At 41.3% G+C, this 144,179-nt stretch overlaps 1 protein-coding gene across 2 annotated transcripts; it reads left to right on the top strand.

Annotated features, from left to right (window-relative positions):
• The first annotated feature begins 31,404 nt into the window (after positions 1-31,404).
• MTCL2 (microtubule crosslinking factor 2) lies at positions 31,405-141,866 on the top strand. Of its 2 annotated transcripts, none has more exons than XM_063455777.1 (15): positions 31,405-32,093; positions 53,666-53,890; positions 74,805-74,963; positions 83,831-83,890; positions 91,111-92,358; positions 108,480-108,608; positions 112,636-112,761; positions 112,926-113,156; positions 118,866-118,970; positions 121,921-122,073; positions 126,803-127,048; positions 130,027-130,083; positions 132,607-132,677; positions 133,433-134,876; positions 140,550-141,866. In XM_063455777.1, the coding sequence occupies exons 1-15, from the start codon at positions 31,617-31,619 to the stop codon at positions 140,694-140,696; spliced, it is 4,878 nt and encodes a 1,625-aa protein (XP_063311847.1). In that variant the 5' UTR covers positions 31,405-31,616; the 3' UTR covers positions 140,697-141,866. The 2 variants fall into 2 exon arrangements, with proteins under 2 accessions (XP_063311847.1, XP_063311846.1); XM_063455776.1 differs by having other exon boundaries at positions 108,477-108,608.
• Positions 141,867-144,179: the final 2,313 nt, after the last annotated feature.

Below are 144,179 nucleotides of genomic sequence, written 5' to 3'. Positions count from 1 at the left end.
TTTGGAATATTGATTTACTTGCATAGATAAATGTGGGGTAAAATTGTATGTGGTGTTATACGGGCTACTGAAAGGTCGCAATGTGATGTTTTCCCTGGATGTTGAATGCCAGGGATGTGTTACAAATTTTGTTGTAAATAAAGTACTTGAAGTAAAAAAAACAAACCTTTTTTATTTCTTTCAATAACGACCACAGCCTTTCTTTAAACGTTTGTTTATGTGTGTTTTTTTTATAAGTAGTGTTTTAAGTTTCATAACATCATTATTTTATGTTTTAATTTTTTTGCTAAATTAAGTCACACAGACTTGAAATATGACATTGTATTTTCTATTTTCTGCCTGTCACAGAAATTGGTAGTGATGTGGTTAAATCTGGCGGCTGTGACAAAGTAGGGGTTAGTAGGGGTCTATCCAAGGAATATATAAACACATGCATTTACATTATTTACGCAGTGTAAGCAAAACTCCAGTTTCTCTTAGCCTGCGCACATGTTCAGATCATGTAAAGACAAGCACAATCAGCCTCACAATTTGCCACAGATAGTCCTGTCTCATTTATTGCAGCTGAAAGAGCTTGTATCATTGAGTTGCAAAACTCTCAGGAATGAGGAATCTGTTGAGTACAAAAGAGCGTTTGAAACATTCACGAGGTAATAACATACAGACGCCTTAATTAGAGAGGACTGTGCCTTGGTCACATTTTCCAGTATTGAGAGACCGGAAGAAGAACAGAAATTGAAAAAAGGATATTTTTAAACCACAGTTGCTTCTAAAATAAAGAGAATTGCTAAACTTTATCATTCCTTTTGCAATAATCAAAAATTTTAATTTTGCAGAACGCCAGTTTAGACAAGACTAACTCTCCTTGTGCTTCACTGAAGTCATATATGATCAGAGAGGTGGCCCAAAAGTGATTCTCCAACTGTTGTACAGCTGTAACTCCTCATGGTATTCGTTCAGATTTATGGTAGTAAAACTGCTGTTAAATTGCCTATTGATAATCCCTGGATTAACTGCTAATGGGAAATTTAACGTCTTTGATTTCTGCAAAATATAATATCTAGCTAGGTTCACTATAGGTATATATATATTTTATTTACAAAATCTGTAAATTTTTAATTATTTAAAGGACTGTTTGAGCACCATAACAACTTTATTGAAATTACGTTGTTATAGTGCCAGGAGTTTCCTGGTGCTGGCTCACCTTTTGGGGTTAAGTCGTTCTCAAAAGGTCTGTGTTCCTGCGCTGGATCTCTCTGCCCCCCTGTCATTCCACTTGCTCAAATTCTGGAAACCGGAAGGCTCGGGCAGCAGCACTGCTGATTGGCTGAGAGCAAGTAGAAGGACAGGGGAGCAGAGAGATCTGGCAGTGGAACACAGACTTTGGGGCTAAACGGTTTAAGAACAGCTTAACCCCTAAAGAGAGCCAGTGCCAAGTTCATTACAATTACTTTTCATTGAAGTTGTTATGGTGCATGGAGTGTTCATTTAATTTACATTGTATATCTAGCTATCCTGGCCCCAGAGCATAGTAACCTGCACAGTGCCATGTACACAGGTGAGTGCTCTTGTATGGCTCTATTAAAGCAATGTGCTAGTACGCTATTTCTTTTTTTTTTAAATTCTTTATTTATAACAAGGTTAAACACCAATGACATAAAATACCGTGGCATACGTATAACAACATGGACAGAATCATGAACAAATACATGTGTCTCGAACCGTGCAGATGAGGAGTTCAATCGCCGTGGCCCCTTTGCTGATATCTAAAGCGTGCTGTCCATGAAATGTCCATAATAATGCATGGTGTCCAACCGATTTTTTAAGATAATAAAATCGAAGCCAAACAATAAAGAACGGCCATAGCACTTGAAATACATTGTGTCCGTAACTAGGGCTACATATTCACATAGCTTACTTGTGTAATAAGAACCTAGTCATAATCCCATGGTGGGGGCACCCAGTATTGTGAGAGCATACGTTCAATCGAGGCCTCCAGGCGTTAGCGCCCCTCACCCATCAGGGCGCGGGCATGGCCAACGTAAAAACGGACAGGAATATGGAGCCATTCAAAATATTAGTAGCCAAGAGAGAAAAAGGGTTAGATAAGAAATATAGGCAAGAAAGAGGGGTTCAGAGGAAAGAAAAAGAACTGGAATAAGGGTAGAGAAAAAGGAGTCATGGGGGGGGGGGGGGGTGAGGGAGGGGGGGAATTTCACTTGTGTCGCCCCTCAGTGCCCTATAAGACAACCTACTGACAGGAGGCTTCTCGAGATAGTATCTAGTGAAGATTAGCGCAGTCCCCAACCGGCCAGCCTCATTCTTGATGCCTCTCATTAAAAACCCCGGCTAACCTTTGCAAGGGGACAAGTCAAGGAGGGGCTCATCTTCAGAGAGTACCAGGTAGGGAGCGCGCGAACCCTGCGTCTTTAGTCTCCAACGCCACTATCTATCCACGGCGCCCATACCTTATCGAATTTTGAGGTCGTGCCTCTGACCTTTGCTGTGAGTTTGTCCATAAGGAAAGTGTCTTTAATTTTTTGTATCACTATGCAAAGCGGGGGTGTGGAAGGTTGAAGCCATACCTGTGCTAGGGCCCTCCTTGCTGCGAGATTCACCTTGTGCACCAGCTTCTGTTCGGTTCTGGTCCAGTCCTCTAGAGCTCTGGCCAGAAGGAACACCCACGGGTCCAGCCCAATCTCCCTACCAAAGATATCCTTCAGTAAGTCCGACACTAGTCTCCAGTATTTTTGGGCCTCAGGACATTCCCACCACATATGCAAATAAGTCCCTTTATGTCCGCACCCTCTCCAGCACAAGTCAGTAGTCGTTCTATGCATCCTAAAAAGTTTCACCGGGGTGGTGTACCACCTGAACATGGTCTTATACGCTTGTTCCTGCATGGATACACATATGGAAGAGGTCGCGGCAGCCTCCCATATCTCCTGCCATTCGACCCCTTCCAGCTCCTCACCTAGATCGGCTTCCCATTGAGCTGTGTAGGTGAGCTCTCCCCATTCGGAGGTGGAGTTAGAGATGTGTGCATATAAAGCCGTTATGAGGCCCCTTGGAAATTGTTCATTAAGGCACATATTTTCAAAAAAAGTGAGCAGCTGTGTCGCGCTGGTTCTAATCCCCGGGGCTTGTGCGTAATCTCTGAGCTGGAGATATCTAAAGAAATCCGAAGGTCGTAGAGCAGCCCTAGTTTTTAATTCTTCAAATTGAAGGATTGAGCCGCCTTCATACAAGTGGCATAAGCGTTGGACACCCGTGCTTTCTATGCCCTTGAAATCCTTTACGTCTAATCCCGGTGTGAACGTTTTGTTCCTCAAATAAGGAGTTAACGGAGACAGTTTGGAGGATAGCCCATATTTGATTGACGCTACGTCCCATATTTTGATCGAGTTTGCTATGGCTGGACATTCGACACGTGCAGCCGGCCTGTGGTCCCGGGGGACCCACATGGCGAACTGGGGGATGTCAGGTCCCATAAGGGACGACTCTAAATCCACCCATCTCCTTTCGTCCGGGGGAGAGTGCCAATGCGCTATTTGTGATAGCTGGGCTGCCAAATAATAGAAGTAAAAATTGGGTAAACCCAGGCCCCCCCCTCGATTTCGCCCTGTACAAGATATTGCGGGAGACCCTTTGTCTCTTATTCTGCCATATGAATTTCCCTACCGCCTGCTGGAGTGTTCCCAGATCCGACCTAGTCAGTCGAACCGGGAGAGCTTGAAATAAGAATAAAATTCTGGGAAGCACATTCATTTTGACTGAGTGGATCCTTCCGATCCACGAGATCGGTTTATCCTGCCATTTTTCCATATCCGTAATCAGAGTGCGAATCAAGGGGGAGTAGTTTTGTTGGAAGAGCTGGGTGGGGTCCGCCGTCAGTAGGACCCCCAAATACTTTATTTGGTGTCTCGCAATGCGAATATTGTGCGCGGACCCAACGCAAATGATGTCAGAGTCTCGCATACAAACAGGGAGCGCGCTCGATTTAGGAAGGTTCACCTTATAGCCAGCTAAGTCGCCATAAGATTCCAGTACCGTTGCCAGGGCCTCCATGGACCTGAACGGGTCCGTCAGAGTCAGCAGTATATCATCCGCGAATGCTGACACAACATATCTCCGGTCTCCCACTGTTATCCCCTGAATCTCCTGGGTACAGCGTATTTTCTGTAACAGGGGTTCAAGCGACAAGGCGAAAAGCAGAGGTGACAAAGGGCAGCCCTGTCTAGTCCCGTTGCCCAGGGTAAAGGGTAAAGCCCGTGATCCCGCTATTCGAACCCGCGCCCGTACATCCGTATACATTGCCCTGATAGTGGTGGTGTAAGCAATAGGTAGGCCAAAGTGTCGGAGAACTTCGAACAGATAGGGCCACTTAACCCTATCGAAAGCCTTTTCTGCGTCAAGCGACAGGATCATTGTTGGTATCCCCCTAGTCGCCTGCCTCCAAATCAGGTCAATATTGCGCCGGGTATTCTCGTAGAGTTGTCTGCCGGGTATAAAACCCACCTGGTCAGGGTGTATCAATCTCGATAAGAAGGGGTTCAGGCGGGCCGCCAAAATTTTAGCAAAAATCTTGGAGTCGTGATTTATTAGCGATATCGGGCGAAAATTTTCAGGGACCGTATCGTCCCTGCCCGGTTTTGGCAAGAGAATCACGTCGGCCAGCGACATGTCCCTGTCAGGTGTACCCCCCTCCATAAGATCGTTAAATAACGCTTCCAGATGTGGAGCGAGTTCTTCGCGGAAGATCTTGTAATACCCACCCTCGAAACCGTCCGGGCCCGGGGCCTTATTACCTTTCAATGTCGAGATCGCAGCGTCTATTTCGTCAGCCGTGATATGTGCTCCCAAGATGGCTGCGTCCCCTCCGCTCAATTTCGGCAGAGACAATGGAGCCAAAAAATCCCTCGTTTTGTCTATCTCACACTGTAGGTGATCGCTGTCCCCCCTCCCGGAATGATTGTATAATTTAGTGTAGTAATCAGTAAAAACTTTCGCTATTTCGGTGGGATCCGTGCAATAGTTGCCCTCGGCATTCTTAATTCTCGTGATGTGAGAGTGGCCTTGTCTCAGGCGGAGAGATCTAGCCAACAGCGTATCCATTCTGTTATCACATTCCCAATCCGAAAAGGGCATCTATGGTGTACGAGTATAGCGACGCCGTTCCTTTTGTTTAAAGCTCTAGCCTCACGTACGACTCTGAATGTGTGGTCCTTCAAAGTGAACTTCGCATGCGTGGAGATATGCTTCTCCTGTAGGAACGCTATGTCTGGACTCAAGCGTTTAAGTTCCCTAAACTTAAGGCGTCTTTTGCTTGGGGCGTTTAGGCCCTTAACATTCAGGGATAATATTTTTTTTTTTTTTTTTTTTTTTTATTCTTTATTTTTGAAAGTGCATTGATTACATACATTAGTAATGTCCAAAATAGTACAGTAGTAAATAAATGGTGACATATTGATAACAGGTTCAAGATATGTTGCACTTTTTTTTTTTTTTTTGTATGGAAATTCAAGAGTAAACAGACAGGTTTAACAGATTAAAGGAAACTGATAGGCTATGCATGCTGCCTACAACATTTTAGTTTAAGATTATGCTACTAAGTCTGGTCATATAATGCAAATGGTCAATATAGAAGATTAATTGCGCTGTTAGGAAATACTTGCTGGAACACATGAGCTTGTAGGCCTGCCGCTTCATCTGCTGGTACAGCTGATAGACCACTGGGCACCTTGTGATTCCATGCCAAAGAGTGCTTAGTTAGTACAAAAGTCCAGTGCAATGTGGGTGTGAATGCTTTCTTAAGAAGGACGGTGTAACGGTCCGCTGGTACCTATGCTGCACTGTCAAGGCCGAGGTGGGTATAGCTAGCCCTTGCTTGGTGGTTTGATGTGTTCTCACTCAAAACTCGTCCAGGATGGTGCGTGTAGTGGGCAGAGGGTCACGGGTGGTGGCTCCTGGCTCTGTGCCATCGCAGCTGAAGGAGTGCAGCCCTCCACCCTATTCATGCGGGTAGGTCGTGCACATGGCTGGTATTCGGCGGCCATCTTGAGGAGCGCTGCTCGATGGTCCACGGCAGGGTGATGATTTTTAAGGCCTTAGTTGGCTCTCCAGTAGTTGCCTGTGTAGACCGGGATGACCCCCCCGGTCCAGGGGGGGGGGGGGAGCCAGACACCAGCCGGAGACCCGGGAGAGCGGCCGTCTTGTCCCGGCTCAAGCTCCTCCACACTCCGGGTACTTGTTAGGTCGTTGCTGGTGCCAAGGAGGGTCTTGGCGGGTATCCCCGTGTACCCCATCAGCTTAAGGTCAATTTAGTCGCTTGTGGGTATTGCTGAGTGGGTTTAGGCTCTGGTCAGCGCTGATTTTGTGGCCCCGAAGCGGGAGCTCAGACATGGCACGTCTGATCCCGCCGGCGGTCAGGCCCCGCCCCCCGGGATAATATTTTTAACGGCATGGCAGTGGGTGAAAGGTGAAGCTTGTCCTGATAACTTGAGCACCCGGGGAGCGGCGCAAATACGGCATCGTCACTTGCGCAGGCCTAAAGCCCCTGCCCAACCTCAGCGAACCAGGGTTATGATTCTTACTCAAGGTGGACACAAGGCCCTCCCCTCCCAAGGGGGATAAGGCGGGAGAAGATGGGAAGGAGAGGGGGAACGGAGAGACAGGGGAGCAGAGTAGAGAAATTGAAAGAAAAGATTGTGAAAAAAAAGAGAAGGAAAATAAACGCCTGGTCTTACCTATTGCCAGGACTAACTGGGGTATATGTCGAAGCTTCCCCAGAGCACTGAAAGGGCTCCAGAGAGGCATGAACATAGACCAACCACTGGAAGCACCCCAAGGGTGCCAAACTGAACCTTATTGGAGATAAAAGAGATAAAAAATAAGCATCTAGAGTGTACAAAGGTAGGGGAAGCAATTGGGCTGCATATAGCTCGGGCCCTGGCCTGCGGACCCCCTTAGGAAGGCGTCGGAGCGGGCGTCAGTGTACACAACGAGCAATTCGCAACCTGTCCCCCCCATAACACGCTGGCGGGCAACTGCGTGAGGCCAATGGCGGGAGACTGAATGCAAACTGCATATAAGGGTCGTAACTCAGAATTAACCAGGGTTGAGGGGGTCACATATGATCAATGAGTGCAAGAGGAGGGCTGGTGGGAAGCAGGGCGCCCAGTAATATCAGTATACCACACCCTGAAGTAAACATCCCCCTCGCTCGCCTCAATACAGGGAACGAGGACCTCTATACACACTGTGTATTTATGGGCAATGGTATATGCGTCTCAAGGCGTTTAGTACGGGGACTGTAAGCATGAAGCTAATTCGGAGCCCCACGGAGTCTGATAGCTACCTATCGTGTCCATCTATGTGGGAACCTGACCATTCGGAATGCGGCCCGCCAGGGGTTGGTGGAGCGTACATAACTCACGCCCACGGCCAACTATACAGGAGCCTAACGGTGGGGGGAACACATCCCCCATGTAGTACAAGCGCCTACAGTGTGTCCCACATCGTACACTATACCCCCTGCCGCTCCCGGTCCCAATCCCCATAGGCCAACTACCCCCCGCCTGACAAGAAGCAGGAAATATCAAACCCCACAGTCTCGCACATATAAACCCACTGTATACATGTGAAGGGTATGTTACAGAGACCGCCGCCCGCCGCCCGCCGCCCCACACCGGACCCGAGCCCCCACCTGAGCATACATGTACATAAAAATGCATAATAACTCCCTCTCCCAAAGGGCCTGATGGTTCGTGGAAAAAATGGGGGTTGGGGGGCAAGGGGCCGGTACACGGCGCCCGTCATAAGACCCCAAAATGCGAGGTAGGGCTGCGGGTAGGGGGCACAGAAAATTGAAATAATAAAATACAAAATACAAAAAAAAGGACAAAAGGAAAAAATACAACACCCCGGTACATAACTATACATACACGCCGCAGAAAGATGCCGGGCGTAATGGAATAATCGAGCCCGCCGCCCGCCGCCCCTCACAGACCCGAACCCCTGAAATAACAAAAGCATATCACACATTACCCCAGTCCCGGTCTCAAGGGACCCGCTAAACCTAAGAGAACCGGTAACAATGATAGACAAATGATGTTGGAGGATAATGGGTCCCGTCGGGCCTATATGCAGCGCCTGTCGCCAGACCCCATAACCAGGTGCTTCTGCGGGGAAGGGGGGCCGCCGAGAAGCCGCACAGGGGTGACTCCGTGGCAAAGGACAGTGAGCAGCCCTAGCCCACCCCAAACAAGAGGGAGCCCACCCACGAGGGGGAAACCCGCTATCTCATGGAGGCCTCACAGCGGATCCCCATGGCCAGGGCCTCAAAAATGGCAGAAAAAAAACAGAAAAAACCCCGGGAGCGAGGCACCGGCATCCCCCTCCCAAACAACGTTAACCCCCCCCCGTGAGGCCTTACCCACCGGGACAGCAGCCTCCCGACCTGGGGCTGCAACTGGGGATCGCCATCCTCATTCGTCCGCAGCATACCATTCGCGGGGGAGAGCAGGGAGGACCTCCACCTGGGCCACCGATACAGCAAAATCAGCGGGCGGTTGAATCCCCAGCGCGTTCAAGAATTGCACCGGATCGCCGTCCGGGAAAAGAAGCCTTGTGCGGCCCTCTTTGAAGGCCATCAGCCGAAAAGGATGCCCCCATGCATATTTGATGGAATGATGTTGCAGGAGCTCCGTGATGGGGCGCCATTCTCGCCTTCTCTGCAAAGTTAGTGGGGTCAAGTCTTGATATAGAGCGAGTTCGACCCCGTTGTGGGTGATCGGGCGCTCTCTGCCCCGTCTCATCAGGGCCTCCTTTGTTTGGAAGGAAAGGAATTTTATTATAACATCCCTGGGCCGTCGGTCGTCCGCCCTTCTCGCCCGGAGTGCCCTGTGTGCCCTTTCTATATGCCACAAGTGGTCGGGGATGTCGGGGAGCAAAGGTTTAAAAATCCCGAGGACCGCTTCGCTCAGGGACCCCTCCCCCTCCTGTTCAGGTAAGCCCCGGAGGCGAACATTATTTCGCCTCGACCTGTTTCCCAGATCGTCAATCGCCAACTCCGCTGTTGTTAGTTGAGTGGTAAGGTGGTTGATTTGGGCGGCTGCTTCATTGTGGGCCACGACCGTGGACTCCACCCGCTGCTCCAACGCCGCCGTCCTTACCCCCAGGGCCTGGATTTCCGCCTTCACTTCTGCGGTGTTGCGGGCGATCTCTGTGGCCAGGTAGGTGCGGACCTCTGCCAATTTAGCCAGGATCTGGCTGGCATCTGAGACCGGAGAGCCCGTGGCTCCGCTGTTCGCTGGGCTTGAGGGAGAGTGGGGAGTACCTCGGCCATCCCGTCCGCCATCTTGAGCGCTCGATCGCGCCGTGCGAGAGGCCGCGAACATGTCGGACAAGGTAACTCCTGGTTCAGCCGCTTTTTTAGTTTGTTTTCTCGGGGCCCTTCTATCCATAGTGCCTCCCCGACCTAGATGAGCAATTTAATCGATTTATCTCCGCTTTCATAGGCTGTTGGCACCGCGGTCGCAGCAGAGCTCTACATGGACACGTCCAGCTCGCTCGGCTGCAAACCACGCCCCCTAGTACGCTATTTCTATGCAGACATCCAAGTATGCATTTACAAGACCAGGTGCAGTAGTTGTGGTCCAAATGCTGCTTACTTATAATGTTCCCATATTCCAGGATGATAATACCTAATACACTCACTTTTATTTGGTGCTGTTTTATCCTGGCTGATTTTTTATCATTTTAAAGATCCAGTACTACAAAAGAAATCCCTGGTGGGGATTATTCCACCTGCGCCTCATAGAGCAGTTCATAGAGCAGTGTGGCTGCTTTGAACACTGTAAGTACGTTTCATTTTACCTTTTACTGCTATTTTTTATACGGTAAACACTATGGGCCCTCTCTTGTGATTTTATTTTCATAAGACCGGCACTGCAAGCATCGCTAGAAGGATATCCTACATGTGGGGAGTTTAAATACCACTGTATGCTGTTTTACTCAGAGCTGGTTATAGCTCTCCCAATTGTAAATTTTGCACTCTTAGGACGCTTTTTTTTTTAATGTATTTTATATGCTGACGCTTATCTGGAATGCTGTAAGAAGTCTTGAGGATACACCTCCAAGTGTCCAGTTATATCCTACATGTGGGGAGTATTAAATACCACTGCATGCTGTTTTACCTAGAGCTGGGCATAGCTCTTTAAATTGTGAGTTGGCACTTCTATACTTCTATGTTGTTCGTGATCCAGCTTTCCTAAACCGGTTTTGCACTATTGGTCTCTATTTTTGCTTTTGTATTTCATATTTACCACTGAGGATTCAAAGCAAGAACTGAAGAATATACACTCCAGGTCTTCGCTGTACTTTAAGAGACTCTTTATATTATTTTTGTTTATTATCTCTCATTGTCCTACTTAGCGCACCCTGTATTTGTTGTATCTTGTTCTCTCCATTCTTTGAAGGGTTTGAGGGTTACCCTTCCCCTCAGGTGTGCAGCTCTATTCTCCCCTGTGATCAGTACTGTAGCGCTTTTCCTCTCCTATTTTTTTTTTCTAATACACTCTACCTACAGCTAAGCAAATTCAACTAAGTGTTTTTATGAATACCAGGATTAAAGGGGAATGCTCACTCAGAGATTACTGCACTGCCTGATAACTAACTAAATGGCAGGAGTTCGTTATGGAGTGCATTAGTGTCACCTTGGATGCTGAAATGCTGTGGAGGTGTTTTTTATCTTTCATACGCAAATCTGCTCACTGCAGGAAGTGCTTCAGTAGTATTTGGTGAGATGAAAGAATGATGAAATGTCATGTGTAGAGGAGTGTCAGTTCTTCTTCAAATATTTCCAAACCTCCGTTTCAAATGGAAATTACTTTGCATACCTCTCAAAATGTCAAAGGGGGGAAGTTGTGTTTTACAGGAGTGAGGCCAATTATTTGATTGGAGAGGTCATTCTAAGCACTATAAGAACTTTGTATCATTGCATAGGTTATGAAGTATACAGTAGAATCCCCCATAGTACTACGCACATTAGCTTAGAACTGCAGGCATTTCTAAAAATCCTTTTTTTTTTTAATGATCCCTTTTCCAAGATCCAAAGCATGCTGAATGCCATTCACCATCTTCCAATTGCTGCACAAAACCCAATTTAAAAAAAGCAGAATCTGGGTTGCATATAAAATAATATCTGTCGCAATATGGCTGAAGGCTGCTTATTTCGTTGTTCTTCTCCTCCTATTGGTGAGTGCAACTGCGGCCTAGATTAATGGGATAAGGAACAATGCGTAGAGCTGAACAAGGGGCTCAAGATTAGCGGAACCTCTTTCTGGTCTGGGAAGAGGCTGCATGTGGCAGCGTTAGAAACGTTAAAGTTGATATTGTTTCACCTTTTTCATTTATGAGTTTTCCTTTAAAAGGTCCAGTGCGGTCTGTCATTAAAAATCTCACTATGTGCGGACATTTAAATTACGGACTCTACGTAGCTAACTGATGGAAGTTCACTGTTGCCAAAATCTGTAGAACCAGAAAAACAGGTTTGTTAAAAACTGACTTACAAACAGTGCGAATGTTAGGTTAATATTATTACAGAGATGTTACGTCCACTATCCCTGTAGAACAAGCAGTTGCATGCATTATTTGCTCAACGCAACTGTAGCCCTCCAACAGCTGTAGCTATGCAAATCTTATATCAATATGATGATATGAAATGTCTGGTAAAACGCACAGTAATGGTGCCAGGGGTGTCCTGCTAATGAGAAATACAGAAGAAGAAAAAAAACAGATTGTGCCAAATAAGAAATACTAGAACCTTCGGCACTCCAGATGTTTTGGACTACAACTCCCATGATGCTTTACTAGCATTACGAGTGTAAGAGCATTATGGGGGACGTAGTACACAACATCTGGAGTGCCGAAGGTTGCCTCTCCCCGTACTAGATAATCATATATACATATATATGTACAATATATAAAAATAAAATATATTAAGATATAACAATATTAAAGAGTCCCAGCAAAACAAAGTATTTTTTGGAGATAAGAACCCTTTGAAGATAGTGTTTTTTTGATGTCAGTGTGTTATCATCCTTAGTTTATTTTGTGTTTTATTACATATGAGACACCAACAACAGAATTCCTCATCTGAATTTACAGCAAATAGAATGGTGGCAGAGACAAATGGGGAGAAAATACAAAATGTGTCCCTACTTAAATAATGTATTAGTGTGTTAGATATTTGTAAAACATTTTATACATCAGTAAATATTTTGCGTAGCGTAATAAATTGTTTATTTTGACTAGAGTAATATTCTACTGCGTCATCTTCTATCTCAGAAGGAAGACTTCTTACATTGTTATTGTAGTCCATTACTTGGCACATTGCCTAGAAGGATCTTTAAGTGATTTGGGTGAAAGAAAATGACATTTGTAGAACGCTTTGGCGTTCTGAGAGCATAACCACAAAGTCTGGAATCCAAAAATAGCTCCTGATTGACGTATAGTTTTGTACATACGACAATGTTAGTGTCACTTGGCATGTACAAATGATGCTATTTCTACATTGATGGGATATATTTAACAAGTCTCCAGGTTTGATTGGTTAATGTTTGGACACCATTTATATGATTGCCCTTCTGTTCTTACTGTGTAAAATCTTATTAAAAATATACACATGATGTTATGTGATCTTACAGCTCAGCCCTCCGAGCATCCCTGCACCATAACCACTTCAATCCACTTTAAATTGCCAGTTACTATCATTCATTTACAACACAAAAAAGATGGAGTAGGGCTGCACCAATACAAATAAAATAGTCTTAGAGAGGGTAGGAGGTCTCACTAGAGTAGTAGTAGATAATCAGGGAAACTTGATAAGACGTATTCTCTTCAATGGGAGTGGATACGTCTCAGGGTGTTAGTTTGTATATAGAAAACAGAGAAGAGGCAGAAAGCAAGCAATAGTGCAGTACGTCTAGAGTCCTAAAGTGCAGTAAGTAACAAGAGGTAGAGAACTCACATTTAAAAGAGCTATGGCCAGCTCTGGTGTGAAGAGCATACAGCGGTATAATCAACGCTTATGGGATGTGGAAAGATGTATCCGTCAGCACCGTCTGGTAATCCAAAACTCCAAAGGGAAGATAAAAGGCAACAATAGTGCTCTCAATTGTGATAAAGTAGAGTATAAAAGAGTGATAAGAGTAATACTCACATGTGTGCAGCAGAAACATTGCTCTATTGATATAGCGTTGGTGGTATGATCCCCACCTTGGATTTACTTGGCGAAACAGCGTAGGGCAGGCATACTGCTCAAAGGTATCAGCTCTGGTGGTATAATCCCTACATCGGATTTCTAAAAAGCCAAGTAGCAAAGGAAATATATTATCAAGTATATTTTAAAATGGTAAATAAAATTTAAAGGAAATTGGCACAAACCAAGTCTATTTTTCCAAAAAATTCCTTTATTCAGTAGTAAAAATAAATATAAAGCATCCAATAACGCGTTTCGCCGATGTGGCTTTCTCAAAATGGGATAAAAACATACAAACTGGCTACATAGAGTTTAAATATAGATATAAGGTAATTTAAAATTGGCACCACAACCTCAGCTTTAAATTGTCAACCAATAGGACAGTCAATAAAATAGAAATGTACAGATCATATACACATTATTGTAGATCATATAATGGGGAGTATAAATATATATTTACATTGAAAAAACTAAGTGTATTGACTGTAATATTAGCTTTTTTAGTATTAGCCGTTTACGGCGTGGGCACCGTGGACCGAGGTATATCTAACCATATCTAACCCTGTGTCATAACACTTTGTAGAAATTCATGGTATTAATACTATTATATTGGATTGAAAATAATTGACTTGACATGATCTAGATTGTACCCATCTTTGGACAAAACTATATTGCCTAAACGGAATACCACTGAATGTAATGCACACAATGTTACGTTTGTGTACCTTACCGTAAAATGTAATAAATTAAACATGGGAAAATAAAGACAGACATGAAATACTCCCGGGGCTTCGGTAGTTTCTGCACGCTTAGCTCTTCCTGTCTTAAAAAATCTGAGATAGGCGAAACTGCAAGACACGCCTATCAAGACCTCTGACAAACACCATATTGCTTGTCAGGTGTCATGCAAAATCCTGTTATGTTCGAGTAGAGGGGACATTGTCATGAAATGAAAGTTAATTTCAATATTTCCTAACGAGTTAATCATGCAGAACATATTTCTTTAATCTCTGACAAAAAAAAGCATGTTCTCAATTTATGTAAGCTCCCTTTTTAATATATCTCTTAATTAACGTTTTGTGAAAAATTAAGAAACATTATTACCGCTTTAATAACAAATTGCTGATAAAATCTTCTATATTTCCCAGTTTTTACATCACATGACTTCCAACATTTCAATTGGACAAAAAGGGATACTTTAATTATAGGGGTGTGAGTGGGGATGTGGCCAGGGCGGGGGTGTTCTTAGGAATTTTAGGTGGCTTAATAATAACGGTTTACGCAATTAAAATGCAATTGTGAAAATAACAGCATATCTAATTTACACAGACTGATTTCTAAACACATTTATTGCAGTTTAAAGACACATTACTGTGAGTATTATTGCTGTGGAGCTCTGTTCACTCAGACACCCCAGCAATATGGAGCTTCTAGAAAAAATGGAATGAAGAAACAGAGGGATTTGGATCAAAATTAGGGACTGTCCCTCGTAAACAAGGACAATTGGGAGCTATGAAAGTGCCCATTTGTACGATGATGGAGAAAACAAATTGTAGGTCCATCATGTGGGGATCCAGCTCCCAGACCACAGGGATATTAATCAAGGTAAAACGGGGGCCATTTTGGGTGTAAAGTGTTGAGAAATATTCCATATGCTTTCATGGTGATTGCCCCTTATTTAGCACTCTGTTCTCATTAAGACAAGTATCTGTTCTTGTTTTGATTAATCTGCTCATATAATGTTGATAAGTGGTCTAACACCATGCTCATTTATTCTGGTAGAAGGAAGGTAGAGGGAGCTATTGCACAGACGAAGCTGCATTGCAGTAGCTGTAACGGTTAGAAACTCGTTCCTTTTGTGTCTCAGACAGCGTGTCAGCAAAATATCCTTCTCGTGCCATTTCAAATAAGGCAGCTGTGCTCATCGATCTAATGCTGCATCTGATCTAGAGGTCATGGATTGATGCTATAATAAATACATATGGCTAGTACAGAAATCCTGCTTTACAGTCACCGTTAACCCTTTCGTGACAGATGTCTTGCCAGGATTGTCATGATAAAAATGGATTTTATTAACCCTGGGTCAATAAAGGGGTTAGAGCCATTTTCCAGAAGGTTTTATTTTGGAGACGCACATGTTTTAACAATCACTCATTTGGACAAAGAACGCCTTCTGTTATGAGAACCAATTACATGCTACAAAGTCCAGTTTTATATACCCGCAGCGACTCTTTTACAATTCTGATCCTGTGCCTGAGACACAGCACGTGTGACTTTATGTATTATGGTGACATCACAAATCGATGGGGTTATACAGTCAGCATTCTAGAATACGCTCATCCGTGAGATGTACAAACAAACCAAGCTTGCTGAATTCCTGTAAAGAGAAAAACATAGTTCATAGTTTTATCCAGGTACTTACAGGGTTTTTCACAAAACACTGAATTTTAGCAAATTTTTTTTTTTTTTTTTAATTCTTTATTTTTATTGTGCAGGTAGGTACATAGCGGTTCCATACGCCACAACAGCGCGCATATAGTTATACATACAGTCACTTATTTGTGGCATGAGTGTGTGCACATTTTTTCTTTTGGATCTAAACAAATTCAATATAACAGGCTTAACATTGGTTAACAGTTACTGCACTGTAGTTGAGCATGCAAGTGAGTTAAGGTTAAAAAATAAAGCGTAACAGTAGACAGGTCTGATCAACGTTAGGCTAGAGAGCTAGAATAATCAAGTGCTGTCCTGCGGCTAGCGTACTTTAAAAGAAATAATAAAGATTGCCATGTTTAATGCAAACTCGCTGCCGTAAATGCTTCTTCGAGCAAGGTGTGTTTGAACTTATATAACTTATGTATATTGATGCATTATGAAGGGAGAAAGCTTTGTCTGAGTGAGGCACTGGTTGCACGTTTCCCAGATTACATGTAGACCATTTTTGTTTTTGTTTTCACTGCTAGTGTACAACTCGCTTACAGTGTCATTTTAGATAGGGTTAGCTAATCATACTATGTGTAAGCTTTTAAGGTAACCACATGTAAACGTAAGCAGTTAAAAATGGGGTGAGATAACGACAGCACACAAACTGTAACTTTACGGTTAGGTAGTTTACATAGGCAGTTCCTGCATTAAGGGGTATGTTAGTAACGTCCAGATAGATCAATCTGTGTCTGGCTGACTCTGGTCTGCTACTTGCACTCATCCGATTCCAGCTGGGTGCCAGACGTCGTCCTCGTGGGCTCTCGGGTTTGAGTTCCAGGCATCCGGCTTATGTTGGCGTATCTCGCGGCTGTGCAGGTCGATGTGGAGTTTCGTGCCCCTGGTGTTTGGTCTCGTTCTGCGGGGCCGGTCAGTCCCATGGATAGTGGTTGTGGTAGGTATTGCGAGTCTTCGGCGGCGGGCAAAAGTAGGGCTCTGGTGTGTCCGGCTTGGCTTTTGCTTGTGCTGAGTCGAAGTTTGCCTGCGCAGCCTTCTCCGCGTGATCCTCTTCCCTGCCGGAGCCGCGGGTATGTTCCGTGTGCGTGGGAGGTGCTGGTTAGGTAAGAGATTACTCGCCTGCTGTGGGGCATGTCTCAGTGCCCTGTTCTCCAGCTTCAACCAGAATGCTGCCATGATAGCCTCTAGTTTGGTCTGTAGCGTGGTCTCAGTGCTGAGATCTTGATTGCGAGGGAGGCACGAGGTGTCCGCCATTAGGGGTGAGTCGGCAGTTAGGTGCGTCACTTGTCTGCTGGCTTTCACCTCCCCCTCGCCACTGTGGGGTGCAGTTCTCCCGTGTTGGACCGTGTTCACCCCCCCAACAGTCCCAGGGGGGGGTAACGGGGCTTCTCCGTAACGGTCACTGTGTATCCTCAAAGCGGGAGAGCGGCCGCCTCTCCTGCCCGTTGCATACAAGGCCGCATGTCGTCTCGTGCGTGGCTATCCGTTTTTTCCGGGTCACCGACCCCTACAACCGAGCCCAGTAGTGTCGGGCGTCAGTTTGGGCTCCAGGTGGTCCTGGAATCAAGCTTTGTGAGGCTGCTTGTTGCTTTAGTTAGCAAGATTGTGGAGGAGCTCCAGTGGATCACGTCTGTCCTCCATGACAGTTAGGCCCCGCCTCCCGAATTTTAGCAAATTTTAATGTGAATAGCCCTAATCTATATTTGATTGATTTGGAAAAGTTCTGCAACTTAACTAGCTGGTTTTTGATCAGCTATTTTAGCCTCAATTTTGCCCTTGGGATTTAATTTTCTATAATTCAATGTTTAGCTAATAACTCTGTTAAAGGAACAGGGTTAAAAAGGTTGATGGTCTCAGACAATGCAATGCTTTTCCTCGCTGTGCCATTCAGATGGTGTATTCTCACTACATAGCAGAAGCGCCTCCAGTGGCTGTGAGTATAAAAGCCACTAGATGCAGGTTCTAGAGACACTATAGGCACCAAGACCACTTTAGCTCATTGAAGTGGTCTTGGTGAGGTGCCCCTGTCAGTTTAACCCTGCAATGGTAAATATTGCAGTTGTTAAAGGAACACTATAGCGTTAGGAATACAAATATGTGTTCGTAACACTATAGAGCCCTAGTCACCTAAATGGTGACTAGGGCCCCTTCCGCGGCAAATTAAATGGTTAATTAACCACTTATTTGCTTATCTTAATCCAGCGCTGGTGACCTCTTCTCCTCCATCGACATCAGCTCCCGAGTGGAGCCGAATTCACGTGCCGCCAGAGGCGCGCAAGCATTTAAACCCGCCCATAGGAAAGCATTACTCAATGCTTTCCTATGGGGATCTTTTTTGACGCTGGAGGTCTGTGAGGAAATCGCGGATTCAGGGAGACAGCCACTAGAGGCTGGATTAACCCTCAATGTAAACATAGCAGTTTCTCTGAAACTGCTATGTTTTCAGCTGCAGGGTTAAAACTAGAGGGACCTGGCACCCAGACCACTTCATTGAGCTGAAGTGGTCTGGGTGCCTATAGTGGTCCTTTAATAAACTGCAATAATTACCTTGCAGGGTTAACTTCACCTCTAGTGGCTGTCTACCAGAAAGCCACTATAGGCACCTCTAGGTGGTTGGGTAATCTTTTGGTCATCTGACAATGGACGTTCTCAAGCTCTGCTTCCTGATACAATGCTTTCCTAATGCGATTGCGGCGCCTCACCCAGTGACGAGGGACATTGTTGCTGAACTCAGGTAAGTGACAAAATTGTTTATAACACCTTTTTTTAACTATGGGCGAGCGAGTGGGGGCACTACAGGGTACTATAATGCTAGGAATACATCTTTTGATTCCTAGCACTACAATTCTCCTTTAACGCTGCAATGAAAACATTGCCATGCATGTAGAACAGCAATTTGTTTCACTGGAAGGTTCAAACAGGAGACATGGCACCCAGATCACTTAATTTTAAGGTGCCAAGAATGCAAAATAAAAAAAACTTTCACCCTTCCTCCATATTGTTTATCAATCTTGAGTAAGTGGAGGAAGGAATGAAGAAAACGTCCACTGTATGCTGCATATACGCAGACATTTCTGCTCATTCTTGTTCATAGTGTCCCTTTGACCACTTAAAGGGAAACTCCAGTGCCAGGAAAACAATCCGTTTTCCTGGCACTGGAAGGTCCCTCTCCCTCCCACCCCCCAATCCCCGGTTACTGAAGGGGTGAAAACCCCTTCAGTCACTTACCTCAGGCAGCGGCATGTCCCACGTCGCTGCCTGCTCCTCCCCCGCCGCTCCTCCTTCTTCCTCCGTCGGCCGGTGGGCGAGACTGATCCCGGCCGAGGAGTCCCAATGCGCATGCACGGCAATGCCGCGCATGCGCATTGGCGCACCCCATAGGAAAGCATTGAAAATGAATTTCAATGCTTCCCTGTGGGGAATAGAGCGACGCTGCAGGTCCTCACACAGCGTGAGGACGTCCAGCGACACTCTAGCACAGATAATCTGTGCTAGGGACCAGGAAGTTCCCTCTAGTGGCTGTCTAGTAGACAGCCACTAGGGGAGGACTTAACCCTGCAAGGTAATTATTGCAGTTTATAAAAAACTGCAATAATTACACTTGCAGGGTTAAGGGTAGTGGGAGTTGGCACCCAGACCACTCCAATGAGCAGAAGTGGTCTGGGTGCCTGGAGTGTCCCTTTAAGGACCAAACTTCTGGAATAAAAGGGAATCATGACATTGATGTGGAATTATTAAAAATCTTTATTGTACTTGTATTGAATTATTGTACTAACTCCATTTTAACTTTATACTGTGACTTCGTCCTCCATTTTGTCCTCCTAACCTGACTTCTTCAATCCTCCATTTTGTCCTCATGACTTAACTTGTTCATTTTAAAACTACATTACGTGACTGAACTTCTCAACCCAATTAATACAGTAGACAAAGACCGTGTTTCCTTCAAGGACAAGTACCAGGAGGTGCCGGCTACTCCTTAAGACTTGCTGGCTACTCCTTAAGAGCTTGTAAGATAGTACAGTTTGAAGGCCACAGAACACAGTAGTAATGAAATGTTCTATTCATAAGAGACCTTGCACCTGGACATAAAGCCTGATATCACTGACCGTGTAAAATGACGCTTAGGACCCCCTTGTCCCCCACCCGTGTCCAGAATAATCCCACCTCTGATGGGTGGGCACGGGACTAACCTCTTAATTTTACTAACCAATAGGTAAGACACTAACTCCGTCACTTAACAATTAATCCAATTGATGATGTTTATTTGCTGATATTCTAATAATCAATGATGACGCAAAATGCCTCTTAAAAGGGCCTGCGCGCCCGCTTTTTCTGCACTTGCCAATAAACTTTCTCGAAGTTATTTTAACCTGAACCTCGTGTGTCAGACTTAATTACTTCAGCGTATATACGCAATTTAATTTTATTGATTTGGACAGGAACAGATAGACTTTGAACATTTTGGTTTACTTTCAAAAAGTACCATAACAACTTGGCGCCCAACGTGGGGCATCGGGCTATGTCTGGCCGGTGAGCCGTCCTAAGGAAGACAAGGGTGGACGGAGGAATCCAGGGGGAAGGAAGGGAGACTGATCACCTCCAGATACACGGTAGAGACTTCTGCAGAGCCACCGGTACGTTCCGGCCCCTTTGATTGACCCGTCCACGTGTCTGTGACTGCTTCCCGGGAGGACATCAAAGACAGGTAATATCTTGCCCGGTGCCTCGTTACTCACTTGTTTACCTGCATTTTAGTCTATCTGTTGCCTGGGTGTGTTTGAATTGTTTGCCTGTTTCCCCATTTTGAGATAAAGGGGGGGTGGACCTGCAGGGGATTTGCCTGGGGTTCTGTCTTGCTTGTTTTCTCCTTTTTGGGATAAAGGGGGGTGGACCTGAGGGAATTTGCCTGGGTCTTCGGTTTGTCTGCTTATCTGTTTGTATTTTGCCCCTTTTGGGATAAAAGGGGGGGTGGACCTGTGGATGTGTTCCTGGGGGTCTTCTGTTGCCTGTTTTACAGTCTAGCTAGCGTTTTGGTAACCCACAGCTCCGGCTGAGGGGAGTCCGGTTTTGGTAACCCACAGCTCCGGCTGAGGGGAGTCCGGTTTTGGTAACCCACAGCTCCGGCTGAGGGGAGTCCGGTTTTGGTAACCCACAGCTCCGGCTGAGGGGAGTCCGGTTTTGGTAACCCACAGCTCCGGCTGAGGGGAGTCCGGTTTTGGTAACCCACAGCTCCGGCTGAGGGGAGTCCGGTTTTTCTTTGGTAACCACAACCCTGAGCGCTGGGGCTTGTGAAATTCCAGTTTTCTGTTTTATTTGTGAGGGGGGCTCTGTTTCCTGGGGGGATTCAAGTAGGCATTGCTTGTTTTCCGTGGCCGCTGGTAGTGAGACTTACGAAAGTCGTTCTCCGAGCGGAGACACTACGGGGTTGAGGGAGGTGACTTTGGAATAAGCACACGAGTAAAGGAAAGGGATTATTGTTAATTTCAATTGAATTGTGATGCATGCACTGTATTTCAATTGTATTGTTGTCTTGTTTGTCTAATTAGGAGTCTCATGAACTCCTGTGTCTGTCTCTAAGGATTTTCCTTGTCTTTCATCTTTCCTATACTTCCTATATTATTATACTATCCACTCCCATTCCTCTTAAAAGAGAAGTGATTGGTCACACACTTCTCACCTCGCTCCAATCCGTGTCTACCACCCCGGGTAGGCGGATTCAGTGACTAGTCTACGTTTTGGGAAGACGCACCTGAGAAAATCCCACGATTCTCGGGTGGCAGTCGAGCATTGTAGACGTTCTTGTCCAGTTTTCCTTCTCTCTCCCTATATCTAGGACGCTGGTATAGGGGTAAAGGGATTATGGGACAGGATTTAGGCAAGCCCAGTAAGGGCTGGTTAGCATGTGATTTAGTCGAAGACAGAGAGGGTGAGGAAATGGTTAAAGGTGTTGAAAAGATTGCGAAAGTATGTAGAATTGCTGTACCGACATGTGGAAGATTGCAACCAGAAAGTTGGCGTAGGTTACTGACAGAAAAGAAAGGCAAACTTACAGATAATGGTTTATTAAAGACTGCTGAAGCATGGTATAGAGTAGCGAAGGCTATTCAACTAGAAGGTTGGGTTGAGGAAGAGATAAATCACAAAGGTGTGAAATTGTTTGTGTATCATAATAATTGTGTTGCTGGAGTTTACCCTCAGCCAGCGCCCCAAAGTGGCGCCCAGGGGACGTCTATCCCCAAGGTTCAGTCAGCAGTAGGTGATAGCCAGCTGACTATGTTCCCCACTCCCAATCCTCCTAACACCCATCCCGTCACCTCCCCTGTCTGCCCAGTCCTGAATTCTGATGGATCTTTCTTTTCCCCCTCCCCGTCTCTAACATTCCCATCATCCTCATCCATCCCTACGTTACCTGCTGTACCTTCCCCTAACATTTCATCTGCCATTCCTTCCCTACACTCTCTCTCCGTTGATGATCCCCTCCCCTCTTCCTCCGCCCAACTAACCACCTCCTCCACCCTTGCCCCGGCTCCTCCCTCTACACCCACCCCTACCAATCCCTCTCCGTTCCCTCCCATCTCCACCCCAGCTCAATACCCCACCTCCTTCCCCTCCCCAGCCTGGCCCTACCCCTTCCCATATCCCATGGCCCTGCCCTATCCCGGATATCCACTACCCACTCCCCAAGCCACTCCCCAGGTTCCGGTCATGCCCAGTCCGGCACAGTCTGCCCCAGACGTGCCCTCTTCCAACATGGCCGCCGCTTCTTCCCTTAACCCTAATGTAGTACCTTCTCCGGCCACCAATATGGCGGCCCCCAGTTCGGCCCTGATGCCGGTAATCCCCGGTGACTACTTATCCCCAGGTTATGACTCGCTAGCCACCCCTGCATCTGGGGCTCGTTCCCAACCACCGATCCTTTCACCTCATTCGGGCCCTGCACCACGCAAAAGAGCCAATATCATAGAATTCGATGATGACGAGATGGACAGGGTGTCCCATGTCTCATCAGAGCTTGCCGCGGGAGCCCCAACTCATCGTTCTATCGATGACCCCTTTGGCCACAAGGGTCGGGGAGAACAGGCCCCTCCTAAATATGTTGCTTTCAATCCCACTCAAGCTAGTGCTCTAATGAAATCACTCCCTGACCCAGAAAAACAGCCTATGCCCTTCTACCGAGGGGTAGTTCAAATTCAAAAGACTTATTCCGCCGCATGGCGTGATCTACTGAGTATTTGTGCTATTAAAGCAGGGGATGCATATTGGCCGAGCATGGCCCGACACCTCAGTACTAATCTACTCAACAGTGATGTTGATTACCCCTCTGGAGTAACTTTTTGCACCCAACTAAGAGAATGGGCTAAGGACAAACTTGCGGATCAGGCTGCTGGCCTTACTGATGTTATTCAAGAAAAAGGAGAATCAGTGGAAAGGTTTCATGCAAGACTGTACCAAATGTTTACAGATTTGGGGTTTGATCTCACTGACAAGATTCATTCACAAATGTTGTCCGGTGCGTTCGTCCAAGGTGTTAAAGACCCAATACGCAAGGGAATCATTGCTGCACGCCCCGAATATAAGGTTGTTCCCCTAGATACTTTACTCCTAGTTGCTAGGGGCCTAGAGTCTGCCCAGACCCTTAGAAGGCCAAATTCTGCTCCCCTCATGGTGGCACGCACTACCCCTATTCCCAAGGGTACCAGACCAGAGGAAGGTGTTTGTTTTAATTGTAAGGTCAAAGGGCATTTTAAAAGTGACTGCCCGGAACCCAAGAGAGAGCCAAGAAAGCCACACAGGCCTGCCCCGGCCCCTAAGACTGAGAAGGAGGTTCCAATAATTGAGGAACCAGATGACTAGGAAATTGGCAAGCCTGTGTCATTAACCCCTGTTATGGCAGTGTCTACAGGGGATAAGGGGGGGCCACTTGCTACAGTAACTTTGCCCATTGAAGGCCACCCTACCACATTTCTTGTTGACACAGGTGCAGCCCGTAGTGTTCTACGAGAACGAGACTTGCCAGACCCATCTTTCCTGTCCAATATTGATGTCTCTTGTGTTGGAGTGGATGGCCAGCCGAGACATAGCCCTCTAACAACCCCGCTACGAGTTGGCTCTAGCCTGCTCGCTCGCTTTGTAGTATCCTCCACATGCCCCATTAACCTGTTAGGTGCTGATGTCCTCTCACGCCTGCAAGCATCCATTACTTTTACCCCGGATGGGCAGGTAGAAATGTTTACACCCCTGTCTGTATCAGACACTTCAGCCCTATGCTCTTTGCCTCTGATGCTGCATTTAGAAAAGCCCCGTGAGGAGACAGCAGAATTAAGGTCCAATTTCCCAGAGGAATTAAAAACACAGGTGCCCGCAAAGTTATGGTCCTCAGGCCCAGAGGACATAGGTCACCTAAATGTTCCCCCTGTGGTGGTAAAGCTTATTCCAGGAGCTAAGTTACCAAGAAAACCACAATATCCATTAAAACCAGCACAGTCAGCTGCAATTTCTGTCCACATTAAGGCACTCTTGGAGAAGGGTGCCCTTGTCAAATGTAAATCTGAATGCAACACCCCGTTATTTCCTGTGAAGAAGAAAACTCCGAAGGGTGAGCCAGAGAAGTACAGGATGGTTCAGGATCTCCGTGCTGTTAATGAAGCTACAGTCCTGGACACCCCTCTTGTACCAAATCCTCATACTCTGCTTTCTGGAGTCCCACCATCTGCAAAATTCTTCACAGTTATTGACCTAGCAAATGCTTTTTTCAGTGTCCCACTGGACCCATCCTGCCAATACCTGTTTGCTTTCACCCATGAGATGCAGCAGTATACCTGGACTGTCATGCCCCAAGGGGCACAAAATTCACCAAGTCAATTTGCAAAGGCCATGGCCACCATCCTTGACCCATGGCAAGCCGAGCACCCAGAAGTTGTTCTGCTTCAGTATGTGGATGATTTGCTGCTCTGTGGAGATGACATACCCACTACCGAAGAGTGCTCAATTAGTCTGCTTTGTTATTTGGCAGAACAAGGATGCAAAGCTTCGCTCATCAAGCTACAGTTCTGCCAACCTTCAGTAGTTTTCCTTGGACACTGCCTATCTCAAGGTACCAGACATCTTACTCGGGATCGGGTAAGAGCTGTGCTGGATATTCCGCCCCCAAGGACTTCTAAGTCTCTTCATGCCTTCCTAGGCCTCATTTCCTACTGCAGAGCATGGATCCCAGAAGCCTCTCTGCTCATGCAACCTCTCTATGACGCACTTAAGTCTGACCCTTTCTGTTTAACTAATGAGGCTATGGACAATTTTAATGCTCTCAAACGAGCCATTGCTTCTGCTCCTGCCTTGGGCCTACCTGACTACTCCAAAACTTTCAAATTGTTTGTCTCTGAAAGACAAGGCCACGCAACGGGAGTGCTCACCCAAACTAATGACTTAAGAGGCCGCCAGAGGCCTATTGGATATTTCTCATGTCAACTGGACATTGTGGCCAGAGGGACTCCTTCCTGTCTCAGGGCTGTTTTTGCTGCGAGAGAACTCATAGAGAGGACCTCAGACCTGGTCCTTGGCCACCCTCTAGTTGTTTTGGCCCCCCATGACATCTCTGCCATCATCAACCAAGTCCAGCTCAAGCACGTGTCTCCAGCCAGACACCTGCGCTTACAGTGTCATCTTCTTTTGCCTGACAACATTTCCATCCAAAGATGTCAGGTGCTTAATCCGTCCACTCTTCTTCCACTCCCTGAGGGGGGTATCTACTATGGATTTATCACAGATGAAACCTACATTCACCTGCTCTGTGGATGTATCAAGAAAGTCATGCATCCACATTTGACATTTTATGAAGGTGAAAAACCTCTCTGTGAAGGCCCAGATCACGCCTTCTGCACCACGTGGTACAAACCAAACATTACCCCTGAACCTTGCTATGAAGATGAGCTTTACCACCGGACCGATGTAAAGCTTACTGCACAAGACTTCTATTGTGACTCTGACGGCAATAGTATGGTCTTGATCCAGCTACCTCAACAACTTAACTACCTTTACCGTCATTGGGATACTGCTATCCCACATATTCCTGTTACCAAGTTGAAGACAAGGTCATGGAATGATCTTGGGCCCATGGCAAAACTATGGGCCACCATGAATGAAGAACAGCTACAGGAAAATGGTATTGTCAAATACCCAACAACTGACCTTCTAGAAGCATGGCCACGCCATTTCCTGGAAAAGGAATTTCAAGATCTGGTCATAAAGAATGATTATGACCCAGAAACACCTCATGACTGTTTTGAACAGATGAAAATGGAAACAGTGCACTTACCAACTGTGCATGAGAACCCATTACCAGATCCGGATTTTACCCTGTTTGTGGACGGATCGAGATATGCCGATGAAGGAGGAACATATCATACAGGATATGCCGTAACCACAACAGATGAAGTTATTAAATCATCATCCTTACCGCCAGCAATGTCTGCACAAGAAGCTGAATTACAGGCTCTGACTTCAGCATGCAAAATTTCCGAAGGAAAACGTGCCAACATCTATACAGATTCAAGATATGCTCTAGGCGTGGCACATGACTTCGGCCTAATTTGGAAGACTAGAGGATTTCTTACCACCGCCGGTACACCAGTCAAACACAGCACTGCAATCAAGGAGCTAATGGATGCCCTCCTACTCCCCAAAGAAGTGGCCGTTTTGAAAGTAAAGGCCCATGGGAAATTGGATACAGATGAAGCAAAGGGCAACCATTTGGCTGATCAGGCTGCTAAGTTAGCGGCCAGGGATTTGCAGGAAGTGGATGAAGAAGTGTCCGGACAAGAAGAAGAAGTCCCTATTTTTGCTCTGCAAACTCTTCCTACTGATTTGCGAATTTTACAAGAACAGCAAGCTGCAGTCACTCCTGAAGAAATCCAGAAATGGAAAAAGAAAGGAGCTGTCCAAAAGGACGGAATATATTACAACAACTTCAAATTTTGTCTTCCCAGAAATTTATACCCAGCAGTGGTCCAATGGGCACATGGGCCTGCACACCTGTCAAAAGAATTGATGGCCGCCCTCATACAGAAGTATTATGAAGCACCTGGAATCACAACATTGATCAATAGTTTTTGCAAGGCCTGTGTCATTTGTGCAAAATGCAATCCAGGAAGACCAATTAAGGTGCCTGCGAAACACCTGGCAAAGCCCATGTACCCCTTCCAACGAATTCAAATCGACCACATCCAAATGCCCAAGAGTGGGCCCCATGAATATGCACTAGTAATAGTGGACATGTTCTCAGGCTGGCCAGAAGCCTACCCAGTGGCCAATATCACTGCAAAAACAACCGCAAAGCGCCTACTTACAGATATTGTATGTAGATTCGGACTCCCAGAAGTTATTGAGAGTGATCAAGGCCCAGCCTTTACAGCAACTGTGACTAAAGAAATTTGGACTGCTCTAGGGGTGACCCTAGCCTTCCATACCCCTTACCACCCACAAAGTAGTGGTAAAGTGGAGCGCATGAATGGCACTCTAAAAACCAGAATGTTAAAAATGTCACAAGAAACAAAGATGCCCTGGCCAGAAAGCCTACCAATAGCTCTATTCAGTGTCAGGCACACACCTAGAGGGAAGCATTCACTGTCCCCATATGAGGTTCTATTTGGGACAGCACCCAGACTAGGTTGTTATTATCCGCAGCAGTTGCAACTCCAATCAGATGTTTTAGTAGACTATGTAACTGAACTTGCAAATGTCCTAAACAAAATACATGCCCAAGTTTTCTCTTCAATTCCAGATCCCGAATTGGATACAGGTTCCCATAACCTACTTCCCGGAGATTGGGTCCTGGTTAAGAAGTTTGTGCGGAAAAATACCCTGGAACCAAGATTTGACGGTCCATTCCAAGTTCTCCTGATTACTGCAACCTCCGTCAAATTGGCCGGTAGGCCAAATTGGACCCACGCTTCCCACTGCAAGAAATCTCCTGCCCCAGAGGAAGCGAATATCGCACAAACATGTATCTCTGGTACATCTTCTCCTTAATTAGCCTTATAAAGGCCCAACAAGTAGCCATTACCAAAGACATTAGTGGGTACACCTTCTGGTATAATTCATCATGCACCCAGGTGGCTACTTATACCTTTGACTACTGTGATATTGTAGAATGCCCATTTCCCACACCACAAATCCAGAGCATCTATAGAGATATCCCTCATTCGAAAGACCCATATGTCTGTGTAGTTGACAAGCAATGGGGGCACAATTGTGACCATTGGGGGGCGGCGGGATGGAATGCCGGGCCTGCCTGGGGTTACAAACCAAAAAGTGCCGTATCTAAAGTAGATGATCGTGGTAGATCCCTCCTCCAGAGGATGACTTTGAGAAAGCCTGGGGGGAGTACACCAATGAAATTAATTCTTAATATTGAGCATCCAAGCCCAACAGATGCAGACCAGTATGTGATGGGGATGTATTGGAAAAAGGGTTCCTATAAAAAGTTAGGGCATTTCTACCTTAAAGATATGTGCAACTCTTCTGAGTGGCAAGGGGCCACCCATATGGTCCCTAACCCATTAAAACCCCATATCCAGACCTTTCAGGACATGATGGCCATTGCTAACCCCACTTTTGAAGATACCATGGCCGCTGAAACAGGTTTTAATGATGTAAATTTATGGTTAGAATGGATGAAATATAATGCTAATAAGCATAATAGAACCGCATGTTATGTGTGTGGCGGTGCCCGGCCTCACCTGGGTACTGTACCTTTAATCCTACCCGTAGATATAGAAGAATGTGTTTTAAGCCTTTTTGCCTATCATTATAATTTTAACAGGTCCATATGTATTACATGGACAAAGGAATACCCTCTCCTAACCCAGGATGTCAAACCCCCTGATGGTATTACCGTATATAAAGGTAATTACACTTGCTATGCCATGTACGATGGTATTGGTAGATTTGTAGGTAACTTTTCCAAAGGTTATTGTGCTACATACAGAACTGTCCCCGTACGTTTACTGCAGCATCACACTAGGTCATTAGGAGATATTTACTGGTTGTGTGGGGATTTACAGTTAAGATCCAGAATGGACACAGCGTGGTGGGGGGAGTGTACGTTGACTAAGGCCATTATGCCTATCCACATTATTTCTGACACACACCTCAACACCCATGGGCCCAGTCACACTAAGGTTAAACGTGAAGCCCCAGTAAAAGGAAGTTTTGACCCTCACATTTACATTGATGCCATCGGGGTGCCTAGGGGGGTACCCAATGAGTTTAAAGCAAGAGATGAGGTTGCTGCAGGATTTGAATCAATTTTTACCATAGTTACCGCAAACAAGAATCTAAATTGGATAAATTACATTTATTATAATCAACAGCGTTTTGTCAATTACACCAGAGACGCCCTCCAGGGGTTGGCCGAACAGTTGCAGGCCACATCCCAAATGACTTTCCAGAATAGAATGGCCCTAGATATGATCTTAGCCGAAAAAGGAGGGGTTTGTAAGATTTTGCCCGACACTATGACATGTTGTACCTACATCCCAGAAAACACAGGCCCTAATGGTAAAGTCACACTAGCTATAGAAAAATTAAATGACCTGTCTGAAGAGTTAAAAAGGAATTCTGGGATAAAAGATCCCTGGGAAAGATGGTTTGGTTGGATGACAGGATGGCAAAAGGCTTTAATGCAGATTGGTATGGCTATACTAATTTTTCTTTTTATTTTTGCTCTTCTCTTTTGTTGTGTCCTCCCATGTCTGAGAAAATCCCTCATGAAGACTGTTGACCAAGCGGCACCCACTTTGACCCATCTCGAAGTTGATGACCAAGAATTCCAAGACATCAACTCACCCTGTCTGCCGCTGCAAACATTCCCTTTTGTTGATAAAGTGCAGGAATTCTAGGAAGGGACTAGATCAGGGACAGCATCTGTCAGTGAATGGTAAAGGCCCCATGTGGAGAAGTGGTGGGTTAGCTGCCATGGGATACCCTTGGGTGTGAAGCGTTCGAGAGCCATACTGACGGATGGTTAGCCTATTAGGGTCAGATCTAGGGACAGCCTTGCACTTTGCATTAACATCTAGCTAGCAGCCACGGGGTTTCTGTGCCTTTGGGTTAACACGTCTTCTGATACTAACATAATACAGTTTTATCTCTTAGAATCTAACATTTCATAGGGGGGACTGATGTGGAATTATTAAAAATCTTTATTGTACTTGTATTGAATTATTGTACTAACTCCATTTTAACTTTATACTGTGACTTCGTCCTCCATTTTGTCCTCCTAACCTGACTTCTTCAATCCTCCATTTTGTCCTCATGACTTAACTTGTTCATTTTAAAACTACATTACGTGACTGAACTTCTCAACCCAATTAATACAGTAGACAAAGACCGTGTTTCCTTCAAGGACAAGTACCAGGAGGTGCCGGCTACTCCTTAAGACTTGCTGGCTACTCCTTAAGAGCTTGTAAGATAGTACAGTTTGAAGGCCACAGAACACAGTAGTAATGAAATGTTCTATTCATAAGAGACCTTGCACCTGGACATAAAGCCTGATATCACTGACCGTGTAAAATGACGCTTAGGACCCCCTTGTCCCCCACCCGTGTCCAGAATAATCCCACCTCTGATGGGTGGGCACGGGACTAACCTCTTAATTTTACTAACCAATAGGTAAGACACTAACTCCGTCACTTAACAATTAATCCAATTGATGATGTTTATTTGCTGATATTCTAATAATCAATGATGACGCAAAATGCCTCTTAAAAGGGCCTGCGCGCCCGCTTTTTCTGCACTTGCCAATAAACTTTCTCGAAGTTATTTTAACCTGAACCTCGTGTGTCAGACTTAATTACTTCAGCGTATATACGCAATTTAATTTTATTGATTTGGACAGGAACAGATAGACTTTGAACATTTTGGTTTACTTTCAAAAAGTACCATAACAACATGTCACACATGTCATGTGTCCTTAAGGGGTTAATGAGAATCAACTTTGCCAGCAGGGTCTTACATTTACTTGTGGAAGTGCTTTTCATTCAATTCGAGAAGTGGCTACTCAATGGGTGGCACATTTGTTGCTTTCTGTATGCATCACATACTGTGCATAAAAAAACTATAACACCAGGATTGCCAAAGACATCTCAGCCACTTCCTCGCTTGTAAAGATGCCACTGAACAAGCAGCAGTTCATTGGAAACACAGAACTATTAACTTTAGTCATGCTTGTTTGTATGCATTTTTGTGCATGATAAAATTCAAACACAAAGTAGTTTATTCACTCTGGATTGTATTGCAAACAGAAATTGGTTTTGGCCTGATTTTTCCATTTCCCTTGTCAGCTCTGCACAGTTTAGTTAATAAGCCCCATTAGTGTCATAGAGAATACAATTCTGCATTTTTCACAAGGATAGAAATACATTCTATCAGGAATATTCACTGAACTCAGAATTCTAATAATGCCATTTGGGTGCAAAAAAAAAAAAAAGTAAATTGTGTATAACAATATCCCAGCTTTAAGTTTTAGATGTTTCTAAATAAAGATGTTCTCTTGTGAGTTGAACTCGTTATTTAGTAAATAACCCCCATTGTGACAGCACAATCCTTTGGATAGACTCACAGCCCCATGCAGGATGTGACACTCACACAGGCTGAGCGCATCCTCACCCCAAGACCCCCCCTGCCCAGGCGCCTCCCCCTGTCCCTCCTACTCCTAGCAGCAGATGAAGCTGAAGCTGGAGAAGACACATCAACGCCCGTTATACCGAGGCAGTGCCCGGGGATCAGACCGTGACAGCCCGGGGACACCCAGCAGGAGGAGCAGACCCCCCACCCCGCTTCTGAGGGCTCCCAGGGGCCCCGACTCTCGCGCCCGCAGCTGTAGCTCTCCTATACCGGAGCGGAGCCGTTTGTCCCGGGGATGATGGAGCCGGGTGGGCCCGGCGGGGGTCCCCCACCTCCCCCTCCGGTACCGGAGAAGAAGAAGCTGAACCGGGCTCCGTCTCCGGCCCGGCCCAAGGATCTGACCGGCTGGTCTCTGTCCAAGGCCCGCAGGGGGTCCCCGGTGTCCCTGTCCGTGATGCCCCAGCCCCCCCGCCGGTCGCTGCCCTCTCCCGGGAGCAAGAAGCAGCCCCGAGCGGCGGTGGCTGCAGCCAAGTCCAAGGAGAAGGCGGGCGCGGGGCCCCGGACGGACAGCAGCTCGGAGGGGTCCTGCGCCTCGGAGGACAGTAGCAGCCGGGGCAGCAGTGAGGAGGGAGGGGTGTCCGGGGCCTCCAGCCGCCTCCAGCTCAGCACCTCCATGGCCTTCTCCGACCTGACCGAGGAGATACTGGACGGGGGAACCGAGGGCTTGTTACGGGAGATGGAGGAGCTGCGCTCTGAGAATGATTATCTGAAGGTGAGGATCCTCGGGGGCGGGGCTATCCAGTGTAGGCTGTCTGTAGGGGGTGACGTAATGCTGTGCCCTGGTATTTGACTTTCAGAATACAGTTTCATAGAGAGATATAGAGGGATGTGAATAAAGTGCCTTTTCTTAGTGATTGACGAGTTCACTAAACAATAATTTAACTTAATTTTGTTGCTTTGATTTGTTACATTCCACCCCCCCCCCCCCCTTAACCCCTTAAGGACCAAACTTCTGGAATAAAAGGGAATTATGACATGTCACACATGTCATGTGTCCTTAAGGTGTTAAAAAAAACAGAAAACAAATACTGAAAATACTCTGAGCTGTTCTGCTGCCCACTCAGTAGTCCACCATATATATTTTAAGCTTTACTGGGACCTGGTCACCTGTTTTTTTTTTATTCTTAGCCATGCTATGCATAGTGTTACTTATTGATATGAATAGGTCTTCTGGCGCATGCGTTGGTGCCACCCATTAACTCAGGTGGGTGATGAAAACGTGCGGCTGCCGTGGATGGTTTGGATGACAGAGCGCAACTTTTGTCCCTGGAGGGTGATAATGTATTATTTATTGTATGAACAAGGAAGCAGGGGTATAATCCACCAGGAGGGTCCCTTTTGGAGTTTAATGAGTCCCATTGACTTGCACTGCAATATTAATTAACTCCTATACATTTAAAAAAAAAAAGTGCAAATTACTTAACGTGATGTGAACAAGAACTCTGCGTGATGTTAAGTAATACAATGTTTTGACTTTTGTTCATGGATTCAGACCAATGTTGACAAAACTCCTGATTTCAGTTTTTGATTGTACAGCTTGCAAGAACAAGCATGCATACAGCATAGTGTGCCTGGCTTTTTGGTTTTCGCAATTCTTGTATAAAGGGCTAGGCATGATGAGCTAAATCTTGTGACGTTCGTGGTAAAATCCAGTGTATAGACTGCATGGCTGTAATGCTATGTCGTGGACTGGGGATATAGAAATACGACTGTGTTAAACTTAGAATAGTAGTGATTTAAAATCCAAATGTCAAAATGTAGGCAAATGTAGCTGTGTTGGAGAATTTTTACATATCAGTTATTTTAGCCAAAATTTTGCCATTTAGAATTCAGTTTGCTCCAGTTGGAAATTAAGTGGATACCTGTCAGTAAATTAAATAGGCGGAATATCATATTGTACAAGCATCAGTGGACATGGGTAAATTGCAAACATATCTCAACATGCTCTTATGTAAAATTATATACTGCAATTATATACTTATCGAGGTGCATTGAAATAATCGTCACTAATTAAAGCATCACTATAGTCATTTTACACATGGATCAGGGAATACAGACATCTATGTATAGATAAAACATTACAGATATTGGCGCTAGCACATCGTGCTTCGTTTAAATATGTTTTGTAGTAACTGTAGTAAAAGCTGGCTGAAATTAATGTATGGCACTTTTAAAGCATTAGATTGTTTTGCACAAGAGCAATCTGTCATTACATAGTTTCTCTGTTGCTGATTTGGAGTAAGTAAGCAGTCAGCACCTTGTGCCTGTGGTTAAAATCCAGACAATTCTAAAATAGGAATCCTGCAGTGGGTGTGAGGTCATTGTGACTTGCCATGTGCTGGAACGAGCCCCAATCAACGCATGGTTTTTGTTTTATTTTGACAGGTAGAATCGAATTAACACCACACAAGCCAGGAATTCATATTGTGAAATTATTTTGAATGTAGAATTTATCTTTCCTTATTGCAGATAGTATCTTGTAAGGACCTGCCATGTTCTGACTTTGGTTCAGTAACATTGATGTTTTATTTAAACTGCCAAACAAGAGACTGCGTTGATAAATAGCAAGATGATTTTTTGATGGCATGGGTAGAAGGCGGTGCCATGCAACAGGGATTATTTTATATCCAGGACAGGCTAGACAGAAAAGGGATTCAAGATCCTTATTTGATGGCCATGATTTACAAACATTAGAAATTCTGCTAAAAATCTGCCTCGGGGGGAAGCAATGCACAAAATTCCATCCACTCCAGATCTACTGTAATTCCAGCCATGCAACCTCCAGGAGCCACGGGGCTATATTATAAAGCTTAAAGGGATACTACAGTGTTAGGAATACAAAGTTTGTCGCTGCTTCCCCCCCCCCCCCCCCTCCAGGGAGATAATGGTTTAAAAACCCTCTAGTCATTTGCCCGATTCCTGCCCAATGTCTCTCAACGCTGGGTCAGCCCTCCGCCTTCTCCGACGGACAGCGTGGCCTAATGCACATGCACGTCGAGCGCATTAGGCCCTCCACATAGGAAAGAATTGAATTCATGCTTTCTTATGGGGATTTTACTGAACCTGGACATCCTCATACAGAGCTAAAGGCATCCAGCGTTGGGCAATGTAAAGTCCGGTAAACTCCTGGAAGCGCCTCTAGTGACTGTCAGGTAGAGGGGCAGGGACACTGCACCTAGACCACTTTAATGAGCTGAAGTGGTCTGGGTTCCTATAGTTTGCCTTTAAAAATAAAAGGTACGCATAAGAGTAACATTCTCGTGATGAGTAAAATTTATAAAGATCTCTACAATATAGATATGCTGTTTCTTGAGTTTTCGATTGAGTATTTTAGTTTCCTTAGCTTCAGAAATGTTTGTCTACTCCTGGCTTCGCATCAAGAACAAATCATACCACCATTACTGTATCATACCAGCAGTACTGTTTCTTTATTTGGGTCAGACTGCTAAGTGACTTGTCCTTACTTTAACTTTTTAAATAGACTCTTATCTCCTGTGTGTCCAATCACATTGCACATTGTAATTTTCACACCATGCGCACAATAACACATTGTGGTTGCATAGGCATGCAAACTAGTTTTTACAAGTTTTGGGATAGATTTATAAATTTATATTTTTCCAAATGCTGCCATTTAAGCGGATGAGAACTGCAGTTTCGTACATGTAAGACCATTTCAACTTAAATGTTTACAGCACTTAAAATATTTTGAGTTGTACTAATAATGGTTCTTTATAATAATATCCTGTTCTGAAAATATGTACAGCCAGTTGCAAAGCGTCATGGGAATTCCACAGCAGCTGGAAAGACTATCTTTTGACCACAACCGGTGTACAAGTAACGACTGTATAACATCTCACACTACATAGACGACAGGGCTATCCACAACAAAATGTTTTTATTTTGACTAAACTCTGAAATCAATCTAATTAAAATCGGAACGGCAAACCTGAGCTGAAAAATAAACTGATGTAGAGAAATTTTCCAGCTCCACTATGGTAACAGCATGGCTATTATAGATTTTAATTTGCTACAATTCAGAGATTTTAGCCACTCAACCTATAATGTGTGAATTGTCAGGATTTCAAATTGAATTTCAAAGATAATTTTTCCAATTTGGCTATGGTGGTCTAATATTTGAAATTCATGACAATCCACACTTAACTTCTTATTTGTGGTAATTTGAGTGAGAAACTTGTTTTACTAGTCAGTGTTATGTCTGTTTTTTTTTTTTTTTATTAATTCCACGTTGCTTATTTTTAAAATGAACTGTTCCACAAACCGGTTGCTCTGATTGGCTGAGCCAAGGTTTATAAATATATACACATAGATACAAGCACACAGGATGCCTCCCCCCCTCTTTTTCGAAATGCCATAATTATTTCCAGATGATTTCTGGAGCTGGGACAATATGTGTCCCTAAATTTCCATACAGGCGAGTTCTGTTTAACAAATCTCTAGAGTAGATTGTCACCAGGAAGCTATTGCAGCCATGTTTACACAGATTTCTATATGAAATACATTGTGCAGCGCTGCGGAATATGTTGGTGCTTTATAATTTCCAGTAATAACGTATTTTGTTAGTAAAATCAATGTGCTACATACAGGAGAGGTGTCTAAAAGGCTGTTTTAAAACTTCAACTCTCCAGCCGCTATGCTGGATTAGTCAAAGCTTTATAGGAGTTGTGTCCAACAACAGCTGAAAAAATACCACTTTGCCACCCACCCAGTGTTATACAGCTATGCAGTTTTAGAGTTGATGTATATATGTAGGCTCATATTTCACAGTGCTTTTGTTTGTTTGCAAATAGAGAATACCTGCCTAACGTACATAGCTGCCTCCGGCAATCTGCCTCTAGACGCCAGTAAGAAATGAGATCTGGACATGGGATAGGGTATTGCTTTGGTTTCAAGTTTACTAGAAAAGCAAGATGGGCATTGTAATTGCAGTATCGCAGTTTTGTTCCAGAAATATCTTCAAATGTGTTTATGTATAATTAATATGATGAATGGTGTATGATATCCTAGAAATACCTATGCATAGATTAAACAGAGAATACAGTGAACCGGGATCGGCTGGAGCGGCCCAGCCATTTCCTAGTCAATGCAGACTTTGTTGTGTAGAGACTTGGAATCCACAGCCATTAGGTCATTGTCCGTCTGTCTGTCCGTCCGTCCGCATGTCTATCACTATCTCTCTCTCTATCACTATTTCTCTCTCTCTCTATCTATCCATCTATCTATCTATCTATCTATCTATCCATCCATCCATCCCTCCATCTTCTGCTAGTTTCCTTTATTGCTGCGCAAAAGAAAACCACGAGAAGGGAAAAAACCTAAAATAGAATGTTATAAATACAAGGAGAGACATTCACAGCCGAAGAGATGAGTGAAAGAGGAAATGCAGGGATTTATAAAGTAAACGCTGGTTGACATAATTGCAGATTGCAAGTCGAAATTACTGAGTTGGGGAGTTTTTCCAAATTGGGTTCTTTCAGCCAGACGTCTACAATTAGTTTGTAAACTAACAATTCACTGTATGGTGAATAAACCATATTACTAGTTAATATGTACTGCACTCCGTTCTGCAGAAATAATTTTTGAAAGAAACACTCCAGACACCATAAACCACTGCAACATGCTGCAGTGGTTATGGTATCACGAGTGCCTTGGCAGTTTGAGTTTTTACTTGTGGTCTGCCACAGCTACCAGGGGGGCACCATGGTACTCCGGGAACTATAACCACTACAGCAAGAATGGTTATTCTGAGTGTTGTGTTTATTCTTTTACATAGGGATCAGTGGTGAAAGAGAAGATGTTTGAGCAATATATGTCACTGCTTTGCACTGTTTTGTAAATACACATTAGCTAGAACTAGGGTGTGTGTATACTTGCATGATTATAGCTTTCGCCGCACATGTTAACCCAAGCTTACATGAAACAAAGGGTACAATTTCAGTGTGGTCAAGAGTATTTTATAGACGACCCTAAAATGATCCCTGACTAGACATGGAGAAACACTCAGCGTGTTACAATATTGATCTGTTATCTGCCGATCAATTGGTAGCAGGTCTCTTGGCCCTGCTAAACTACATCATTTAACAATTGTCACAAAGAAACAATGAATTAGCAAAAAGGAACTGTCTTTGTATTGTACAAGTTTTATGGAAAGTGAAGTACATACACATCGGTGCCAGAATCTGCTATCTGATGTCTGGCACTGAAGAAATGCCTAGCCTAGTTTAAGAGTGGCCAGAGGGTAGACCGCCATTTGTTTAGGGTAGATAAGCATCATGCGAGTTTTAGTTGTCTACATTTGGCTATCAGGCATACGCAGTGCGATTTTCTACAAGACCTGGGGATAGGACACTGATTTGCTAGATCATTGTCCCTCTAATCTAGGAGTTGAAAACACAGGGGAAAAAATTCAGGCAAATATGAAATATAAAAAAAAAAAATCTATTTACATACTTTTTCTGCTTGCATTCAAAGGCAAAGCTTTTGACAAAGATACATGTCCCTTTAATTAACCCCTTAAGGACACATGACATGTGTGACATGTCATGATTCCCTTTTATTCCAGAAATGTGGTCCTTAAGGGATACCTATAGTACTACTGTATAGTGTGTATAAAACTGAATCTGCACATTTGGTAGCAATTCATTCCTAAAGTATAAAAAAAATGTATACAGAGTACATATTTGTTTAATATATTTTTACATGGCAGGTGCACTTACATTTCTGACAGCTGCTTTGAGTAGTCTAATGAAGACCGTAGAAACACAGTGTGCCTCTGCTGACTTAAAAGTGAAAAAAAATGCAGCTACAGGCAGTTTCAAAAGTAAACGTCTTTTATTATTTTTTGAAACTTTCTAACCGTTTGAAACATCTGCTTTCAAATAATTCCTTGGTTTACAACTGGCGAATATGTTCGCTCTAATGCTCTGTTTAATGTTACGTTGGATAAAAGAAAGGGGATTCCCCCCCCCTCCCCACCCCTCTTTTCGGCACTGGAAAAATACTGTAATTGTGTCTAGGTTCTCTTCGTGCAGTCATGGGAGGTAAAGGGGACAGTTAGGTGAGGGTTCCTGAAAAGCAGTTTAGTTATCTGTTCCCTTTTTGCCAAAATTACCCACCAACGAGAGAACAATGTACAAGTTGCCTTCTTCCACTCCATTTTGTCTTCATATGCCATGATGAAAAGCCCTGGGCATTATAGCTAGCACTACATACATTAACAACTGTAATAAAAGACAATATTACAAGGATGTGTTTTAATTTAGTGCAGTGACCGGTGGCGTTAGATGACCACTTACCCAGCATGCGATACCAGATGGCCGGTATGCCTTGTACCCATCCAATTCTGCCAACAAATGGCTAAGCTCCAGTTAGCAACATATGGGCATGTGCCTATCATGTCATGCGTCACCCATGCGAGAGTTTGAATGTCCCTCCACTTCTGTGTGATCACTGCCTGATTTGTCTCCCTAAAGTTAGTGCAATGAGAAACATTTTGTGTATGGGGTAAGGGATGATTTAAGCAAGAGAAAGAAAATGAGATTGGTGGCTTCAAAGGATGAGATGGATAGTAAATAGGAAAATAAATGCACAGGTGGTAGAAGGCATAAAAAAGGTGGCAGGGACCGAACGGGAGTTGAGTGGCAGAAGGCATAAGTAGGAAATTGACATACGATACACTGGCGTAATCCTGATTCCTGGGTGGAGGTTGTGCACGGGAGGACATAAAATGGATGTCAGGAGCATTGAATTCAAAATGGGGAATGAGACTGGGTACGTGGTGTTAAAGTTTGCAACAAGGGTCATGCGGGGACATGAGATGGGAGGCTGAGGCTGTAATGGATGGCTGGGGTAGAAGGCCATGAGATGTATGCAGGGGACGGCTGGCAAAAAAGGGCATGAGACGGGTGGCTTGTAGCATGGAAAATTGCTGGAGAGTAAGGATATGAAAAGGATGGCTTGGGAGTAAGAGCATTGGGTTACACACTTAATGACACAAGAGGAGGGATGGGCACAGGGCATAAAATAGTTGGTTAGAGAGTAGGGATATGATCTGGATGGCATGGAAAAGTGGGTGCGGTACAACAAGAAACAGGGACTGGAAAATAATCATTAAATATTTTGCATATTTAATTAAATACAAAACAAATAAATTATCCAGGGTGAACACCTTAATGAAATGTGCTGCACATGCCAATGAACATTTCAATTTATAAACGTTGTAGAAAATGCATACTGCAGGGCTATATTAAAGGGACTCTGTAGGTACCATAACCACCATAATCTCATTAATGTCTCTGTGCACTCTCTCTCATTTCCTTGTTAAACTGTTTCTGAAATGTTCAACAGTGACTAAGGATCCCCTGCAGCCCACAGGCTTGTTCCCTATGATAGAATGGCTAAAGCGTTGTTATGCTCTGCCGTATGCCTTGCAAACTCATACCAGTAATAGCAGGCAGAGATCACAGCTCCTGGGGACTCCAAGGACTAACCACTTCAATAAGAGGAAGTAGTTATGGTGCCTACAATGTCCTTTTAAAACTTGTGTTTTCATGTAGAATTCATGTTACATAAATGACTCTAATTAAAGGGCTTTTGCTCATCAGCTATAGGTGTTTCAAGCAAGACAAGTGCCTCAGGGCACAAAAACCTCAGGTTTTATTGCCATTTCTGAGTGTACTGTAGGTGGTTTAATCAGCCTTTCTAAACCTTCTATGCTGATTCAGTGTCAGCCATAAAAACTGTACTTTTGTGTGTCATAGGACATGAGATTGGAAAACAGTATTCTAGAACCTATTAAACAATGATGTCATACCATAAAGCCTATTAAGTTCTCAGCAGGCAGCAGCCTTCCAAAGATCATTGCGCTGCGTTCTGCCTTAAGGCTCCAAGTTGAATATGCGGCTAGCATTATTTATTTTCAACTGTGTTTTTAAAATGTGATTTTTTTTTTATTTTGTTGATTAAAATGCCATTAACCCCTTAAGGACACATGACATGTGTGACATGTCATGATTCCCTTTTATTCCAGAAGTTTGGTCCTTAAGGGGTTAAATAAACCGTGGTCTCAGTTGTGAGCAAACTGTAAACACAGTCCTTTGCCGGGTGCTATCAAAAACTGGACTGGGCGCACATCTGACCCACAAAGGGTAAAATAAAAAGAAATACATTTAAAAAAAATTTTTTTTTACATTTGTGTGCTTTTTCAAAAATGTATTTAATTTTTTTTTTTTATATAGTTATATAGTATATAATTTAACAGTAATGTACCATATTTCTGTATCTGTCCTTTTATCTGTTCTTAAAAAAATTTAAAAAAATTGGCAAAGCATTGTAAGGTTTTCCTGTGGCATGCTGCCCTACTTCTGAACTCTATTTCTTAACCTTGAAGCCATGACTGAGCCATTTAATTACCTCACGGTCCAGTTGTGAACAATGCAGCTTGCTAATGACATGCACACAGAGAAAGGTTTGGATAGCTGCCCAAATATTACCAAAGCTGTAAAATGTTCATTCTATGAATTATAGGTGCAGCTAATCTAGTTGGAAGTTCAAAGTAAAGAGTGTTTGCATTCTATTCAGCCATCATCTCCTACAGTCCTAGTATCCAGTTAAACAAGACATTTATATGCCCCGTGGATGTAAAAATCATATCAGTTGAATCATACAGGAACCACTATGTAATATCAGATCTTAATGCTCTCTCTACCCTTGGTGGACCCTCGTACGGTGCTCTTGCTCTGCATAACTTCATTTGCAGACAGCATTATAGGGACACTATTGGCACCCAGACCACTTCATCTCATTAAAGTTGTCTGGGTGCAGTGTCCCTGCAGTGATTACTTTGCAGCACTAAGAAGGCCTCCAGTGGTTATCAATCAGACAGCCACTAGAGGTGCTTCCAGCATTCTAAGGTACTCTGAGTCCCCGTAAATGACGCTGGACGTCCTCCGCATCCAAGGACTTCCAGCGTCCGTGAAAACCCTGTAGGTAAGCCGGGCATTCGCATTAAGTCCCCCCGTCAGATGATTGTTGATGGAGGTGGAGCACTGAGGGACATCGGCACTGGAAGTGAGCCGGTAAATAATAATAATATTTACTTACAGAGTATAAAGAGCAGTTGTGTCACATGAGCCTGAAATTAGGCAAAAAGTTGTATTGATGGATCGGCTGGAGTCTGACTGTAACCGGAGCATTGAGCCTTGAATCAGGCAAGCTTCCAGTGGCTATAGCAATGAGATGGAGACGGACTGTCTGACAGTCTGAGGTGACATGTCAGAGGCAGAGGGTGTAAATCTCCACTGCTACCACAGCTGAACAATTATTCAGATGTCAGTGACATATCTGGACTGTGTGTCTCCTTTACACTCGGGGAAAATTATCTGGCAATGGTTTGCAGTTAACACCTCCTTAATGCCCCTTCTTGCCTTATGTTGTATGGCCCGTGTAAGGGCATCTTGAATCACTAGGGCTTCACTAGGGGGCTTCTTAGTGAGAACATCAAAACAGCCACTGGCTGGGTTACTGGGGAAACTGTGCAATTGGCAAGACATTGAATGAGTTAGGAGTGGTGCCACATGGTATCTCTAAATATTAAAGTATCTTGGACACTAATACATGATAATTCTACTACATACCCAATCTGATATATAAAACATTTACCTGAAGGTTTTCTTAGCAGTAGGAGAAAATTAAACCAGATTTGTAGAGATTGTACATGTATGCCCGTCAGCCATAATACCTAATCCAACTCGGGTACCATGCAGGGAGTTCTTAAATGCTTCACGTTCAGTATCATCATGCACAGTGTGGTCCAGCTTTTCTCGTAGGCAGCATTGGAATATTTTGTCTATGGGAAGCATTAGGTTGACGGAACATAGCAGTTGCTGAGCATGCACCCTTCACTATGATCCACTTTGGGATGAACAAAAGTCACCATGCACCCAAAATCCAAAGGACACATGATGTTCAAAATGTATGCTCCCAGCTTGATCCACAGTGGTGTCAAATGAGACTGTAACTAGAAGACCCGCTGAAACAGACTTGTTTTTCATGTTTTTTTTTTTCCTTCCATTTTCTAATGATCTATTTACATGATTCATTAGAGTGATAAATGCTTTAGAAGCACCTAAAGGCAGGATTTTTTTTATTACCCGTTAATTCATCATAGCTGATAGGTCTATTTTAACACTATTTATATTTGGGTTTAACAATGGCGTCCTCAAATAACCCAAGCAAGCCTGCTTTTAGCAGAGCATGGCATATCAACCGGACACATAATAGATGGTATTCTGTTATATGTTTTGAGTACATTATAAGGATTATTCGCTAAAGTATAAATTTCAGCAAACTGAAATCTAATTGTAAAATTGAGGCCAAAATTGCTGATGTGGAGATATTCTCCATCTCCGATAAAGACCGAGCTTGGCTATTTTAGCGTTTGTTTTGGCTTTCCGATTTCAGTCGGTACAATTAAGAGTTTAGTGAATAAAGCCCACTAAATCTATATTTATGGCACTTATGACAAAATTGCTGCATAGTACAAAGTAAACTGAGAATACATGATATGGGGGGGGGGGAGGGGGGGGGGAATTAAATATTTTTATTATAAATGATAAAAAAAAAAGACACAACAAGCCGGTCCCTGTAGGGCATGCCAAGGGAAAAGGTTCTTACCAGAATCTGCATCAACAAGCTTTATTGCACCATGCAAAATGGACAACAAACTGGGGATTGTCAGGAACAAGCCATTTGTCACTTATCTATGCAATGTACTTAATATTTTCACTTAAAGGGTTACTTCAAGCACTGTGAACAATGGTACAGAATTGATGTGGTTATGGTGCCTAGAGTCTGTTTGTACAGCATTTCACTGTGAAACGCTGCACATACTAAGTTTAACCTCTTTTCAGATGGAGCTGTAACTCCACCTCTGGCAGCATCATGGGATGTCGCTGGCCATCCTGGACAGGCTAATGTTAGTACTGTGCAAATTTCGATGCACAAGCACTCCATCATTGGTTAAGATCCGTCAGCTGACTCTCTCCCCCAATAAATGAGCGGCAGGATTGACATATGGCTTCTGAATTACTGAGGAGACCCAATGCCCAGCAGGACCTGATAAAAGGGCAAATCGTTGTAAAATGGTTTGCCCCGTTGCAGTCAAATGCTGCCAGGAACTCCTACCATCATAACCGCAATATTTAATTGAGCTGTTTTAATGTTTTTCATTGCAGGGTTAAAACCAAAGCTCCACTGCACTCAAACCACTTAATTGAGATGAAGTGGTCTTAGTGCCTTTAGTGGTCCTTTAATGGTTTCAAAGTTTTTGTTCTTTTCATTGGTACATATCAATAAAGGGACCTTTTAAGCTACATAACCACTTTAGCTTGCTCTAGTCTAGTGTTTATGTTGCCTAGAGCAGTGTTTTTTTTTTTTTTTGACCAAGTCGCTATTTTATTTACAAAAGGGGATAAGAAAAACCTAGCAGCACAGTTTGATTGTAGTTTGGCTAGCAGACTATGGAGCTGGGATTGTCATAGCACATACCATGCCATTTTGGGATAATAGATTCATTTAAAAAAAATAAAATACACTGTTAGCTGGCAGATGCTGGAATAATAATGTTGTCTTTTACAATGACCTTATTTGTGTGCATGTAATTATTGTTTTATTTAAGTGTACCGAATCTTTAACAACCCGCCCTCCCTCCCCCTTTCTTCCATGCTCCCAGTTACCATGAACTCACCAGATCACATAACCATTTTTGCAGCTGCATTGAGAATAGAGAAGGAGGGGAGACGGCAGGCTTGAGGGAGTTGCTTTTAAATTCTGCTTAGTAACTACATGCGTTTCAGTGACTATTTTGGTGTATTCGTACAGCACAGTATCTGGCTGCACTAAGCAACCAGAGAACCTCACCTCATTCTCAGTGACATCATAATTAGGTCTCATGTTGGGCTGGGGAGCTGCACAAATGTCTAGGAGTCTTCGCGGTCTGCAAATATATACAGAAGTAATATTATCTTTTATCTTCAACTTTATTTCCAACATCATCGATCTGCTACAGCCAAGTCCTGATTAAATCAATCTGGTCCCTATATACAAAACCACAGGTGGCCAAAAAAGTAGATCCTACAAATCCCATAGTGCTTTGGCAGCCTTAGTTCTACAATTGTCCTACTATTTGTCCACCTCTGATAAAAACAATATGGATTGCCAATAAAAGTGCAGCTTTAATGTGGATTCATAAGTCAGAAATTAATTGTGACACTCCGCTGACAAATCCTTATATCCTGCTCCTACTTACATGTTTAAAGGGAAACTATAAGCTAGGAATACAAAATTGTATTCCTAGCCTATAGTGCCCCCTCGCTCGCGCACCTCCCCACCCCCCCACTACCGCAGCACAGAAAGGGTTAAAAACCCCTTTGTCACTTACTTGAGTTCAGCGCCGTTATCCCTTGGTGCTGGGTCAGTCTCGCCTTTGCTCGTCCTCCGCTCGTCCTTTGAATCAATGCTTTCCTATGGGGTTATAGCTGACGCTGGATGTTCTCATGAATAGCAACCAAAAGTCTCCTATCACAGAAAGCACCTCTTTACATTTAGACTTGGATTCTGCGTATTAGTCACACGTGTCAGTCTACGCTATGCACATCAAAGGATTGGCTACTTTTAAATCATCTGTCCACATTCAAGACACATGTATGGCGTGTATACTATCCCACAATGCATAGCATTGCATAGAATGCATAGAACTGGTGGCTGCACTCATACTTATATACACTAGCTGTCATTTTTCTGGTGCTGATGACCAATAGGTTTACAAGCTGACTAATATCTTATCTGTTTTTATCTGTACATGTGATATACATTTGGCAATATATTGATAGAATTTGCCTCTCTGCAAACCTATGTCATGTTTGATGGTCAGCACATTTGGCATTGAGCACAATTTGATGCTTGTAAGCTTCAGAAGATAAAAGGTCACCGGTTTTTATTTTGGGAATTAAATGTAAGATTGGCTACAACTAAAATGAGTAGAAATGACAAATTTTATGATATCACTTCACGTTTTCAGCAGTTCATGTACTGCAGATGTGCTGTCCCCCTCCACCCCCAAACTTTTTTTTATTACAAGTACTCCATATACAAGGTCAACAATTAACATAAAAACAAAGTAAATACACATGTGCAGTATGTAAGTGATTAAAATGTCTGTAGTAAAACTACATTTAACTGAATGGAGAAAAAGGGAGGGTGCAAGGGAACGGTAGGGTGATTAAATATCAGGGAGGACAGAATAAAATAAATCACATAAGGTAAGTGAGGAAATGCAACACCTCCCCCCCCAAATAAACAAAAAAAAAATTATCGAAAGGTTTTATTTATTATACTAGAGGCAGAAAGATTTTACATACACCGCTCAAAACACCCCATTTACATTTTATTTTTGTTGTGTGTGTATATAAGAGAAATGCAAATCTCTACTCTAGCAAACAGACTTGTTCTGTAGAGTGTGATGTGTGATGGCAAACGATGCTGATCAAGTCTGGTGTATTAAAACGACACTCGTAGCAACATCACTGTAATCACTACAGCGAGCGGTGTCCTGGTGCTGTCCCCCTGTGTTAGTGTCAAACTGTTTAGAAAGGGTTTAACATAAATCAGAGCACTGCCTGGGGACCAGACCCTCGTCTGCCACTTTGATAATGCAGAATTTACACGGGTGCATAATCAATGTCTATTTCGTTCATGCTGGAAGACATTGATTGGCTTATCACCGTGTATTCATAGCCAAACTGTGGCGCATCACATACCTACAGGGTGCACGTTGACATTGATGGGCTGCTTTAACCTACCCCAACACTTCCAGCCAATGACCACCGCCCAGGTAAACAAAATAGAAGACAGCTGGCTCCCCTGCCTGTTTCTCCTTTTAAATTCTAGCTGGTCTAAGAGAACACTCCTAATTACCATGAGCACAGAAATAGAGGTGCTGCTTCCCTACATCACCTTTTCACAGCAATAGAGGTGCTTAGCACCTACATAAATTGATGTATGTGAAATCAAAGGCCAGTCGGACAGTATACTCTTGAAATAGGTAATAAACCTGTTGAATGCCTTATTCTGTTTGAAGTGAACAATAAAGAAGCTCTGGTAAATAAATTAAGTTGATTGGACTCTATTGTCAAAGCCTGCCCAGTACAGGTGACTCGTACATGGACGGCAGGTCACAGTGGCAATATGCAGAGCGAAGGATCAGGCCACAAATCGTTCGACTTAGAACTGGCGGACAGTGTCAGTGTCAAGCTGGCACCATAACCACTGTAGCGGGCTGCAGTGGTTCAGCTGCTTAGAAGTGCCCCCTTAAGCAGGAAAGCGCATGCTGTACTAACAATCTTTGTATGAGAAATAAAAAATAACCCAAAGGTGAATCAAATCATTTTTTTTTTCACTACAGACAAAACAAGAATGGAATCTAATAGTTCTTTAAGAATTCCTATAAAGGAAACTATATATATTGAAGGTCACAGAGAGGTGTATGAATTAGAATAACTGATTGTTGATGGTTTGTGTAGATTAAATAATAATCACATATCTTCCACATTCCTCATGAATGCTCGAGCTGTTTACAAGTATATCGTTTCTCGAGATCCCAATAGTTGCACCAGAACGACCAGTAGAGTAAAATAATATAAGGAGTAAATAAATAAGGAGATATGCCAAAAAATAAGCTGTGTAGCAGATACAAAAAAGAAAAATCAGATCCACAATTTAAAAAACTCACTGCTGGCAATATCAAACCTTAAAAGTAATCAGTCTCTTAGCAGACACGTTTCAACCTCCCATGGTCTTCTTCTAAGTGCTTAAGCACTATTGGGACCTCGATTGGCTTGTGTAGGTACCTTTGAGCTTAAAGGGATCCTATAGTGCCAGGAAAACAAAGCCGTTTTCCTGGCACTATAGGGTTAATAGGTCCCCCTCGCGCCTGCCCTCCCGCGGGGCTGAAGGGGTTAAAACCCCTTCAGCCACTTACCTGAATCCAGCGCTGGTGTCCCTTGCTCCTTCCCGCCAACGTCAGCCAATGGCCGGGCTCGCATTAGATTGAAAACATTATTCAATGCTTTCCTATGGAAAAAAAAATGTGCCACTGGAGGTCCGTAAGGATTCCGTCTATCTGTTAGGCAACCACAGAGGGCAGACGTAGAGCTGCAATGTAAACGTTCTCTGGAACTGCAATGTTTTACATTGCAGCACTAATTGCAAAAGGGTCCCAGCACCCAGGCCACTTCAATGAACTGAAGTGGTCTGGGTGCCTACAGGGTCCCTTTAAAATACAGATCCTGATACGGCTCTGCATCATATGAGTTTGGCTCCATCTGTATATTATTGTACATATATAACAGTTATACGCTATGTTGGTTTTATATTTTTTCTTGTAGGTCTACTATTGGTTTTAATACCTCTACTGTTTATCAACATAAGTATATTTATTCTATGTGTGGCACAGTTGTGTTTTACTGTTACCTATTTCTTTATTAAGTGTTCTTGCATAGCAAGACCACTTAATGTTATCTCACATATATATTATTATAGCCAAATTTGCCACCCTAACTCCTCCCACAGTTTTTACACTACATAGACAAAAATATACCAAAACGTGCAGATTGTTCCCGATCGGATTGCTATTACTTTGTGGAACTTTTCGCCGAATGGTTCACGGAATATCGTCGTTCTTGTGGCGAAATTTATCCTATAGGAATGAATGGCAAAGCTAGAGTGGGAGCTGGCAAAAGCTGAAAAATCAGGACATGATTTCTAAACTGCCACCACTCCCTCATTTTCAGGCCCACCTACACAAATCTATCCCTGCTGCCACTAAAAATGTCCACAGCTAAGCCATAGTCCTGATAGTTTTCACAATATGACCATTTGTTTGCAACTCACGCCGTCCATTGACATTCATTGAAACTCCACTCTGCAAAGCTCACATTTGAAGGGCAATTTCTAAACTGCGACTGTGCCTTCATTGTTAATATCTCAGAGACATACTATACATCAAACTGTAGGCCTGGGTCTTGTGATTCTCACAATATAAAGCTCTTCATTGTAGGATTTATAGTTTTTAAAATACGACCGTTTGAAGATGGCAAGCGCCAAAATACTCTGACCTGTGCAAGGCTGCAGCAACAAGTGATGTCATAGACAGGGCCTTTTGCACCTGCTAATGTTTTTATAATTGTATGTTTTAATGTAACTGTGAAGCAAAGTTGCAATTAAATGTGCTGTATAAATGATAACAGTTATTCCGCCCACTCCAGTTGTAGACTACTGGTGGAGGCAAGAACACTTCACACAATTTCCCCAGAAATTGTAGCTTTTCTAGTTGTTTTTTGTTTGGCTAAATGTAACACTTCCTGTGTTCATGGATATCCTGATGAGGTTTATATGAAAACCACTAGTGTTAATTTTGGCAGCAAATTTTAATTAAATTTTAGTCATAGTCTTTTGACTAAAAAGCCATCTTAGAATAAGTCGTATTTTATCTGAATTGTTTTAATCTAATATTAGTCGACTCAGTAGATTTTAGTCGACACAATTAAAATCGAATGGGTTTAGTTAAAGCCTCTGTCTCTTTTGCCCCTTCCCCAACCCCTATTTGTCTCTTTGATTCCCCCCAGTCCGCCATGTGTTTCAATCCCCTCAGCCCCCCATGTGTCTCATTCCGTCAGCCCCCCATGTGTCTCATTTTCTCTCCTCCCGCCCCCATGTGTCTTACCCGCCTGTGTTAATTTTGGCAGCAAATCTCAATTTGGTTTTAGTCACAGTCTTTTGACCAAAAAGCCATTTTAGTTTTAATCGTATTTTAGTAATCCGAATTGTTTTAGTCTAGTTTTAGTCAACTTAAATATTAAAAAGTTTAGTCGACTAAAATCTGACTAAAATTGTTAGTCGACAAAATGAACACTGGAAACCGCTTGATGATTTAGATTGATGTTTCCAATGGTTTGAAATTTGGAAAGTTCAAAGGAGTAAAGTAAGAATTCCATAAATATGGAATATACTAAATACCTTTCGAAGCTTTCATTTTAAACCATTGTAGGGTGTAGATTGTCCGTGACTGTTACGATGACGGCCATACGCAACCTACATCGATCTAACTGGATTCCACTTTCCGTCGTTCTTGTGAAGGGTGTGTGCAGGTAAACTATTGAAATCCTAAAACTACAAGACAAAGCTCGCTCAGATCTGTGACAAATGCACGCAGGGCTATAACATCATATAGCAGGAGTGTACAGCTTTAAACGCACACTGTGATTTCACCTTTTAAAGTAAGAAATTCACACTAACAACAACTGACACTAGACACGTCTCTGTCGCTAATTCTTGCTTTTTTATTTCAGCACATTTTAATTTTGGCTGGTATATTTATCCCTGTTGTTGGCAAGAGTACACTGGCAGAAAAAAAGTCCCTTTTTTATTTTTAATTCTCTCTCAACTTTTGTATCCTATGAACTGTTTAAAATCTCTGTGTCTCTACATGTTTTTAGATTCTAGCTAAATCATAATTTGTTACTCATTTTTTTGGGGTCTGGCCTGTTAAAACAGATTCTATCTAATTTCTCAGACAAAATCTTATAGATATAAAAGTCTCCTTGATTGCGTATTAATTTCATTGAAATTCCTATGCAAGCTAAAGGTGGTCTGAAACAAAAATTTGTACCAAAGGACCTTGTCTTGTGGGTAAGCCACGTTTCACAAAAGTTAGAGGTTTCAGAAAATACAACTTCCCGTATTGTTCAAGTGGTACTATAGAAGGTCTTTTGGGCTGTGTGCGAGAGTACAGTAGTAAAAAGGGCAGATTAAACTACATAACCTGACGAAGATTTCCTTTAAGGAAGATGGCGATGTTTGCAGGACGGCCACAACACCTGTATTCCTTATTTCATGCCTATCTAACCCGTTGTGCTCCTAATCCTAAGAACGTGTACTTTTTTTTAAAGATCTGCTTTGGTTTGGGTGACATTTCAGATGCTGTAGGCTGAACTCCACTGATGCTTTGCCAGAATTATAGCATTATGGGAAATGGAATCCACAACATATGGAGTGTTGAAGGTTGTCAACCCCTGTTCTAAAGTGACCTCTTTTAATTTCAACTGTGTCTGGTAACAGTGAGTACATACAGACTGGTGGTTTCTGGTTAAAAATGTTTTGTTTTGTTTTTTTTAGTGGTAGTTTTTTGTTTAGAGGTGCACAAATACTTGTGATACTGTGCTGTAATGCACAGAGTAATATGCTAATGGGGTTTCACATCTTGAATATAATTTAATTAAAGGGTTACTCCAACCACTATGACCACCTCAGTTATTTGAAGTGATCATGGGGGCAGGAGGCTGCATGTGCAGTGCTCGTACTTGAAACAGTGCACATTTAGAGTTATTATTAATTGCGTGCTGGGGGCTAGTTGCACCCGTAGCACACGTGACTGAGGCAGCCCAGAACTCTGTTCCGGGCTGCCTAATATCAATTCTGTGCATAAAAAATATCTGTCGCCAGCATGCACTGCACACTGCCGACAGTCTTAAAAAGCTAACGTGACAGAGGGCCAACAGTGGGAAGATTGCTTCCCCCTCCCTTCCACTGCGCACTCCCACCACCTCCCTCTGTAAATTGTAAAGGGGCTTTAAAAATAAATAAATGAGAAGCCTGTAATTGGATCGAGCAGGTAACATCATGACGGGCGTGGAAGATCAGCACCCTCCGCTTTGCCTGGTGCTGAATTAAGGTAAGTTTAATAACCTTTCTTACAGGTTTGGCATGGTGGACCCAATAGTTATGCCCAGTTTACCGCATTTATTGTGTAAAAAAATTATTTTTATTGCAAGAGTTGGAGTATCCCTTTAATTCCATACTCTATATAAAGCATCATCAAAGTATTATTCTCTGAAACACTGGCACAACAAAATGACAAAACTAAAAATAAAGTATAGAAGCTACATCTTTTTACCTCCTCTCATTTCCCTTGAAATCTCTATGGTCGTGAATAGCGAACCCTTGTTCGAGGCCCATACCGGCCACGCAGATCATTCTGGCCACAAGGGCTTTGTCTGCCCTTTTAGTTCCATTCTTGTACTTGGTGTACAAAATGTACTAATCACATAACCGTGCTGCAAGCTAAACCTCTGCTAGCTTTCTGCAGTTGCCCAGCCATATACAGCCTTACCATTTCCCTAGACGGGCTCCTGAATCTCTTTGCCACACTGGTCAGAGACAAAGAGATAAGGCTTCGGTTTTTCTTCATGCATGGTGGATCAGGACAGCCCCTAAGACAGCGACAGCTTGAGAAAGGGACCAAGGCAGCTGTCCTCCGGAGGGTGACAGCTTCTAACCTTCCGGACAGCAAAGCTCAGTTTACCGTGAACTTGGCACCACAAAGGCGACCATAACGAACGCCCCATAAATAATTCAACGTAAAGTAGCGAACGCAATCTGCTTCGCACTTTATTTTCTCACCCTGACCTCGGAGTTAACCCTGGAATAAAAAAAAAAAAAATTTTAATAGGAGAATTAAACAACATAGCCATTCTTATCATTGCCATATCTTAAAATGACATTAAAGAAAGCATTGGCAGGAATTACAGTTACACCCTGGTGATTAAAAGGCTGAAAAAAAAAATATTCTGTGTATTGTTTAAAAGACAGCTTGTATAATTGCATCATACAAGAAAACACCATCGTAATCACAGCATAAAAATATTTTTCTAATAAAGTGTGGTGATATTATGATGGGGGAAAAAAAAAGAAAATCATGTATAATGCAAAAGGTTGATTTAACCAGTCACCAGATTGCAAGCTCAGCAAGCCTTGGAAAAAGACGTAGCTTTGATCAAAACAGATTGAATCCTACAGCCAGCACTTACACAATGGTGTATAAATTATCTCTCCGAAACCAAGTCTATAATGGGAACAATCATAATTGAATTCGGTATTCAATTTAGTCCTGTGTTCAACAATGAGGGAGGTATAAAATTAAATACGCAGGGGATTATTCACTAAACAGTGTTTCTGACACGCAGTTTTTAAGCATTGGGCTCATGTACAGCGCTACGGAATTTGCTGGCGCTATATGCATAATAAAATAATAATAATAATGTAGCCAAACTCTAAATTTCCAAGTTGGCTTTGTGCCCAGGTCGGGCTATTTTAGTCTCGATTTAGCAAATTCTCTTTTTATTTCACAATAATTTTAGGTTTAGTGAATGGAACCTCTTTATTCATCTGATTTTGGTAGTCTGTATGAAGAGGCATTAATTGGTGGTAGATATATACATTAAAAAACCTTGTTTGGTTTATTACCAGTAGGGACTGCATTATGGTTAATAAAACTCTTCGCTAAATGATACCCAGGGCTTTTTTTTGATCAGCGGTCACAACTTCCTTGTTGTCCACAATCATTGTTGATATTGCAAAACAATTTTACTATGATCTGCCTTATCCAAATGTGTGCAATGTTTGCCTGCTTTTGACATTACAGTCTTGGAGCTGCTCAATGAATAGAACGTTGGCCAAGGGCTCAGTCCGATGTGCTAGGTGTGATCACTGCTTAGTGTTAGTTGACTAACAATGAAAAAGTACTGTATTTTAAACCAAGTAGTGACCATTATTGGCCCTCCATTTATTGTGAGACTAAACTTCCCATAAATCTCTGCTATTTTAAGACACTGGCAAAATAAATGGTGCAGAAGGAGCGAATGCTAAGGCCACTCTGTGTTACGTTAGAGTTTGGGTACACAGCCAGGAGGGAGTAAAAGTGCAAATCTTTCGAGCTAGAAGGGGCACAGAAATGCCAGGCAGTGTAGTAAGTGATGGAGTGGAGATTGGGGAGGTGACTGGATCTGCGGGTGTAGAACATATGACAAAATCGACAATAATGGAATATAAAACGGAATCTGGTACAATGGATGTAGTCCGCTTTTAATATCATGGGAAAATGCAGCAAAAAATTAATTTCATTGTTTTGTTTTGTTCTTTTTTGGTAATCCCCATTATATCAGATTAATACTGTTTGTTTTCAGAAAGATTAATTGAATGGGCCATTTAACTTTAAATGCAAATATAGGGTTATATGTATAGAGGCTCATTCTATTTCTTTTATAGAGATTACTCCGCATGCAGCCCTTTACCCCAATATTGCTGTATGTATGTAATTACTCAACATGTACCCTGTATGATCTTGTCCTCACTCTTTTCTCTTCTGCCCCTCAGGACGAGATCGAGGAGCTGAGGTCAGAGATGCTGGAGATGAGAGACGTTTATATGGAAGAGGATGTATATCAGCTGCAGGAGCTCCGGCAGCAGCTAGAACAAGTCCACAAGACTTGTCGCATTTTACAGTACAGATTGAAGAAGTCCGAGCGCAGAGGGCTACGGGTGGCCCAGACAGGACAAGTGGATGGAGAACTTATCAGTGCCCTAGAGCAGGACGTCAAGGTAACCATTATCATAAAATATATGTTACATGTGTGTCTAGGTATAATTAAAGGGACACTCCAGACCTCTAAAGCACTTTTGTTTGCTGAAAAGCTTTATGTGTGAAGAGTTTGTCCTATTTTTTTTTTTTTTATTATGCAAATGTGCATCTTTCAATAGAAATTGGCACTTTCTTAAATAAACCTGCTTACACTCCCCCTGGCTTTCAAACAGACAACAGGACCTGTTACTTCCTGGTTTGGTTAGCTCAGTGGAACTGAAGTCAAGAGGCAGCAATTGCTCAGAGCACCAGCCTTGCAAAGACTTCTCATTGAAGTGCTTTGGGAAATCTGTGATTGGACAGCCACAGAAAGGTCTAGGCGGGGTAAGAAGGTGAGGGTTGCAAAGGCAGCAGAACAAGAGATCTGCAGGTATGTTTTTGGGGTATACACCCAATGAAAAAAATGTATAATTAAATGAATGCATGTTTTCATTTGGAGTATATCTACCAAATAGTGATTTAACCCCTTAAGACCGCAGGACGTTCTATGCCGTCCTTATTTAGATGGCTCTAAAATCCGCAGGGCGGCATAGAACGTCCTGCGGTCTTATGTACTTACCCGGTCGCCGGCGATCGCGGTATGGGGGACTTACCTGGGAGCCCAGGGAGTCCCCCTCCGTCCTCTTCGGCCCCCCCAGGGCCATGTGATCGCGAGGTCCTTGCGAGGACCCCGCGATCACATGGACGGCATAGCCGTCCATGTCAATGCCAGCAGGGGGAGTGCCTGTAATGACAGGTACTCCCCCTGCTGTCTGAAATTCAAATAAAATCAGTTAAAACAGTGTAAAAATAAGATTATATATACTTAGATCATATATATATTTATTATATATATGATCTAAGTATATATATACACATATACACATAAATATACATACACTGTCTACATGTATTTTAATATTAATATATACATAATTATCTATATATATTAATATCAAAATACACGTACAATGATATTGATTAAATATATATATAATTTTTATTATAAATATATTTATATATAATAATAAATAAATAAATATATAAATACGTTAAAAAATAAAATAAAAAAAATAATACAAAATAAATGGATAAAAAATATATAAACATGCGAAATTTCGTTCTAACTGTATTTTAAAATTAATATATATATATTGATATCAAAATACATGTAGAACGAAATAATATATATATCTATATACATAAGTATATACGTATATATCACTAAATATATACCTATATATAAATAAAAATAATAAAAAAAATTATATACATATATATGCACACATATATATATGCACACCTATATATATATAATAATTCTACGCATATATTTATGTAATAATTTTACATAATTAGGTCATTTTATTAATTACAATTAGCGGGACCTGCCTGACAACCCATGCTGAAACTATAGGGAATTTAATTTGCTAGCACTATATTTAACCCTGTAACTTTGCAAGACACCATAAAACCTGTACATGGGGGGTACTGTTTTACTCGGAAGACTTCGCTGAACACAAATATTAGTGTTTCAAAACAGTAAAATATATTACAACGACGATATCGTCAGTGACAGTGACAGTTTTTTGCATTTTTCACACACAAATGGCACTTACACTGACGATATAATTGTTGTGATACGTTTTACTGTTTTGAAACACTAATATTTGTGTTCAGCGAAGTCTCCTGAGTATAACAGTACCCCTCATGTACAGGTTTTATGGTGTTTTCAAAAGTTAGAGTCAAATATAAGGTTTGCGTTTCAGTTTTTTCACATTAAAATTCGCCAGGTTGCCTTTGAGACCGTATGGTAGCCCAGGAATGAAAATTATCTCCATGATGGCATACCATTTGCAATAGTAGACAACCCAGGGTATTGCAAATAGGGTATGTTTTTTTTTTTTAGTAGCCACTTAGTCACAAACACTGGCCAAAATTTGCGTTCAAATTAGTTTTTTGCATTTTCAAATATTAACACTAACTTTGGCCAGTGTTTGTGACCAAGTGGCTACTAAAAAAGACTGGACATACTCCATTTGCAATACCTTGGGTTGTCTACTTTTGCAAATGGTATGCCATCATGGGGGTAATTCTTATTTCTGGGCTACCATATGGTCTCAAAGGCAACGTAACCAATCTGGCGAATTTCAATGTGAAAAAACTGAAATATGTAACATGCTATATTTGACCCTGTAACTTCCCAAAACACCATAAAACCTGTACATAGGGGGTACTGTTTTACACGTAAGACATCGCTGAATACAAATATGTGTATTGTATTGCAGTAAAAGCAAACAGTATTATGACATTCACAGTTAGAATGTCACGTAGAACTAAAAAATTTTTTAAAAATCTTATTTTCTCCCATTTTTTATATTTTTTTCATATTAAATTATGTTCCATACCTAAATATTTGATGTTAAACGAAAGCCCTGTTTCCCCTGAATAAAATGATATATAATAAGTGTGGGTGCATTTAATATGAAAGAGGTGAATTACGGTTGGACAGACATGTAGCGCAAATGCCAGGTTTTGTTTACGTTTTTTTGGGATCACAACTTGTACATTTGGCTGCGGTCTTAAGGGGTTAAAAAATATATTTTGCATTTGGACAGTGGAGTGTCCCTTTAATGCACAAGCTAGGGCCTCAAAATATCTATCTGAAAATGTACTGGAGGAAAATAAGAGTAATGAACACAAGCATCTCCTGGATTCATTAACTCGTAATTCACTACGGAACCTTTCCAGCTATTCTATTGGTTTTTCTCTCCAGCGGTATATGTTACGATACAGAAATAAGTATGTACTGTTATGCAAATTACTGATAACCTATATAAACATTATTCTCTTTCCTAAGTCAATATATGGACTACCCCAGGTTCCCAACACACTCACAAGCCTATAAACTTTTTTTTTTTTGTCATACTAACCATCTAAACACAGTGATGGGATACATTTAGGGAACAGGGCGTGTGTTTTAGGGCAGTTTTGAGAAACAAAGGCAGACACTGATATCTGTCTTATTCCAGAATTCCTTTTAGAACTTGCGGACAGAGGTTTAATCAGGGTCGGTTAGTATTTAAAGGTGCCACATTTTAGCAATGCTTTTTCAGGCTTCATGGTGTGCCAAGAGATTTAGTACATGTAGCATGTTGCTTTTGAAGGATATACACACAGACCAGCATTAACGTGATTGCGAGGGCTGCAACCAGAAATGTTTGGGCCCGTTACACAGCTCAGTTTCTTAAGAAAGGCTCTGACTGTGGCCAAAACGTTGCCTCTGTTTCATTAAAACAAAGCGGACTTTGGATTTAACCCTTTGAATGTCCGGACAGCTTTAAATTCTATACACCTTACGTGTGTTTGTAATGGACACCTATTCACTCTACAGCTCACTCCTAACAGCTACTCTATTGCTACTTAGTTAGAATGGGATGTTACCTCAATACATTTGTCGAAACAGTTTCTTTGTTTCTAAATAGCAATCTCCACAGGGTTTCTTAATGCGGTACATTCTGATTCATTTTATAATCTTCTAATGAGGTGGTGTATATAACCTTTTTTAGATATTTAGTAGACATGCGATCTGATATTTATCCTAGCACCTAATAAAGGAATTTTCCAAGCATATTGGCATTGGTTATGTGATGGTATTGTCTTTTAGAAAATGTCTTCCTCAATTCTAATATTTTACAAATTTATTCAGATTTATTTAAAGGGACACTATAGTCACCTGAACAACTACAGCTTAATGTAGTTGTTCCGGTGAGATCTATAGCTCCCTGCAGGCAATCTAATGTAAACCCTGTATTTTCAGAGAAAATACAGGGTTTACATTGATTGATAGGAATCACTCAGATGACCACCAGAGGGACTTCCTATCATGTATGGCTCTAAAAAGGCCATGTACACGTCAGACGTATTAAAATACGTCTGACGTGTGCAGGAGAGAGAAGGCACTGTGTGCGTGCCTTCTCTCTCCTGCCTGTCAGCAGAGGAGAGGGGGCGGGCAAAGACCGTGAGCTGAGCTGTCAGTCAGCTCCGCTCGCGGCCGTGCACACCGCGCACATGCGCGGTAGTGCACTCAGGACTTCATAGGGCGGCATGAATGCCGCCCTATGAAGTATGTGCGGCGAAGCCGCGCATGCGCACAAGGGCGCAATGACGCTTTTAAATGGAAGCGTCTGATTGCTCCTTGCTCGCACCCGCCTATTTCGTAATTTTTACGAAATAGGGGGCGCAGCTACACAAGGCTCCAGGCGCTGGAACGAGGTGAGTAAAAAGGGCTGCCTGGAGTGTCCCTTTAAGTTGTGATTCTGGGATTTTCACTTTGAACTTGTATGCTCTACTTTTAAAGGATCATACAACAACTTTGGTTCCTTCTCTCTGTAACAAACTATATTCTAAAAACATGCTTGATTTTTCTTGGTTCAGTATATCATTAATGTCGATAATTATGTTTTATTGCGGAGTAAGTTAGGCACCAGCTGTAATATATTGCCAGCCGTATGTTTTGTGTCATCAACATTTACCTCATGACCCTTTATTAGGAGAGTTGAATCTCTACTTTGCCCTCTTGGTATTTGAAGTGAATGTTTGTTTTTATTAGTGTAAGCTTACCAGGTGTGGATATTCTATTTCCTGTGGCCTAGGCCTCCAATGTCAAAGGTAGTTGACATATTTAGAGATCAGACAATTGGGTTTGGGATGGAGTTAGTATCATCTGTTTGTTGTGCTCCTTTTTTAAACAATTCTTTTACATTTGAAGAGCACACTCTAATTAAACCATTGAACTCCATCATTGCTGTCCATGCCAGCTGTGCCCTCTTTTTGTAGATGGTGACCTTGCTGGATGTGTCTCTCAGCATGTCTCTGTGTAATCGATTTAGCTGTGAAACTAACAGTGCGGTATGGCCTGGTACATTGTATCCCAGGATACGAAATCCTTCTAGCCATGTGTCTCATTTTATGTATAATTGGATTTAGTGTTCACTGTATTACAGTGAAGTTAATTGCACGCTTTGTTTCCCTTTATAATTAGAAAAATGTCATTCATTGGCTGTGTCAGACAGGATGGAAATATTTCTGTGGATTAATGTGAAACAATTAAAATAATTCACACCCACTTAGAAAAATATACAGAGTAAAAAGGATATACCACCTATTGCAGATATAGATATGGTGGTTACATCTGTAAAACAAATGAGACATACATAGTGTTTTCCATATAGGTAAAAACAAACAATTGTATCATATGAGGATTGAACTCACAAGGATGGAGCCTCTTAGGCTCTATGTACTTCGCTCTCGGGTGCCTATTCAGGCTTTCGATAATTTTCAGTTGAAGACCCAGACTCCACGAATTCAAGAGTAAATAAGGGTTTATTAATTGATAAAATATTATATTAAAATATTAATAATATAGGACAAAAATAGGCAGATATATGTATAAAATACAGCGTGGTATGGTACTGCAATAATGGCCAAAATTAAAAGCAGCAAAGCACCACAGCATATACACAAAATAACAATACCGCCAAATGAAAGTCCCAGTAAAAAGTCCAGTAACTTGACTTTTTACTGGGACTTTCATTTGGCGGTATTGTTATTTTGTGTATATGCTGTGGTGCTTTGCTGCTTTTAATTTTGGCCATTATTGCAGTACCATACCACGCTGTATTTTATACATATATCTGCCTATTTTTGTCCTATATTATTAATATTTTAATATAATATTTTATCAATTAATAAACCCTTATTTACTCTTGAATTCGTGGAGTCTGGGTCTTCAACTGAAAATTATCGAAAGCCTGAATAGGCACCCGAGAGCGAAGTACATAGAGCCTAAGAGGCTCCATCCTTGTGAGTTCAATCCTCATATGATACAATTGTTTGTTTTTACCTATATGGAAAACACTATGTATGTCTCATTTGTTTTACAGATGTAACCACCATATCTATATCTGCAATAGGTGGTATATCCTTTTTACTCTGTATATTTTTCTAAGTGGGTGTGAATTATTTTAATTGTTTCACTTTACCTTTAGGTGTTAAGGGATTACACCTTTCTGTCACACTTACTTTTATTGTCTATTTTAAGTTGGAAGCGCCTACACAACTATACACCTTGTGTATATTTTGTTTGCTATTTCTGTGGATTAACCTAGCAAATTTCACACTTTAAACCAAATCAAATATTTCTGATTGGGGTAAAAATATTTATATACAGACATGTATACATGTAAAGTCGTCCAGCTAACTCTGTTCTTCAAATTGGTGGCTGTCCATAAGTGCTGGAGAAGGCTTTACGAATAGAATACTCTCATCAAATATGTTTCCTCACTGTCCAATCATAGACTCTGTTTAAATTTTGCGAGTTCCCAGTTAACACATTTTTTGTAGTAATCAGAAATATTTTATAGTTAGCGAACAGTTGGGATCACCACCACAGTGGGATAGTGCTAGTTTAGTGGGTGGGAGAGGCAGGATATTGGGGTTCTTTGTGTCGGTTTGCAATTCATGAATAGACAAATGTAACTTTAAATCAGAATCATTTATTTTTCTTTTCAATTTTATAAACACTGAAAGGACCCTCTGTTAAGCATAGATGTATATTCTCTCTTCTAACTATCCTACTTTGTCTCCACATAATATCCAATCATAACTGTGACTTTTTCCAGACTTTCTCGACCTGGCTAGAGATTTAACATTTTAATATCACAGAATAATGTTTGTTCTGATTTACATATTATTTTCTTTTTTCTAAAAAAAATATATAATCTAGACCTATTTATGAACTCAGAATGCAGTTGAACCTTTTCGTCACTGTCAAATATTTATTTTTTTAATTATTATCTTTATTGTGCAGTAAAAACCATAGGAAAGAAAAACAGAACCTCTCCCTAAATTTATTTCCCATGGTTTCTCTGTTCATATCTCGTTTGATATAAAAGTTCACTCTTTTCTAAATCCTTCAACTAATCTACTAACATAGCCGCCCACTATGCCATAAGGGAGACAAGCACACCATTTTTCAAACAACCTGTATTTTAAATGGAGGCTTAGTAAATGTTTTTATGTTTATTGATTTAAATTCTTTATTTTTATTGTGCATAGGGAGGTACAAACATGGCTGCAATGCCAGAATAGCGATTACATGCCTTTGCAAAGCTGACAATACTGTGACATGGGATTAAACTGCACACATTTTTTAAATTGTTAGAGTAATGCTGAGTAAATCAGGTTAAATCAGGTTAGTAAATGCGAGTAACAATAGCAAGAGGTGTGTTTACGAGAAATAAATTGACATGGCTGACGTAGATTAGTAGCCTGCTGAATTGCTAAACATAATAATAAGCAAAATGGACAATCTGTCAAAAGACATGAGTAGAAGAGGAGCAATGGAACGTTATGACAGCTGTATGCCTAGCTAGGAACATAGATATCGTGGTCATGCTTAATAAACAGTTGTAGGTTAGAAAGGTACGTAAGCTGAACTAACTTATATAACAGAATAGCAAGGCTATACATAGATGGGCTTAGCTTATAAATCGCTTGGACCCTAGCGATACCCCCCCCTGCGGTCCCCGGAATATACAAAAGGGCCATTGAATTGCATATATACAGGTGTGAGAGTTCATCTCGGGTACTAAGAGGTAATGAATATTGGGCACTGTGCCTGACATTGAGTCCCAGTCTTGTGTGGATGCCTTGTTGGGGCTGGGTGTGCTCCCAGCCCCAACAACCGTTAGTTGCAGTGATGGTGCGTGTTGCATTCCCCTTGGTCCAGCAGTGTGGGAGAAGAGTGTCTCAGTGTGGGCAGAGGACCTATTCGGTATGTTTAATGTGGCTCCAGTTGTGGTTCCCACCTGTCGTTGTAATCGTTGGCTGTAGCTGTGGCTGTGGGTTTGTGCTGCTGCTGCCGTTTTAGGCCTCTTGGTCTGCCACTTGCATGTGTGGATGAGTTGGCCATTGCTCCTCTTAGGCTGGATCACTGTCAGGGAGCGAGGCGGTGTTCTGCGCTTTGCTGTGGGGGTCCCCTTAAGATGCTTTGCCTGTGTCTGGTCGCGTTCACCCTTGGTGTGGCTCCGGTCACCCGATATCGGGTTGGTCTTTTTCAGGCGCCTGTGGAGCCCGGGAAGGGAACGTGTGCTGGGACGTTCTCTTGATCCTCTCGTAACGGGCCGCGTGGCGTACCTTCAGGCTGGGTCCCTGGTTCCGGGGGCCACGCAAGCTGTTCCAACCTCTCCCAGAAGGCTTCAAAAATGCAGGTGAGTCTGAGCTCGTTTCTTCTCTCCTTGCAGAGGGTTGAGGCGTGTGTGTCGTTCGCCATTTTGTCGGCCACACCAGCGACCTCCAGTCCGCCCGATCTGTTCAACCGCTTGTCACCTGCTGAGGGGATGTTTTTATGTTTAAAGTCACATAGTGCAGCTCTCTGAGATCCATTTCTTTAAAATCAAACATAAAGGATCTTAGAAAAAATATATATTTATTGGAACGGAACTAAAATACCATCTCACATTTTTTATGCTTTAATTTTGGTTTCCTTTCGAAACGGAATGTAGTTGGGGAGAAAAGGAGGCTTTGACTCATTTGCCTTGTATATGGAATAGGAATCTACTTTGCCAGGAACAGATACATAGAGCAGAGATACTCTCCCACTACATATTTATGTTTTGAATAGTGCGTGCGTTTATCTTTCAGCCGTTGTGTGTGTTACGTTGGGTTCTGGCAGGAAAGATTACTTTCTTTTCTCTGGTCTATATGCTGTGCCTTCATAACTGATAGGGCTCCAGCGGAAAATAATTTCTCTTATTAGCAAACGGGAAGGATGTACGGTCACTGACCAGAGGAACATGTTATTTAACTTGAACGTCCATTTTCTCCTGAAGAATGACTAATGGACCTATGTTTATATTTAAAGGGTTACTCCAGATCCCTAAACAACTTTAGCTTGCTGAAAAGCTTTATTTGTGAAGAGTATGTCCTCTTTTTTTGTCATTTTGGAAATAGTGCAAATTTCAATATATATTGACACTTGTAAATTGACCTGGTTACACCCCCTTGGCTTTCAAGCAGACAACAGGTAATGTTACTTCCTGGTTTCGTTAGCTCAATGCATCTGACCTCAAGAGACAGCAATTGCCCAGAGCACCTGACTTACAAAGACTTCTCATTGAGCTGTATTAGGAAGTCTGTGATTGGACAGTCACAGAAAGTCTTGGTGGGGTGAGAAGGGGAGGACAATAGAACTGCAGGTTTTGCAATATGATTTTAGATATATCCCCAATGCAATAATACATAATGAAATGCATGTACGTTTTAATTTGGTATATATCTACTAAACAGTGATTTTAATTTATTTTGTATTTGGGCAGTGGAGTGTCCCTTTAAGGCCTAAATACTCTTGAAGTGACTTTTGCATCTACCTTCATCCCTCTTGGTGGATTTGAGCTGTCATCCAGCCCGGGCACAGGAGTTTAATCCCCATCTATGCATGTGCTTCACACTTTTTATTTGACAAATACTTCTAAATTTTTCTTTGTTAGATCTGGTTTAGAGTGCTAAATGTTACGCTTTGCACCCTTACTTGTGATTTTTTTTTTCTGAATAGCAGAAACAAATTGTCACCTTGATGATGCCCCTCCAACACTTATAACCAAGTAGACGCTTTTGTCGTTTTTATTTCTGAAGAGGCCGTAAAGCATGGGGGCACTGTTCTTTGAGTAAGCTGTATTCCAAAGATTCAGCCAGAGAGCTGTGCCCTTCATAGGACTGTGCTCCCCATCCAGCCAGAGAGCTGTGCCCCCCATAGGACTGTGCCCTCATCCACCCATAGACATGTGCCATCCCCCCCATCCACCAATAGACATGTGCCCCCCATAGGACTGTGCTCCCCATCCAGCCAGAGAGCTGTGCCCCCAATAGGACTGTGCCCCCATCCACCCATAGACATGTGCCATCCCCCCCATCCACCAATAGACATGTACCCCCCATAGGACTGTGCCCCATCCACCAATAGACATGTGCCCCCCCCATAGGACTGTGCTCCCCATCCAGCCAGAGAGCTGTGCCCCCAATAGGACTGTGCCCTCATCAACCCATAGACATGTGCCATCCCCCCCATCCACCAATAGACATGTGCCCCCCATAGGACTGTGCTCCCCATCCAGCCAGAGAGCTGTGCCCCCCATAGGACTGTGCCTCCATCCACCCATAGATATGTGCCATCCCCCCCATCCACCAATAGACATGTGCCCCCCATAGGACTGTGATCCCCATCCAGCCAGAGAGCTGTGCCCCCCATGTTACTTTGTTACTGTTACTGACACTGAATATATTTAGTTTCAGTAATTGATAAGATTTTATTTATGTGCCCTAAAATATGTTTGCCTGTTGTTTGTTGGTGGTGTGCTACTGAAAACCAGTCTCTAGTGTATTGCAGGAAGTCAAAGCTCTTCCCTAGTTGCCTGGCAACTAGAGAGCAGGCCCCGGCCTATGTTTACATTGCTGACTTCAGCCTTCCTATTTTACATGGTCTTATTTTCCATTATTACACTGTTGCTGCCCTGCCAGCCTCTTCCTCTTCCAAACAAAGACGCTCAGTATGTAAGCGACCCACGGCTGCTAATATTTTGGTTGTATAAAATGCAGACGTCACGGGAAGGGGTCTGTGAGGTGAAAAATGCTATTAAATTAACATTTTAAAAAGGCTTATGGTGACTCTTGACTGCCACGGAGGTCCAGGCAGCGACTTTCTGAATTTAGAATATTCTCTTTTATGATTAAATCAATCCATACCCCTTCCCACTACAAAAACGTGTTTATGTCCATTATAATTTTTCAACCGTTCATACCTTCTGTGCCATTATACTGTTATAAATGCTGATATTTTGTATAAACACTCCTATGTGCGAAAGTCCCACTAGGTTGTTTTTTTTTTAATGCAAGTACATTTTGACTACACTTGAAATAAAATAATAACAGAATAATAACAATGTAAATAATTACAGCACTATTTATGACTGGTTTGCTCTCCTAATATTAAGCATATCTGCTGTTGTCTTTTGGAGCATGGAATTACAACATTCTTTAGTCTGGGCCTATTCTACCACTAGGTTCTATGATTTAAACCCTTATTATGACAATTCGATTATGCTGTATGATCTGCTACTACTAAATGATTTTTTACTTGGAGGTGGGTCTTTTATAATCAAGGTTTGTATTGATTTCTTCGGTACCAATCGTTAGCTTATAAAGTGATGGGCTTCTAAGTATTCACTTTTTATAAATATAAATAAAAAATAAAATGAGCCTAAGGGAACAACTAGTGAATTGACCATATTTCAAATATTTTAATAAGTTGCATTCAAATACAAAATCAACAGAATAAGCAATAAAACAAAGCAGACTTCAAACAAAAAGCTTCCAAACAATCTCCAATTAAATACAAAGGGCTTTTAAAGTGTTAGGTGCACCATGATAAGAATACAGATGATTAGAGAATGTAAAGTTGTGCCCACAGACTGTAAATTAGGACAACCATTCAATATTCATTCATTCATTCGTTAAAAGCAGGACCATGATAGAGGAGAAAAAAGGAGGGGTCCTGCCAAATAAATAAAATCAATTCTATATATTTAACTTATTTTAATGTTTGAACTTTGACATACGGTATGTATATATATATATATATATATATATATATATATATATATATTATTTTTTATGTCTTGGCTTTTATGGGTAATGGTTGGAAGACAGCTTGTGCTATATTAATTAGCCTGTTATGTCCATTTGTTTGCATGCTGTGTTACTTTGTCCATTTAGATTAACCCATTCTCATTTAACTACTAGATTGTAAACTTGTTCTGGCCTCGATCCTCATCTGCTATATAACAAGTCCAATAATGATATGCCAGATTTTATGCTACGATGCTTATGTTAGGTTTGCAGAGTATCACAGAAGTTATAGTCCTATCAACCGCTGGGGATCTACCTTTGGGTAGTCTTGATTTAGGATGCTAGTAGTGTAATGCCATCTAAACTTTGTTTTTCTATGTAAATAGGGAGTTAAATGAAACATTTGTGGAGAAAATTGAGCCTTTGTGAAGACGTTAAAACAAGCATGCCCATGTATCCATATTCCAGCTGTTTGTGCTGAGAACTGTTTATGCTGATCACTCTAGCAGCAGCGATATTGCGATTGCAGAGTATTTCATCATTCACATGCTGTGTGCAAATCTGGAGAGACCCACGTCCTCACTGCAGTGGGATGGAATTCCTAACATAACCCAGGCCTCCTTTTTAGCATACAACATTACTCAAAGTTTTGTGCTATATTATCACTGGAGGTTTCTGGCTATTTATCCAATGTTTTTAATACATGTTTCTCTACCATCTAGAAGTTCCATCTAGAAGTTTTTTCTTTGATTTTTATCACCCTCAATGAGAGTTGATGGGGGAAGTTATATTCATGTGGGTGTGTTCTTCTGTAGGTAACTGTGTATATGTATCTGTGTTTCTTTTATATGTCTAAATGTCTTTGCACGTGAGAGCAGGGATAGATTTACCCTCTTTGCTGCCCCATGGTCAGTTTCCACAATGCACCCCACTTTTGGTGAGTATAATCAGTCCCTTCAGGCTTTTTGCAGTAAACACTGTCTTTTCAGAGAAAATGCAGTGTTTAAATTACAGCTTAGGGATGCCTCCACTGGCCACTCCTCAAATGGCTACTAGAGGTGCTTTCTGGGGCAGTGCTATACAGTGTGCAGCACTGCCATTCAGTGTCTTCACCCTCTGCATGGAGACACTGTACTTTCTATGCATCTCTGAGGAGATGCTGATTGGCCAGGGTTGTGCTTGGCTTGTGTTGGCTCTGCCCCTGATCTGCCTCATTGACAGTGTCAGCCAATCCACTGCTTTCCTATGTGAAAGCATTGTGATTGGCTCAGGACACCATTTCTGATGATGTCAGCCAAGGAGGCACTGAGAGAGCGTGTTTATGTACATAGAGGCTGCTTGTGGTGTTGTGTTTGTTGGGGGAGGCTGCTTATGATGTTGCATGTTTGTAAGGGTAAGCTACTTGTGGTGGTGTTTATTTCTGGAGATGCTACTTGTGGGGTTGTGTGCATGTGTAGGGATACTGCTTGTGTGATTGAGTGTGTGGTGGGAGGCTGCTTGTAAGGTTGCCTATTTGGGGGAAATGCTGCTTGTGTGGTTGCGGGTGTGGAGGGACTGTTGCTTGTAGGGTTGCATGTGTGTGAGGGAGGCTGATATGGGGTTGTGTGTGCGGATGGGTGTGTTTGCGGTATAGTATGTGTGTGTCCATGGAAATAGGAGCTGTATGTAAGTAGGGACTGTAGTGCGTGTATTGTTTTGCATAGAGTCTGTAGGGTGTGTTTGGGGGAATAGGGGCAGTAGGGTGTATATGTGGGGATAAGGGCAGTACGGTGCATTTTGGGGCATTTAGGCTATAATGTGTGTTTGAAAAGAAATTTGGGGCTGCAGAATGTATGTGGGGAAATTAGGGCTGTATTGTGTGTTTGGGGGTGATCGGGGCTGTTCTGTGTGCTGTAGGGGAGGAAGTAGGCTGTAGAGTGGTGAATATAGCAAATCTGGTCCTGTGTGGTAGTTTGTGTGAATGTATGTATTGCTTGTTCAAGTGACTAGATAGTTTTGAATGCGTGTTTGTTTCTTGTTATTTAGGAGTGTGTTGGAGGTGGATAGGCACCTTTTTATCCTTGTAGCTAGGCAGCAGAACTTGGCCAAGCCCAAAATATGAATCTTATTATTAACTTGTTGACTGAATTAAGAGTATTTATATAAACCTATATTTATAAACCATGTCTAAATCGGCACACAGCGTTATCGCCAAACTTTCAACATGAAAAAAACCCTGGATCCAAGCAATACTACCACACTGTGCTTTATAATAAACTCTAATATTGCGCAGTTATGTGGCACTGTTAGAAATGATGTCATTGGAATTGTTATTTCTCTCTCAATTTTACAGTACAATGAAAGGGTACCAAAGGCACACTCGAGGGGTCCAGCCCAAGTCGGCTCTCCCCTAGAAATAAAACTATTAGAAGCTTTTAATGTTCAGTGGTGCTGTAATGTAAAGGAACACTATAGTCACCTAAACAACTTTAGCTTAATTCAGCCGTTTTAGTGTATAGATCATGCACTCTCAGGTTTCACTGCTCAATAAACTGCCATTTAGGAGTTAAAGCGGCACTGTCATACTGAATCCCGTTTTTTTTTTAAACCCGCCTCCACTACATCCAATCGACCCCCTAGTCACCCCCAAATGCCCCTAAGCCCCCCACATTACCTATTTTTTATTCTTTATTTTCTGCCCTAATCTATATTCAGGGCGCGCCATCTTTGTGTGGGTAGATGAAGTCCCTGAGGGACACGTCATCTGCCCACACTAGACAGACTGTGAGATTCCCGCACATGCCCAGTGAAACACCTGGACATGCGGACGGGAATTTCATCTATTCATTCATTCATCAGACAGATGAATGAATGAATAGAAAAAATCAAACGAACAAACAAACACTGTTCGTTTGTTTGTTCGGTTTATTACAAGGAGGGAGCTACCGGCGTGCAGCTCCCTCCTTGTAATATGTAAAGACAGAAGCGGCAGGGAGTTGTGCTCCCCACCACTTCATTAGCCCCCCAGGTCCTCCCCTCACTCTATGGGGGTCAATATGACCCCCATAATAGCATAAGGGAGATTCAAATCTTCCCAATGCCCGTACTCGCTATACCGCGAGTAGGGGCATGTCCACTAAACAGTGAGCAGCCTGTGGCTGCTCACTGTAAAAAAAGGGTAATAAGGGGGGTGGGGGGACCTACTGTCCTCCCCCGCCGGCCCCCACCCCTGGGCGGCGGGTGGGGGCCATAATGGGAATGGGGGGGGACCTACTGTCCTCCCCCCAGGCCTCCACCCCTGGGCGACGGGTGGTGGCCATAATGGGAATGAGGGGGGGGGGGAAAGGACCTACTGTCCTCTCCCCGGCCCCCACCCCTGGGCGGCGGGTGGGGGCCATAATGGTAATATGGGGGGGGACCTACTGTCCTCCCCCCTGGCCCCCACCCCTGGGCGGCGGGTGGGGGCCATAATGGTAATGGGGGGTGGGGGACCTACTGTCCTCCCCCCCGGCGGGTGGGGGCCATAATAGTAATAAGGGGGGCGGGGACCTACTGCCCGGCCCCCACCCCTGGGCAGCGGGCGGGGGCCATAATGGTAATAGGGGGGACCTACTGTCCTCCCCCCCGGCCCCCACCCCTTGGCCGGCGGGTGGGGGCCATAATGGTAATAAGGGGGGGGGCCTACTGTCCTCCCCCCCGGCCCCCACCCCTGGGCGGCGGGTGGGGGCCATAATAATGATAATGGGGGGGGGCCTACTGCCCTCCCCCCGCCCCCACCCCTGGGCGGCGGGTGGGGGCACTAAGTAAATTCCCCCCCCCCCATTAAGGTGACTAGGGGTCCCCAAGCCCCTAGTCACCCACCCCCCACCCAAATAAAAATGCCCCTACCTACCCCCCTCACCCTAAAAAATAGTGAGGGGGGAATAAAATTGCTAACCTGTAAAGGTTATTATTACCATGACGGTATAGCGAGTAGGGGCATATTATTTACTAATACCAAGTCATTTTTACTTAGTATTAGTAAATTTGGCTGAAAGACCAGTTTAGGTCTTTCAGCCTTTTAGTAGATAGCTCCCTAATACCGTGGGAATTAGGGAGTTATTTACTAAGCGGCTGCAAGATGCAGCCACAGCAATGAATAGGATCGGAGTTTCATTCATTAGAATGAAATTCCGATACGAACAAAGTACCGAATTCCATCCTAACACCAATGGAGAAACTCTTCTCATTCTGTTAGGATGCAATTCGGCAGTTTTGCCGGCGTTCTGTCTAAGTGACAGGACGTTCGGCAATACTGACAGGAAGCATTGTGGGAACTGGGAGGAAAGCTAGGGATCATGGGAAAATTGCTCTGACCAGCGGAAATGAAGCACACTTTGCTCCTCCGCTGGTCAAGCGGAGGAATCCTCCATAAGACAAAGATACTTTGTCTTATGATTTTAAAGAAAACTAAAGAAGACAGGAAGAAAATAATAACAGATCCCGAGAGAGGGGGAGAAGAGGAAGAGATTGAGGAAAGGTAAGTTCGGCATGACAGTGCCGCTTTAAATCACTTTGTTTCTGTTTATAGAGCCCTTGCCACACCTTCCCTGGCTATGATTGACACAGCCTGCATGAAAAAAAAAAACTGGCTTCACTTTCAAGATGTAATTGACCTTAAACGTCTCTTTCTCTGTAAATTGAATTTTAATCACATACAGGTGGCTCTTGCAGGGTCTAGCAAACTATTAACATAGCAGGGGAAAGAAAATCTAAATTAAACAGAACTTGCAATAAAGGAAGGATAAACATTAGATGGCTCTTTACAGGAAGTGTTAATGGAAGGATGTGCAAGTAACATGCAGGGAGGTGGGACTAGGGTTCATAAACAGTGATTTAACTCCTAAATTGCAGATAATTGAGCACTGAGACTGCAGGGGCATGATCTATACACCAAAACTGTTTCATTAAGCTAAAGTTGTTTGGGTGACTATAGTGTCCCTTTAAAACAGTGTGCAAGCAATAAAACACCCAAGTGCAATGTCACTTTCACATTTAATACATATGTAAAAGAAACTGGGAACAAGGTGATTGCCCACACAGTGGTTAAAATTCCTCACAGCTGGTTATGATAAATAAACGTACATGGTATAAAAAAAAAAGGAAAACATCATAGTGTAATATATACACAAAAAAATCATAATGGTGAGATAACTTGGTTACCCAGAAACCCTTTTTCCAGAAGATACTCTTTCATTTTGTAGTGTTGGACAGCTCTTTTTCAGCTCCTAAAATGACAATGCCCGAACGTACAATATATCTATTCACAAAATGCTAACCCTACTGTTTGTACCAATTTAATCTTTGTCAGATGGTTAAGGGAAAAACACATAGCTCTTGCAGTGAAGGATATATACATTTATACAACCATAACGTATACAAGTCAAGCACTGTCTTCTATTTTGAAGTCTTCCTTTCGAGATTAAAAGAAGAAATTTAAGCAGTGCCGCATGCCAATTCTGTAAAATGATCCAAAATCATAATGCTGATTTTTATGCACACCCTTCTAAGTTCTGTTCTCTGATGATAACGTAATGTGAGGAAACTAATATTTTAGAAGTACAGTAATGCTTATTTGTTGTTGGGTTCCTGAACTGAGCAAGATGATGTTTCTACATAATCATTCAAGTGTCCCATTGGAATGAATAATTCGTCCCATATGAGAGCGCATGAAAGGGAACATAATCTACTCTGATATCATGTGGTTTTCGTAGGTACACATGTAAATGTATTCTGATATTCGGAACGGACTGCACACATTATAGGAAGGCATATTTACTAATGTCGTTCATGTCATAAGAAATTAATAACCATCCATTCAAAGAACCTCCTTGCTAAAGCACAGGTTAAGAAACGTTGTCAATCCTGGCCTGATTATTTCCTAAATTTCACTCCAGGCTGCCAAAATGAATTGGTTTTCTAATGCATATCTATAAATGTGTTTACTGCCTAATTTGACAAAATCCAATCCCCCAGCAACTTGCTCTTACATTTACTTTTTGTAAATATCTAGGTAGTCCCCATATCTATCCTGCGTTCATTGAAATTATTATTTATTTATTTTTAAAACTGATGTTCTCCTGTAGATTAAATTATGAGTCCTCCCTTGGTTATTTAAAAAAAAAATAATAAAAATTCACCGGAAAACGTACCGGTAAGTCACTGCTGGGACAGATTCCTCACCGCAACCGCTTTGCCTTCCTGATTTGGCCATAGAGAAACACTGGATCTACACGCATTTACGGTTGTGTGTCCTCTGATAAGCTGATGCATCTCGAAGAGGAACTTTGAATCCCGTGTTTCCCTATGAGAAGCCACATTGAGGTTCTTGCAAAATGGCAGTGTTTTTCATTGCATGTTTAAAATGAGGGAGACTTGGCATGCAGACCACTTTATTGAGATGAAGAGGTCTGGGTGTCTATAGTGTTCTTTTAGAATGCAGTGTGAAAATGTAGCAGCATTTTAACAGAAACTGACTTTTTCGAGCTTGGTGTTAACAAGCCATTACAGTTGCTCGTAGGTACACATGTGCAGCTGTTCCCCCTCTTACACTACATTATGGCTTAATTTGCTATTTTAAGACTAGGGCAGTGTTTTCAGTTGGGCAGTGTAACTAGACTAAGGCAACTAAGGAGCCTTTGATTTGGAAGGCACATAGATGCCAGCTGCCACAGCTAATAAACTAATACTTAAGTGACCACTCCACACCCATATGGTGTGCCCCGTTTTAATGGCAATTTATAAATAAACCATTCCACAACTGTTTGATTTGTACTGCAAGGGCAGAGTTTATTTATAAAAGAATCTATTTCTCTTCCATTTGCTCCACTGAGCTAACGGAAGTAAGTCTGTGAGTGCATTTGCCCACATGTCTCATAGTACCTACCTGCCTTCTTTGCGATGTCCTCCATTGCTCCCCTGCTCCTGTGTCTTCCTCGATATCCTTCCCTCGCCGTGAGTGCTTGCAGGTGAGAATTAGAGGCTTAAGGAGAAGCCTCTGATTGGTCAAAAAAGGGGAGGGTTTACAAAGGTTGCAGACATAAGATCTGCAGCTTTTGCTAGCTCTCTTTAGATATATACTCATTGACTACATGCAGAAATAAATGCATGCATGTTTTCGATGGGGGTATATGTATTTATATAAACCAAACAGGGATTTCTTACCTTTTTTTTGTGTTGAGTGTTTATCAAAGCAGTTTTGTTAATTATTTAATCTTATCTTGTGAATTTCTGTTGATTAATGGTTCTCAAACTGGTCTTGAAAAAGGTCTCCAGATGATATGACCAGGAGAAAGGAAGAATGTGTCTTTGGAGAAACTAAGCGCGTGTGCATTGCTCGATAGAAAGTGTGAGCAAAGGTTAACAGTTTTTTTCTTCTTTTTCTGCAAGCTTAAAGAGACCGTTGCAGAAAAGAGGTCTCTCAACACTGGATCGGGCTCATCCTCCCACAATGTCATGCCAATGGGGGAACCTCATGCGCCATGAGCATGTGCATTAGGCCTTCCCCATAGGAAAGCATTGAATCAATGCTTGTTTATAGAGATATTCAAGACATGCGAAGTGTAAGGACATCCGTAAGATTCCAGGAAGCACCTCTACATGCAGTCTTAACCCTGCAATGTAAACATTGCAGTTTCTCTAATATTCCCAGCATGCCTTCTGACTTATTAGAGAGTGCTGAACTGCGAGGGAGGGATTACGGTGGTCTGCACCCTCTGGAGGTGCAGACCATACGCACACTATCCCTGGCATGGCAAAAGGCAGAGCAAAATCTGCCTGCACAGGAGTCGGGTGATAGGAATTCCACATCTCCGAAGGCATTCAAAATGTAAGATCTTTGTTTGGTTTCATCACCCAACATGATGACGCTGGACGTAGACAATGCAAGTTTCCATTTTTATTGCTGCTGTATGTCACTATTTTATCTTATTTGACATCATTGATGATCACAGAACATGAGTATGAAAAGTCGGATGTCCAAGTGATAAAAAGGGTAGTGGTCTGAGTTTGAGAGTAAAAGAGCTCATGTTTTGTGATAAATATGAAGAGATTTTGTTTGCGTTGGGCAGGGGAGATATAATTCTAGGAACAAACTGTTGCAATTTCCAGTATAATTTTGAATAAGCCATCATTAAAAACACATTTTATGCATAACAGAATGTCTTGATTACTTGAAGAAGTAGGTAGTCTTGCCCCAGGCTATTCTTTTGATGTGTGAGATTTCAATCCCCCAATGAAATATAATATAAAATGATTTATGTCTAGGTAATTTATTGAGCATGAGGTAGGCTTAATTTACTTAATTTACCAGAATTTTTATGCTTGAAAGCAAAAATTCTAATTTGAAAGAAAATCTAAAAATATAATATAAATAATAAATAATATGATAAATAAATATTAAAATAAACATTTTTAAAAATCCAGAAATAGTTTTATTAAATTAAGGGAACAAATTAAAAATGTATTTCCCATCAATTAAAATGATCTGCAAGATAAATTCAGTATACTGTATTCTGTGTCGCTTAAACCAGTGTCTCCATACTTGCCTCTTGCCGTCTATGCTGTCGTGAATAGAATGTCGTGTTTGTACCAATAATTAAAACACTCTACAAACTGTATTATAATTTCTAATACTTCATTAGCCCTGTGCCAAAGAAACAATCATTTATTTTGTTAAAAACCATTGGAATATTTAATATGCAATTTCTTTAATGATAAATAATTTAATGTCCAATGATCATATGTCACAACTGATATTCACCCACCTCTACCCACCCATAACATTATTCCCAAGTGATCTCTTTTCGTGTCATGTCTTTCTTCCACCTCTCGTCTTTATTAAAAGTAATCTCCTGGCCTTAAATTATATCTCCATGCGTTACGCCCCGTTTTACTGCTCATTAATAATAACTCATCCTTTCCAGTACTTCTCTCTTTGTACCTTCCTCACGTACCTCTTATCGCTTGTCTATTAGTTATTGTTGTGTTAACATGTTTCCTATCGTGTGCTGATGTTGTGTGTATCATTTTTAGAATTAACATAGTTAGGATCTACATATGTTGTAATAAAATGGTAGGTTTTTGAGGAACATAATACTCACAGACTATGAACTGAAAGAATATTTGCATTGTACAGCATACTTGGAGCTCTACATTTTTTTTTTTTTTTAATTCTGTTTATGTATTTATTAGGTGGCTAAGGATGTCTCAATACGTCTCCACAATGAGTTGGACGTGGTAGAGAAGAAAAGAAGTAAGTTAGAGGAAGAGAATGAAGAACTACGTCAAAGGCTGATTGAGACAGACTTGGCTAAGCAAGTCCTACAAAATGAAATGGAAAAGCTGAAAGAGGTAAGATACTTTGATCTGTACTTATCTATCACACTTCATCCACTAAAATGTCAATATGAGCCATACGTGTAGTTGTAGAATGGAATTTGCTTAGTATTCCAGATGCAATGAGTTACAATCTTTGGTGATAATTTCTTATAGAGAAAGTAATATCTTGAATTGTGTTCAGAACATAGATATGCTGCATATATTGAACAAATATAACAGCCGATTGAATGTGTCAAATCTTCACATGAGGACATATGTAGACATATTAACAGTCGCTTATATGGAACAAAACCAACATTGCAATAATGACAGATTCATGTGTAAAAAGAGGTTCAGGTAAAAAACAACAACATAGTATTATCTTATTATTGGATTTACAAAGTAAATTCTAAGCAGCCTTTCTTAGGTATTGCGATGTTAGAACGGTACTGTCTGTTTATAAAGGATTTCTGGACTATGTCCAGACTTATTTTTCTTTAATTATTTGCCGTACTTTGTACCATTTTAACGCTTTATTTCCATATTGTATTAAATAAAGAGGGGCCAGCCATGCCTGGGGGGGGGGGGGGGGGGGTCTTCCTTTAAGATTTTAGAAGATGAAATGAAATTGGCAGCCAATATGAAAGAGAGGGCAAAGAGAATATAATTCTCAAAGTATATTAAAAAAAATAATAATTGAAGAACCTGTGGTATGCCCACATTGAGGAGTTACAGGAGATAGAGGATCTGATTTTCAGTGCAAGAGGTAGACCACAAGCTTACATGGATGGACACAGTGGTTGACCTCCAATATAGCAAAATAGGTTTAATGTGCTGGACACCTTTCCTTTCACTCAGCGGTTTGGGAGTTCTTAATTTGTACGTGAGATGGATAGCCAGTCGGAGATTTATCCTGGTAATGGTCACCCCCTTCTCTTTTTTTGGGCAGGTTCAGGTTTATATATAAATTTAACGATGCCTATGGAACATTATTTAAGTTTCAGTTTAACATACTGGCCACACATATATTACGTTTTAAAAATAAAATAACGAGTTAAGTGGTTTGTGCCATTGTTATTGTATAACTGCCTACAACACCACTGAAATAAAGGATAGTAGCATGGGGATTCAAGAGGCAAGACATTGTACCTGATTGAACATTTACATTGTGTATGACATCATTCTATGACTGTTGACTGTAAGCAAGTTTTATGGCTGTATTTTTTTTTTTTAACCAATGATGCTCAATAAAATACTGATTTACAAAAAAAAATTTAAAAATCTGATTAAAAAAAAAAGAAGGGGGGGCGGGGCCTGACCGCGATGGAGAGCAGACGTGCTTTGGAGGAGCTCCTCTATGGCCCAGCAACTAAAAGCATGATTCAGCCTAAAATACCCCAAGACTGGGCAAACCAAGCGAAGCCCTTTGCATCCAAATCACCGACTACACGGAGAAGCGGACAAAGACCCGTTGGGACACATGTAGCTACTCCTTGGCTGTTGCGACCTGATGCACGCCGGGCAGGGGTCGCGGCCGAACCCGTGGACCGGAGAGGCCAGAAGGAAGCCAGTCACATGTCGGGGCCCCGTTACTCCCCCCCTATGGACCGGGGGGGTGACCCCGGTCTACCCAAGGACGGTTATCCAGCTGACACAGAAGCGCGCGGGACGACAGGGGAAAGCGGCACCTCACCAAACATGGTGGTTGCCGCGTGGCCCCCACGAACCAGCACTGACCACAACGACATTCTCGCCAGGCTAGACCGGCACTTCACAAATTTTTGGCGGCAACTGGAACGGCGGATGAGATGTCCTGCCCCTCCACCAACTAATACTCACCGCATACCGCGACATTCCCCTCCCAAGCCCTCAGCTCCACCAGCGGGTAAAGCCCCAACATGGCGGCGGATCAAGTACCGCACTTCACCCAGACGCAAAGCGGCACCACGGAAGCCACACACGGGAATACAGATAAGGTCACAGCCGCAGCCAGAGAAGTGGAAATGGACCCCAAAAGCGTCTAAAGAATCAACTTACCTGCCCGCAATCAGGGGCCTTGCCATGCAGTGTGACTACTCGAAGTGGGACTGTGCTGTACCCCTGGCTGGCATAGGCTGACCGGGGCTCCGGGACTGAGCTGTGAGTAAGGCCTCTGGCCACTCACTATCACAATATGGCAGCGAAGGGGCTTATCATATGTGGGAGTAATGAACCTTCACGCTCTATGTGTCTCTACTGCTTAGACCCGACGCTGGTATGCATGCCCCTCACTTGGGCATAATTAAGCAAAATCGCATTGTCTAATTCAGCTTAGTCTAACATGTTTATGTCCACCGAGTTGCGTAATAACCACTGTAATAACCACCATAAGCATTGCTAACCTGTAAAGATTGTTATGATAGCTGTTTTGTTCTTAGCTCAGAGATTTATCACTACTTTATACAAGACTGATTTTAGCTATAAACCCTATACTCTACCGCCAATCACGTATTCACCTTAGCTGAGACCAAACTAATCCCACGATTGTCTAGCTAAACATGTCTAAGCCAATTTACTAATGTTACTACAGCAGAATGTTCTTAAGTGTCTCAATATATATATTTTTCTTTTTCTTTCTTTTTCCTCCTATGCATCGCGAGAGACCTGCAATTTTCTCTATAAGTAACAGAGTGCTCAATCTCTGTTTATCGAAGTTACATGTATACTTATTTTAACATGTCATATTGCAAGTAGGTGCGAGTTATTCCTAAGCCATGTTCATATCCAACCTGATGTCAAACCATATGTATCTATATATATATAAAAAATAGTGCATTGTTTATCTAATCTCCACTGTAACTAATGTCCTGAAACCTGCATGTGGATTGCCGTTGGGGTACCATATGTAAGCCTGTGATTGATATATGCACTGCAAAAATAAAGAATTAAAAAAAAAGAAGAAGAAAACTAGACCATACTATAAACTATAGAGCGTGTATGTCTTGATAAGAGAGATTTGTGATTTTTTTTTTTGTTTGTTTCTTTTTTTACCAGTCTGTTTGCAACTGGCCTTTTTAAAATAAAAATAAAAAAAACCTTTTTCTTGGCTGCTGTAGTTCATGTTTTTAAAAAAAAAAAAATTCCAATTTTTTTTTTTAAAACGCGCATGAGATCATATCCAGCTGTAAGATGTCTCAAACGGTTCTAGTTTAAAAAAGAATTCTACAGGGCTCAGATATAAACAAAGAAGACATTCAAAAAATGCCCAACGCTTGTAATCTGGCAGAAAGCCAGATCTTACAAGAGAGTTTCGCTATTTTGCTTATTAACATGCCCGTTGCTGCCCTTTGCAGGATTTGGTGTGGGCAGTCAGTTCCAGGCTTTGATGCTTTCAGAGAGGACCGTTGTGATGTCCATTTTCTCTGACCAAGTAACAATCATATTTATCCCAAACAGAAACAGATGTTATTGTCCAAATCATATTTTCCAAGAGTCATCCAGTCACAGTTCAATTTTCCTCCTTTTTCAAAAGGCGTTCTGCAATTTGTTGCCTTTCCCCTGTAACTAGAGCTGAGCCACAAAGCTGAAATGATTTTGATGCTGGTATCAGGGTTGCTACTTAAACTAAACATTAAAGCAAACACATAATTATCTATTCTAGAGTGTGAGTCTTTCTGTGGTTTATTTTGTGGTATCGGTTGTTAGATACAAGGCATGAATTGCATGCAAACATTAAATCGATAGTGAAACGTGTTTTTAACTTAATTTAAAAGCTATGGCTTAACATTTCAAGCCACTTTTTTATTTTATTTTTTTAAGATAATTTAGTAAATCAGGAATACAGCAGAATTTTGCAAAAAGTTTAATTGTAGGACAAATTAGCCAAATTGGAAAAAAAAAACTCCAATTTAGCTATTTCTGCGAATCGGCTAAAGTTTGCAATTCCATCTTCAATACTATACTGTTCTTAGTTTAACCCCTTAAGGACCAAACTTCTGGAATAAAAGGGAATCAGGACATGTCACACATGTCATGTGTCCTTAAAGGACCACTCTAGGCACCCAGACCACTTCAGCTTAATGAGGTGGTCTGGGTGCCAGGTCCTTCTAGGGTTAACCCATTTTTTCATAAACATAGCAGTTTCTGAGAAACTGCTATGTTTATGAATGGGTTAAGCCTTCCCCCTATGTCCTCTAGTGGCTGTCTCATTGACAGCCGCTAGAGGCGCTTGCATGCTTCTCACTGTGATTTTCACAGTGAGAGCACGCCAGCGTCCATAGGAAAGCATTATGAATGCTTTCCTATGTGACCGGCTGAATGCGCGCGCAGCTCTTGCCGCGCGTGCGCATTCAGCCGACGGGGAGTAGAAGAGGAGGATCGGAGGAGGAGAGCAGGAGGAGATCTCTCCGCCCAGCGCTGGGAAAAGGTAAGATTTAACCCCTTTCCCTTTTCCAGAGCCGGGCGGGAGGGGGTCCCTGAGGGTGGGGGCACCCTCAGGGCACTCTAGTGCCAGGAAAACAAGTATGCTTTCCTGGCACTAGAGTGGTCCTTTAAGGGGTTTAAGGGACACTGTAGGCACCCAGACCACTGCAGCTTATTGAAGTAGTCTGAGTACTGTGACCCCTTTGCACTTAGTGCTGCAATGTAAAACAATGCAGTTCCAGCTTTAAGTCTGCCCTCTGTGGCTGTCTAACAGACAGCAACTAGAGGGCTTCCGTAATCCAAGCTGACTTTTGGTCCGTTATCTGACGCTGGATGTCCTCATGGACCTCCAGCGTCAGATTTTCCCCGTAGGAAAGCACTGAATAATGCTTTTCTATGGGGTGGTCTAATGCGCATTGTCTCCCCGCCTGCTGACGTCGGCGGGGGAGGAGCGTGGGCGGAGCCTGACCCAGCGCCGAGGTAGGTATCTGAAGGGGTTTAACCCCTTCAGCCGTGAGGGAGGAAAGCACTCCAGGAGCTTATCGTGCCAGGGAAATGGATTTGTGTGCACAGATTCCAAAGATTGCAGGGCTGCATTAGGAAGCTCTAGTGCTTCATTCAACAGAAAAGTCACTTTAAATCAGCCCATCATTTTTTTTGGTTTTCTTTAAATAAAAGTGTTACTTTTTTTTCTAAATATAAAGTGGAACTACAATATATGGGTTTACAATAGGTCTAGAGTATCTTTAGACTGTTTAAAGGAACACTATCGTCACCCAAACCATTTCATCTGGCTGCAGTAACCTTGTCCTGTAAAACATTAAAGTTTTTGAGAAACTGCATTGTTTACATTGAAGTGTTTAAAACCACCTCTAGTGGCTCAGCGTGACAGGCACAAGAGGCACTTCCACTGCACTGACCGAGTAAAACCATGTCACGTGATGAGGCCACGTAGTAAAGCACATGTGTACTAGGTCCCCCAATGCTCCTCTATGATGTATGCTCCTCATTGGATCAGAAATTGGAGGAGAAGGCCAAGCACCAAGGGAGTCTCTGCGCTGGAAAAAGAAAGTACATTTTTATTTCTTTATTTTTTTATTAGCAAGCGGAAGGGGGTGACCTGCAAAAGAGTAGGGGCGACCTGCAAAAGAGTAGGGGCAGGGACATTATAGTGTTAGGAATATAGAACTGTATTCCTAATGCTATGGATGATGGGAACTAGTACAACTAACTAACTGTTACAATCCCGTTTCTGATAAGATGCACCCTAACACATGGTATCAGCCTTTTTATTAGTTACTTTTGAAAAACATTTTAATTAAAAGATGGCCACATCCACTAAAAAAACTGACGTAAATTGAAGTGGTAATAATGCCTAAACTCCATAGTTTGTTTAGACAATAATACAATCTGTTTCTGGAATACTGTTTTTAAATGGATTTATGTGAAGAAAATGTCAGATGACAGAGCCACTTTAATTTAGGGCTTACTTGCCATAAATCCTTATTATCAGATAAACCCCAATGCTGCTGTATTTCTGCATTTTCGGTTAATGGGGAAATCCAACAGTACAATCCTTTAATCCTTTGGCAGCCACCTTAATTTTCAGACATGGCTATAATATACTATAGTAACCTCTTCACTGCTATGAACACCAGATAGATTTATTTAGTAAAACTGTCATTTTCGTTTGTTTGTTAGTTCAAGTATAAAACATGCAGAAATAAGCAATCACTTCCCAGGGTTTTTACTCTTCTGTTTACTTACCCTTATATTGAGAAAAAATATGCATTTTTTGAGGTGTGAAAATACAATTAAACGAATAAATCAGCATCCATTAACTTGCAACTGCTACGCTCCCTGTCAGTCTTTGTTCAAAGCTCTTCCTTCGTATCTGTCAGTCAGCGCAGAGAAAGTGTACACCATACCTCCCAAACTGTCCCTTTTTAGGACAGACAGTCCTTTTTTGGGGTGCCAAAATCCCTCTGTCCTACTTTTCTATTCTAATGACCCTCTTTTCTAGAAGCTCCATATTGTTGGTGTGTCTGAATGTATAACAGAGTTCCACAGCAATAATACTCAAAGTATGTGTTAGTGTGTGTAAATATGATGCATTGTTCTTGGTCTAAATTACATTTTAGTTGCAAACATTGTTATTATAAAGTCATCTAAAATTTCTCAGGATACCCCTCCCTTAATGAATGTGTCTTTCTTTGTCTATTTGAACTGGCGGTAGGTTTGATATAGAAACAATATTTCTATTTCTTCATTTGCAATGTTTGCCCTGACTTTGCCTTGTCTGAACTGGATTGTGATGTAATTTGATAACTATTCAATATAAAGTTCAAAGAAAATGAAGCAGCACATGAAAAAAGATTACATGGACACTACTGTGCCAAAAATAAATAAATATATCACTGTTTAGTAGATATACACCAAACAAAACCATGCCTTTATTCATTGGCGGTATATCTAAAAACAGCTTGCAAAAGCTGCAGTTCTCTCATCTGAAGCCTTTGCAAGCCCACCCCTTCTAATCGCGCCTACACTTTCTGTGACTGTCCAATCACAGACTTCCCCAAAACAGCTCAATGAAAAGTCTTTGCAAGGCAGGTGCTCTGAGCAATTGCAGCCTCTTGAGTTTAGCACCACTGAGCTAATCAAACCAGGAAGTAACAGTAGCTCGTGTGTGCATGAACGCCAAGGTGGTGTAACAAGGTTAATTTATAAAAGTTCCAATTTCTATTGAAATCTGAATTTTTAGTAAAATGAAAAAAAACAAGACACACTTGCCACACATAAGGTATTTCAGCAAACTAGAGTGCTTTAGGGTCTGGAGTGTCTCTTTAACACAAGCTATAGTTGAATTTCACTTTCATGCAATGGGGTATATTCTAGAGAAGTGACCATTATCCTTTGAGGCAGGGCTGTCAAACCAGAGGGGTGGGGGGAGAGGGGCTTCAGTTAGGAAACCCCTATTAGTATTAAAACTGCATCTATTGTCTTGTGGCTGATCACTATTATACTATGTGTATTGCTGATGACCAACGTCAGCCAGCAGAATGCCAGAAGGTAGAGCAAGGTTTATTATTCCATTTTACCCCCTTCTTGAACTAAGGGCTATTTGCTTTTGTGAATAGCATACACTCTATGAATAGCTCTAGTTAAGCAATCTTTTCTATAGATCTAGCAGTAACATTTCCTTTCCCTTGTATTGGCCTGCTCCAAGAACATAATTGGTTTGCAGTCATTTTCTCAGTCTTGCAAGGCTGTAATTTATTTTACTCGCTGTGAGAACGAGAACAATGAACACAGTATTGCAATATATTGCAGTTAATGGGCATGGAGCAGATTATTTTATTTTATTCCTAGAGAAACATGTCTGGGCTAAGGTGTGAAAGCCCACGGGGGGTTGTAAGGCCCGGAATAAGAGGTTTGTTGGCCAGTTCTATGAACGGCAGATGGTGGCATTGGCTGATTATCTGCATAAAATATAAAATTACAGGCTTGTCTTCTGTAATAGGGAGGTGAACGAATGTTAACGCTAAGTGGTTCTTAACCTTTTATTGACAGGGATCCAAATTATGTAGATGGTTTCAATTGGAAAATTACCTCTGGTTCGCATTCTTCAAGTATGATATAATAGATTTTAAAATACATTTTGCAGATCCCCTTAAAAAGGCATGCTAGGCACCATAAGCACTACATTTAGCTGTTATACTGCTGTTAAAAGGGACACTATAGGCACCCAAGGCACTTCAGCTCATTTAAGGGGTCTTGGTGCATATGATAAAGGCTATCGTATTAGAACCTTCAGTTGTTCTAGAATGCTTAATGTAGGTTGTTTTTTGTTGTTGTTTTTTTTACAAACTAAAAAATGAACTGTATCACGAAGTGAACAAAACAAATCAAAAAGGGGAAAAAGAAACTGCAATATAAAAAAAGAAAAATACGTTTGATAATAACAGGGTAATCTCTGTGCAGCTGGTTCGTCAAACCATCATGGATCCTTTAGTGGTATGCGTATAAATCTTAACAATAAAACATGGAAATAGCGCAATCAGAATTTTCCAGTGTACGTAAGTGCTAGATTTTAAAGAAGGACATAAACACAGACGTTTTGGGTATACAAACCTTTTTTCAATATGCAATGCCCTGTCACAAAGTAAACAGATAAACTAAATTATCCTTTTTTTTATTACATGCAGGAAGAACTATAACATAACTCAAGGAAACAACCATTTTTGTTTTCCATTTCCAATAATTTTTATGTAGGAATGATCAATTTTACCATGACAAACGTTTATATTTTATCTTGACCACTCTATTTGACGTATACAATAATTTGTTGTACAATAATACAATCATTTGTTGTCTGGTATGTAAAGAGAACGTCGGCTGTATAGGAATACGATAGTGAGCCAAGGCGTCAAAATGGCTTACAGCTTAAAAAGTACCACACGATGGTTGAAATGTCTGTCTTCTCTATTATATTGCAGAATTCTTTGAGAAAGAGGGGCCGACCTTCAGGAAAAATGGAGAAGAAAACGTCTCCTCAGGTAGGAAAGTGTGTGAGGTTAAATGTTTTTTTTTTATTTTAGTAAATAAAAGCTTCTCATTTTGTCAGGACATTGACATTTTGTGAGTGGTGCAATGTGGAAAATTCATGTTTCTTACATACATTCCAGTTCATCAATCAGACCGGTTAAGGTCTATTATTGTGCTTTCTCTGAAGATACCTGACCCTATTTTAAAGTTTAGTGGCATCCGCATGACAGACCTTTTGTAAATCTCTTTTTTATTGAGGCATAAAAGTTTGGGGGTACAGAAAATAAGAATGGAGACAATAAAGTTTCATACATATCGGGATCAATGCGATGCCATGTATATCATCTCTAAACAGTTTGCTAGCCTCATTTTATAATTTTTACATTTTTGTGCGCAAGGTTTAAGCATATAATTTTTGCCATGCCGCAACAGTTACAACCAGTTAATTCGGGAAGCGTGAGAATTGTGGCATATGATGGTGCTGCACATTTTAAAAATGATAAACCAATAAAGAGGGGTCATATTTTTGTGTTCATTTGTTATGCTAAGAAGGTTAATTCACATGCTAGGCTTGTCTTGTGTGAGTCCTGGCAGCTGGTGATTCGTCTATGGGACGTTGGGTGTTCAGAAGGGATGTATCCTTGCTGCTAAATGCGTGAGTGTACCATACGCTGGGGTTGTGGTCATGGGGCCCTATGGCTGTAATGGTCGGCTTGTAGGCCAGTGTCGACGTGTGGTGCGATTGCAAGTTATACATGTCGTGTTAGCCTAAAAGCTGGGTATCCCTTTGGGGGTGAGCTAAGGCCCCATTATCGTGAGGTGTCTAGTCACCCGGTGTATTGGGTTTGATTACTCCTTACCTAGGGAGTAGCGGGGGGGGGGAGGTGTGTGGAGAGGTTCAGGGATCCCTCAGTGACTGTGCGTGGCAGTAGATTAACGCTCTCTATTTATGAGGGATTTCGTCACTGCTGAGACCCCAGCCTTAGCTGTTGTGCCTGGGGGTTGTCGTTTCTCCAGAGTTGTGTGAATGGGGTACAAAAACGCAAAGGTGAGTTTGGGACGGGGGAAAAGAAGGATAATAATAATAACTTAGAATGAAACATCATCGGTTGAGAGCCGTATATAAAGTCTCAATCAGACAGTCCTATAAGTTGAGGGCCGGCAGGCCATGCAAGCGGGTTACCCGTCTGTCAAGTAGTCCTTCAGGTCGGGTAGTCACTCGAGCTGGTTCCTGGTGCTACAGCTCCCGCAGCCGACGATCTCGGAATGAAGGCTGGTGCGTGTATCGGGTCCCAAATGGAAGTGGGGTGGGGTGCTCTCGCTTGTGTGTTTTCCGGTGAGTGGTTTAGGCCCAGGGCCGTCAGGAACGGAGTTGCGTCTTCTATCGAGGTGAGTGTATGTAGGCTGCCATTCAGGTTTACTGTCAGGGATCCATTCATTCCCCACCTGTAGGCCATGTTGGCTGAGCGGAGAGTGCTGGTCACAGGCGTGAGCGTTTTACGCCATAAGAGAGTTGCCTTTGTGAGGTCCTGATAGAAAGTCAGGGATGCCTCTTCAAATCTTAGAGGTGTTTTCCCCTTAATCGCCGTCATTATCAGGATTTTGTCATGGGCTGTGGCACATCGAAGAATGACATCTCTTGTCGCCGAGGTGGATGCTCCCGCAGGACCTGGTATGCGGTAAATTCCTGCAATGTTTAATTTTTTGGCCACCGTCTGGGACAGGATGGAAGTCAGCAATCGTCTGACATAGTGGGGTAGTTTGTCTACCGTAACTGTCATCGGGATGCCTCTTACTTTAATGTTGGTGCGGCGTTGGCGGTCTTCCATGGCCGTGATTTGAGCAGTGATGGCCCTGTGCTGGGACCGGACCTGGTGCACCATAGTTTGGAGCTCGGTCACCTGTAATTGGAGATCTGCAATATCTCTCTCCGAGGTCTGTACCCGGTCCGTGATGGCTTTCATGTCCGTTTTAATGGGAGCGAGTTCATTCGCCAGTATCTTATGAAAGTCCGTTAATAGGACCTTCAGGTCGTGTCTGGTTGTCGGTGTGCAGTCGGCGGGTGCTGCAGGCGCCATCGGGTGAGTGGCTACCGATCTATCGGCCCCTGTGTGCTCGTCTTGGTGTGTGGAGGCGTTAGGCCTCGGGGTAGTGACGGACCGCTGAGCCTCTGAAGGAGCGGGTTGAGGTGGTGCTGGCCGCTGAAACATAGTCCCAATATCCCTGTTATCCATCGCTGTGTTCTTCTGTGAGCGGCGGCCCATAGCTGGCATGTGGGCCAGGGTGTCGGGCAAGATGTGAGGGTAGTCGTCGCTCACCTGCCGCGTGAGCAGCGTCTCCAGGCCTGAGAGGGATAACGCGGGGTAGGCCCCAGTTCTCCTCTTCCGTCTTGGCTGGGTCTTTTGTTGAAAAAAGGGCATCTATCGCCTCAGGAGTCGATGCTCGTTGTAGCTGGCTACTTTTGAGGTCAGGATGGGCTCCCACTTTCGGGTTATTTGCGTTTTTGGGTGTTTGTGCTGAGGAGCTCACAAGCATGGCGTCCGTGCAGGCTGGTGGTCAAGCTCCGCCCCCCATGACAGACCTTTTAACCCCTTAAGGACACATGACATGTGTGGCATGTCATGATTCCCTTTTATTCCAGAAGTTTGGTCCTTAAGGGGTCAAGCATAATTTCCTTTCTTTATCCAGAATAATAACCCACTATAGATTTTTTTAAATAGACGGACCTGACAGCAGACAGAAAATACATTTTTACAACTAGGGTTTCCCACAGAGGTACCTTCTTTAACCATTCTAAAATCCAAACTGTATCACGCATTAAGGATGGACTGGAGTGAATCGTCCACAGACAAAGCGACAATCACTATGAGATATTCCAGAATTGATCTCCATACATAGAATCGCTTAATGGGGGTGAAGAAGGGACAAATTCAAAAAAATCTTTACATTCACTAACTTACATATGGTTGAAAGATAACAATCCTTTTCCTTACTTTAATGCCTTTGATTTTACTGTGTGGCGTTTTATATTTTAAAGATAATTGGGTAACTCTATCTAAGAACAAAAGGTGTGGCTGGGGAGAGACCTTTAAGTTTTATTTTTAGATATTTGCAACAAAAAACTAAGACTGTGAAAAGTCTGACAACGGCCAATAGCTTACAGAAACGCAGTAGCTTGCTCTTCGAATAGTCCCTGCTCAGGTGTCAAAAATGTTTATGCACGTCTGTGCCACTACAAATAGAGCCTATACCATTTGAACATTAGACTGTTCCCAACCATATTGTCAGTCCAAAACCGAAATGCCAGCAAGTCCTTTCTGCAGTAGAGAAACAGCAAACCCGGACCATCGTTTCTGCCTTCTTTGGGCCTCGTCAGCGAGGTGTAGTCGATACTTCTAAGCATAGTGAGCACAAGGTCCATGTCTTGATTACTCTTTGAACTTTGGGAGAGCCTAAACAATTGCATTGCAACAAACAAAGATAATATGAGAACTGTGAGAACAATCAAAATATGAGAGAATCTCTGGTAGCTCGCCCTTTGGTTAGTCCCCGCTCAAAATTGACCGTTTATTTATTTTGTTTACCTGTTAAAAAAAATAAATTGATTACCGGACACACGCATAATTAAAGACTGTTAAGAAAATAAATAAGCCAACAAGATTTGCATCTTAAAATAACAGATATTTTGCGAAGACTGCTTAAAGCGTGTGCAATGTGTTTCTATTTGATTAGTAAAAGCCCAACTAGACAAAGCTGTGGGCTGTTTTGATCTTTGGCAGCATGCCACGCACAACCCAGTGTCATGTCACTAACTTGCAACATTCATTAGCTAGGGAGTGCCACCACGGAATATCCTTAACATTGCACACTACACCAGTAAACAGAATACCCTTTGATTTAACTTAAATATTATGCCAAAAGATGGCCTCTGCTCTCTTGCAAGACTTTGGCTGGAAACACGTTGCCGATTTCCCTCAATTACATCTTATAACCACTTCCTGATGTTGGTTAAAATAACTGGTCCACACGCGTTTTAGATATATGCATGAATGGAAACACTGCCCAGCTTATATAAATAAAATAGCACAATCTACATTTGTGGGCCGTGATGTACGGTGACAAATGAGTCCATTCACGATACACTGTAATAGCAGCTTGTGTTGTATTTCCCTAAAATTCAGAGAGAGCTACTACTTATTTTCAGTACTATAGCCCCCATATTTATATTGAATTTATGATTATGTTGTATAGGGGGAGTTTAGACCATCAGTGGTAGTAGGGACATTTTTGTGACTCCTTAATTAACTTTATGCAGTATTATATTGTTACTTACCAGATTACTCTCATCTTCCATTTTAGGTGTTTATTGTTTTACTTTATTATGCTGTGTTTGTGCAAAACATTGACATACCTGTTTGTTGATGATATGAAAAAAACACATCACTATATTTTGCAAAAAAGACGTGAGCTTCCATATTGCTCTGGCATTGTGGATTATACGTGGCTATTTATTTGGAGCACCCATGTATCAATTTCGGAGTGTGAGTGCCATCACATCCATGGCGTGTGTTTGTCTGTATGTATGTGTTATATAAAATGTATTTATTTAATTTGTGTGTACACAACAAGATAAAAAAAAAAAAAGTTTAGTAGTAGTGTTTTAGTAAGTGGGTTTAATGCCGTCCATTTATTATTTTTCTGGGAGTAGAGACACAAGTACTTTTTATATCCCGCGATAATATATAAAGCGCAAAATTGGGCACTTTTCTAAAAGTGGATCGGTTGCCGTGGAAACCAATCATTTCTTTCCCTGCTTATTGTTCCTCTTTTAAAAGTCTGCCCCAGAAATACTCTCTATTTTTGTTAAAAAAAATCTTTTGATCATAAATCTGATTCATATCTTTTATTTCCAAATGCCTTTACTTGCTTCACTGTCAAAACATTTATGTAATTACCATGAGTTCATAAACATAGGGGTATCTTCTGGGACTTGTTTTGTATGCGGTAAAATACCAAAAGTATCTAAATTGTGTTTTTATTTTAAAATATCTTGGGAGGTGACACAGAAATCTGACTTGTGCTGCAGTAAATGAAGTGGCATTCTGTATTAATAGCTTCGAATAGAAAAATGCAGGTTTGTGTATGTGTGAATATGTTCATTTATACATGATCGTTTGCATTCTGCTCTTAATTCAGAATCTCCATTTCAATAGTGCTTTGATTAAAGCTACTGCCTTCGTTAAGAAGCATAAAGGAGGTTTCAGAACGCTCCCTTGATTACAGTGCACAGGCATCTGGGAGATAATTAGTTTTCATGGATCAGGGGAATGTAACAAATGCTTTTCTGTCTTGGGTAATGTTACTGGAGGGATATAAATATTGGTCCCCCAAAAAGATGTGAATTGAGAGAAAGAGGAAGCCTATTAAAGGGTACAAAGTATTGCTGTTTTGTGTCGTCGTCCCCCAGCCAGTAAATGTTGGGTTTTCACTGCAAATTATTTAATAAAGTACTTGATTTTTATTTATTTTTTTGGACGTGTCTGCAGTCTGACATTTTGAAAGGGTTACTCCAACAACAACAAAAAAACGTGCCTTCATAAAACACTGTTTTTGGTTATCTTAAACCCTGCTGTGTTGGTCTCCCCTTCCACAAACGCCAGTAAAAAGGGTTAAACTTGCCTCTTTATTCTACCTCGAATGAAAACACAACAGTGACTATCCTGCAATCACCAAGACTGCTTATGAATGTTTCACATATGTTCAAAATGTAGCTCATACCTCATCCACTGCGGTTATGCCCCCATCTCTTGGTTGCTAACATGTGTTGTTCCAACCACTCAAACTTGTAAACATAAATCACAAACAGAAAAACTGAGATGCAATGTAAAAGTCCAATCTTCTTTTATTCTCCCATTATGGGTTTAAAAACTGTGTAGCAACATACAAAATGCAAGGTAGCAATATACCAAATTAGCAGCAATATACGCATTTCGTACCTTAGTACTTTAACTAGACTCCCTAGGAGTAGGGAGTACAGACTAAGGGAAAGAGAATGGCGCCATGTAGGACAGGGGGGGGGGGGAAGGGGGGCGGGGTAGTGTGCCTCCACTGTCAGTCTGGCACCAGCATGCTGTGGGTGCTGGTGTCAGTTGCCAGTTTCGGTCAGAACTTGCAGCGAAGGGATTAATCTGTGCAGTTCACATTGAAACACTGCACATACAGACTCCAGGCACTACGATCACTTCAAATTATTGAAGTGGTGATGGTGCTTGGAGCAACCCTTTAGAGGGGTACTCCTAAGCAACATGTTCACTACAGCTTCTATTATCACACACACATTTATTATGAAGCCCCTAATGCTTAACAGCAAAGGACATGTACATATGTATTTATGGATATCGGCTTATTTGTTCCACATTTATAATGTTTTATGAAATCGAATAGAATGATTCACAGTTACTATTTGCTTACTGTGCTAGACTGCAATATACATAATCAATATTCCACTTTGCATACGATAATACAAGGATAGTTGTACAAGGTCCTTATCAGCCAGTAATTATATGGCATGGTAGCCAAGAAAAACAGCTGTTTCTGTTTTGGAAACACCTACTTTGGCATATCTTCTCCAAGAAATCCCTATTAAATAGTTTGGTGATATAATCCAAAAACGCCAAGCAATTTTTCATAGGTGACGCCCCGCCGCTTCATTTAAGACATTTGTTCTGTATTATTGCCCGTAAGAAATGCGTTGTTCTCCAAACCTTATGATGTTTTAGAAATTTCAGGTTTTGATAAGAATTATTTTACTTCTGCAGAGATCAAATTTTTGGGGGCAAATTGCAAGGCATGTAAATGATATCAACCCCTGATACAAGGGGGCGCGTGCGCACATTGAGAGTACTAAAGTGTTTTCCGAGAGTGTGCATGTACTTGTATGGAAGGTCTTTGTACATGACAGAGTGCACCCAAGGCATCATCGGATATGCTATGTTATTCACCTTAGTAAATGTTTTGATACCATCTACTTGGGGTCATGAGGCTTGGAACTGTCACTTCAGGAAAGTGCCATTTTCAGATGGTTACTTTGTATGGTTTACATATTAGAACAGATTATTTTTAACGCTGTCATCTTGTTAATGTTCAAATTTACTTTTATGTATCGTTATGTCTGCATAAAAGTTATACAAAACCAATCACTTTCCTAAATGAATGTTCTTTTTATTTGCAGGAGGACAGCGCTGATATTAAATGCCAGTTATACTTTGCTAAAGAGGAGTCCGCCTTAATGTGTAAAAAGCTTACAAAGCTGGCAAAAGATAACGATAGCATGAAAGAAGAGCTGGTTAAGTATAGGTCAATGTTTGGTGATCTGGATAGCTCATTGTCTATAGAAGAATTGGCCAATTCACCACATTCCAGAGAGGCAGAGCTGAAAGCCCACCTCAAGTTAGTGGAAGAGGAGGCGAACATCTTGAGCCGAAGGACGGTAGAGCTAGAGATTGAAAACAGAGGTCTAAGAGCAGAGATGGATGAGATAAAATTACATGGTGACCGCGAACTCCTTGGACCTGATGGAAGATTTGCTTTTCTACCTGGAGATTCTGGGGATAACTTTGTTGAGCTTAGGAGGCATTTGCAGTTTGTGGAGGAAGAGGCAGAACTTCTCAGGAGATCACTCATGGAGTTGGAGGACCAAAATAAACTACTCATGAATGAACTGAATAAGTATAAATCAGATCATGATCTAGACATAACGTTGTCTGAGGACAGCTGCTCTGTCATTAGTGAGCCTTCTCAGGAAGAGCTAACCACTGCCAAAATGCAGATCAGTGAACTCAATGGAAAGGTTAAGAAACTCCAGTATGAGAATCGGGTACTTCTTTCAAACCTCCAACGCTATGATCTGGCATCTTGTCAGACCACCAAACCTTTAATGGAGACTGATGCTGAAGCTGGGGATTCAGCACAGTGTATCCCAACACCTCTTTGGCGGGAAGGACCCATAGGAGTAGAAACAGATGCTACTGACTCCAAGGAAAGAACAGGGAAAGGAAACTTTAAATCTCCAGATATGTGTCGTAATTCTCCTCCCAGATTATTAAAAATGAAAGAATTGGATATTCTGCTTGGCATCAGGACACAAGTTGAATTGATCAGCAAGGCCATTGAAGTTCTAACATCTGAATCAAATGGCTTTCCTTCGGGTATCAAACTTTGTACAGATAATGATTGTGGTGACCTCCTGTTAACAGAAGCCATAGATAACAGCGAGGTGACCAGTGATTCCAAGCTGATCGGTGTAATTTTTACTAGACTTGCGGGTTTACAGCAGGAGCTGAACTGCTTTACGAAGAAGGTTGATGCACTTGGGGATTGTTCTAAAGAACAGATAGATACCTCATCGTTGGCATCGGACACCACATCTCTAGATACATCTAAAGACTTTTCGAGAAAAGAGCACAGTTCTAATTTGCAGGTGAGTGTCATAAACATTGCCGCAAATAATTCCTTCCTTTTCCCCATAACAATAACTCCTTTACTTGCTTTGTCTTACCCGCGTAACTAAAAATAACAAGTCAAAGCCTATTTCTACCCCTTCTTTAAAGAATTACTAATAAGTCACCTTCTGCATGGAAACCACAGCAAAGATAGGACTCTGTGCTCAGAGTGTGCAAGATTTTTCAAGTGTTTAAATCGTCCGCGAACTTTGGGATTTAAAAGAGCTGACGCGGCGTATACGTTTTATACCAATGCCACAAGTGTGTGCCCTAATTCTGATAGGTCACTGCCCACCCTTTAAACCTATTGTCCATAATGGCCTTACATGATATAGGAAAAGTAACCTTAAAAGCAGGTGTATAATAATTAACACTACTGTTTATTGAATTATAAACCTAACTTCTGACTAGTGGTGTAGTTTATAGAACCTCAAGAACATTCAAGAGAGTTGAGATTAATTTCAATCATAAATGTTAATAATTCCCTTTTTTATATTAACACATAATAAACATTTGAGGTTAAACAAGATTATTGTAACCCAAATCGAAGCTCTTTATCGGGTACCAAGTTAAAATGTTTGTAGAAAATAAAGAAGATGCATATTATAACACCGATTTTGTACCAGTGCATGAAGCGGTAGATGCAAAATGTATATTCTATTCAAGAAATTAGCAAATAATACATTTTGGTAAATAATGATATGGCACAGCAAATTTCCTTCCTTTTGGTTAGTCTTGTATATTAGCCGCTAATCAGGATAAGTGGTTACATTTCACAAATACAGTAAAATGGACCAGATGGTGCTTTACAGTGAGCGAACCCTCCACAAATTGTTCAGATGGCATGTTTATTAAGTGGTCATTGTAGCAATACTCCCTATGAAATGCTGGTGAAATTGCCAGGAAAAGTGTAGATTAAAAGATAGACATACTTGTTCACTTCCTCCTGTTTGGATGGATTATTTGGCTGTGAATGCAAGTTCCCAATGATGGGAGGCACCCCACAATTCTAAGCATGTTGTCAATGAATTGGCAGCCTATTGGTAACATAACTGTAAGTAGCGTTTACATATTGGTTTTTAGCTATGCATGTGATAGGTAGTTGGCTAACACAATTTATCGATCCTATTGTTTCCTCTTCACTCTTTGTCAAGATTATCAAGAGCATGAAAACTACTGTATATAGGACAAATTAGTCCCTACTTTTTCTTATTTTTAAAGAGAAATTAGATAAAGAACAAAAATAGGGGAACGGTGACAAAGCTACTTTGTTGCGGTAATAATTTGATCTATACATTATACAACCAAACTTGACCTGCAAATTGATTTTAGAAATTCCTTAAAAGTTCATATTTGCACGCATGTCTCATACAGTTTGGTCCAGATCGATGTGTTATGTTTACCCCCTGTATTTTCTGCCGTGAAATCTGTTTTCACATCCATTTACTATAGTACTTGCAAGGTAAATATTGACTTTGGCAGTAAAAATGAATAAGGGACATAAGGTAATTTCTTTGTTTAATAAGTTGATAGACCACATGCTTACTAATCACATTCTAATTTAAGTGAACCTGTAGTGACATGCTCACCTTAACATGTTCCAGCTCCCAAGGCAATAAGTATATTGTTTTTCCTAGTGATAAATTATATATTTCTATGCTTTGAGAACGGTTATATTAGTCCTTACCTGCTGCTACTCGATCTAGCGACTCCATTCATGCATGTCCATTGCTGTTACACGGTTGTAATTCCCACTGCCACTGATGCCGCACCCTGCAGAAAATTGAGGGCCCTTCTGTAAGCAGGTTAGTGTCCCTATGATGCTGACATCCTGTACTCCCCCCTACAGCATGACACATGCCTGCTGAGGGAGTAACATAGTGACAGGAAGCAGGCAACCACCTGAGAAAGTGTTCTCCTGCTCCTCACTGTCACTCAATTGTTGTGGACCCTTGATTAACATTGGGGAGGGGTCAAAACGTTAAAGTGCATGAAATTAAAATCTATACATCTGTTAGCACAATGATGGAATGTTTTTTATTCTTTATTTTTTGTAGTGCACTTGATAACATTCAAGCTTGCGATACCAGAACAATACTAGCAAGTAATTAAAAAAACAGATATAAGAAATCATTGGCATGGTATCTGAAACATCGGCACATTTTGTAAGGATACAGTAACACGATGGAAATATTGATTAATGGTAGAAAATAAATAATATGGTAAGACCACGGAGGGCCGCTGCTCCACGGGTGTGAGTGAGCGTGTCCCTCCAGCCCCAGGCTGGCGTATAGGCCTGCATCTCTTGGCCACAAACACGTTGACTTCCAGAGCCTCCAGCGCGTGTTGGAGTTCCTGGAGGGCCTGGTGCTCAGCTGCCGCTTGCGCTACACAGGTGTGGCCGAGGCTTCTGGGCGAGGGCCCGTTTGGCCTTCAGCACGGATGGGCTAGTGAGCGTGAGAGTAGGTGGGTAAATGGGTGCTGCGCCCGAGGGTGGCCCCTTTGCTCCTCGCTGCCTGCGTCCCTGCTTATTCGTTCCTGGTAAGTCTTGCCGCTCAGTCCAGGCTGCCTGCGTACGCTTCCCGAGTCTCTCCCAGAAGCGATGGAATATGTCTTCTAGGCACTGCAGGGTTTTGTCAGTGGGAACGTGATGAGGGCTTTGGTTTGAGGGCAGGCTCAGCACGTGATAAGAGAACAGCCGCCATCTTGAGTGCTCTGTGTGCGGGAAGCACCGCTGGTTCACTGAGGCTTGAGGCTTAGGGCTCGATCTGGACGGTCAGCTCCAGATGCCCAGTGAGGACCGGGATATCCCCCACCGGTCCACAGGGGGGCAGAGGGGCGTATGAGAGCAGGAGGACCCGTGTATGAGTGTGAAAGCGAGGAGCGCATCGCCTCTCCCCGGCTCAATCCCCGGTAGGCCTCAGCAGATTAGGCCGGGTTGCCGGTTGGTTGTCAGCCTGAGTCGGGTGTCAGAGAGTTCACCCAGGTGTCCCTAACTCAACCGTAGCCCTCCAGAGAGTGGACGTGCTGATTTTCTGGACTTATTTCCCCGAATTCGTGCTTATTATTAGGATCTTGGTCTCAGCACGTCCGTTCAGCCTGGAAGCTAGGCTTCGACCCCACAATGATTGAATTTAATGCTCTATAACTTAAATCCAAGTTGTCTTTTCCATGACCGCTTTAACCCCTTAAGGACCAAACTTCTGGAATAAAATGGAATCATGACGTGTCAGACATGTCATGTGTCCTGAAGGGGTTAAATGCATTATGTACTAGGTTAGGAAACGAAAGAAACAGTCAGAGGTTTCCTAGGTGGCATTGTATAAATCCTACATCTTGTGGAACCTGTTCAGGCATAAGGTCCCACTGGACGCACAGTGCCAGTCTGGCAAGCTTATGCAGGCTGACTGGGCATGTGTGACCCTGTTAAACGTAACTCTTTGAGTGCTGGTGGAGAGCAGCAACAGTAGTGCTAAAAGGGCAACAACTTGATGTTAAGTTTTAAAATTAAGGAAATTGGAAAAAAAAAACACTTATTAGACCCTAATATACTACAGGTGCAGAATATTATATATGAAGAAGATTTGAGCAGGTCTCTAGCCCTCACCTACTTCAAGCTAGGGCTTGGGATAAAAAAAATAAAAATAAAAAACAGGGACAGGGAATGGCCTCATTTCTTTTTGCACTCCATGTGCAGAGACACCACATTCTGAAAACGGTGAGTTACACTCAGGGGCCAATTACTAAACTGTGGGATTAACTATCACATATATATCTTTTTCTCACTTCCAAGCGGAGCACTCTTTATGAAATATGGCTCTCTCCCTCCCCCCCCTCTGCATCTAGTAAATCAACCTGCTAGTGTGTTGTAGTGGCCCATCTGACATCCTCTTTCATACTGATAGTAGGAGAGGAAGGAATCAAACAGCTTGGGGTCTGGCTGCAGATAAGGTGCAATGACCAGCTGTAATCAGATCAAACAACACTAGACAATACAAAGTCATGAGACGACATAGAGATTGGAGAACAGCAGAAATGACCTCATCTGACAAACCCAATTCCAAATTGTAGTACCCAGAAAGACACACACTTTAAGCTTTATCCACTAAGCATTCCCTCTGAAATATTTATTATATTTATATATATATTTGTTTTTTTTAATAGATGACCCATTTATTTAATTTTTAACTCAAAAAGATTTCTAAAAATACATTTAGAACAGGCTTACTTTCTAAAAATGTTATCCCCCCCTCCCCCCTTTCTTAAAAAGGACACACGCACGCATGCGCGCCTTGTTCTCTACTTGTCTACGACAGTCCCCTATATATACATTTGCATCCTTGACTATACTTAACATTTTGTGCACCCCAACCACTATCCTTTTTTTGTGAATCTGTTCCTGTAGGATAAAGTTGATCCAATAGCTGGAGAGCATTGTCTGATAATTTCAAAAGTAGTCCAGGCACAGGTATGGAGTTTTGCATATTTAAGGTATCTCCTTGAGAAGTGTATTGTAATACCCATTTCATCCTTGCCTTGCCGGGATGTATCAATTCACTATGAGGTGCTTTAAAGCGGCACTGTCATGCCGAACTTACCTTTCCTCAATCTCTTCCTCTTCTCCCCCTCTCTCGGGATCTGTTATTCTTTTCTTCCTGTCTTCTTTAGTTTTCTTTAAAATCATAAGACAAAGTAGGGACTCTTTGCCTTATGGAGGATTTCTCCGCTTGACCAGCTCTGACCAGCGGAGGAGCAAAGTGTGCTTCATTTCCGCTGGTCAGAGCAATTTTCCCATGATCCCTAGTTTTCCTCCCTGTTCCCACAATGCTTCCTCTCAGTATTGCCGAACGTCCAGTCACTTAGACAGAACGCCGGCAAAACTGCCGAATTGCACCCTAACAGAATGAGAAGAGTTTCTCCATTCGTGTTAGGATGCAATTCGGTACTTTGTTCGTATCGGAATTTAATTCTAATGAATGAAACTCCGATCCTATTCATTGCCGCGGCTGCATCTTGCAGCCGCTTAGTAGATAACTCCCTAATTCCCATGGTATTAGGGAGCTATCTACTAAAAGGCTGAAAGACCTAAATTGGTCTTTCAGCCAAATTTACTAATACTAAGTAAAGATTACTTAGTATTAGTAAATAATATGCCCCTACTCGCTATACCGCGAGTAGGGGCATGTGTAGTAAGCAGTGAGCAGCCTATAGCGGCTCACTGTAAAAAGCAAAAAACCTAATAACTCCCCCCCCCCCTGCGCGGCTGGTGTCCTAATAAAACAATAAGAGGGGGGAACCTACTGTCCTCCCCCCCTGGCCCCCACCCCTGCGCGGTGGGTGGGGGCCCTAATAAAACAATAAGGGGGTGGACCTACTGTCCTCTCCCCCTGGCCCCCACCCCTGAGCGGTGGGTGGGGGCCCTAAATAAAGATATGGGGGGGGGACCTACTGTCCTCCCCCCCTGGCCCCCACCCCTGAGCGGTGGGTGGGGGCCCTAATAAAACAATAAGGGTGGGGGGAACTACTGTCCTCCCCCCCCGGCCCCCACCCCTGAGCGGTGGGTGGGGGCCCTAAATGAAACACCTCTCTCCCCCCCCCAATCAAGCTGACCAAGGGTCCCAAGCCCCTAGTCACCCCCTCCCACCCAAAACAAACTATCCCCTACCTACCCCCCTCACCCTAAAAATAGTGAGGGGGAATAAAATAACTAACCTGTAAAAAAAAAAAAAATTAAACTTACCATTTGACGTCTTCTTTTTTCTAAAATCTTCTTTCTTCAGCCCCCAAAAAGGCCAAATAAAAATCCATCATACCCGTCGCACTTTAAAAAAAAAAAAAAAAACGAGCGCAAAAATAAATTAATCCTTGTTCGCCCTCCATGGGTGAAGATGGATTATGTTTTTTGTGCTCAGGTTTTTTCTTTTTCGTCAGTTTTTTTTTTTGCGCTCGGGTTTTTTATTTTATTTTTAGTTCGACGGGTATGATGGTTTTTTGTTTGGCCTTTTTTGGGGCTGAAAAATGAAGATTTCAGAAAAAAGAAGACGTCGAATGGTAAGTTTAATTTTACTTTACAGGTTAGCAATTTTTGAATTCTTTATTTTTGTTGTGCATATGAGAATACAACATTGCTTGAACAGCCACAACAGCTCTAACAAGCGCATTATTCGTATAGTGGTGTACATATCTGTGGCATAAAAGTAACTTGCACATTTTTGGTTAAGTAGTCGTTTCATTTAACACATAGTAGTTGCTAGACATTGCACATTTTCTAGTAGTTAGTAGCAAGATAAGGTTACATGCAGGCAGTATATTTAGTTTAGCCAGGTATATGCTTAGGTATGAGAGATATAACATCACCCCTTAGGCCCCCATAGACACACATGGATGCAGTTGATAAAGCATGAGAGACACAGCTGCACCCCTTAGTCCCCTATAGCTACACATTAATGCAATTAAATCTGCTTGAAGCCACTATAGGTATACTTGCTGAAGTAGGGTCATGCATAGGATAAGGGAGAGTGTTGTTTATTAAGAGTAGCTTCTCTGTGCTGCAGCTCACGAGCATTAGTCCCTTAGACAGTTCGTCATGGATTCTTGCTGAAGGTGGATTTTGTCTCCGCGGGGAGCCGCCATCTTGTTGGTCTCGAGGCCGTTCTTGGCCTGCCGACCGACGCCAGTGCAGCTCGTTCTAGGTAGTGGGGAAGCAGGCATCTGACCTCTGTCCCTCTCTGCTGCTCTGTGGGTTGTGCGCTGGCTTCAACTTCCGAACTCTCGAGGTCAAGGGAGCTTGCGTGCGGTGAGGGTTCTCGTGGGCTGCGGCTGCTTTGCGGTTTGCTTGGTCCTCCGAGAGCCTGGTTCAGCCGTGGTGGGAGGCTTTGTGTTTTCTGCTTGTGGTTGCTTGGGAGCAGGCTGGAATTTTGATAAGTGGGATGTTCAGCTTCATGCTGGGGCACCCTGCTCGGCACCCTGCTTAGTTCTTGTGGCCTGCTGTTGTCGGGGCCCAGGTCTCTTGCGCACATGGTGGTCGCCATTTTGTGTGCAGCGGTGTCGTCCATTGTATCCCGTTCAGGCCCTTAGGGTGAGGACTGGGATCACCCCCCCGGTCCAGGGGGGGGGGGAATCAGGACCGGGTCCGCAGATGGAATCCCTGTTCGACGGGCTCCAGTGGGCAGGTTAGTGGTGTGGCGGCCGTCCACTCCTCTCGCTGCCGTGTAAGGTTTCGCCTGTTGCCGCAGGGACCTCTCCCCTGAGGGACTAAAACCCCGAGGGCAAGCCTCTCCTCAGCTCTGGTAGCCCTAGACGTCTGGAGTCGCAGTTGTGGGCTATTCATTCTCTCCAAAAGCCCGATTTACAGGCGTAAAAGGTGATCTTTCGATTATATTGAGCAGGAGCTGGTCTGTCTTGCGACCGCTCGGCTCAGCGGCCCGGCCCCGCCCCTCAGGCTAGCAATTTTATTCCCCCCTCACTATTTTTTAGGGTGAGTGGGATAGGTAGGGGCATTTTTATTTGGGTGGGGGTGGGTGACTAGGGGCTTGGGGACCCCTAGTCACCTTGATGGGGGTGGGGGGGAATTGACTTAGTGCCCCCACCCGCCGCCCAGGGGTGGGGGCGGGGGGAGGACAGTAGGTCCCCCCCATTATCATTATGGCCCCCACCCGCCGCCCAGGGGTGGGGGCCGGGGGGGAGGACAGTAGGTCCCCCCCTTTATTACCATTATGGCCCCCACCCGCCGCCCAGGGGTGGGGGCCGGGGGGGAGGACAGTAGGTCCCCCCCCTTATTACCATTATGGCCCCCACTCGCCGCCCAGGGGTGGGGGCCGGGGGGGGAGGACAGTAGGTCCCCCCCCCCTTATTACCATTATGGCCCCCACCCGCCGCCCAGGGGTGGGTGCCGGGGGGAGGACAGTAGGTCCCCCCCCCTCATTACCATTATGGCCCCCACCCGCCGCCCAGGGGTGGGGGCCAGGGGGGGAGGACAGTAGGTCCCCTCATTACTATTATGGCCCCCACCCGCCGCCATGGGGTGGGGGCCTGGGGGGGAGGACAGTAGGTCCCCCCCCTCATTACTATTATGGCCCCCACCCGCCGCCCAGGGGGGGAGGACAGTAGGTCCCGCTCCCCCCCCCCCCCTTATTACCATTTTTTTTTTACAGTGAGCAGCCACAGGCTGCTCACTGTTTAGTGGACATGCCCCTACTCGCGGTATAGCGAGTAGGGGCATTGGGGAGATTTTAATCTCCCTTATGCTATTATGGGGGTCATATTGACCCCCATAGAGTGAGGGGGGGACCTGGGGGGCTTATGAAGTGGTGGGGAGCACGCTTCTGTCTTTACATATTACAAGGAGGGAGCTGCACGCCGGTAGCTCCCTCCTTGTAATAAACCGAACAAGCAAACGAACACTGATATTCGGTGTTTGTTTGTTTGTTTGATTTTTTCTATTCATTCATTCGTCTGTCTGATGAATGAATGAATAGATGAAATTCCCGTTCGCATGTCCAGGTGTTTCACTGGGCATGTGCGGGAATCTCACAGTCTGTGTAGTGTGGGCAGATGACGTGTCCCACAGGGACATCATCTACCCACACAAAGATGGCGGCGCCCTGAATAAAGATCGGGGCAGAAAATAAAGAATAAAAAATAGGTAATGTGGGGGACTTAGGGGCATTTGGGGGTGACTAGGGGGTCAATTGGATGTAGTGGAGGCGGGAGGGGGGTTAAAAAAAAAGGGATTCGGCATGACAGTGCCGCTTTAACAGTTGCCACGGAAATAAAATTCCATTAAGTTTCTCCATTGGCAGCAATGCTGATACATCCATTGGCCACTTTTGTTTGTGTTCTAATCTGTGAGCCATCCCTAGTGTTTTTGTTATATTTTGTATTGTAGATAATCCTTTTTTCGGTATTGGTTGTATTCTCTATTGAAGACTTGGAGGAGTCTTTATGTACATACATAAAGTGGATAGGAGTAATTTATCTGTTTATTATATCACCCCCTCTGAGTGCTTTTATCCACTATTTCTAAGGTGTTATTCTGTTACCATTTTGTATACTCTTGATTTATTTAGTAACTGCTCTGCAGGAACTAAAATATATGGACAGAGTTATTCATTAAAATGTGTACTTACAGGAAATTTAAGTTACTGACGATATTGTCCAAAATATCCTAGTTGGGAAAATTAGGATATTTAAAAAGTTGCCCGTCTTTTTAGCTTAAAATATTAAATTCACTTGTAATACCTGATAAATCGCACACCAGTGAGTTTTTTTTTTTGAAGAATTCTAATACATACAAGAAGAAATAAAAAAAAATTGTACTCGAAAGGTAGCTTAAAAGGATTTATGTATTAATGAAAATCTTTAAACAGATGAATCTAGTAAACATAACAAAACATCACATTAATTGGTACGTAGGCTTCTAATATATTTCTTGTATCTCTAACCTTGTAAACACACCTTGGGCCAGCCCATCCCTGACACTGTTCTGGTCCCTGGGTGCAGTCCTGATGAGACCTAATGGCATTGGATTCTTTATAGCTGGAGAGATTAAGATGTAATTGGTTTACAGCAATAAAATCCTTGTTCTGTAATGTTAACGTCTCGGCCCATTCACCCTGCTCTGCCCCCAGGCTGCTTGCTGCAGTACTTGCTAATCATTACGTACAATACACACATTAAAGCTGCAGCTTTTTGTTCTTTAAGACATAAAAGATTAGGAGCAAGAACAAAATTCTCGTTGGTTAGCTAATAGACGCATCCCCAAGACACAGGTTAATAGATTGTCTACATATACAGGGAGTGCAGAATTATTAGGCAAATGAGTATTTTGACCACATCATCCTCTTTAGGCATGTTGTCTTACTCCAAGCTGTATAGGCTCGAAAGCCTACTACCAATTAAGCATATTAGGTGATGTGCATCTCTGTAATGAGAAGGGGTGTGGTCTAATGACATCAACACCCTATATCAGGTGTGCATAATTATTAGGCATCTTCCTTTCCTTTGGCAAAATGGGTCAAAAGAAGGACTTGACAGGCTCAGAAAAGTCAAAAATAGTGAGATATCTTGCAGAGGGATGCAGCACTCTTAAAATTGCAAAGCTTCTGAAGCGTGATCATCGAACAATCAAGCGTTTCATTCAAAATAGTCAACAGGGTCGCAAGAAGCGTGTGGAGAAACCAAGGCGCAAAATAACTGCCCATGAACTGAGAAAAGTCAAGCGTGCAGCTGCCAAGATGCCACTTGCCACCAGTTTGGCCATATTTCAGAGTTGCAACATCACTGGAGTGCCCAAAAGCACAAGGTGTGCAATACTCAGAGACATGGCCAAGGTAAGAAAGGCTGAAAGACGACCACCACTGAACAAGACACACAAGCTGAAACGTCAAGACTGGGCCAAGAAATATCTCAAGACTGATTTTTCTAAGGTTTTATGGACTGATGAAATGAGAGTGAGTCTTGATGGGCCAGATGGATGGGCCCGTGGCTGGATTGGTAAAGGGCAGAGAGCTCCAGTCCGACTCAGACGCCAGCAAGGTGGAGGTGGAGTACTGGTTTGGGCTGGTATCATCAAAGATGAGCTTGTGGGGCCTTTTCGGGTTGAGGATGGAGTCAAGCTCAACTCCCAGTCCTACTGCCAGTTTCTGGAAGACACCTTCTTCAAGCAGTGGTACAGGAAGAAGTCTGCATCCTTCAAGAAAAACAGGATTTTCATGCAGGACAATGCTCCATCACACGCGTCCAAGTACTCCACAGCGTGGCTGTCAAGAAAGGGTATAAAAGAAGAAAATCTAATGACATGGCCTCCTTGTTCACCTGATCTGAACCCCATTGAGAACCTGTGGTCCATCATCAAATGTGAGATTTACAAGGAGGGAAAACAGTACACCTCTCTGAACAGTGTCTGGGAGGCTGTGGTTGCTGCTGCACGCAATGTTGATGGTGAACAGATCAAAACACTGACAGAATCCATGGATGGCAGGCTTTTGAGTGTCCTTGCAAAGAAAGGTGGCTATATTGGTCACTGATTTGTTTTTGTTATGTTTTTGAATGTCAGAAATGTATATTTGTGAATGTTGAGATGTTATATTGGTTTCACTGGTAAAAATAAATAATTGAAATGGGTATATATTTGTTTTTTGTTAAGTTGCCTAATAATTATGCACAGTAATAGTCACCTGCACACACAGATATCCCCCTAAAATGGCTATAACTAAAAACAAACTAAAAACTACTTCCAAAAATATTCAGCTTTGATATTAATGAGTTTTTTGGGTTCATTGAGAACATGGTTGTTGTTCAATAATAAAATTAATCCTCAAAAATACAACTTGCCTAATAATTCTGCAATCCCTGTATGTTGTTACAACACCGACATAGTCTCTTGTATTATTTTATTTGATAACATGTTTTACTCATGGACACAAATGGGTATTTTAAATGTTCATTTTTTTAGGTGCATTTATTACAAGCAGAATTTGACTGATTTGACTTCAGATAACAACAGAAGTATTACCTATCACCTTTTAGGATTTAATAAATTGGATATAGCTCTGTCTGATTGTTCTGGAGAGCCATTTCCAAATGTAGTCAGATCCTCATTAAAGGGAAAATCTAAGCAACAAGAGTGTTTTCTCGCCAGGTTTTGTCAAACCATTAAAAAAAAAAAAAAAATTTTTAGCAGATAAAAACCAGGGTTCTTCCAAATTCCAAAGCCTGGCCCCATTCTTGTCCTCAGGACATCATCGTACATCATAATCCATACAAACCCATACAAATTTCAGTGGTTATGATAGGCTGCAAGACATAGATGGCCTCTTTCTTCATAGGGTACCACAAGAATTATCTGGCCTACGATATGGGGTGCAACATTCAAAATATTCAAATACAGAACCTCCAACTGTTGGCAAACGTTAACACTCAGGAACTTAGCCAGTCAAAGCCATAACAAGTAATTGGCATGGATTGATGGGAGTTGCATTTGGTGAACAGATGGAGATGAGTTATTTGAGGGAGGGGGACACACACAATAAAATCCCCGCTATAACCCTTAGAGCAGGAAGCCGGGACTATAGGAAATCACAGGTAAGCAAATATTGGCTTACACTCTGTCCTTGACCCTTTAAGTGTCTGATAAGTATCACATCAAGGTAGTCAAAGGTTGAGAGAAATACATCAAGCACGGAACATATAGGAGTAAGTCTACCAGCGTTCCTTTTTGTAGTAAACATGAAAATAGCTCTGTGCTTCCAGATATAATCAGTCAGCACCAACAGCTAAAGCTGTTATTGCACAAATGATGAATATTTTCCACATTAACTGATGAGTTTTTAAAGGATAGGTGGAGTAATGGAACGTTGCTTCCTTTACAGTCCTCAGGCAGGGAATTTGAGCGTCTGGTTGATCCTCGAGACGTACAGTTAACAATCTGTTATAAATCCCTGATACACTAAGGGTCAATGCAGTGAACGATCCGATGTGTAACTAGTCAGTGCATTGAGAGCAGTACACAACAGAATAGCCAAATCAAAACCAAAGAAGAAAAAAAAAAGGATGCACAAACCAGACACAGCCGGAAATCCAGAATTTATTGCTCCAATATAAAAGTGATCTTATTAAACTCATGATTAAGTGTTCTGTGCAACACGACACGCGTAAAGTGAGGTCAATGTAAACCGATCTTGTCTCTCTGCACGTGGAATAAAGTGTGTATTAAAAAAAAACCCACAAAAAACTTTTTTATATTGGAGCAATAATGTATGTATTTTTGGTTTGGATTTGTATATTTATTGGGCCTCAGTGGAGAGCACAAGTTCTTGGATAACTGCATTCGCTCTCCGTTAATGTGGAGCTACCAGTTGGTTTAATTTTTTATGATAGAATAGCAGTTAAGGGCATAAGTAACGAATAGCGATAGTAGGGCTGGAATCATTTAAATATGAGTTATGTATATTACAAAGCTGTGCACGTGGCTCACTTTATTTAAATGGGGATAAACTCATAAGATAGTACAATAAGAGATTTAAAGGAACGCTATAGTGCCAGGAATACAAACGTGTAGTCTATGGTTTTGAAAGTATAGTTTAGGTTACCGTACCACCTGTCGGAAGAGTAAAAGGTGTTTTTACTCACTTTATTTACAGTTACATGCTGGTATCGTCGCAGCTGGCTCTGCCCCGCTCTGTCTCCTTGGCTGAGATTGTCAACTTTGATGATCTCATCCAAGCCAATGGATAGCATTGGGAGGCTATTGAGCATGCGCTGCAAAATGCTGTGATGCGACAATCCACATCTTCTCGCAGAGATGCATTGAATCGATGCATCTCTTTAGGAAACACTTGGAGTTTCGTTGCAGAGCGTGGAGATACTGAACATGCCACTCTAAGTGACTGCCACTAGAGGTGTTACTAGCCAGCAAAGTAAACACAGCCTTTTCTTTGAAAAAGTAGTGTTTGCATAAAAAAGCCTGCAGAGACATGCTATAGACACCAGAATAACTACATTAAGCTGTAGCTGTTCTGGTAACTATAGTGTAACTTTAAACGTTCCGTTTAATATAAAGCTGAGTTTAAGTGAGAGGTTTCACAGACTGGTGGGTTGGGAGTGAATCTTACTTGCTACCTCTGTATTATACTATCCTTCCTTTTATACAGTTGTATTCTCCAAACAGAGTCATAATGAATTAAAATACTGTCCCTTTAATAATGACCTGAGTTTAGGAGAGAGATTGACTATGAGGTCTTCTAGTTTTATACACAGATCAAGTTGTACGTTTGTATATCACTGTTCTTCACTTTATCCAGAGATGCATTCTACAAGCCAGTATTTAATGACAATACTGAGCATGTCTCAGTCTGTTTTGTCGTTCTGCCCTCGTCTGTTTGCTTGTTTTTCCTCCTAATCCTAACAAGGCATATTGAAACCTTCCCGTGCCATATTGAGCTGTTTGGAAGCATTCAAGAGCTTAATCTTCTCAATACAGATACAGTGGCAGATGTCAGTTCAGTAAACACTGTATAATCACTGGTGTTAAAGCAATCTGTGCTCCTCAGTCTAGTGCGTTTCTTCGTTTCCTACGCTTTGATCCTTTGAAGCAGGGGGTAACTCAAGGTAGTTTACTTTTCTATATCTGAGAGAGTGTTTTTTTTTTTTAGCTGTTTTCGTATTTGATCCTAGGTGGAAATGGTCAATTTATCAGTCTGCTTATCAATGTTTAAAAGAAAACATTAAATATTATGTAGATGATGAGGTCAGGCAAAAATTGCAATACTTATACGTCCAAAGTTCTGGCAGAATTACCTGCAAATTAATGAATTGAGCTCCTTCAACTGATGCAAAGCAGTAAAAGATGACTGGTCGTGTGTTCACTTCCTGTATCACACAGCGGGCTCGAGATAATAATGAATTTAAAACAATCCAAAAAATATTCTCTCCATTGACTGCCTCCTCATTTGCATTAAAGCCACAGGATTTCCAGTATGTGCAGTAAAGTCGACAGGAAAAAGGAAGTAGCCATTTTTGATCCTCTCTTTGTATTCAATGAAAGAGTTGCTTAAGCCTAATTCAGATATCATTATATTAATTAAAAGTTATACGGCACATGGCAGACCTGGTTCCGAATGGCATAATTCATGGAAAACAAGACGTACAGAACTATATAGGCATGCTAACAGAATCAGAGCATCACTCGTCACTTCTGTAATTAAGCTTCTTGTGATTACATCCTCCATATGCAGGTGTGGGTGGGAAGAGCGAAGATTACAGGAAATACGTTTTTTTTTCCTTTTTTTTTTTTTTCTCCTTTCTTTATTTACATACACTAGTATGCATAAAAATAATAATTCCAAAATTTGCTGTATATTGAGGAACCTTGTGAAAATAAAATGCATACATTTCTAATTCTAATTTCTAGAATACAAGCTTATGGGACCTTCTAATTTGCAGTTTGACTCTCAGGCACCATATATATAATCATTCTTTAGCAATAACCCCTTTTAGAAAAAGTCCGTCCACTTACGCAGGCCCTCATTTGTCCAGCTTAATTTTCATGCTGCAAATAGCAAAGATTTCCAGTGCTCGAAGCTTAACTTTCTCTTTGTCTCTCTTTTAAGTGACAGTAACCGTTCTTTAACAAATCCACAATCATGCTGCATCAGTATTTTTAACTTCTCTTCTAGCCAGCCATTATATTCATTACTTCTCTTTTCTCTTCTGAAGTTTTAAGTCACCGCCTGTCTTGTCCATACGAGAGGCATTGACTTCAATCCTGAAAGGAACAGAGACTCATGCCCAGCTTCTACCTTGGTACACAAGTGCCAACTGTAATTTAGGATAAAGAAACACAAATTCTAAAAGAAGTCCAGTGCTAAAAAAACAACCCCCCCTCCCCCCTCCGGCTCCCCCTCCAAATAAAAAAGCAAAGCCTAAAATATTTTCCTTGCCTTAAAATAAAAACTAAAGTTTGAAATATATTAAGGTGCCCAGAACATTCGTAACTACAATTTACATGTTGTTGGACATATTAATGCAGGGATGGCCAAGGCATAGATCACAAGCTGTTGCAGAACCACATATCCCAAGATTCTTTGCCAGTCTTGTGGTTGGCAGTGCAACATGAGTTGTAGATCTGCAACAGCCGGGGATCTACCTGTTGGCCACCTTTATATTTAGGATGTTAAATGGGGTTGTTAAATAGCACGCTCTTTTTACCCAGAGTTCTATTTTCCTGCATGGTGCTAGATTTTAGAGCTAATTACCCTGTGCCCTCCTGCTCCCTTGCTCCCCTGTTCACTGCATGGGCACCATAACCGGTGTTTGCACATCTTCTTCCCTTCTCTTTCTCTCCCCGTTGTTTTTTTCCCCTAACAAACACCCAGCCCACGTGTCTACTCATTGCGTGTTTTCTTTTCCTCTCCACTTTGTCCTACTCCACTGTCACCAAACTGTACTTTCTTTTCCTCCTTTTCTTCATTCTGTAATTTTTATTTATGTTTGTGTTCATTTATTTTACTGTTTGAGACCCATTTTATTTCTTCCTTCTACCTCCCTTCCCTGGCCTTTCTTGTTTTGTTCTTCATTAACTTGCCCACGCATGTAGCAGCCTGAGTGTAGGATCTGCAGAGGGAAGGACGAGTCTCGGTGGGAGAAGGTTGACAGTGACCATGATTTTGACCAAACCAACAGCTACAAGACGTACCAGCCTGAAGACAATGAGTCATACGCAGCTGAGGTAGGTGTCTGTATAAATATTTAATTTCCATATAAATGTTTTCTCAGGCTGTGTAAACATTTTGATCTTATGAGGTTAATCTCAGGAAATAAACCCATGTTCTTTAGTAGCCCACCTCGAACATTTGTTTTGTTGTCAAATGCTCTTTGATGAGCACCGATATGTATTTTATTTTACGTATATAAATTTGAATGAATGAAGTCATTATAATATAAATTAGTGTGTATAGTATAGTAAGTTGTAAGAATCGAAGTAAAACCCAAATAAGAGAACCCAACCGTGGAATGGTCACACTGTTGGAAGAGAAATGAAGCAAGAAGCTTCAGTAGAAGTTAAGTTAATGGATAAATATTGCTTTGCGCAACCAGTTAGCATCCATTTAGGTAAAAATACATTTTTTAATACCATCCTGTACTGAGTGACTTCCAGAAAATCAGAGAGTAATGATTTTGAAAAGCTTAATAAAATGATAAACTGTTACTGGTAGATGGCTTTGAGAGTAGGCCACTGTGTGCAGAGATTAGCAGGGACACAGAAAGGACAACGTGAAGTTTGCAAGATGTGCGATGAGCTTTAAAGAGGAATTTCGGCCTCATGTCTGTTGTGCAACGCATACTGATTGATTGACAGGAGCAGTATCTACATTTTGTGCAAGACTAGTAACGGTAGTGGGTTCTTTGGACAAGATACAAATAAACGTGTTAGTTCTGTTTTGTGATCACAAGACTAGGATAAAGTATATTGTTCTGTAAAAATGTTCAAAGTGATTGCTTTCTGCACTTTACAGTTGGTGCTATTACAGTGTCTTTCATAGAAAATAAAATGGCTCCTATCTTTCGCTATATTTGATAGCATTGTTTACATAACACAAACTCAAAGTTTGAATTTTTTTTTTTCAGTGCTGCTTAAAGGGACACTCTAAGCACCAAAACGTTAGCGCAACAAAGTGGTGTTGGTGTAAAGATCTGCAGTCTCTGCTTAGTACTCTGCCACTTAAGAGTTAAATCACTTTGTTTATGCAGCTCAAGCAATACCTCCCCAGGTTACGACTCACACAGCCTCTCTTCACAGTTCCTATATAGAGTCAGGGTTATTCACTCAAGTGCAATTTCAAAGTGAATTTGACGTGATTTCCAAATCCAAGGTTAAAATAGCTGAAATGAAAAGATTTTCTAAGTCAGCAATGCTTCCAGTTCTGCTACTTTGGCCTCAAATGTGCAATTTATTTAAAAGATCACGTTGGACTCTTACATTAACGAGTCACAGTCATGTGAGGTGTACCCTGGGGCTGCAGCAACAGAAACTAAAGTGAATTGAGCAGTGAGACTGCAGTGGCATGATCTATACCCTAAAATGTCTTCATTAAAGGCACACTATAGTGTCAGAAATACAAACATGTATTCCTGACCCTATAGTGCTGGACTGGCTATTTAGGTACCCGGCCCCTTTCTTTGTGGGGTGAAAAAATATTTGACTTACCTTTTCTCCACTGCCGCACCACTCACGCCACGGCTAGCCCGCCTTCATGGCTGAGATCATCAATCTTGATCTCAGCCAATCCAATTATTTCCCAAACAAAAGCATTGGGAGCCTATTGCGCCTGCAAGGCAAAAAAAGCCACGCTGTGCCATCAGCAACTCCTCATCCAGTGCTCCAGATTAGGAATTAGGAAGCACGTCTAGTGGATGCCTGAGTAACTGCTAGTAGAGGTGTTATTAGGCAGTAAGGTAAGCACTACCTTGTCTCTACAAAAAAAAAAAAACGCATTTACATTGCTGAGCCTGCAGGGATATAAGCTGTAGTGGTTTTGGTGACTATAGTGTATTTAACCTAAAGTTGTTTTGGTGCTTGGGGTATCCCATTCAGTTTATCAATGTGCTGTACAAACATACATGCTCACAAATGTCTATAACTATACATGCTATTAGAGGTAGAGAAATTAAGTTTACAGAGTAACACAAATGCAAGATTAAATAAAGCCTGTTGACAGACCTACAAGAAATTTGTGTATATACTTTAAATAATACTTCCAAATATACGTCTCCTCTTTTCTTGCTAGTGATCCAGTAGACTGTTTTTGTTACTACGCAGTGTATGCACATGAGGGTACTGGTAACATTGAACAGAACACTCTTCAATAACATCTATTGCTTCCCTACTGCATAATGCTAGTCTACGATGCTAGACTGCCTAGCAACCTTTCCATAGTTGCCTAGCAACTCTATTTCCATTCTATTTTCTACTGACTGTGTGGACCAATCTGATATGCAGGGCAGCATTTTTTATTAACTCATCGACAGCCAGTGGCTTCAAAATTCAAAGATAGCAAAGCTATGTACTTTTACATTTATATATATATATATATATCTATATATATATATATATATATATATATATATATATATATATATAAACAAAACCTTTTTTATATATAAAACTCTTCATTTAAGGATCCAATAAAATTTTACATTTTCCTATCTTCTTTTTTTTTCTTAAGCAGTTTTGCTTGATAGGGGTTGACTGAAATCTTATTCCATACTTCAGATTGCTGATGAGATCGGATTCAGAATGTCACGTTGTGAGGGCAATTATGACACATTCTCTAAAAGACAAATGTATTTTATAGTGTGGGGTAGTTAATGCCCCATGTTATACTGTATTGTGGATTAAGAACCCTACAGTGAACAATTACATTACTAGTTACATTAAATACTACATGAAAGGGGAAAGCGTATACAATTGTTATTGTGCAATATAGCACAGATTAACATATATATTATAACAGATTGTAAACAATACTAAATAAATAATCAATTCCAGTAGTAACTAGTCTGCATTTAATACACACTAGCATCCAGATATTAGCCTGTGGGCCATGTGAGTCTAGTAGATTATAGATATCATGTGTTCAGATATAATTTACTGCTAATGGCATATATATATATATATATATATATATATATATATATTTACCAGGGATATATTGCTATAGTTAATGACATTTTAAGTCTACAGTGTTCTTAATACATTGTGAAATAAATCTGACGATCTTTCTCTAGATCTCCAACTGATTAGCTGATGGAAAAATCAGGCTAGAGCTGCCCCCCATATTTGAAAAGCATTTTTTCTGTACATTTCACAATCATTTCTGGTTCTCCTATTATTAACTTATCGAGTGATGGATAGTTTTCAGAAACCCATACACAATATCCCTGTACAGTACAGAGTAGTCCTGGCAGTGTGCAACCTCATTAAAGCATTACTCCAATCATCACAACATCATCAGCTGACCACTCTCTGGCAATGAGTGCACTCTGCAGCAGAAGTTTTGGAGAAATATGCACAGAATTGACATTAACCATCTTGTAACTTTCATGCTGGGTTATGATGCCCAAATCACACTGCCGGAAGTGGAGGTACACCCTTGGCAGCCGAGGGGTTACACTCTGTGTGTGCAACGTTTCATTGCCAAACACTGCACATATAATCTCCAGGGACCATAGCCACTTTAAATCACCATGATCATGTTGCTCGGAGTAATGAAAAGAAAAAAACCTCAAGGACATTTGTTTTACAAGTTAAGAGAATATAAATGTGGCTTCTGTTAATTTGTGCTAGTAGTTTAATCCATGGTTTTCAAAAATGAAGCTATTTGCAGTCAAGAATGCGACATGCATGTGATTGCTGTACATCTCTCTTTAACAATTAACCTACAAAAGAGCTGTCTATAATATATTTTCTCCTTGGCAGACATCACACAAAACAAATCTTAAGTGTCCCCTTAATTACAGTACAGCTTGTTAAAACTGCTCTTTGCAGGACTTAAGCTATTGGACAGAAAGAGGGTTGACATTTAAAATGGCATGGGATTGATATGTGATTGATATTTGGATTCATATGTGTATTTGGATGTTTTAGAAACATTCAACCAATTGATTTGTGAGACTATAAAGTAACTACATCACCTGAGCTCATGCAAAACCATGTAATGTAGCGTAAAATCTATTCTTTTTTTCTTCTCATGCAGATTAAAGATTTGCAGTCTGTTCTGTCTGAAGCCAATGAGACCATGCAAGGGCTTCAGGAACAACTATCCCAAGAGAGGCAGCTCCGAAAGGAAGCAGAGGAGTCTTACAACCAGAAGATTGCCCAGGTTAGTGTGCTGGAGCAGGCACGAGTGGTCTCCTTACAGACAATTGACATTGAGAAAAATTCGCTGTTAATTTTTTTTTTTTCTCCAGCCAGGAATTTGTTTTTATCTATCGATCAATTTATAGATATATATGGATAACCAGTGTAATTGTATCATTATTGCAGCTAAAAGATGATCAACAGAAGCTACTTCTAAGGCGTGAGTTTGAGCTCCAAAGTCTGGGCCTGGAGAGACGGCTGGAGCAGAAGTTTTGGAGCCAGGAGAAGAATGTTCTTGTCCAAGAGACCCACCAGTTTAAGCAAAGCTTCTTACTGCTCTTTATGAAGCTCAAGTGGTTCCTGCAGCGCTGGAGAAACGGCAAAATCCCACAAAATGGAGGAGAGGACTTTCTGGAGGTAAAAGTTAGTCTAAACTGCCATGCAGTAAAAGCAAAATAAGTTGGCCAAAAAACGCATATGCGGTTAGCATGGACCTTTTGACCCTGACATGGCACAGCTGAGACATTTATTAAAATGAGCCACTTGCTGCGCCCAAACTTACTTGTTTATTTTTCATTTACAAGAAAAAAAGTACAGTTTGGGTTTTTAAACTTCTATTTTGCTTTCGTGTGAATTCTTGGAGTATAAAGTGAATTCAAAATTAATTTGACATTGATTGCCAAAAATAAGCCAAACAAGTTCAAAAGTCTGTCTTGTTTGGCCCAAAACGTGAAATTAATTTAAAATTCCTGGCAGTTTATATTTTAGTATAAACCTTGCAAGAGGAGAGAAGTCAATAATAATAATAATATCTTTGCTGCATCATAAGAAAATGTAAAAAAAAAAAAAAAAGTTCCAGAATTTTACAGGTCATTTTTAGAATTTCAAAGCCTGTTTATTGCGTACAGAGTGATTTATCTGCTTCCTAATTCCAGGGGGTAAAATGTTGTCTGTATGTGTTTTGGTTTACATACCTAAACATCCTTCTAATTATGTTTATATTATAAGATCAGATTCCAAGCTCTCTTTGTACCTTGAGGGCATATTGGAAGGCTGTATAGAGCACACGACTCAGCCCCTTCAATTCATGTACTTCCAGAGGCAATAAAAAAAATTAACTGATTGAAAAAAGAACACAGAACGAAAATCTTGATATATCGGCTACAATTACATTGTCCTATTACCGTTCCCTTTAAATCTACCCAGCTGTCCAGTTACAAATTGCTTTTATTAAACGTATTTATCATCATTGAATAAAATGCCTGACAGTTTGATTCTCAAATTTAATTTTACACCCACGTGTTCTGCCAGACTTCCTCTAAATTGGGTTTGTCTATCTGCACTAAAACTAGTTTGAGAATATGTTTAAAATTACATTTGAAAATATATATACGTCTCCCTGTAGTGGTCGACTGAGTACAGTGGAATTTATCCTCTAAAACAGGAATGGAGAATTGATGGGTGGATTGCAAATGTAATCTAAAATGGCAAAAAAAATAGGGCTGTAGAAATGTTCAAATAGTTTTTTTTAAAATTTGCAATTCCATGTTCAATGCAGAGGTCCTTCTTTATTAAATAAACTAATGTGTAGCAGTCAAGTCAACAACTCCTTATAGCAGGCTTCCCCAAACTCCGGCCCTGCACGTGTTGCTGAACTACAACTCCCATGATTCTCATCCTATCTATTTCATTCATAGAATCATGGGAGTTGTAGTTCAGCAACATCTGGAGGGCCGGAGTTTGGGGAAGCCTGCCGTATAGGCTGTTTGTTACATAATATGATTGGAATTTTGTATATCGAAAGATAGGTGTATGGAGGTGAGCACAATTTGCAAGGTAATCAAAGTTCCAACTACACGTAGGATATTACTTTACGTGTGCTGTAGGTCACTGCTTGTTGGGGTTTAGTGACTGTCATTTGTATGCTTTGGACGTGTGATACTAGTGGCCTTTTTGAGTCTCCAAATTGCAAGAAGATACACGAACTTCAGTAATGAGATAAGTCGCACAAATACTGCCGCTGATAATCTAGGCTTCTTTTATCTGCTGGGTGACTCAATAGATGTATTGTCGACTTGCTCCCTCAATGGGGCTGGTTTCTACTGGTAATGTGGAAATGTAAAAGCGGCTTCCTGTTCTCAGAATGTTAAGCTTCATACGACCTACAATAAGAAACTGAAGGAGTGTTGTCCCCATTTTGTATTGACGTGTGTTGGAATCTTGAAATACCTCAAAGCAAACCCAAACCTTTTCAGCAAAAACCTTAATTAACATTTATGGCGTGCGTCCCTAATTGATTGTGAGATGTTTAATTTGCCAGTTCGAGATGTCTCACGGGCGTTCTACACTATGGTCATTGTTATGATTAAATCGGTAAATAATCAAGACAGCCATGGTGTACTCTCTTTTAAAACTGGCCCTGGGCTCGCTACGGGTTGCCGAGAGGGTTAAAAATGCTTTAGCACGCAGTCTTTTATTTATATTTTTTGAATGTTTTTTTTAATTATCAGTTCTAATTTCCGTGTATCCCAAGAAGACATGACTTCCAGTTAAAACTTAATTAGTTTAAATACCCTGGGAAGATAAATAATTAAAGCTCCAATAGATAATAATTATTATGAGCCCCTTGGTTTTACGATTGCCTTTGTGTTTGGTAGTATGTCTACCAATGAAAACCGTAACAATCAAAATATGAGGCTGTTCCTAGTGTGTCCAGTGCATTTATTTGGTGCTTATTTATTTAGTTATTTTTTGTATTGATTTTGCAGCTTTTACATTTTGTCACTGTCACATTACCTTTTTTTGAATGACAATACTGCATTGTCACATTCAGTGCCTTATAAGCCATAACACTGAATTGGTCATGTACTAAGGTCTATTCACCAATGTTACGAAAATCTTGCAAATTCCCATCTTGGGCTATTTCTATCTGGGTATTATTATCTGAAACCATAAAAGGATCAACGTGGGCCATTAGCGGCGAGAAAACCGACTTATCTGTTATTATTGTTTTAAGCATAGCACAGACTTAGTGTGGTACAGTGGGAATATAAAACCAAAAATAAATGAGAAACAAGGGTGAAAAGAAACACAAGATTAGCGAGGACCCTGCTTCCGTGGAGCCCAGTAAGTTTAATCCACAAAGCGTGGCATTCCTTGCTTGACGAGATTACGTGATAGTTCCCTCCTTGGTTCCATTGATATCGAGCATACTTTGGGAAACGTGACAGCCGAACATTAAGCATCACGTGGTTCTGAGTTATCACAGGGATTTCTTGTAGCTGAGCTAGAAATATTGCTTTGTTAAATGTGATGGAATTAGTTTTTTACGCTGTCGTAAAGTAGGCTGGTGTATGTCCTTTTAAATGGTACAGTGTACAGTATATCCCCGTATGCAAACTTTTTTATGTTTTTGTTTTATCTAGGTATTTTTCATGTCCCTATTTATACAGTATTGAATAAACTGTAAATCGTATGGTGGAAATATGTGTCTTATGGTATTTTTCTGTAGGTGTAGGATTCTTGTTGTGGTACTGTATACAATTTTAGCATTGTAGCATTGTGTGAGTGTACAGTATGTGTACATTGTGTGGCATTCTGTACATGTATTATAGGATTATACGGGGTACAATACATGTATTGTAGGATTATTGTGACATGTTCATTCAGTTTGGTCTATTTGTAGGGTTAATATTGTGGTGTACAACATGCATTGTAGGATTGTGTAATGTACAGTACGTGCATCATTGGATGGTGCAATGTACAGTACATGTGTTTTAGGATGGTGCAATGTACAATACATGCATTGTAGGATGGTGTAACGTACAGTACATGACATGCCTTGTAGAATTATTGTGTAATGTACAGTACATGCCTTGTAGAATTATTGTGTAATGTACAGTACATGCCTTGTAGAATTATTGTGTAATGTACAGTACATGCATTGTAGGATGGTGTAACGTACAGTACATGCCTTGTAGAATTATTGTGTAATGTACAGTACACGCATTGTAGGATGGTGTAACGTACAGTATATGCCTTGTAGAATTATTGTGTAATGTACAGTACGTGTTGTAGGATGGTGTAATGTACAGTACATGTGTTGGATGTGTAATGTACAGTACGTGCGTTGTAGGATGGTGTAATGTACAGTACATGTGTTGGATGTGTAATGTACAGTACATGTGTTGGATGTGTAATGTACAGTACGTGCGTTGTAGGATGGTGTAATGTACAGTACATGTGTTGGATGTGTAATGTACAGTACGTGCGTTGTAGGATGGTGTAATGTACAGTACATGTGTTGGATGTGTAATGTACAGTACGTGCGTTGTAGGATTGTGTAATGTACAGTACGTGCGTTGTAGGATGGTGTAATGTACAGTACATGCCTTGTAGAATTATTGTGTAATGTAAAGTATATGCGGTCTATGGTACATTGTATGATTACTGGTGTTGTGCAGTGCATTGTTACATGGTAGGAATACATGTGGTACACAGTGGATATACATTTTGTCTAGGATTCTATTGTTAAGATGGTATGCAGTATACAAGCAGTGCAGGATTATGTTTATGCAGAAACTGATAATAATGTGACGTTAAGATGCTGTGGGCTAATGACCCATCATTTATCGCTGGGAATAATCCTGTTCAGAAGCATTGGTTGCCATGTACACACCGATTTATGAGTACATGAAGACTCTGCCTGCTTTCTTATCAGTCACATGGGACATCACACACAATCCATTACTTTGCAGTCGAGTTCGAGTGATGTCTGTATAAGCTGAGCTGCCTTACTAAAGCAGGCATTTCTGGCATACTGTGGGGAGAATATAGCTCTGCATAGCGTGTCCGCCCCAAGCATTGCATTTCTGGTTGTGATAGCAGCTGTTCTGGATAAAGCTCAGCATGTGACGAACTCCTCAGATCTGCCCAGCAGCTCCAGAAATGTATTAGAGACTAATGTGGATTAGAAGGACAATGTGCGAGACTCGGCTGATTTATTCATTGCCTGGAGAATTATAAGGACAGGCAAGATGTGCTTCGAAGACCAAGTTACAGATACCAGCAAAGCAGACTAATTATATGAATATATAATATTTCAAGTCGAAACATGCATGATAAAACACGTTTAGTTTACCTTATTTTGAGATCACATGAAACTTTTGTTTTTTGTTTTTTTTATGCCTTAGTTTGTTCCACTTTTTTGTGCTAAATATGGCTAGAACAACTGACAGCAATGTTAGAGATTATCCACGTGACCTAATGACAATAACCTGTCTATGTATGTTACTATCAACATGGCGTAGCCGTAGGCGTCAATACATAGGGCCCCCACACAAGCATTTATGGGAGACACCCTTGCAAATGTGAATGGCTTGTCAAAATATTTTAGTGGTATAATGAGCTGACACACAAAAAAAACACAGGCCAATCTACATTTGAATACAAATTTTATTTCATTTTATTTAGAATTTTTTTTTACCAGGAAGGATATATTGAGATTTCTCTCGTTTTCAAATATGTTCTGGGTCCACAACATTCCATTGTTACAACAGGGTACAATAATATTAAATATGCAAAATGATATTAAAATACACATTTAACACAGAACCATGATTACAGGTACATGTATTGAGATGACAGAGATCTCTTAAATGATTTTAGACTGGAGAAAATTTTGATTGTGTCCGGGAGGTTACTCCATAATTGTGATGCTCTGTAGGAAAATGAGGATCTAGCCACTTTATTTTTGTATTGCAATATACTAAATAAAGTGATGATGCTGGATCAGAGGTTACAGGAGGTGGGAACAGCTGGAGAGAGTTTTTTTGGAGATGAGTACATCTTACATTATTCCAGCAGTGTATGCTTATTTAAAACCTTGCATTGCGCTTGGACATGCTGTATGGTTTAATAGTTATTATCTCCTCTTTTACAACATTGTATGTTCTGGCATGTTAGGACCTGAGAGCGTCACTGGCTAATAAGCTATGTTAGCAGATTGTGCACACATTCTCTCTACTGTTCTGATTTCAATAATAGAGTATTTTGGCATCTCTCCAATTTCCAATTTTAATTCTTTCAATTAATATTCCATTAACATTGATCTGCTTTCTCCGTTAGGTAAACAGTGTGAAAGAACTGTACATGCTGATTGAGGAGGAAGAGTTAAACACCCCGACCACTGACTACAAGATACCTGATGGAGAGCCCTGGCCGCAGAATATGGTTAGTTAATATGTATATTATGGGCATTTGTATAGGCATCAGGAAACATTCACTAAAGTGAGATTTGCAGTGAAATCAAAATAATCTAAAAAGCCAAACTGAACTGACTTATAGAATTTTCCCAATTCTGCTATTTTTGCCTCAATTTTTTTAATTCACTTTGAATTCCCAGTTTAGTGTAGAATCCTGCATTTATTTTTCCATATTGATGTTTGATGTTTATAACCTGCTTATAAGTAATCTGAAGCGCACACACAGCCATCTCTCAGCCCTCAGTGAATACTATCACCAGCAACCTACTTTTCTACCTTACCTTTTGTATCACTATACCCCACTCCCTATAGCATGTAAGCTCATTGAGCAGGGCCCTGAAATCACCCTGTTCCTGTGCGTCCTCAAATACGTGTCTGTTAGCCCACCCATTGTACAGCGCTGCGGAACTTGTTACCACTTTATAAATAATAATAATACGTACCGCCACTTGTCTGTGCGTGGTTGTGCATTGTTAGGACAATGTTACCTTATATCAGCAACGTAGAACTGGAAAGGAAGGGACGTGGTTTACATATCTATAGGTTAGTTAGGGTATGTGTGTATTGTGTGTATGTAGACACAGATGATGGCTCTTCGTAATAATTCTGAAAGCTGGATGATGTACGTCTTTCCAAGTGTAAGTATGCATCAGTTCCTACAAGTGCTTGTCAGCAACTTATCTGTGACTTATACCGCTCTCTATGAAATTAGATGAGATTAGTACAGGATTTGAGAAGGTCGCTGCTGAAAAGTAGATTAGCTCACAGATCATCTTGGCTCGGGAAAGATCCTTAGTAGACACAAAAATCTGAAATGCAATTAATTTGAAATTGGCATGGTTTACGAACAGAATCTTAATAGGGCTGAAAGGAAAGAATATTTTTCATGAGTGAAAAGTGTGCAAACCTGTAAAACCTTGCACAGGATTCCTGGAGGACATCTGTGTAATAAGTATATTCTGACATTCTAGGAGAATGTTCTAATTAAAAGTTGCATGCTGTGGAATTAAGAGAACACCATCAAGTCTCCTGGGATTGTCTCTGTGTGTTGCAATGTGATGTGAAAGGGATTCTTGATTGGTACTGGGAGCATGCCGTACCTGACCAAACATTGCTTTGCCCGTCAATGACAGCTGACATCATTGCAATGTGAACATTCTCTCGGGCAAAGCAGTGTGATTCTCGGTCAGGTGCACACGACTCCAGACTGAGAATCACTTAAATGGCAGCACACGGAGAAACTGCCGAAGGATTTGACAGTGTTCCTTTAAAAGAATGGCCACCCCTATACAATCCAGCCCTTTTCATGACGTCCTTCTCACTTTAATGAGCAAGACAACCACAAGGAACAGCTGCTCTGGTCATCAGCTATGGGAATCTAAAATGTTCCTAAGTGTGGTTATATCACAAAAAAAAAGGCAATGCATAATCAAGCTACATTTTAAGGAACAGTATAGAATACAAATGTGTATTCCTAATGCTATAGTGCAGGGGTGGCAACCTTCGGCACACCAGATGTTGTGGACTTCATCCCCCATAATGCTCTTACACCCATAATGCTGGCAAATCATCATGGGAAGTGTAGTCAAAAACATCTGGAGTGCCAAAGGTTGCCTATGCCTGATTATAGTTCCCTGGTAGCTGTTTTGGTGGCTAGTCTAGTGGCTGTCTGAGTTACCCCCACTAGAGGCATTTAAACCCTACAATAAAAACATTGACAAACATAGAGAATCCTGTGAGTGGACCAATTAGTAAACTCAAAGCGTTTTTTTGTTTGTTTGTTTTTTAAATAAAAAACAAGTTGTGGAGGGAGGCAGGAGGGAGGGTTGGAGGGAAGAGTTAGCTCTCTGACAAGCTTCAGTTGGCAGCTTACCAGCTGTGTCAGGCTAAAAATACAACCAGCATGAAGTACAGGATTCTCTATAAGAATTGTGTATTCCGTGCTGTCAGTACATCTAATAATATTTAAAATGAGTGATATATTTACTAATTGCCCATTGAAATACTCGTTCGTATTAGAAATAACATCTGCATGCGCATGGGTACCTCTACTGACTTTACTTAAAGTGCCGTTTAGTAGAGTAATCCCTAAAATAGCATTGCAAACTGAAACTCTAGTAGCCCAACATAACAGCCTCTCAAACACAGACAGACATGGATCACAGATGGCCCCACTGCCACCCGACACACACACAGACATGGATCACAGTCCCCTCTCTCAAACACAGAGACAATCGCACACTACAGACGGGGATCACAGACCCCTTTCTCAAACACTACAGACAGGAATCACAACCTCCCGCCTCCTTCTTTCCCACAAGGAGTGATCACAGACCCCACGTTCCAGTTGGTGCCTGTGCAGCTCATGCTTATGTGCCTCCTTTCTCCTCCATCACTCACAGCTAGCGGGTGGGGGAGGGGTTGTAAAAAGTTATGATTACAATTGGTATTTAAGCTTGCTATTGCAGCTGAAATACTGCTAATAATTGTAAAGCCATCCCTGCACAAGTGCACTAAACAGTGCTTTCAAAGCCAGGTGCACACCTACAGTACTGGGCTGTGAAGCACCGTTTAGTAGACAGGCACAGAAAGAGACAGAGGGATGGACAGACGGATATGTAGAGAGATACTGATTGCAAGTCTGCCTGTGTGTCCTCTCCTTGTCATGCCGGCTTCTAGTCTCCCTGCAGCTCGGATGTCCAGAGCGGTCATCTGCGTATGTTAAAATGTTGGTGATGGGGAGTGGAGGGTTGGTGGCAGACTTATAATGCAGAATACTGCAAGACTTTTACTTTATTTTTTAAGAAAACTATCCATATTTAAGAATTTGAATAAACCTATCAAATGCAATACAGGTTTTTTTTTCAGTGCCCTGGAGTGTCCCTTTAATTCTGAGTTCTGGTTGTTTTATTTTGCAGACAGTGGAATGTATGAAAACCCTGGCTGATGTTAAGGGAATCTTGAAGGAACTTTGCAGAGAGTTGCAGGATGAGAGACGAGGGATGAACGAGCTACAGCAGCAGTTTGCCAAAGCAAAGGCTGCCTGGGAAATGGAAAGGACGGAGCTCAAGGTCAGCTTAATGTCACATGAAGACTTTTGTTGTACACAGCTGGAATTTACTGGCTGCTAAATGCTGTACATCTAGGGAGCTACTCTCCTGCTATTTGACAACTACACACACAAGGGAATGTAAAAATAAAGATGGAAAGAGCATTAAAAAATAATTCTCTTATGGCCAATGTCAGATTGTCCCCATCACAATATGGTCTTAAGGGATCCTATCCAAAATAGCACAAACTAGACATTTAACGACTGCAGGGCATAAACAAGGTCAATCTATGCTGGCATCAAATCTTTAGGGACCTGGTTGTTACAATTAAGATCATTTATTTAGCACCACGATATTGCACTGTGCTGTTCTTCTGACACTAAATTGTATAATTTGGTCCTTAACGAGTTAAAAAGCAGAGACAAGTGAAAAGGAGGGCAGAAATAGAGGGGCTGTGAATCATAATGTACATAATGTAACAAGAGAATTAAAATTAGTCTGAAAAAGGAAAAATATGAGGGCTTGCGCTCAATAGAAATTCTCAATAAAGGGACAAGAAAAGTGTGCAAATCTCTATCTATATCTCCATTCCTAGAAGATTTTGCCATTTTCTGGAAGGCTCCGCTTTCAAATATAAAAGTAGATGGTGATTTTCGAAAAACTCTTTGAAATCGTGTTGTAATAACACTTTCTCCATGTAGGAATCAAATACATAAATATACCATCATTTATATAGATATAAAATAACTGATGAAATTCGTATCTTGTAAAACCTTGTGATACTGATCATTCCAAGATTCTGTTAGTCCAATAAAAAAAAAAAGGTATCACAGGATACTAATCGAATTGTTTATTTTATATCTACATTTCTGGGCTAATACAGCTACGATCTATACTCTAAAATAACTTTATATAGTGAGGATGTGTGGGTAGGGTAGGTTATTTTTCATTTTTTTTAGTATTTATTTAGTTTTGAATTATTATTATTTTTTTGTCCTGCTCCTAGGATAACACTTCTTTCTAAACGGTATTGAATATTATCATTTTAACATTTGTAGCATTACCATAACTAATTTAAACAAAGCTGAGTGCTCCGCGCTTTCCAAATTTCTAATTATGTGCAGAATATTTATCCATATTTATATCGGTCTAATCAGCAGGTGAGAATCTCATTTGTGATTTGGTACGTTTCATTAACACCTTTAGAAGCTGTGTAATGATGTGTTAGGAACGCGGGGAAAGCAAACCTCTTCTATTCAGTTCAATTGACTAATTATCAGGAATATGTATATCACTGTTCTATACAATCTGCTGCCGGAGTGTTTGTTTGCACAATAGTTTATTAAAAAGCATAGAATACAAAGAAGTGTAAATGAATAACTCGTGTATAAACAGGACACATACACAACACATCCAATATATGTAACACAGCTAGGTGGGGGTAGTATAGGAAGAAGCATGTATGTCTAACATTAAAGTGTTTCGAATCTGTTTTAGTTTATTCCTCCCTCTCCTAAAAATTATTCATAAATAAGATTTCCTCATCTTATCCCCTACCGAGCTGGTATACATAGAGCTGCACTCTCCATCGACTGAGACGAAGGATATGATCTCAGCCAATCCAGTAATTCCCTGTAGGGAAGAATTGGGGGATAGATATTTTTTAGATGAATGCATCACTAGGTCACAAACGTTGGTCCAGCAAAGATCATTTTACATTATTACTGTAGCTGTTTTGGTGCTTAGAATGTCTCTAACCTTTTTGTCAGGGATCCAAAACCTGTACATATAATTATTTTAGTGACACATTCTTCATATGTTCCTATTGTATTAGAGAAAGCAGGGTTGCTACAATAAACCACTTATTGTGGACAATTGCATTGGAATAGCAGAAATATAATTGGCTAAAAAAAACTTTAAACGTGTCCTCAGTAGCCATCAACAGGCCAGGATTTGAGGATAACATTGCAGGTGTGTTAATCAAAACAAACAACAAAATTGTCAGATCATGGTTCCCAAAAACAGATCTGAAGAACACTATTTCAGGTGTTCTGTAACTTTAAGCTGCAAATTTCAGCTGCTATAAATTATCGGACTGTCATTGTACTGTGACTAATTTAAGCAACATACACAAAATGCAGTTAATGCAACAGCGCATATACAAACACAAACACAGTTTAATATTTAACAAGGCTACTTAAAATCAGCTGTCTTAGCAAATGTGCTAAGATAGGTGATTTTAAGTAGCCTTGTTAAATGTCAAACTGTGTTTTGGTTTGTGTATGCGCTGTTCCTTTAACTGTAATTTGTAAGTGTTTTGGTCTTTACCGGCAGCACCACTGCTTAGAAATGCATGCTCTGGGTGTGCCCCCCATTTTTTTTTTTTCCGGTGTAATTTAAGCAACATATCTCTAACTGAAGTAAGGAAACATTCCATATCGGTATCAGCGGTCTGTGAACTTTGCATTGTACACATCAGCGTTCCTATGACTGCTACAATAAGATGATAATTCTCCAGGGTCCACTTAAATTCTTACTAACTGTAAATGCCTTTCATTGAGGAGTTTCATCCCTTGGGGGCTTTTTAAAATCTGCTTCTTTCCATTCATGTCATATCCTCGTTGCTTCTAATTTCTACCTACCAGATCTGATGGCTTGTGTTTTCCGTGCTTTTATCTCCCTAGTACTGCTTTCTGCCTCATTGTAAAGGGACACTATAGGCACCCAGACCACTTCATTTCATTGAAATGGTCTGGGTGCAGTCTCCTTGTCATTGTAGCTCTGCAGCTGCAAGCATTGCAGTGTCAGAGAATTTTAAGCCAAAAATAGTTGCGCTGGAAAATTGGCATAGCTGGAGATAAAAAGCTGCCAACACCGGGACAGTTTATAGACTGTGTACCTTAGGTTATACCAACTGAACCAGATTTTAAAACTTACAAAACACAGTTTAGCAGAAATCACAGTACTATTGTATAAGTCTCTTCCGTATCATGATTCGTATACTAGACAGTGGCAGAACTTAATAAAGGAACATTTCTTATGAACAAAATTAGTTACAGTGCATGCATATAAAAAAAATAGTTACAAACAAATTTTACATACACCAGCAAACAGATCAAACGAAAAGGGAGAACATTGACAGATATTTCTTATGCTCACTGTACTAGCAAACTACCAGTCTTTCTGTCCCAAGAGAGCTTGTAGTGAGGAAATGGAAATCCACTGCAAATTTGATGTGGCTCTGAAAATGGATTACAAAATTAAAGTTTTGTACAAGGTTTTATTCCCTTTTCTGCTAAGTCCGGCCCCCGTGCAGGAATTACAGTTTTATGAGGGCAATTAAAAATGAAAATGTACAATGCTATATACTTGTCTACAGATGATTTTGATTTCTTTGTAAGCAGGTCCGATCATTTCTGTGAAACCACACTATTTAGTATAAGGCCACACAACATTAATTTAATACTTAATGTCCCAAAACCAAAATAACATCTAAAATCCCTTCAAAACTTTAAGTGATATACTCTTCATTGAATGTAATATACATTCTAAGTGTTTTCTTATCTCATAAGCCTCCATAGTAGTAAATATATCTGGACCTCAGATCTGGACCAGTCGTAATATTTTTCTACACTGGTTTACAAACAGGAAAATAAACATGCCGTAATTGCTATACCATTTCAGGTATTTTTCAGACACCAACAAAATTTTAACTCATTGCTTTCCTGACCCAGTTCTCCTCATAGTTCTCTATTGAGTAACCATAGTTTGACAATGAAACAATGAATGCACGCGACATTCATTGAAAATAGTTTTACAAGGAACTTTGAGTCAAGCCCACTAAGAAATATAGTTAGCATAAACGTGATCTAGTAGCTATCACATTTCAGAATAGTTTTTGAGAAGAGGTGGCTGTGAACAGCCGTTGGGCAGAATGCATTATTAAAATGCACATCCAAAAAGGGATTCACATGTCATTGATACATTCTAGTTACTATGGCTCTTCAAACATTATTATGTGTGCCCTTGGCTACTGGCCAGCTGCATGGTCCGTGGAATCCCTTAATAAAGTCTTCTCTGTTCGATTTAATAATTGTATTTTATTGTATCTGGGAAAACCTAGCCATACTTTTTTATTATTATTTTTAATTTGATTAAATATATGTGGATTTCTAACATCTTGTTATCCAGAAATATAATAGCTATTTCAGATGTGAGAGAAAGCGGATATTCATCCACAAGGGCTGGAATCCAATAGCCAGTCATGAAATACTGGAGGCCAGAAAAATGATAGCCAATTCTCACGTAACATGACTTGACTGCCATTTCTGAAGTGAAAAGCTTCTGAAGCATTTCAAATATTTGAATGATGAAAAACCAGAAACACAGTAAACGTAAACCTTAGAAAGAGTAGGTAAATACATTAGATATTCTAGAATTCAGAACTTTAGGGATCCATTCATTCCAGAGGGAAAATAATCTATTGTTTTCCAGAATTTCAAATCTTATGCTACTATCCTGGCCTAAATATGACTTGACACTGCAAAGCTCACCTGGGAATCGATAGAGTACCAGGGTTCTAGAAGTAAAATGTGTGTAATATTTTATTCCCAAACCAAATTTTTACATGTTCAACCTTAAAATATTGTCACAATGACTGCACTCTTGCATTAAGTTTTTGAAATGTTTGTTTTTTCTTTATTTTGTGAAATTTGTCGCAGTAGAATTGACATGTTGTTGGGTTTTGTAGATGGATTCTGTGAAGCATGGTGCAGAGAGAACTTCTTCAGACCTTAAAGTTTCTCTGAAAAAGGAAAGAGAAGAACATCAACACCTTCTTGCGGAGTCCTACAGTGCTGTCATGGACCTCACCAAGCAACTGCAGGTCAGCGAAAAGAATTGGGCCCAGGAGAAGCAGGAATTGTTAGGACGCTTTCAAAATGAACGGAAACAGATGGAACAGCAAATAAAGGAGCTTCAGAATAAGCTTGCACGGGTAAGGAATCTCAAATAATGTGAATTGTTTTGTAGTTAGAGAGAGAGAGAGAGAGTGTGTGTGTGTGTGTGTGTGTGTTTTCTTTATTGTGGTTGACTGTAATAAGGTCAGACAGAGGAGTTTTGGAGGATATATTTTTGAATTATTAACTGTAATAATTTTTAAAAACGTTTTTCTTTTTAAACCTTTATCCGGTAGTTAATATCTCTGCGGAATAATTTCACCTTGTTCATGAGCTGGCTTTCTCTTATCTGAATATTGTTTTTCATCTCAAAATACATAACGCAGAGATATTAGCAGAAAACCTGTAGCATGGGCTGCCTATTTTATAATGCTTCATTGTCTACAGCTATCTTTTTCCAAGTTAACAATTTTTTAGGACCTTCTGTCTGGTCCCAGCTCTCAAAAAATATTGCTGTCAAATCCTATATTAGAAATGGCGGTCCCACAACGCACTGCATTATAAATAATTTATCTAGTCCTAATCCTTATACATTTAGCCATTTCCTAATTACATTGATTATCAAACTGTACCATTTCAATGAAAAGTCACTTAGGCTAATGTATTGGATTGTGCCCTCTCAAAAAGACAGTATCACTTGCAAACAGGCTAATCCCTACTTAGAAACACTTGTGGTTCCCCCATCTCTCTCAATTGCCGTGCTAGGACCGTTTTTCTACATAGCAATAACCTAATTGTGTCTGGATTACAGTTTTGAAGCACAGGCGTTGTTTCTAGAAAGCCCAGTTTATGCAAATCCCTCCATCGCCAGAGGCAAGAATGATTACAAAAACCCAGCACTGCTGGAAGTCCAATACTGTCAGTCTCCTGAGTGGAATAAATACTGCATGCTAATTCATAGGTAGCAGTGATTGGCAATGTACAATTAGCTCATCTAATACCACAGACATTGCAATAATTAAGGAATAAATCTGCAGACAGTAAACGTTAGTCTGCTCCCTCCTAATAACAAGCTGCATTATAGAATCATTTTGATTGTGTCTATTCACCAAGGACCCCTCTGAAAGACACTTGTGATTTTTGTAACCAGGGCCGGTGCAAGGATTTTTAGCTACATAGGCGAAGATGCATTTTGATCCAAATCCCTAACCGGTGGCTGGGGATTCGGATTTTTGCGCCCCCCCCTGCTTGGGCGCCCTAAGGCGGCCGCCTGGGCCGCCTTATGGACGCGCCGGCCCTGTTTGTAACCTGCCTTTTCCTCACACATGTCACATTAGTCAGGAATTAAACACATATTACAGGCACTGTTAGTGGTACTTTATCTGATGATTTGCATGTGATGGATAAAATATATTTCTTTTTTATTTTGGATTTTAAAGTTAATACTATTTCAGGGTACAAGGCCATTCTAATAGAATGCAGATTATATAATTAACATTATTATGCTTGATGTGCCAATATTTTCTGCAGTGCTGTACAGTGGTTCATTAACAAAAGGTGAAGACAGGACAATAACTAAAAATTAAAAGTGGAAAATGGGAGGGTGAGCGCTAGAGGGATGTGACATCAAATGTCATTAGAGAAAGTTACTATTGATCAGTGCTGATTGGTAATTAGACAGAGCTCCGCTTCTGCACTTGTTTCCACCATCAGTAATTCGAGCCTGGGGTCGTCCTCCTTATGAAAGATGCATGTTGTATGAGACACCAGCTAAAGTTGGTCTTCTCCATCAAAGCAACCTTTGATGAAGCAGACTAACTTTCACAATATTTTTCTACCAAAAAAAAAACATCCAACAAAAATGGATAACCATTGTTTAATTTATCGTGGATACACTTTTATTACTAAACCTCCCAGCATTTTGACGGGACAGTCCTGTATTTGGCCTCCCGCCGTCCCTAGTTTGCCTTCTGGTATCCTGCAAATGCAGACGCCAGAGTCCAAGTGTCTGTAAAGTCCAGCGCAAACTAAATAGATGTGTTAATGCTAAAAAAAACAGCTATTAGTGTGTGCTACTTTTAGTGAAGACTTCCAGCACGGTGGTGTACATGTTTCAGCATCACTAGTGACACCCCCTCTTGGCATACACCACCCCCCATCACCATTGTGGTTCTAAACCTCCTCAAGTAGGGAAATATGCTATATATCAGGTCTATCAATACCGATTTGGAGAATGGTCATTCATCTTTTTTCCTATAATAAATTAAATCAAATATAGATAAATATGTAAAATACACAATGCTACAATAGAATGTATCAATATACTTCAGCTTCTTCAGCTATTTCCAGGTAATGGAAGTCTGACACAATTTCATCCACGACACAGGTCTTGCATTGTTTCGGGTCAAAGCGTTGTGAACTAGCCTTTAGAACTCCCTCTGTGTTTTTAGAACTCCTGAGACAATATTGATCGCACTGGAAAAGGGATGTCAAAGGCTGTTTTGGCTTATAAGTATCAACGACACCACATCCAAACAAACAGCACTATATACAAATTATAACTTCATTCATATATATGAGCAATTAAATAAAATAAAAATGTATTTTAGAATTCATTTTTATTTTTAATATAAGGCTTTCTTAATCGCTACTTTTTAGTGGTTTAAAATATTACTTTGCTTGTGTATATATTTATATATCTCTATCTTACAGCATCGATGTTAGTTACAATTATTCCCCTGTTATTATATATATAAAAAAAAGTATTATGTTATTGTGTCATTAATGAAAACATTTAAAAATAATGTATCAATATATTGTTTTTATGAATTGCTGTGACGCAACTCACCCGATTGGCGCGGTGCTCTGGCATTCATTTAGAGTGAGTCCTGCACATGGCCCACCACTTTTGTATGAAAGGCCCAGCCACTCTAAGGTCCAGTAATACGAATGTTCCATGGTCTCTATTCATTGTCCTGCATTTTAGGGAAATCTAACGGGGTCTTGGTTTGCTTTTGTTTTTGTGCTCTGTCGACTGGCCCATTATCTTTCCTTTTTATTTTTTTTATGTCTCCAGAAAGAAGAGTCATGGGTGAAGAAACAATCAGAAAGCAGAAGCAGTTGTTGGAAAGAGGTGAGGTTTTGCTTTTGTTTTGTGAGTTTTACTTTACGTTCAACAAGTGGACAACAGAAAAAGATGTTCAATCACTGAGGTTTTTTTTTTTCTATTTATCTATTTACTACATTGAGATATATATATACACCAATTTTTACGGAATCATTGTTTGTTCTCTGTGTGTTAACATGACTTCCAGTAGTCCTGAAGATGGCTGTATAATACTAGAGTTCCCTGTCCAGGCATCCTCCTGTATTTATCCCTGATCATGCTTCTGGGGTCACAAAACAAAGTGCTCAAAAGATCATCATTCAAATACTAGTGCCTTCGCAATTCCATTTTCAGGCAATTTCTGCCAAGGCAGATTTACTTAAACAGTTGTCTGCATGGTTAGCTCTAGCTGGCCAGCCTGCAGACTGCCTGGCATAGCATGCAGTGGTTATAGCGTCAGGTGTCCCCTGGCACTATCCAATGTTAAACTGGTTACAGTTTGATACCTGGCTTTCTTGGGCTCCTGTGCTGCTACCAGTCTGAGCTGTTATGCTAAAGTGAAAGATCATACGGGTAGCTTGGTATGACAATGCAGCATCTCAGCTCCGACAGGAAGTAGTGTGGGCAGTCAGCAAAGCCAGGTAAGTGTCAAACCTTTTGTGAATGGATTGACAGCTTACGGTTGGACAGCATTTTAGTGTTAATGCACATAGGAGAACCCAAAGATGAAATGTGACAAAACACTATAATCAAATTGATGTGCTAGTCATTGAGCTTTTTAAAGAAAAGAAATGGCTAAACTAAGTCGAAACCTAGCTCCGTTTAGTTAAAAAAAAAAATATATATATATATATGTATATATATATATATTTGCCTGTCTATCGCAGATTATATCAAGAGGAAAAAACATTAAAAAATGTCCATGTTGTGATACTTCTCTTTCTACACTTGCGCCATGTGCTGGCAAAGCAGCATTTTACATCTCATTTACCCAGTTTTACCCAGAGCTACATGTGACCTGTCAATCAGTCACTCCCTATGAGTCTGTATACTGCTCATCCCAGGCATCTAGTGAACAAAATCCTGAACTTTGTGTGCAACCAGAGATAAGAGGAATTTGATAGTGACTTCCACCATATTTCAACCAGCTGCTGTATTGCATGCAGTGAAAGGAACTCTATATCTTTAGTCAGCTGTTGCCCAGTCACTTCTTCCAAAATGTTGGTTAACCCTTGCTGTATAACATGAACGGTTTTATGGGATATATATAGATCTTTCATAGAACAGTTTTAATGTAATCAAATGGACATTCCAGGAACCATTACCGCTCATGGTTACAGTGCTATGACTATGTCAACGTAAAAAGAGAGGATTACGAATGTAAGTTTGCCGATATAGCTATCAAGCACCGTAACCACTCCAGTAAGCTGTAATGGCTATGGTGTCTTGAGTTTCTTTTTTTAAAAAAAATATATACAAATTAAAGAAGAAAAAGAATTACAAGAAAGTCCTGCTCGGAAATCATGTCTAACAATCATTTGCTTGTTTTTAAAAAAAAGTTTCCTGTTAAGCTAACATTGCTATACTACAGATAAAATATATATTTATATAATTTAAAAAATTACCACTGATCCCATAGCCTCCTAGATTTGAAGGCCCCATGCTAAAACACCTTATGCTTAGGACATGTGTACCAACTAGTCCCACAGCCGTTGAGATAGTAGATTATATTTAAACTAAAATACGTTGTAGAAGGTGATAAGTCGCAATAGTTATTTTGCAATAGGTTTTAAAAATCCGGTAATGTGGTAAATAAGTGTCAAAGCCGGTAAAGAACAAATGGTCCAACCATCAAAGAGTCTAGGTGTGTGGGTTCTCCTCCCACTTAAATGCTGCCGTAGGTCCGGGTCCACATCCCTCAAAGCTCTGAGGAAGTGCTTTGCACAGCACGAAAAGTGTTGGCATCTCCCTCCTTTGTGCCCCCTCTGCACATTGTGTTCTAATGTATTTTTAATAGTTTGTATTCAATAGAGGACATCACTTAACCAACAAGACTGAGTCCAGTATTTTTCTCCTGCATGTGGACTCTGCTCTATGGAAGCATTTGCAATGGGTTTTAAGCTCAAAACATATCAGGTCTGTGTATCCACTTGCCTCTTAAATCTTTATAATTGCAGCTTATTAAGCTTATTAAAGTCTGAATGCCTTTGATGTATTAAAGGGTAATTTTCTTAATTAGAACTTCCTCCATTGTCAACATTTACAGAGACTGTCCTGAATCCAGCACTGTTATACTTACTTGATAGGGATAAGACATCTTTAAATTAGCCAGCATTCTACTTGAAGTTCTATAATGCATTGTTCCAGCTTATGAACCACAGACCGCTTGAAATATGCTGGTTTGCAGTGTAACTGCTTTCAGAACGTTGTCTTAGAAGTGGTCCTTACCACATAACCTCTAGTGAAAAGAAAGCACATTCAGGCTACTCAGAATGTCTTGAGTTGCCTTATAAAAGCTACCTTATTCTGAACATATCTTTTTTCACCTAGGCTCTGAATGATAACCTGCAGGACAAAGATATAGACTGTGACACAGATGCTAGCGGGACCAACTTAAAAAGGTAAACTGACACATGGTACCCAGTCTCTTCTTTACTAAACTCCGTTGGAGGCGAGCGGAAATTTATCTTTGAATGTCATTAGTTATATACTCACACTATTAACAAAATATTGCTATTAAAATTAAAGGGACATTATCGTCACCGAAACAACTTTAGCCTAATGAAGTCACTTTTGTGTATAGATCATGCCACTGCAATCTCACTGCTCAGTTCACGGCCATTTAGGAGTTAAATCACTTTTGTTTCTGTTTATGCAGCCCTAGCCATACCTCCCCTGGCTTTGACCGACACTGCGGCATGAAAACACAATTTGTTTTATTTTTAATCAGAAGTACCGTAACTTACTTTAAAAGTTTATCTTCTGCTCTGTAAATTGAAATAATAATGTAAATAAAAATGTAAATGAAACATAACTTACAGTAAAGGAAGTTTAAATAATAGATAACTCTTTACAGGAAGTGTTTAGGAGGACTGTGCAAGTCACATGCAGGCAGGTGTGCCTAGGGCTGTGTAAACAAAGTGATTTAACTCCTAAATGGCATAGAATTAAGCAGTAAGACTGCAGTGGCATGATCTATACACCCAAACTGCTTTATTAAACGAAAGTGGTTTGGGTGACTGTAGTGTCCCTTTAATAGTATTTAATTACTATTAATTTAATAGTTAGATTTAGGTTAGTCAATTAATAACTTGACTAACCTAAATCTAACTATTAGAACTATCATCTTAAATTTCTCAATTTTGCCCTTCCTCAGAACAAAATCTGTGTCGTCTATGTCAGAGTTTGAAAGCTTGCTGGATAGCTCACCTTATATTCCTGGGAACACATCCTCTGTCAAACAAGAGAACAACAAAGGGAGTAAAAATCTACTGACCATACCGCTACTCACCAACGGCTGCATTGACTCAGACTTTGACAAGAACCACTGTACGTACGGCAAGAAGGAAAATGAGGTATCTGAGCACCTTTTAAAGAATGGTCATGGTATCTCTTCTTGGGATTATTCAACAGTCAGGAGTGTAAAAAATGTGGAATCGGGACAAAAGCAGATACAGCGAAGCTACACTGCACCAGACAAGACCGGTATTCGAATATATTACAGCCCACCAGTTGTACGGAGGTTGGATATCCATTTGGTTCAAAACAAGGAAAAGCTTGTGGGAGAGCCTGGTTTCCTATTCACAATGGCAAAGCCTAAAGAACTTGAAAATTCTGATCAATTGTCTGGAAATACATATAATAATTGGCTATGTAATTTTTCCAATAAGCACAGGGATTTGTTGGACAATGATGTTGTAAAGGACTCCTCTCCATCAGTTCCCACATTTCCACCTTCACTAGGTGAATTTGAGATTTCAGGAAACATGAGTGATGACATGAAAGAGATAACAAATTGTGTTAGACAGGCAATTCGGTCGAGCTCTCTGGAAAGAAAACCTAAAAGTACATCAACTCAGACTGTTGAGCTCTCCGGTGTGGACATTCCAACAATTCAAATGGTTAGTATTGGCCTTCAAACAGATATTCCAAGAACAAGTCTTCATACAAAGAGCTGGTCAACAAGGGGATCTTCTCTGCTGTCTACAAGGAGCAAACACATTTCTACATCTTTGGATAAAGTCCATTCTCGCATTGAACGGCCATGCTGTTCACCCAAGTTTGGCTCCCCAAAGCTGCAGAGAAGGTCATCTTCAAAATTGGATGGTTCCAAAGACCGGAGTTTGTGGAACCTCCACCAAAGTCAAAAAAATGGCTCGGCATGGGCAAGATCTACCACAACACGTGATAGCCCTGTTTTAAGCACTATCAACGACGGGGCGTCTAGCCTTTTCAATGTAGTGGATCACGCTGGTAGCACAGAATCCTTGTGTAAAACTGGTCTGTCTGACAGCAAGAACAAAATAGATGCCTCTAAATATGGCATTGTGCAGGAGTTCTTTAGAAATGTCTGTGGTCGGTCAACGCAGAGCTCCAGCGTGGTGGCAGAAAAGAAGGAGTTGGAAGAAAATAGCAGAAAACCCGATAATCATGATCATTGCTCTTCTGCAGTCTGTCATACATCCCATAATGCATCTAAGTTACTGAATAAGAAGTCATCAAGGCAACATGCCATTGATGAGCAGAAACCCTCCGTTGCCAACCAAGGGAGCAAAGATGGAAACACAAAGGACATAGAACTAATTTCAACTGCTAATGAAGTAAGTGTTAAAACAAAATAATTTTGTTTTTTTTCTTGGGTGGTTGCAATTTACTTGGTGTTACCGCTTTTTTAAGACTTTTATAACGTAATACAGGCTGGGCATTATTTTTTCTTAATTGCTCCAAACACATAAATGCACACATCACATCTAACAGTAGTGTGTCTTTAATTTGCATTGATGGAAATATAGTCTTCTCTTCTGTGAATTTTCATCCTGACGTGTGTCTTGGTTATGTGCATATACTTCAAAGAATACAAACAGCATTTTAAGATGATAAAACACCACTACTAATTAATCTCGATGTAATCTGCAAGCTCCCATGGGGAGAGATCGTTCCCTGATGCTTATAATATATTGTTGCTAAGGACGTTTTTAAATCTCAAGGAAGAAAGACCTACATATAGGGAGTGCTGTTAAAAAGCATGTCATCCAAAGAAAATAAAGATTTTCATTAGCGTTGGCGAACAGAAGAAACAAGGGAAATTTTTTTTTTTTTTAGCATAATTTTCTAATCCTGATCAGTGCCAGTATTAACTAATGGGTTAGCTCCAAACTGATCATTTGAAAACCGAAATTGGCAGGTGTATCATTTAACCCTGTAATAGCAAATTGCAAATGTACAGGAGCAGAATACAACTCTGGGGGTTTTATGGCACACAAAAAAAAATCAGAAATTCCCCACAAGAATAAAACGTGCGTAAAAGAATACACGTTGCAAAAAATAAATAAATGTAACCAGCAGATTTGACAGATGTTGGTGATAAAATTGTGATTTTAGTTTGTGTTACTGCTATTTAATTTATCTATAATATAAAGTTTTGCAAATGTTTAGCTTGAAAGCAGTAATGCACTCCTTGTAATATATGTTTTATAACTTCCAAAAATGAATTGAAATCCTAGACAAATGAGACAGTCTAGCTATTTTCACCAATATTTTTATGATTATTAGTAGAAATTATATAGGTCCAACAGACTCTGCAGTGCCTTATAATTATTTTCGGTATGTCCATTACTTGTCAAATATCCCCATTTTATAACAAAGATGAGAGGTGAAGAAAGCCCTGTACAAACTAGCTTCCAATCTATTAGAAAGGGGTAAAACACACAAAAGAAATAACAGCATGAGGGGGAGAGTGGGGCAGGGATTGGTGTGTGGAAGAACCGAACAGTGGCAGTAGAGAGAATGAACTGGGCAGTGGAGGCGAGGGAACTGATGATGGTAAACTTTCCTAAAAAGATCTGTTTTCAGTGACTTCTTAAAGGACTGGAGGCGCTGGGAGAGTTTGATGGCACGGGGTAGCGAGTTCCAAAGGTACAGGGCAGCTCTTGAAAAATCCTGCATATGAGAGATTGCAGTGCAAGAACGAGCAGATGTCAGAAATAGGTACATTTCAGATTGAAGGGTGTATTTGTTGATTAAAGGGGAAATATAATGAGGTGCGGAGATAGTTAGGGCTAAGGTTAGGCTTAGCAGTTTGAATTGGATCCTGAAAGCCAATGTAGTGATTGGCAAGAGGGTGAGGTGTGGGTGTAGTGGAGAGTCAGGAAGATGAGCCTGGCTGCAGCTTTCATTACAGACTGAAGAGAGGGACATTGTGGGTATTTGAAAGGCCGATGAGTAGGGAGTTGCAATAGTCAAGCATGGAAATCATGATGAGTGCATGAACAAGTGCTTTAGTTGTATCTTGAGTCAGAAAAGGGCGCATTCGGGATATATCTTTAAAGGAACACTATAGTCACCTAAATTACTTTAGCTAAATAAAGCAGTTTTAGTGTATAGATCATTCCCCTGCAATTTCACTGCTCAATTCACTGTCATTTAGGAGTTAAATCACTTTGTTTCTGTTTATGCAGCCCTAGCCACACCTCCCCTGGCTATGATTGACAGAGCCTGCATGAAAAAAAACAACTGGTTTCACTTTCAAACAGATGTAATTTACCTTAAATAATTGTATCTCAATCTCTAAATTGAACTTTAATCACATACAGGAGGCTCTTGCAGGGTCTAGCAAGCTATTAACATAGCAGGGGATAAGAAAATCTTAATTAAACAGAACTTTCAATAAAGAAAGCCTAAATAGGGCTCTCTTTACAGGAAGTGTTTATGGTAGGCTGTGCAAGTCACATGCAGGGAGGTGTGACTAGGGTTCATAAACAAAGGGATTTAACTCCTAAATGGCAGAGGATTGAGCAGTGAGGCTGCAGGGGCATGTTCTATACACCAAAACTGCTTCATTAAGCTAAAGTTGTTCAGGTGACTATAGTGTCCCTTTAAGGTGAATATGGAGATGGTGTAGGCAGTGTTGGTGTAATAGTTGTCCCATTGACGTGCAGGTAGATTGATGGAGGAGGACTATTTGAGTGGGGAAAGATTTGTAAAGTTTTAGAAAAAATGAAGACATCCAGTTAGAGATGGAAGAGAGGCAGTTTGTGATGCATTCCAGGAGGGGATGGGGGGTGTCTCCTTATATATTATTGGGAGCAGAACATTTTAACAATAAAATATTGATACAATTAGAGATAGTTTGATTATAGTCTCTATTAGTAATAACTGGACATCACTTCTAGATATACACTATCGTGAACAAAAATATATAATAAATAACGTGAAAAAATGAAGAGTGAATAAATGTGAATTAAAATAGGAGGTAATCCCTATAAAGAGTACTAAGCTTGATACACATAAGACAAGTTACTCTGTATCTAAATTTAAGTTTCAAGATAGCCAGCAACATGTATTAGATAGACAATATAGCTAAAGCAAATCCTCTTAACCCTCCCCCCCATATATGTAGATCACACTGCTTCAAGGCAGTCCCCCTAGATCTAGCCTAAAAATATTCTCACTATCAGCATTCCATTGGTCTCAAAGTATAGGGTTCCTCCTAACAATATTAAAAATTGGCATCAGCTTGACGTGCAAGAGCAGCAAGTACCTCGGCTCAGGTCTGGCTTTTTATGGGGGAAAGGGGCTATCGTTTCAATGCCACCTTCCTATAACCAGCCAATCCGGGGATTAGGACTCCTCCCTCTTTGAAGACTGCAGGATATGAGAAAATTTAAGCTGCATAAAAATAAAGGAAGGAGCTACGAGGTCCAACCACCCTAGCCCTAAATAGAATACAAGGCAACAATACCTAAGCTAACATCATTGCTCAGTGGGCCTTTGAGAGCAAAATCTTACGGACTCTATGTAATGATCCCCTTATGTGTGCTAATGAATAACATAAGAAATACCATCCTGTTTTGAGATGCATTCTGTGAATATTGCAATGTGGACGCTCTTAATCTCTAATATCCTATATCTGTATCACTCTCTACCTATTGACAAAAAAAAACAATAAACAAATATTGACAAAAAAATGAAGGAAGGAGGAGAAAGGCGTTACCAGGTTTAATCAATCGGCAAACACATATATATCTATAGTTTTAAAACCCCTCCTTCTCTCCAACAGGAGAGAGAAGAAGCCCTTTCAGGGTTAGTAAGTTTAACCCCTTCTTTAGTAGGACATCTGAGCCGAGGTTATGAATCAATAAAGACTTATCTTACATATATATGTATATATTGTATCAAGTGAGCACTTCAATACAGTCACACGATCAATTCATACAACGTGTGGATTTATTTATCCAATTATGCAGGACCAAATCTATTACTTGATTGCTATGTCGTGTCACTGCCATGAATTGAAAAGGCTAAAAAAGAACATTATCCAATAATCTGATGTAAGTAAACCCTTGGTAATTATACTTCAAGACTTTAAAGTCTTTAGAACAGGGAGGAAACAATTAGAAAGAAATGCAATCTCCCTTATTTCATATATTTACAAATGGGTGTTAATTCACTAAGCTTCTTATTGTGGTAAGGACAGAAAGCTATTAGTGATAGGTTTTACCATTCACTAAGAGAAAATAATAAACTCCATATATTCAATAGATTGGGAACTCATATAGTTCAAACCATATGTGTCTAAGCAGTATACCACCCAGTATTCATAGGAAAATTGATTTTTGGTACGGTAAAATAAGATGGAGAACATAACTTTATTGCTATCTAGTGTCACCCATGAATGAATAGGCTAAAATAAAGAACATTATCCAATAATTTGATGTAAGTAAACCATTAGTAATTATACTTAAATATATTAAAGTCTTTGAAACAGGGAGGAAACAATTAGGTAGAAAATACAATCTCCCTTATTTCATATGTTTACAAATGGGGCTTATTCACCAAACTTTTTATTGTGATAAGGACAGATAGCTATTAGTGAATGCTGCTGCCAGGCTGATCTTTCTCTCCTGTCTCTCCTCTCGCACCTCACCCCTCTGTCAATCCTTACACTGGCTCCCTGTCCCCTACAGGTTTAATTTAAAATAGTAACCCTTACCTTTAAAGCTCTAACGAGTCTAATCAACTCTAGCCCCTCTTACCTTTCTTCACTGATTCATAGGTATGCCCCCTCTCGGTCTCTCCGCTCTACTGGTGACCTCCTCCTATCTGATCCGCGCACCCTTACTGCAAATTTCCCGCCTCCAAGACTTCCCACGGGCGGCTCCGTTCCCTTGGAACAGCCTGCCTCCCCCTGTCAGACTCTCACATAGTCTTCAATCCTTTAAGAAGTCCATCAAAACCCATCTTTTCTGGATTGCTTATGGCCTCCAAGAGAAACTTCTATCTCTCAAACCTTCCTCTCGCTCTCTCTCCTCTAGGGCCACACTCCACTCTCACCTCCAGTTCTGGTACTTTCCCACCATGTCTATTTGCTGTCTCTCTCAATACCCTTCCTATTGTGTTTTTATACCCCACCTCCTCTAGATTGTAAGCTTGTTTGAGCAGGGTCATCAACTACCTATTGTTCCTGTTACATTTTGTTATTGTCTCATTTGGTAAATTCCCCTTTTATTGTAAAGCGCTGCGGAATAAGCTGGCGCTATATAAATACCAATAATAACAATAAGTTCACCATTTGCTCCATATATTCCATGGACAATGAACTCATATAGTTCAGTAGTAGAAGTAGTATCCTTCCCAGTATTCATAGGAAAAATAGATTTATTGATAGAAAAATATGACAGCTTGATTAAAAGTTCTTATTCCACAGAGTGATCATGATTAATTAAGTGATTGTCTTTCATTGCCATATAGATCAAGTGAACCTGACCAGGAACATAGCTATCATTTTAGCTCAAGATTTAATAGTTGCAGTGGGGGGGGGGGTTGTAATTTAGACCTAGTTTGTTTTCCTGGCACTATAATGGTCCTTTAAGTTTATAGATCCATATAAAACGTACCTAAAAGTTTGCCAATAATTTCCTGTGACCGATTTGTTATAAGGTAGCCCCGTACTAAGTAACCGGTAGAACTGGAGTAACAGTAGGTCACCAAATGTATGCTTGTTGGTAATATAGAATATTGATACACTTTGCAGAGACAGGATACATAGAATTATAGCCATGGTATACCTAAAAATGTTAACTAAACAATTTATGTAATCTACAAGCAAGGGGATCAACCTTAATTTTTTTTTTTTTTTTTTAAATTCCTCACATTCATGATCTCTGATATTCTCTTCCTGATTGACAACTGTTTGTTTAACATTGTGTGATGTTGCAAAATGACAATCCAAGATGTTTTGACATCTCACACTGTCTTTCTCATTCTACCTGCAGGATAATGCCTGTAGCTGTAGCTCACAGCCCGTCACTTCCTGCTTCTCTAGATCGTCCCGACCACACGCACGCCATGCCCATTTCAAGTGCCAACTCCATTCAGATCCGAGCCCACAAGAAGAAAAAACAGGTCCACTCTCCAACTGAGAAGAGCCGGGCATGTCTTTGTTTCCTTCAGGACATTAATGTAGCTGATGCTCTAATACAGAAATATCCGTTCCTTTCAATACTGCCAATAACCTGACACCTTCGCCGAGTATCATATAAAAGGTTTATAGGGGTTGATAACACTACAAATTCCTATGTGCGTATGTGTTATGTACTATAAATCTCGATCTGTAATTTGTGTGTGTGTGTGTATGTGTGCAAAATTATTATTTATAATCTTGCACAGATACAAATATTTCACTTTATCAGTTTACTAGCACTTATCCCTTTCGCACTGTGTGATGATATAGATGTTTATATATGTTCTTTAGTTCATTTATTCAGGGGTGTCTGTCGTACATAACATCTGGTCCAATGGAAATGCAAATTAAATATTTCGTTGTCTGTAGCAATGTTTTATACAAACCTACTAAATGAAAACCATCAGTAGAAATTCTAGAATATCGCAATATTTACATGTTTTTTGCGGAGATTCACACGTTGCCAGTGAGCAGCGCATGTACCCAAAGCCATACACCTGGATGTACATCGGAAGGTTTTGTGTGACTAAACTGGGTACAACAATGTTTATTTATGTTTGTTTTTCTTTCGTTTGCCAACTGCATAGCAGTTACACGTATTGTACCCCTTGTTAGTTCATTATTTAGCACAAAAAAAAATCTCAAAAGACTTGATCAACACAATCTCAGAACAGTAATGCTTTATTTATTTAATAAAAAGAGCCCGTGGAGGTTCATATTAATATTTTATTATTTTATTAGTATTTTAGTTGGTTTTGTTATCGTTTTCCTCTTCAAAGCTAAAATGGGTGCAAAACATAGAATTCCGGTGTTTTCAGCCATTTTAAACTGTCTATATGTTAATAAAGAGAGCTGTAATTAGGGCTAACACAGGAAATTTTTTTGAATTGGTAGTGGGAGGACTGAAAATCTCCGATTGCCATTGGCTGAGACCTCTGATGTCACCCTTGAAATAAAGGCTTCTGGGAATATTGTCTTTTACATTGGATTTTGTCTAAAAAAATAATCAAAAGGCCAGAAGTCAATCCTGTTGGCTGTGGGGAGATATTCTGTAAATAGGAATATTTAGCTGAGTAGAAAAATCTTCTCTGTATATATTGTGTATATACATATAAAATGTTCCCGCTAAGAGAGTACGTTTTTTTTTTGTTCCATTGTGAAATGCACTGTTTTTTGTTTTTCTTACAATCGTGTGTTATTATATTTTATTTTATTTTTTTAGACATTTTGTAGAATTTGTTTGAAATTGTTTTTATTTCTAATGTGCATATTTCTAGCAGTGTGTAAAGAAAAAAAAAATATAGCACACATCTAATTTCATGTTTGGAATATTGGGGTGAGCGAAATCTTATTCATTACACTACTGACTCTTTAACGCAATTATTCTCAATAATGTTCTTTTATGGTAAAATAAATACACATCCTCTTTACTCTTCTAATTTGGAACTATTATAACCGGTTTCAGCAGATCTTTAACAATTAATATTCCATCTGAATATGATATGAATCCTCTTACAAACATGCCCTACTCACACAGGCCACACATATATACACTTACCTCTCCATCACATGCATAGTACACATTCTTTAAACATTGTAGGCTTGTAAGAAGAGACTTGCCTGATATCTACCCTTTTGTGGTTCAATATGGCAGACAGAATGTGGGTTAGACTGTAGTCTCCTGTTAGTCTGGATTTTTATTTCCTAAAAAGGTTGGGTTTTCATCTTAGTAACTCCCATAGGGTGTGTTTGTGGTTCCTCTGATTTCCCTATGAGAGGAAAGAATCTACGATTGAAATATTCATTTAGTTTGTGGCTTAAATCCAAACACATGGGCAATGTTAGTAATTTAATCATATGTGCTTTGATGATAAATCGTACTATTTACCATTACGTTCCTTTTATTAATTATCATTAATTATTAGACCACATTCCCTCTCTGGAATATAATTCTAGCTCTCCAAAAAGATGCACACTTTGCACTTCCCTTCCCTGTCAGCCACATGCAGCCTACATTCCCACTCCCCTTTTATCTATCTGTCCCTTACATTGTCAATCCCCTATTCTTGATCAGCCACATGCTGCACACATTCCCACTCCCCTATTTTCTATCGGTCCCTTACATTGCCACTCCCCTATTCTTGATCAGCCACATGCCGCACACATTCCCACTCCCCTATTTTCTATCGGTCCCTTACATTGCCACTCCCCTATTCTTGATCAGCCACATGCCGCACACATTCCCTCTCCCCTATTCTCTATACTGCCTTTATGCTCCCCTGCTCTCAATCTGTCACATCTAGCACACATTTCAACTACCTCATTCTCTGTCCATCACATACAGCATACATTCTCACAACTGTATGCTCTATCTGCTCCATACATTCCCACTCCCCTTTTCTGTCAGCCACATGCAGCATACATTCCCACTCCCCTATTCTCTACCCATCACATTCACCATACGTTCCCCCTCCTCCACATACACCATATTTTCCCACTACCCTATTCTCTGTCAGCCACATGCAACAAAAATTCCCACTCCCCTATTCTTTATCCGCCAAATACACCATACATTACCACCCTCTTATTCTCTATCCGTCGCATACACCATACATTCTCACTCCCCTATTCTCAATCCATCACCTACACCATACATTCTCACTCCCCTATTCTCTATCCGTCGCATACACCATACATTCCCACTCCCCCACATACATCATACATTCCCACTCCCCTATTCTCTATTCGTCACATACACCATACATTCCCACTCCCCCTATTCTCTACCAGTCACATACACCATACATTCCCACCCCCCCTATTCTTTATCCGTCGCATACAGCATACATTCCCACTCCCCTATTCTCCATCCGTCACATACACCATACAGTCCCACTATCCTATTCTCCATCCGTCGCATACACCATACATTCCCACTCCCCTATTCTCCATCCGTCACATACACCATACAGTCCCACTATCCTATTCTCCATCCGTCGCATACACCATACATTCCCACTCCCCTATTCTCTATCCATCGCATACACCATACATTCCCACTCCCCTATTCTCCATCCGTTGCATACACCATACATTTCCACTCCCCTTTTCTCTATCCCTTGCATACACCATACATTCCCACTCCCCTATTCTCTATCCCTTGCATACACCATACATTCCTACTCCCCTATTCTCCATCCGTTGCATACACCATACATTTCCACTCCCCTTTTCTCTATCCCTTGCATACACCATACATTCCCACTCCCCTATTCTCTATCCCTTGCATACACCATACATTCCTACTCCCCCTATTCTCTACCAGTCACATACACCATACATTCCCACTCCCCTATTCTCTATCCCTTGCATACACCATACATTCCCACTCCGCTATTCTCTATCCCTTGCATACACCATACATTCCCACCCCCCTATTCTT

Source organism: Pelobates fuscus, chromosome 5 (assembly GCF_036172605.1).
Source record: "Pelobates fuscus isolate aPelFus1 chromosome 5, aPelFus1.pri, whole genome shotgun sequence".
In the NCBI taxonomy this organism is placed as follows: Eukaryota; Metazoa; Chordata; class Amphibia; order Anura; family Pelobatidae; genus Pelobates; species Pelobates fuscus.
The sequence above is the reverse complement of the archived record's forward strand: the minus strand, read 5'-3'. Positions and strand labels throughout refer to the sequence as shown.

Excerpts from the sequence above, each read along its gene's own strand:
- MTCL2 (XM_063455776.1), top strand. The coding sequence starts at position 31,617 with ATGATGGAGCCGGGTGGGCCCGGCGGGGGTCCCCCACCTCCCCCTCCG. Across the intron at positions 108,609-112,635 it reads ATGAGTCATACGCAGCTGAG|ATTAAAGATTTGCAGTCTGT; the intron begins GTAGGTGTCTGT and ends CTTCTCATGCAG. Across the intron at positions 122,074-126,802 it reads TGGAAAGGACGGAGCTCAAG|ATGGATTCTGTGAAGCATGG; the intron begins GTCAGCTTAATG and ends TGGGTTTTGTAG.